The sequence below is a fragment of the Bubalus bubalis genome, chromosome 5 (genome assembly GCF_019923935.1).
Source record: "Bubalus bubalis isolate 160015118507 breed Murrah chromosome 5, NDDB_SH_1, whole genome shotgun sequence".
Taxonomy (NCBI): Eukaryota; Metazoa; Chordata; class Mammalia; order Artiodactyla; family Bovidae; genus Bubalus; species Bubalus bubalis.
This window is the reverse complement of record NC_059161.1, coordinates 117,056,375-117,200,553: the sequence shown is the minus strand read 5'-3', so window position 1 is coordinate 117,200,553 and position 144,179 is coordinate 117,056,375. Positions and strand designations below refer to the sequence as shown.

At 43.1% G+C, this 144,179-nt stretch overlaps 2 protein-coding genes across 5 annotated transcripts; both read left to right on the top strand.

The window, feature by feature from the left end:
* The first annotated feature begins 8,849 nt into the window (after positions 1-8,849).
* On the top strand, positions 8,850-27,686 carry ADAMTS8 (ADAM metallopeptidase with thrombospondin type 1 motif 8). Its single transcript, XM_006061745.4, has 9 exons — positions 8,850-9,993; positions 16,369-16,608; positions 17,408-17,543; positions 18,045-18,212; positions 19,284-19,585; positions 21,507-21,690; positions 24,326-24,498; positions 24,614-24,789; positions 26,542-27,686. The coding sequence occupies exons 1-9, from the start codon at positions 8,938-8,940 to the stop codon at positions 27,104-27,106; spliced, it is 3,000 nt and encodes a 999-aa protein (XP_006061807.3). The 5' UTR covers positions 8,850-8,937; the 3' UTR covers positions 27,107-27,686.
* A 57,492-nt stretch (positions 27,687-85,178) lies between these two features.
* On the top strand, positions 85,179-143,172 carry ZBTB44 (zinc finger and BTB domain containing 44). 4 transcript variants are annotated; one of them, XM_006061685.4, is made up of 6 exons: positions 85,179-85,513; positions 115,196-116,269; positions 128,566-128,650; positions 132,371-132,480; positions 133,873-134,173; positions 135,933-143,172. In XM_006061685.4, exons 2-6 carry the CDS (start codon positions 115,252-115,254, stop codon positions 136,210-136,212), a joined length of 1,794 nt encoding a protein of 597 aa, XP_006061747.1. In that variant the 5' UTR covers positions 85,179-85,513; positions 115,196-115,251; the 3' UTR covers positions 136,213-143,172. The 4 variants fall into 4 exon arrangements, with proteins under 4 accessions (XP_006061747.1, XP_025142211.1, XP_006061746.1 ...); XM_025286426.3 differs by having other exon boundaries at positions 132,368-132,480; XM_006061684.4 differs by having other exon boundaries at positions 85,184-85,513; positions 132,317-132,480.
* Positions 143,173-144,179: the final 1,007 nt, after the last annotated feature.

Here is a 144,179-nt window from a genome sequence, read left to right as displayed (position 1 = left end):
TCATACCTTTTTCCAGCATCATGAAGTTTTCCTTTTCCTTTTCATGTTTTTCATCATTTACAAAATGGGAATAGGAAACATCTTTAGTTTGCAGATGATACAAAAACAGGCTGTGTACAGGACTCAACTCATGGGCCGCAGCATGCCTCCTCTGCTGTAATTATATATGTGGGGAAAGAACATGATAAGGTAGGAAATCTGCAACTGGCAGATACCCACCTGGGAATTTCACTGGCTGCTTGTTGCATTCATTTTCTTGTACTGTGTCCACCTACCATTCTCCTGGGGCTTTCACCACAAACCAGGGAACCCCCTTCTCAGTCCCAGTATCCAAGGCACTAGATGGAAGCCTGACACCTTGAGGACACAGTGCCAGTGGCAGGCTGGCAAGGCCCATATGGCTGTGGGAAGGGTGAATCCTGGAGGGCAAAGAGAGGCCAGCCATCAGGTTCAGACCCACATCCTCAACCTGACCTCTCTCCAAAGAACTGTCTTTGGGGACATCTCATTCTGTTTAAAAACAATAATTTCTAGAGACTTCCCAACTGAAACCTGGGGGCGCAAGGATGTCTAAGAATTTCCCTGATCTGGTTAAGACTCCCACCTGCAGCCTTTGGATTTGCTGAAAGTTTTACTTTCATTATAGGTTTAAAGGATTTGCTAACAAAAGAAACCACTCATTACATACAAACAAAACAATTTCAGTTTCTTATAGAAGGTTGGTTGTCTGAGGAAACCTTACAAAATGGTTGAGGAGGCCTTACAAAGAGCTGAGAAAAGAAGAGAAGTGAAAGGCAAACGAGAAAAGGAAAGATATATCCATCTGAATACAGAGTTCCAAAGAATAGCAAGGAGACATAAGAAAGCCTTCCTAAGTGAACAATGCAAAGAAATAAAGGAAAACAATAGAATGGGAAAGACTAGAGATCTCTTCAAGAAAATTAGAGATCCAAGGGAACATTTCATGCAAAGATGGGCTCGATAAAGGACACAAATGGTATGGACCTAACAGAAGCAGAAGATAATAAAAAGAGGTGGCAACATTACACAGACGAACTATACAAAAAAGATTTTAATGACCCAGAAAACCATGATGGTGTGATCACTCACCTAGAGCCAGACATCCTGGAGTCCAAAGTCAAGTAGGTCTTAGGAAGCATCACTATGAACAAAGCTAGTGGAGGTGATGGAATTCCAGCTGAGCTATTTCAAATCCTAAAAGATGATGCTGTGAAAGTGATGCACTCAATATGCCAGGAAATTTGGAAAACTCACCAATGGCCAAAAGTTAGTTTTCATTCTAATCCCAAAGAAGGGCAATGCCAAAGAATGTTCAAACTACCGCACAATTGCCCTCATTTCACACACTAGCAAAGTAATGCTCAAAATTCTCCATGCTAGGCTTCAACAGTACATGAACCAAGAACTCCCATATGTTCAAGCTGGATTTAGAAAAGGAGGAACCAGAGATCAAATTACCAGCATCCATTGGATCACAGAAAAAAAACAAGAGAATTCCAGAAAAATAACTACTTCTGCTTTATTGACTATGCCAAAGCCTTTGACTGTGTGGATCACAACAAACACTGGAAAATTCTTCAAGAGATGTGAATACCAGACCACCTTACCTACCTCCTGAGAAATCTGTATGCAGGTCAAGAAGCAACAGTTAGAATTGGACATGGAACAACAGACTGGTTCAAAATTAGGAAAGGAGTACATCAAGACTGTATATTGTCACCTTGCTTATTTAACTAAGATGCAGAGTACATCATACGAAATGCCAGGCTGGATGAAGCACAAGCTGGAATCAAGATTGCAGGGAGAAAAATCAATAACCTCAGACATGCAGATGACATCACCCTTATGGCAGAAAGTGAAGAGGAACTAAAGAGCCTCTCATTGAAAGTGAAAGAGGAGAGTGAAAAAGTTGGCTTAAAACTCAACATCCAAAAAAAAAAGATCATGGCATCCAGTTCCATCACTTCATGGCAAATAGATGGGGAAACAATGGAAACAGTGACAGACTTTATTTTGGGAGGCTCCAAAATCACTACAGATGGTGACTGCAGCCATGAAATTAAAAGACCCTTACTCCTTGGAAGGAAAGTTATGACAAACCTTGATAGAGTATTAAAAAAGTAGAGACATTACTTGCCGGCAAAGGAGCTCTGGCAAAGGTCAGAGCTATGGTTTTTCCAGTGGTCATGTATGGATGTGAGAGTTGGACCATAAAGAAAGCTGAGCACCAAAGAATTGATGCTTTTGAACTGTGGTGTTGGAGAAGACTCTTGAGAGTTCCTTGGACTGCAAGGAGATCAAACCAGTCAATCCTAAAGGAAATCAGTCCTGACTATTCATTGGAAAGACTGGTGCTAAAGTGGAAATTCCAATACTTTGGCCACATGATGGGAAGAACTGACTCGTTTAAAAAGACCCTGATGCTGGGAAAGAGTGAAAGCAGGAGGAGAAGGGGATGACAGAGGATGAGATTGTTGGATGGTATCACCGACGTGATGGACATGAGTTTGAACAAGTTCCAGGAGTGGGTGATGGACAGGGAGACCTGGCATGCTGCAGTCCATGGAGTTGCAAAGAGTCAGACATGACTGAGCAACTGAACTGAACTGAACTGATAGAAGATGATTGTTATTTTTGTTCGGTCACTCAATCATGTCTGACTCTTTGCACCCCCATGGACTGCAGCAAGCCAGGCTCCTTTGTCCTCCACTGTCTCTCGGAGTTTGCTCAAATTCATGTCCATTGAGTCAGTGATGCTATTTAACCATCCCATCCTCTGTTTCCCCCTTCTCTTCTTGCCTACAGACTTTCCCAGCATCAAAATCTCTTCCAATGAGTTAGCTCTTCCCATCAAGGGGCCCAAAGTATTGGGAGTTTCACCTTCAGCATCAGTCCTTCCAATGACTATTCAGGGTTGATTTCCTTTAGGATTGACTGACTTAATCTTCTTGCATTTCAAAGAACTCTCAGGAGTCTTCGAAAGCATCAGTTCTTCAGTGCTCAGCTTTCTTTGTGGTCCACATGACTACTGGAAACCATAGCTTTGACTATTCGGACCTTTGTTAGCAAAGTGATGTCTCTGCTTTTTATAGATTATTTGACTTAATGTCAATATACAGTCATCAGAAGAAGAGAAATAGAAATAGAGAAAAGTAACAGCACAAATATCATCAAAGTGCGCTGACAACCTACATCCAGACTTGAACAGCGATGGCAAGTCCCTGGTTATGAGTAATCTGCAGTCCCAGTTGGGAAAGGGTCTCAGGCTCTATGTTCACTCCATGGGTGAGACTTCAAATTGTAGTTTTAGGGGCTCCTGCTTATAATCCCAGACCACAAACTGATGTAATCATCAGTTTGTGCCCCCAAAATACAGCCCTGGTCTTACTTTAACTTATATAATGGTGTTTGATTCACCTTGTGAGTCAGAGGATTTCTTAACACCTTGGGGATAGGCCAGGCCCTTACGGGTTTAAGCGATGCCAAGACCCACTCCTTTTCCGATCTAAAGTGCTGCCTGACTTGCTGTGCTTGCAGGGGGGCAGAGCATCCCACTAGTGTCCAAGCAGCTCAGAAACAAGGAGAGGTCTGCTCTCCTGCTTCTAAAAACTGAAAACATCCTCCATTTTAATTTCCCTAACAGTTGGCCTCAGCATTGTTTAGGCTGAAGAGCATAGGAATAAGACAAAATAACCCGAGCTGTCTTCTTAATTCTCTAACTCAAATAACAATTCCAGATAGTCCATAGAAATAAAGTGATCGAAGAAACAAGTAATGGGATAAACAATGCAGAAAACAATTTTTGAGCAGTAGGGGATTTCCTAACGAAAAAGTGCCACCACGAATGAGAAGTATACTCTTGTATATCAGCTCCTACATGCATCAACTTATGGGCAGCAATAGTAGTAACAACAGCATGTTCTATCAAATTACAATTAGGTTTATCTATGAAACTTTGTAACTCTTTGGTTCCTTACAAATATTACATAAGGTTTCTAAGAGAAGACTAATACTGGGAACAGAAAGAGTAAAGAATAACATTTGAGTTCACAACACCTGAGTTCTCATGGAAAGAAAGTAATAGGTGGTCCCTTTCCAATATAAAGGATCAACATGTGTCAGGCATCAGAAAAACAGGTTTGTATCTGATACAAAGAAGTCATTTCTACATTATTGTTTAAAATACATAAAAACTGAGGGGTCATTTTCAAAAAACAAGGTAGTATAGAATTTAGGGAAGATAGTCCCTTCACAAGAGTTGATGGAGTTCTCCAATGAGCAGGATTCCCAAATGCGAGACATTGGTCCACATAGCCGTCCCTCGGTAAACCTTGTCACAATCGATCAGTCAATGACTGTGGCTATCAAAGCCCAAATAACTCCCAGTGAAACGAGGCAACCAATGTTCTTCTCCAAATACACTAGGTAAGACTTGACAGTGGCACACGGTACCGTGTTAACGGCGCCATTATGACAGAGTGCTACTGGGCAGCACATCTTAGTGCGCTTTGTAACGCCATCGAGGATAAGCGCTCAACGATTGTTAGCAATCCGTTCTCTAAATAAGTTTTGCCATGCACACACATTAGTAGACATGACAATTCCTTGGGATTATCCTTTCAAGCAAGGTAATATAATAGATGCTTAGAACAAACAGTCCAATCAAATATGTCAATTAATGACTTCGTTTTGTGAAGCTGGACTATTACTGAGTCATGGAACAACTGTACAAAAGTCTTTGTTATAAATCAAGTTGAGGTCATGGGGCTTTTGCATTATAGGCATCCATTTAGCACTGATAGTTAAAACTTGAGCTATATGTTTACCAGTGCTGTCTAATCTAGCAAACAGATCAATTTTGTCCACAGAGCATCAAGGTGAAGAAAAACAGGCCTTGTTTGCTGGGCAGGTGAACTTGTTCCTGAGTTTGTGTCCAAATTGTGTTTCTCCAGCTGGAGATTCCTCAATAGCTTTCTTCATAATTTTCTTTTAATTTTAGCATATCCTTGAAGGTTGAGGCATGAATGACAATCCACATTACAGTCAGAATTCCAAGAATAGTCCATTCACGAGAGTAATAGTGGCTGATGGCACATATTTCCATGCTTCTGGTCCAGGAATCATCATTAATATGGTCTTATCCTTCCCCTGCACAGTGAACCAGTGGGTACAGGAGGACCGCTAAGTCTGGGTGAAGGTGCTTCACCCAGCCTTTAGCTCCAACTGCATGTATTGCATTTGCAGAGCCAAACCCTACACCACCTCTAACTGCTAGATAGGTTGCAAGTTCTCCTTTTTCTACTTTGCCAATTACACATGGAAGAACCAGAAATTGGGCAATTAGATCATGTTTAGTAATAAATATATCATCCTTTCCTTCATTCTGTTAAATTACTCAAATTTCTCCGTGGTAGTCTGGGTCTATAACTCTGCTGTGGACACAGACCCCTTTGAAAACTGAACTGGAGCATTCTTTGATTAATCCAAAGTGTCTGGGAGGCATTTTAATTCTGATACCAGTTGAAACAGCACACATCAATCTTTTAATAGGTCTGTGTTCAGATACAGATACAAATCCAGTCCTGCGACCTCAGGAGTAGCCCAGAAAAGAGAGAGTGCCCCAGGCTAATTTCACAATACTCAGTTGTCTCAGGATAGAAGTCTATTTTATGAATCTGTCAGTTTGGAATAGTCATTCTCATCAAATGAGTTTCTGATTCTCCTGTAGGTCTATCATATAAAATGTTGAAGGCAGTATTCAAGTTAGTCCTCCAGTTTTCCTAAGAGTCCTCTTCAAGTTTAATTAATTGTTTAAACAAACCATTCATTCTTTCAATCAAACCAGCAGCTTGAGAATAATAATATGAAAGATCCATTGTGTATTATGTTAATGGGCAAATGCGTGTATAAACCCACCTTTAAAATGTGACCCCTAATCACCCTGAATATAAAGTAGAACACAATATAAATTAATTATTTCCAATGTTTTAATAGTATTAGTCTGATTGCCTTTCCCAAAATGAATTACCATTGACTATCCAGAATAGGAGTCCATAGCAGTACACGCATATTGGCATCCTTTATCTTGAATTAATGGACCAATATAATCAACTTGTCATATTTGCGCAGGCAGCCTGCCACGTGCCAATTGTCCTTCAACTAATATGCCAAGCTTCTCTGCTTAATATGTTGACAAACTGGACATTGTAAAATAACAGATTCAATGAGATCCATAGGCAAGGAAACACCTCGATCCCGAGCCCACCTGTATGTTGCTCTTGCTCCCAGCTGGCCACATTTTTGGTGTGCCCACAAGTCAAACCTTTTAAGTCACTGGAGTCTGGATCAGCTTCTACTGCTTGGATTTGGGTTTGTTCATCTGTAATTGAGATAGAGCATCGTTCATAGAATTTGGAAGACTGAGAGAATCTACTAAAAGATTAGTAGCTCAAACAATTCCCAAATGTCAGACCATAATTCCTTTCCACATAGTTCTCTGGAGAGAATTTGCCAGTTATTCTTTACCCACAGGGGAAGCCAAGTGGCCAGTCCACTGGCTACCAACCACGAATCTGTATATGAGGCATTCAGTTAAACTCTCTTGCTTTAATATCTGGTGAATAGCATATAATTTGGCAGATTGGTTACTTTTACCTTCCCCAGTACTTGGCAGCAATTTAGTTGTGACAGAATTGTTTGCAATCACTTTTCAATAGCAAGTGCATCCTATATATTTACTGCGTGCTGTTTTTCTTGCACAGTTAAAAGAGTCAAATGACTTTCCCCATTTTATAGGTGATTCACATAACTAGCTCGTGCTTAATTATATCCTCTTGCTCCAGGCCTTCCATAGAAATCCTTTCATGTAAGACAGCGACCCCATGTGGTCCAGGTTTGGCTTGGTCCTAAATACAACATTTTCATTTGATTATGCTGGACTCCTGGGCTTGCTGAATGCTGTAGGTTTGGGGCGAACTTTGTACCCATAGCATGATTGTCACTTGAGGTCTTAATATTACAGTATAATCTATAATCAAATATTACATATCAATCAGAGCCCAGTAACAAGCCAGTAATTGTTTTTCAAAGGTAGTGTCATTTCTCTCGGCCTCTCAGAATTTCCTATTCCAGAAGCCCAAAGGCACTCTCTCACCTTGTGTTTTTGCCACAAGATCCGTTAGCATACAATTCTCTTACAACACACAAAATTCTACAGCACTGGGTTGTACTGGCCAGAAGTCTAAAGCATGTTGAAATGGACTTTTAGTGGCCTCAAACGTCTATTATTGTTAATCACACCATTGAAATTCGTATCTATTCCTAGTTACTTTGTAAAGCGGACTCAATATCTGACCCAAATGTGGAATACACTGTCGCCAGATACCAAAAAGCCCTATAAATTTCTGAGCCACCCTTTTTTGTCTGGGGACTTCTAAATTACATTGTCTATTGTCTATCTGTAGGTAAAATCTCTCTATGTCCTTTAACCCATTGTATTCCCCAAGACTTTACAGTCAGACTCCCTCACAGCTGTTACACCTTTGTGTCCTGATGTGTTTTGCTCATTTTGGGCAAGGATTGAAGAGGTCATTCTTTCCATTCCCCTGCCTCCAGAAGTGTGTTTTCCCACACTGAGTTATTCCTATCTTGTAAATTACCCAGGAAAGATTAGGCAGCATGCTAGGATAGAAAGCTCAGCCTTCTGTGTTTCTCAGAAGCAAGGAGCAGGGACCCCTGGAAAGGATTTGCCAGGACTTGCCCTGGTATGCTGTGATCACTAAGGAACGTCTGTGTCTGTGGGGGCCTCCTCTTCGAGAGTAAGAAGGCCTGAGAGGTCACATTGACGCGGATCCTCCATAGATGGTGATGGAGTGGGAGGACTGAAGTGAAGGCACCATAACCCAGCCGGAGAACCAGGCAGCTGGGGCAGGGGATCAGGCAAAGGACTTCAAGGCCCTGACCTCCAGGAATCTCCCCCAAGGACATCTAGGAGCGCATCCTTAGAGAACAGGACCCTCAGGCTAGCTCAGACCTTGGCCATTAGGACTGGGGTGTCATCAAGTGCTGCATTTTGTGCTCTTCAAAGAGGTCTGTGGACCATACCATTCCCTTCTCCAAGTCACAGCGCCTCTCACTCCGAGGAGGTGATGTTGCAGGACACCATAATCCACTCGCATCCACATTGGAACCCACAGCCACAAGCAGTGGGGGGAGGGTTGCCACCATCCTGAGGTCCAAGGCAGCTGAGCACTATTCCAACTATTCGTCAGGGCCAAAGACAAAGCTGCAAGCACTTACTGCCCCAGGGTGATCCCACCTTGCTGCCACCTCCCTTCTGGTAACTTACCGTCTTGCTGAGTTCTGCTCCCCTCCCCAGCCTCTGAGGAGGCAGTAACAGAGTCCTTAGCTGTGTGAACCAGGGTATTGTTTGCCCTGATCCCCAGTTTGGGGTGAAAAACGTGAATTTTAGCAGGGAGCTTGAGTTTAGTATGATCTTTCTCACCCCTCTCCTTGGGTTTACAATGAAAAGCTCTGGAACCTTCTCTGGAGACCTCGTTTTTGCACAGTCGGATCCCCAAGTGACACTGTTGCAGGGACCTGTGCAAGGGTCTCCTGGGGGTGTGTCCTGGGCACTTGACCGGAAAAGAGGGAGCGACTGGGGCCTCCCCAAGATCGTTGACTGAAGGGCACGTCCAGCGTTGGAGGAATTAACGTGGCACCACGGAAAACGAGGGGGAAAGAGTTGGCGTTGACTCTTACAGGAGGGGCGGGGGAGTCAGTCTCGCTGACTCCTGATTGGTTTTACATTTCATCCAGAATTTTTTTCTCTCCTCTCTTGCTCTCTCTTTTCAGTTTCTCTCTCTGATCCCAGGGGAGGGGAAACGGGAATAGTGAGAGATCAAAAATAAACCTCTTATGTCAAAGCCGGGAAGGAAGTATAAATACGAAGAGCTCGGCAGCCCACTCGGTGCTTCCCGGGGTGTGGAGGAGGCGGGCGTGAAGGGCGCGCACGCGGCCAGGGCGCCAGCTGCTGCAGCTTCACTGGCCCGGCGGGCGCGAGCCGGAGAGGCTGCCTGGGGACCGCCGCCGCTAGACGCCCACCGGACACACGCCCGACCAGCCGCCGAGCGCCTACCCGCGAGGACAGCGGCCGGGCCACCCGCACCTGCCCGCGCCGGGCCCCCTTCCTGCGCCTCCCGCGCCGCCGCCGCAGCCCCCATGCCCCGCGCCGCCCCCCGGTGGCCGCCGCTTCTGCTGCTGCTGCTGCTGCTGCTGCCGCCGCTCGCCCGCGGCGCCCCGGCCCGGCCCGGAGGCAGGAGGCCGGCCTCCGCGCTCGTGGTGCCCAAGCGGTTGCAGAGCATCGCCGGGGAGGTCGCGCTCCACCTGTCCGCCTTCGGCCGCGACTTGGAGCTGCGCCTGGAGCCCGACGACAGCTTCCTGGCGCCCGAATTCAAGATCGCGCGCCTCGGGGGCTCCGGCGGGGCTGCCAGGCACGAGAGGGAGCTGCGCGGCTGCATCTTCTCGGGCACGGTGAACCGGGACCCCGAGTCGCTGGCGGCCGTCAGCCTCTGCCGCGGGCTGAGCGGCACTTTCCTGCTGGAAGGCCAGGAGTTCACGATCAAGCCCCAAGGCGCTGGGCGCTCCCTGCATCAGCCACACCTCCTGCAGCGCTGGGGGCACGTGCACCCTGCCACTGCAGCCCAGCCCCTGTCCAGAGCGTCTGAGAGGGAGGCGCAGAAGGGAGAGGGTGAGAGGCAGGAGAGAAGAGCCGACACAGCGGAGGAGGAGGAAAAGGAGAAACAGGAGGAGGACGAGGAGGGCCAAGAAGAGGAGGCAGAAAGTTCCAGCGAGACACCACCAACCCTGGGGGCCAAGAACAGGACCAAACGGTTTGTGTCGGAGGACCGCTTTGTGGAAATGCTGCTGGTGGCCGATGCATCCATGGTTGCTTTCTACGGAGAGGACCTAGAGGTAAGACCTGCTGTGCGGGGACACCCTGATCACCTCCCAGAGTCTCCAAATTGTCCCCTTTCCTGTCCCTCTGAGAAAAATCCTTCCGGCTCCTCACCCCAAACAAGGTCCTCTCCTTTCTGAGAAAGGGAAGTAACTCTTTTCATGACCTCTGACACCCAGGAGACCACCTGCTCCTGCCACTACCTCCCTTCTAATTGGAGGGGAGGCTCTGGGCTCCCTCCTCCATGTCCACCCCCATCCCACACATGCTGAGCTGAAAGTGGGTTTTAAAGCACCCCCACCCCAGACACCTGCCTCGCCCAACAGAGACGATAAGTGAGCATTTGGGAAAAGCATCTACCCCAAGCCCCATTTCTCAGCCCCCTACTGTCTCCAGACCTGAGGGGCTCCCAAGGAAAGGCCGATGGGATGCAAAGGTGTCCTTTGCCTGCAGAACTGAGGCTGCCTTAAGTAAAAGACATTGTTTGCAGGGAGTTGAGGCTGGAAAGGGGCTGCCCAACTTCTGTGCGCCCAGCTGGTTCTGATCAGGGGCATGGATACCTTGCCAACCTGGCGCTCAGCCCTGGCAGAACTTGGCAGCACCGGCGTCAGCACGAGAAGGGAGGGGAACAGAATTTCTGCCTGGGGACTCAGCCCAGGAACCTGAAGCTTCAGGGGAGAGGGAAGGAGAAGACGATGGGGATCTGACCTCCTGTGGTGAGTGTCCCTGGTGGAGCCACAACTATTCTTGGCCCACCTGAGCTGCCCTCCGCCTAGACACAGCTCTCTATTGAGCTGGGGCAGGGAACTGAGTCCAGGGGACAGTTCCTGCAGCCAGGCCGATTCCAACTAGATTTACTGATGCTGTGGACTCCGCAGGAGGTGTGTGTGTCCCCCTACACCCCAGCACCTCCTCCAAGGACCAGATGAAGCAGAAGGCTCCAGGTGAGGCCGCGCTTTCTCTTATCCTGGGGAGCACAGAACCAGAGATGTGCCCCATGGAGGACTGACCTACCCAGAGGGCACCGATTCCTGAAATGGGCACCCTGGCCACAGCTGCAGCTCAACTGCTGCCATTTTGGTGATGGCAGTCTTGGCTGTCATCCTATTCTAGCCTCAGCCTGTGCCCAGCTGATGCCTGCCTTGGGGGCTCTGGCACCACCTGTGCACAACAGTCTACACGAGGCACGGCGGGCCCTTCTATTACTTGCCCCAGCTTTCTCAGTCTGCCAGTCACTGGGAAATGCATTCTAGGTGCAAAGATGGGAAGAACTGGAGGTGAAAGGTCCATGTGGCTGCCCCCCTGGATGCTGCCAGGGTGGTTCAAACACATCAGGCCCCGTGTTGGCAGTCTGTATTCACTCCTCCCAGAGCTTGGGATAGCAGCTTTGACCCCGCAGTCCAGTTCTGCCCAAGGACTGTGGGTCTGCACTGACCAAGTAGCTGCTCCCTGGCCTTCCAGGAGAGCAGGGGAAGGTGCCAGCCACCTCCTCTAACTCCTGCCCCAGCATGTCCTCCAGAAGGTGGCAGGTGGGGCTTCTCCCATCTCAGGTTGAGGACAGCCACACCTGGCTACCAGGGGACCCCTGGCAAAGTCCATCCATCTCAAACCCAGGGTGCGGTGCTGAGCCCTCCCACACACGATTCCTTTCTGACAGCTGCCTGACAACCGGGAGTCGGAAAGCCCACAAGAACAGGGAGAAGCAGTGGGAAAAGTCATTGCTTTTCGGTCTTCAGAGTCAAAATGTCCTCCCTAATGTTTCCCTACCCTCTCAGCTCAGCTCAATGCCCAAACACTTAAGATGCTGTGTATTTGCCTCCAGCATGTACTTGGCAGCTCCAGCTGTCAGAGCCACCTGAGAGCAGACATGCGGGCTGCCAGGCACCAGGGTTCCCAGGCCACTGAGGCAAGGGCAGGACTGGGTTCTGCCCCCAGGTCTGCTGCACCAGACAGCTGGCTTCCTCTTTGCACCCAGGGGCACTTGTACCTTCATAGGACTCTTGGCTGGATGACCCAGCATGCGTGTGTCCCACATGGTCCCCTCCACACACACAGGTTTCTGGACATTCAGACAGGATCGCTGCAGCAGCCCACCACCCCCCTGGGTCAGGAGAACACCCCAGAAGAGCTGTCAGGCACCTTGAAAGCTTAGGTCCTTCCCTGGGTGGGTAGGGTTCCCTCTGCCTTTGAGGCCAGCCTGACCCCTCTCCCTTGGTCTCATCCCGTCACTGCCTGCATTCTGCTGTCACTGCCCCAGGTGGGGCCGAGGCTGAGGCACAGCTGTTTCTATGACTGACCCCTGGCCCCTCTGCTCTGACTGTTTACCTGCTGTGGAGATGCCACAGGACAGACCTGAATTTCTCAGCTCAATCCTCTTGACTGGCCCATGAGCTCAGCCAAGGCACAAGTGAATGTCAAGGCCAGGTTCCCTGGCCTGCCCAGACACACCTCCTCAAATATAACCTAGTTCTCTGCAAGTAACTCTTCAAGGAGTCCCCTGGAGACCTCATTCACACAGATGGAAGTGCTTTAGGGTGTCCCAGCCACCAGGGTGTGTAATGAGGATAAACAGATGCTTCCCCCTCCCCCATGAAGAGACGCACCTGGACTTGGCAATGGAATCTAGTCTAAGCATCGCTGAGGCTGCTTCCTAGTGAGCCTTCTGGAAAGTTCAGCACCTCGTGGCGAAGTCACACGCTGAGAACATTCAATCTGCAGAGTGGTTTACAGGGACCACGCAGTGCGAACACCTGTGAGGGGGCAGAGGAAGAGAGTGAAGGCTACAGACGATCTGTGACTTCCCCCAGGTCTCCTCACCCAATAGCTGTGCTGGTGTGCTGGGCCGTGCCGCCTGCTCAGCACCAGGGGGGTCTGTGACTCTGGCTCTGCCTCCCCTGACATCCTCCATGCTGTGGGAATGAGTCACTGAGCCCAGCCGCCCAAACAGGTCCAGCCACAATGGGAGGCCCAGTCCTGAGAAGAAACTGCCTTCAAGGCCAGAGAAAGAATTAACCGTGCACAAGTCTGGCTTCACTGTGAAGTGACGAGGAAGTTTTCCAGACTCTGTACACTTGAGTAGCTCAGACAAAGGGGGCTTTCTGAAAGGGGGGACCACCTCAGAAGAGACCTTTAACTCTGTCTGCACCCAGCTGCTGCTGACTGTTCGCAGATGAAACTGCACCAGGAAAGGGCGAGAGTAGGGAGCAGTGCCCCACGCTCAGTCTGGAAAATTGTCTAGCCAGACCATCAGCTGCTGAGCTTCTCAAGTCGCTGCTGAGCAGGGAGGTCCCCAGAGAAGACCAGAGGTGTCCCAGAGTCAAGCTACTAGCCAGTGGCTTCAGGGAGGGCTAAGTCACTTTGCCCCCGTTCCACTGCCCTTCGGGAAAACGTCTCCCACCAGCCCTATCACCAGAGTGGCCAAGTATCCTGGCTTGCCCAGCACAACCCCTGGCTAGGATTATCTTGGCGTAATTATTAACACTTCATCTTTACTCTCAGAAGTGTCCTGTTGTGGATAATAACAGAACAGACACATGTCTGAGTCTCCGCGGGCACGTTATATTGCCATGAAGTATGAACCCCCACTGGAAAAGACCAAGTGTTCGGTCTGTTGCCATCAGAATGATCGACCGTATAAAGCACTTCCCAGTTTAAAAAGGCCGTAGTCTTCAACGGTCCTTGAGTCTCCATGTACCCATCCTCCTGTCCCACTGGGAAGGCAGGTAGGACAGAGACAATGTCAAGGGCGCGCGGTCTTGCTCGCATACTTTGATCTCACTGTGTTGCAGTTGTCCTTGCAACAGCAAAGGTGGGTGGCAGTCAGTGCCATGAAGAAGAGCATAGACTTTGACGGAAAATAGAAATGCATGACTTGAGTAAGTTACCCCTTTTTCTGAACCTCAATTTCTTCACCAGCCTGACAGGCACTGTTATACCAAGGATCTGGCCGTGTCTGGAGGAGATAGTAAAATACAAAAGGCATCTGACCCAGGGCCTGACACATAGCAGATGCTCAGCAAAGCACAGCTAATACCAGAGTTGCCTTAGATGGCACTTTTGGGCCTGGAAGTCAGACCTGCCCTTCTGGACCAGGAGATAGGCCCAGAAGTGGGGTTCACGATCTCACAGCTGCCCGCCTGCCCAGGCCTGGCTCCCTGCCCCCAGGGTCAGTTAGATGCACAGGCATCCAAGCCACCAGTCCTCAGAGGAACTTCTCATCCTCAAAAGCTCAGTGATTGAGAGAAAGGGTAGGTGGGCCAGGCCAGGACTGCGGACTTTAACAGACACTTTGGACCATACAGGCCTGGCAGCCCTCTTTTGATGGGAATTATCTTAGAAGAGAGCATCCAAGGGAAACTTCAATGTCCTCCCATAAAACCCACTGCCTAAAAGGAAAACTCTCAAGCCGGCTCAGCCTGCCATTTGCATGATGTTTGGAGAGGAAGCTATGAGCTCCCTGAACCCCAGGGAGAAGAATTCATGAGCCTCGGTGTCAGGTTGCACATCCCATGCACTCATGTACCTTCGGTTCACACTGGGGATCAACCCATTGACAGTCTCTGCTAGTCTGACAGAGCAGCTTGGGAAATAGAGCCTTCTTAAACCTTAGATCACTGGTTCCTTATTCCAAACCTTTAGGGACTGGTTGTGGGGCAGCTGGCGTTTCTCGCCACATGTCTTCTTCATCAAACATCATCTCCCTAGTTTTGAGATTGTGATGTTGGAACTTGAAGGGAGTTCTCTTGTGAGGAGGGTTGCAGGTTGTTGCAGGTTGTTCCAGGAGTTGGCCACTGGTCCTCATCAGGGGTGGCGGGGGGCACCCTGGAAGCAGCGGATAACTGGAGGGAAGAGCCTGACAGGCTGCCACTCCTCAGCCCTCACCCCCAGCTGCCTAATGAGGTGGTTACTTGTTTCCCTCAGGAATCTGACTCCAGGAGTGGGTGCCAAGTTTCAGCTTTGTTGATAAGATGTTTACATCAGCCTAAACATAGCTGGAATGTCTGACACACTAAGTGACCTGCCGACCCCTGTTTATAGGCTTACCAAATATCTGGCCCGTTGCCGGCAAGATGAACAGACAGATCCCATTCACAAGTAATGGGATTCATCTGGAACTCCCATACGTGACCTCAGCCCCGGAATGTCCCTCTGTAGCCTTTCACCTTCGGTTCCTTCCTTCCGGTCCCACCTTCCAGATCACAGGAGGGCAGAAAAAGAGGCTACAGGGGAGTGGAGCCCTGAGGGGCAGGGAGCAGGACTGGCCACACTCCTGGCGGAGGACCTCGGTTTCCTGTTCTGTAGAATCATCCTAGACGATGCTCTTCTGGAGGTCCCAGAGGCAGGAGAGTGACCTGATCTAGCCTCCTTGGAGGCCTTGGGAGCTGTTGGCAGCCCAGGGTTGGGCAGAGGCCAAGCACCGATGTCCACTCTTCCTCTGACCTTGATGGGACCAGAAGCAGTGTGAGCCTGAGAGCCTGGGTCTCACCAGCCCATCTGGTTCTCTCCTGACCCAAGCTGAGGAGGATTAAACCCCCTGGGCTGTCCAGGCAGAAGCCAGGAAGCCAGGTCCTGGGAAGCTTAATGAGAAGAGTATAGACCTCAGAGGCAGACATGCCTATGCTACATCCCAGCTTTAAGAGCTGGGCGGCTGTAGACAAGGTATTTGACTTGTGAGAACCTCCACTTTCTTGTTGGAGAAATGAGGATGACTGCCCAGATCATTGTGAGCATTTCCTGAGGTGACGCGTATCCAGTCTGCGACTGGTGCAGAGGAGCTCCTGTTAGGAGTGACCATTACAGCAAAGTTTCCTTCCTGAAGAGTAGGGGTTACCGCAGCAGACTGAGGACAATTCTCCATGGACTCCATAACCTTGAGTGCTCAGACAAGTGCTTCTGGGCTGAGAGCATGAGGGGAGGGGTGGCTGGCAGGGAGACGGTGGGTGTCCAGGTTAAGGTAGATAAATCGTGCAGTCCAGTAGAAGAACTTTCTGTGACGATGGAAATGTTCTACAGCAGCCATGAGTCTTATGTGGCTATTGGTGCTCTTGAAATGTGCCTGGTGTGGCAGAGGGATGGTGATTTTAATTGGATTGAATTTTAATGGATTTAGATGTCCATGGCCATGTGTGGCTGGGCAGGATGTTAAACACACAAGCTTTGAAGCCAGGCCTTCAGGGTTCATGGGCTGGCTGACACACTAGCTCTGGACCTCAGGCCACTTACTCAGCCATGGATTTCTAATACGTACAAGGAAGGGAAATAATGCCAGTGCTTGGGGTGGTGGGGAGGGGGGTTAGGAGCCCACCCAAAGAGGCTACACACCAACGCCCTGCAGTGAGGAGTGGGCACTGCTGGGAGGTTGACCCCTCCTTCTTCACCCCTGCTCGCCTCAGAACCACATCCTGATGCTGATGTCCATGGCTGCCCGCATCTACAAGCACCCCAGCATCGGTAACTCCGTCAACCTGGTGATGATGAAGTTGGTGATCCTGGGGGACGAGAAGCTGGGCCCCGAGGTGTCAGACAACAGCGGGCTGATACTGCGCGACTTCTGCGCCTGGCAGCAGGACGTCAACCAGCCCAGAGACCGGCACCCTGAGCACTTCGACACGGCCATCCTGCTCACCAGAGAGGTTGAGGGCCTCCAGACACTGCAGGGGACGGGGCAGACACTGGGCGGGTCAAGGAGGGGGTGTGGCTCAAATGTGGAGCCCACCCAAATGTGGGGACTGGCTCCCTGCTGGCCCTAGCTGGACAGAGAGCCGTGAATGTGGACGAGGGGGCGGGGGAGGAGGAGGTCATGAGGACAACTATGAGGTATTTCAAGGGAAGCAGAGGAATGCGTAAGGGCTCTTGTCCAGAAGTTTGTGACCAGCTGTCTGCTGAGGTCATGACAAGATGAAAAGGGCTCAAACTGCCCTGAGAGACATGTGGAGTTGGAACAAAGTCCAGAGGTGCAGCTGCAACCCGGGTTAAACCCCGGGGGCAGGTAACCAGGCTCCTCCCATAATGTCTCCAAATCAGGAGGCCCACCCACCTTCCTGGGGAGATTTAAGCAGGTGGTTTCCTACAGCCTAGCCAGAGTCATCATGGGTTGAGGCCTTGCTCCCCGCCCCCCAGGCCTCAAGACAACCCCGAGGTCAATGCTGCGTGTTTAGCCCCACTTCACAGCTGGGGAGCCCGAGGTCCAACGGTCAGGGCCCACCCATCTCCCTATGAGGGGGGTCCATAGCCTCACCACTCCTCAGGCTATCCTGCCTCCCAGGACAGGCTTCCCAGGCCCACAGCCTGACGTCTTGCTGACGTAGATGACAAACGTCCTTTATGAAGAAATAGAGATTTGGCTGAAAACATCTCCCTCATCTCGGGAGGTGCAGGAACATGCAGTTCCAGTCCTCTTTTTGTCCTCACATCTCGCTTTCTCCTGAGCAGAACCTTTGCGGGCAGGAGGGCAGGTGCGACACCCTGGGCGTGGCCAACGTTGGCACCATCTGTGAACCCAGCAAGAGCTGCGCCGTGATCCAGGACCAGGGCCTTCAGGCGGCCTACACTCTGGCCCACGAGCTCGGTAAGATCCCCCACTCCCAGAGGCTAGGTGCTGGGTTGGGGGGACCTGCCTTCCAGAGTCCAGTGGTGCAGCCCCCCAGGGCTGTGCCATGCTTCCTGGTTGTCACAGAGTAACTGTGCCCTCATGCTCTCCATCCCCACCCTGAGTGAAGGGCCATCCTCAGGGGGCACGGAGAAACAAACACCAGTGCTCAGATAGAGCCGTGAGGGGATGTCCTGGCTAAGCAGTCAGGATTCAGGAGGTCATCTGCAATGACAGTGAGAGAAAGTGAGCAAACGATTAAGGGGAGTGTGAATCAGGAAAGGCCCCAGCAGAAAAGAGAGGGATCCCAGTGCTCCCAGTTCCCCTGGGAGAGTGGGCTGAGAACTGTCCCTGAGGAATAAACAGGTGGAGTTCCTGGATGAGCTGGCACTGCTTAGGCCTTCAGAGCACTGTGCCCCATGGATGGACGGCTGACAGCAATGGAGGCGGCAGGTGGACTAGGGGTCTCGTCCTCCCCAGGGCACGTCCTCGGCATGCCCCACGACGACTCCAAGCTTTGTACTCGGCTGTTCGGGCCCCTGGACAAGCACCACATGATGGCGCCGCTCTACGTCCAGCTGAACAAAACACGGCCCTGGTCCCCCTGCAGCGCCTCGTTCCTCAGAGAGTTCCTGGACCGCGGGTACGGTAGGTCCCCGCTTCTCCTTGGCCGGAGGCGGGCACCCGCATTCGTGAACCGCGGGTACGGTAGGTCCCCGCTTCTCCCTGGCCGGCAGCGGGCACCCGCATTCCTGGACCGCGGGTACGGTAGGTCCCCGCTTCTCCCTGGCCGGCAGCGGGCACCCGCATTCCTGGACCGCGGGTACGGTAGGTCCCCGCTTCTCCCTGGCCGGCAGCGGGCGCAACGGGCACCCACATTCCTGGACCGCGGGTACGGTAGGTCCCCCGCTTCTCCTTGGCCGGCGGCGGGCACCCGCATTCCTGGACCGCGGGTACGGTAGGTCCCCGCTTCTCCCTGGCCAGCGGCAGGCACCTACTTTGCTTGAGTCTCAGGACGGGAGACATTCGGCAGCTGTGTCCTCACTGCCCTCCAGGGCTGAGGTGCTCTACCCACTCCTCTAGCCTGCTGTTCCTCAGCCCAGCTTCTAGCGCCAATGAGATTGTCTACAGAGCAGATAGAAGTGGTCTGAGAAGGTCTGTTGGAGAAGGTGGGTTCCCACAGACCTTGAAGGAATGGAAGAATGTTTGTCATACAGAGCAGAGAAGGGAGCCTCCGGCTGGAGCCATACATCACTTTGTAGCGTGAAAACAGCACAGGCAGGAACGCCCCCTGAGAGCAAGGAGTGGGGCGAAGTACCTGGTGCAGGCAGCCTGGCTTGTGGAGTAAAGAAGTGAAGACACAAGTGATTCTTGATGCAAAAATAATAGATTGTTCAAACATCAGTACTTTGGCTTTAATTCTCTGGGCCTGGATTTAACAGTCTATTTACATCCCTAATTATACTGTGACTTAGATTAGTGCTACAATTAGCTGGCCTTCCCTAGGTAAACACTGAATACATATAAGACATTCTGGATGACAAAGAAATTCAATCCTTTAAATAAATGTGCTACTGATAGTCAAAACGTGGAAGGAATTTCTCTAGATGATGGAGTGTTGACAGTTTGTGGATTGAAGTCAAGGAGTCCTTGAGTGTCATGTGAGAGGAGGGAACCCCTGGCCCTTATTCCTGTTTCTCTGCTTCCTTCATTCCTCAGGGGACTGCCTTCTGGATGCCCCTTCCTGGGCCATGGCCCTGCCCACAGACCTCCCTGGCCGCAGGCCCCTCTATGACCTGGACCAACAGTGCAAGCAGATCTTTGGGCTGGGCTTCCGCCACTGCCCCAACTCCTCTGACCAGAACACCTGCGCGCAGCTCTGGTGCCGCATTGATGGCCCCGACCCTCTTTGCCACACGAGGAATGCCAGCCTGCCCTGGGCTGATGGGACACCCTGCGGGCCCGGGCACCTCTGCTGGGAGGGCAGCTGCCTGCCCGAGGAGGAAGTGGAGAAGCCCGAGGTGAGGGACGGCCACTGGGGTGTCAGGGAGAGGGACGGGGGAGGGCTGTTTCCATGGAGGAAGCTGCACTTGAGAGCTAGGAAGCAGGAGGCTTGGGGCCAGATGCAACTATGAGTAGAGCCACACATCCTTTGACACACAAAACAAAGCGTATTTATTCAGACACAACAGGAGCCCTTTGAGGGTGTCCTCAGAGCAAACGGATGGAGCTATCAGGGCTTGGGCGTTTGGAGAGCTTGCCTTTGGAACAGCTGTGGACTTGACTTGGAGGACTGGTGCTAGGTGTGAACACTCCTGAGCGAGACTGTCATGGCCACTTAATAAACAGAAGCCATTATGAATTCTATTATAAATAGAGTGAGTGACAGCAGAGGAGGGACACCCCATCAAGAAGGAGGGGAAAGTATTCATGCCCTACCCGTGTCTGAGCTGAATTCATAGCTAGGGGTCGGGACAGTGGGAGGTAGTGTGGGGACCCCTTGTTCCAGAAGGAGGGAAGAAGGAAGGGGAACCACCTCTGAGCCAGCAGAGAAGACTTGGCAGAGTGAACCTGCAGGGAAGGCAAGGCAATGTCGAGAAGGGGTTTTAAATGGCTGGCTCCTTTGCCCAGCTCTTTGTATTTCCAAACTGTGAGGCTCGTCACCTTTCTCTAACTGGAGTCACTGAGCCATCTCTGAAACAATGTCCGATGGGTCTCAGCCTGGGTCTGGCCAGCTCTGAATCACCAGGGTGGCCTGCGCTCTCACCCTCTGGAAGGCTGTCCTCAGGGCACATCCTGTGCACTGAGGCCCAGGGGCCTGTGTGGCCAGGTAATCCACACGTTCCTTCTAAGCTTGGGCCGGGATGGGCGTCATGGATTCTTTCTAAGCCCCCTCCCAGCCCCTGCCCAACACGTGGCTTTTCCCAACCCTGTCCTGCAGTGTGGGCTTCACACAGTCCTGAGGGGAGAGGTGGGAAGGGGGTCCACTCCCACCTTCCCCAGCAGCGCAGCCAAGCTCCACACAGGAAAAAGTGGCCAGAAAGTGAACCCAGGCTAGTGCTTCTAATGTATTTTTAAGGGGAAAAGACAGATCGGAAATACTGCATATATTGACAGAATCATGTCTCTGTAAAATAAAAACACTGTACCTTCATGACGATAGTCAGAGCAAAGGTACAAAGGGATATTGATGAAAATCATGTCAATGGCTTCATCTAGGTAGTGGTATATCTTTAAGTGTTACTTTCTCTCACATTTTTCCTATTTTTCATTTTTTATAGGATCACGTATGACTTCTGTAACCGTTAAAAAATTATTTTCATTTTGAAAACTCTGTACCCACCCATCACAACTGCTTGACCTCAGAGTCAGTTGTAAAGTTGGATGTGACTGTTCCCAGGATGTCCTACTCGCTCCTGGACCTGGAGGCTAGTAGACTAGCAGCCTCACCTCCCAGAGATCCTTCCTTTAGGTCCGAGCTGCTCAGCCTCAGCAGTGGTGGTGTCCGGGCTGTGTGCACCCTGGCTGTATAGGCTGAGCAGCTCCCCGTCCCCGACTCATTGGAGGCCAACAGCGTACACCCTGCCCAGCTGTGACACAGTGTCCCCAAACACTGAGGGAGTCTCAGCCCCCACGGGAAACCACTGTGTTTTCCTCAGCCCTATTCCCATAAAAGTGTTTGATTCTGCAACTCCTACTGAGCACCTTACAAAGGGTGAGGAATGGTTCTAGACCCCTGGCTGCTTGGGGGGCAGCCGAGGGCCAGGCCCGCACAGACTCTGTGGTCAGCTGCAGTCACACATGCCACTGAGTCACTGGGAAAACGAATTGAGCAGTTAGCGAACTCCACCCACCAGCACAAGCACAGCTAGGAGAGGAGGTCCCACCGAGAGCCTAGGCCCTCTCCCCTCCTCCCACTCAGCGCGGCCTTGTGTGTTGCAGGCTGTGGTGGATGGAGGCTGGGCCCCGTGGGGACCCTGGGGTGCATGTTCACGAACCTGCGGAGGAGGAGTACAGTTTTCATACCGTGAGTGCACCAACCCCGAGCCTCAGAACGGAGGGAAGTACTGCCTGGGTCAGAGAGCCAAGTACCAGTCGTGCCACACCGAGGAGTGCCCCCCGGACGGTAATGACCAGAGCAGCTGCTACGGCGACTGCAGCTCATCCCTGGAGGAGGGTGGTCTCCCGGGCTCAGAGCTTTCCGGGGTGCAGACAGAAATGAGCTCTCGAGGCACCACACTTCGGGGCAGCCTACAGTGCCCCAGGACAGCTCTCACTGTGCAGGGAGAGCCTAGCAAAATCAAAGAGAGAAACCACCCTGGTTTTTGGAGATGTTGACATGGAGGATGTCACTCCCAACCAGCTTATGCACTAGAGCTGGGGCAGGGCTCTGCAGAGGGCTAGAGTCCACAGTAATACTCCTCCTGGAGGAGTCTAAACCCTGGTCTGTGTGCAGAACAATGGAGCCATTGTCCAGAGCAATTGTCGGAGCCACCTCCAGGGTCATTCCAGCCAACGTTCAGCCCAGGGCAGAGGGAAGGTTTCTGAATCTGATCCTAGCACACACTTCTGAGAAGGTTGCTCATCTCCCCTTGGGGCCATGGCATCTGCCTATGGCAACCTTCCTGGGAAGTGCCTCATTTCTGCCTCCCAGGCACATCCCCCAGCGCCCACAAGAAAGCACATACCTTTTTTTTTTTTTTTCATGTAGTCTTCTTTAATTGGAGGATAGTTGCTTTACAATGTTGTGTTAGTTTCTGCTGTGAATGAGCTCTGAGTATACATATATCCCCTCCCTCTTGGACCTCCCTCTCCTCCCTTCCCCTCCTAACCCTCTAGGTCATCACAGAGCACCGAGCTGAGCTCCATAAAAAGCACATATCTTAACTCCTTAACTAGGAGCAGTGACGGCTACAGAGACATGAGAGGGAGTCCCTGCAGATCTTTGTTCCACCACCCTGTCCAGCTCCTTGTCACAGCTCCAGGGAGTGTGACAGGCAGCAAATGGCACACACTTTTAGGGAGGTTAGAGAAGTTCCTCCAAGCACAGAGGCCCAGCCCAGGGAGGGCAAATAGCAAGGGAGTCTGGAAGCTTTGCAGTTTTGCAAGACGAGGAGGAGCTGTAATGGCAGGAGGCTCTAGAGCATCTGCCTGGAATTGTGGGCATCTTCCTGGCACACTAGTGAAGGGCTCCTGGGGAAATGAGAGAGAGAAGAGAGGAAAGAATGAATACGAGACACGGAGGAGATACGGACAGGAGCTGAGACCAGGATTTCAGGTGCACTGGTACCAGCCATCTCCATCAGTGGGAGCTTAGTGCCTCTCATGTGCCTCAGCTGTCCTGATGCTCTCTCAGGAGGGGGCGTGGCCACCTGGGGTTTGAAGCTCCACAGACCATGAAGGTGTCCAGCTGGGTGGGGAACCTCAGCAGTAAGAGCAGCGCTAACTTCAGGACCGCGAGAAGGAAACACCCAGGTCTTCCTGTCTTGGAAACAGCAGGATGGGTGGGAGACTGGGCACCAAGTCTCACAGGAAACCCCCAGCCTTAGCTTGTGAGCAGTGGACTGAGTTGTGGAGTATGGGAAGGAGCATGCAAAACCTCAGCTTATCCTGAACAGAGGACAGGACTTAGTGACATGCTGGAAATAGCAGATGTAGGTGCTCAAATGTCAAGAAGATACCAGGGTTCCAGTCTCAGGCTAGAAGGTGGTAACATCACCCTATGAAGAGTCAACCTGGAGAAGGCAATGGCACCCCATTCCAGTACTCTTGCCTGGAAAATCCCATGGATGGAGGAGCCTGGAAGGCTGCAGTCCATGGGGTCGCTAAGAATTGACACGACCAAGCAACTTCACTTTCACTTTTCACTTTCATGCATTGGAGAAGGAAATGGCAACCCACTCCAGTGTTCTTGCCTGGAGAATCCCAGGGACGGGGGAGCCTGGTGGGCTGCCGTCTATGGGGTCACACAGAGTTGGACACGACTGAAGTGACTTAGCAACAACAATGAAGAGTCAACCAGGTGATGGAGGAACCACATGGAGTTGGGCCTCACTGAGCTGGAGGTAATCACAGTGTCTTCAAGTTGACTTCCCCAAGGACACCCAGAATTACAGCAAGTGGAGTACAGAGGCCAGATCAGAATTAGGGACAGAGGGGGCCTTTGTCCAAACGTCCAGTGTCAAGAGTCATGATTAGTAGAGGGTCCAAAATATACCTCTATGTGTCATTCTCTGCTTCCCAGGCCTACTGAGCTATCCCCATCCTCACCTAGGTTTGGTGTTGGTGGTGGTTTAGTCGCTAAGTTATGTCTGACTCTTGCAACCCCATGGACTGCAGCCCGCCAGGCTCCTCTGTCCATGGGATTTTCCAGGCAAGAATACTGGAGTGGATTGCCATTTCCTTCTCCAAGGGGTCTTCTCAATCCAGGAATCGAGTCTAGGTCTTCCTGCACTGAAGGCGGATTCTTTATACCAACTGAGCCACGAGAGAAATCTAATCAGTAAAGCAGAATTCAGACCCTCCTCAATAGAAACACTGTCTTTCCCAGAAAACCCCCCCGGGGCAGGCTGCTCCTTTCCTGCCTCATGAGTCAGCGCCGAGGTCAGTGCTGAGGAAGGACGGGCTGAGGTGACCCATGTCCTGGGACCAGGTCAAGTCCAGGAGGAAGAAGGATGCCCAGAATCCGGGCATCTCCCCCTCAGGGTCCTCCCTGCTTCAGTTCAGCATGGTGACTCCGTGACCTCTCATCCTCGTTTTAGGGAAAAGCTTCAGGGAGCAGCAGTGTGAGAAGTTCAATGCCTACAATTACACAGACGTGGAGGGAAACCTACTGCAGTGGGTCCCCAAGTATGCGGGGGTGTCCCCCCGGGACCGCTGCAAACTGTTCTGCCTAGCCAGGGGGCGGAGCGAGTTCAGAATATTTGAGGACAAGGTGAGGAACCTTCTGGAACTCAGATGCACGGGTGGGGAGGAAGGCCTCCTGGCCCGGACCATGTGCGGGCTGCATCTATGCTCAGGTCCCTTCAGACCCTGCTTCCTTTCTGCAGGTGATCGATGGCACCCTGTGCGGACCTGATACTCTGGCCATCTGTGTCCGTGGCCAGTGTGTCAAGGCTGGCTGTGATCACGTGTTGGACTCACCTAAGAAGCTGGACAAGTGTGGGGTGTGTGGGGGCAAAGGCGACTCATGCAGGAAGGTGTCTGGCTCCTTCAGTCCCTCCAGGTGGGTCTCCCAGGAGTCCTGTCCCTAGCTGCAGGAGTGGACCGGGCTTTAGAGATAGACAGTGGCGGCCCCTGCATACCCGGGAGCACCAGCTGCAGTGTCTGCATGAACTCGGTATCCTCTCTGTCTCAGAGTGGTTGTGAGGGGTCAGGAGGTGGGAGAGCACGTGGCACAGTCTGACTGGCAGAGGGGCCACCGGAGGCCACGTGCATGGGGCTGCATCATCTCTGAGTCACTCGGCAGCAGATCTGCGCTGAGTAACTGGGACCCCTGCCAGAAGCAGCTCCTCCAAGCCTGCAGTGGGAAGGACGTTTCACCTGTACCCGGCGGGTCCTGCCCTTTCTGCAGGTGGATCTTCAGAAAGGGGGTTCTTGGGGGACCTTGGCAGTCTTGGAGCTTCCTGAATCTGAGAGCCGCAGATCCTTTCTCATACCTTAAATCTATAAGTTCATGTGAAGTAAAGTGAAAGTTGCTCAGTCAAGACCGACTCTTTGCGACCCCATGGAGTATACAGCCCATGGAATTCTCTAGGCCAGAATACTGGAGTGGGTAGCCTTTCCCTTCTCCAGGGGATCTTCCCAACCCAGGGACTGAACGCAGATCTCCCGCATTGCAGGCAGGTTCTTTACCAGCTGAGCCACAAGGGAAGCCCTTCTATATTTAAGTGCTTTCACTTCTGATTGATTCCTAAAATGAGTCTGTCAGGGCCAGGATGGTCATTTCCTGTTTATAGATGAGGAAACTGAGGCACGAAGAGATAACATGATCATCTGAGGTCACCATGGTAGGTAACGACATCTGAGGAGAACCCAGGTTTCTCCTTTCCTAGAGGTTTTTTCCTGCCCTGCACACACTTCGTAGAGAAGGGCAAGGGTCCATGGCCACACTGCACCCCTACCCAACTCCTTCATGCTACCTCATCTCATCAGAATCAAAGAACAGAATCTGCTTTCAAATACAACTCGCGAGTCTGTTCAAATTTAAACTCAATGATATAGAAAAAAGAACCACGGGGCGTGAGGCGGTCAAAGGGGCAGTCCCCACAGTGCTCGCTCAGGCCTTAGATCAGGGGCCAGGGTCCTCTCACAGCTTCCCAGTGGGCATGAGACAAGAACAGCAAATAACAGAGTGACTGCCCTCCTCAGGCCTCTTCACCTCCCTCCTAGCCTATGAGACCAAATACTTTCTACCCCCAACGAGAAGAATAAGAATTCAGGGTTCTCCATCCCACAGAAAGCCCAAGGCCCACAATAAAGTGAAAACATTTGCCCCAGAGCACCCTGTCGCCCCCGATGGCCCAGCTCCTGGTGCTGGCACACCCGGGGGAAGGCCCCTGGGCACAGTGTGCCACCCTGCTCCCTGCCCTCGAGCCACACAGCCACACTTCCAGGAACGGACGGGCTCTGAGAGGGGAGTGAGGCATCCATCTGGTCAGATCCTGGAATGGGCGTGGGGACTTGAGCAGCAACAGCCCAGCTTTCACTTCCCTTTGGGCTGCCTTCCCCTGTGTGCTATCGTCAATTCTCATCTCCAAACACTCACAATAGAGCTGCCGGGCAAAGCAAAAATCCCAACGTACAGAGCATTCTTGCTGGCGTCACCAGCTGATTTATTGGCAACTTTATGCAACTATTTCCTGATTTGATAGTGCAAATTTTTGTCTGCCCACCTCCAAGCACTCCACACTGACCTCTTGAGTGCCTGACTGGGGGAGCCACAGGTCCTAAGGGTATCTTTCTGTTCCTGTCACAGTTATGGCTACAATGACATTGTCACCTTCCCGGCTGGCTCCACAAACATTGATGTGAAACAGCGGAGTCCGCCGGGAGTTCAGAACGATGGCAACTACCTGGCCTTGAAGACCACAGATGGCGAGTACCTGCTCAATGGAAACAACGCCATCTTTCCCACAGAACAGTACATCCTGCTGAACGGGACTGTCCTCAGGTACAGCGGTGCCTTCACCTCCCTGGAGCGGCTGCAGAGCTTCCAGTCCCTTCCCGAGCCACTGACCTTACAGCTCCTGAAGGTCCATGGGGATCCCCTCAAGGTCAAATATACCTTCTTTGTCCCTGACGATATGAACTCCAGCAAACAGAGCAGCAGAGAGAGGACAACCACCAATGTCATTCAGGCCCTGCTCAACACGCAGTGGGTGCTGGGGGACTGGTCTGAATGTTCTCACAGCTGCGGGGCCGGCTGGCAGCGGCGGACGGTGCAGTGCCGTGACCCCAGCGGCCAGACCTCTGCCGCCTGTGATGAGGCTCTGAAGCCTGAGGATACCAAGCTCTGCAGAAGCCTGCCCTGCTTCTCGTGATCCAGAGGGGGTGGCTTCTGCTCATGGACTCGGGGTGTGGGGTGCAAACAAGGTCGCACTATGGTGACCCCACATCTGGAGGTGGTATTGCCAGCCTACCCAGGCCTTACACTGCCATGGCCCTCAAGCTGGGCATGAATCTACAAGCGGAGGAGAGGAAAAGAGACAGACCGCAGATGCTGTGGGGTGGACCCTCCTTGGTTCAAGTAGAGGGCGTAAGGTAAAAGGGACACAAACAGAAGATTCGTTCAGCCTGTTTGAAAAGGAGTAGCAGAGTTAAATGAAAAAAACTGTTTTCTACTTGGTTCCCTTGATAAATAATCTACCTCAGTGAGGAAAATATTAGTCACAGAGAGACGGGGAATTGGGGTAATGGTGAGCATCACGGCAAGCCCCATATTTGCACCCTGAGGCGTCTTCAGAGATGACCGGGACTATCTTCAGCATTAAACCCATCGGCTGGAGGGCTGCGAGCCCGGGACTGTGAAGAGCCCCGTGTTCTCAGGCTCCCACCTGCAGGGGTGGATCCACTTCAAGTATTTATGCAAATGTGTCTCTGAACTAAAGTGTGCTCTTGTGCCAATGCAGTGGTCTGACCTGGCTCTGTACTTCTCTGGAAGGGCAGGGGACCCGGGGCCCCAGGACAGAGGCTGAAACTAGGTCAGCTCACCTTGAGCACACCCGTAGAAGCTGGCACCTTGCCTGCATCTCTGAGACCTCCCTCTGAGTGTTCTTATCTGCCGAGTCCAGCCAGTTGAGGCAAGGCTGTATCTGCATACTCCAGACTGGAGGTTCTCCAACTTCAGTGGGCATTAGGGTCATTAAAGTCCTACTTGAAACGCAGATGGCAGGGCCCAACCCCAAGGGTTTCTGAGTCAGTGTCAGGGACTGCAAATCTGCGTTTCTAACAAGTTCCCAGATGACGTGGAGGCTGCTAGTTTGGGGACCCTGCTTTGAGAAGCCCTGCTCTAGTGGAAACTTCCAGCTCTGGGGTAACAAAGGTTTGGCGATGCCCCCAGGTTGCTTATTCTTGGGAAATCCTTTCCCATTCCATTCTGCATGTGTCCTCATCCTCATATTTACATACCGACCAGCCGGAGAAACAAGATTCTCTTAGCATCTGAGGAATGCCGCACCTGTTTCTAAGGACCATCATCCCAGTGACCTCAGCTCCTTCTCTCCACGTTGAGTTCAGCCCCAACTCACAACTCTTTTGACTACACAAACTGCAGCTGTCCCCATCAGCGCTGTTACACAGAATGACCTCCCCACCAGCACCTGAAACCTGCCCGAGAACCCCCCTAATCCCACCTTACTCCAGGTCCCCTCATCTCTGCCTGGCTCTGAGCAAGCCCCCAGCTCGTCTTCCATGTGGTCTGGTGTACAAGGAGCTTAGGCCCGGGTCACAGTGGATGGAAAGGAACAGACGACATCAAGAGACGACACTCTAATGAAGATGGGAGAAGTCTGAATGAGGATCTTCCTTTTTCTATCCCCTTTGACCCCTTGGTCCTTCCCTTTAGCTATCTCCTGAGACCCCTTCTAATGAAAAGTGGGCTCAGCAGAGAGGGTGCTGCACGGAGCCTGTGTGAGAGGAAAGGTGCCCCTGGGAGGATTTAGTTGTGGGGCGCAGGCAGGCAGATGGGATTCGGCTCCAACCCCGCCTCCGAGGGTTGTCTTGACGTGGTGCGAACTCCATGTGGCAGTCATGGACGCCACTGACCACTTTTCCCTGACTGCCATGTCCTTGGTGAGTGGGAGGCCGGGCTTGCCTCAGCATAAACAAGCACACACAGGCATGTTGATGATGACCAGAAGTGCCGTATTTGTCCTTGTTGCGCACCAGCTTTGTTGAGGTGGACCGTGTATTTCTGCAATTCTTTGTCTCTTTCCGTTCTCTTTCTCCCCCAAATAATCAAGGCCAAGTGTGTCCACAGTAACTGCCCACACGTGCCCAGCTGTGCCTTCCCTACAGCCTGCATCATTACCAGGCACAGAGTCTGCCTGGCACTCAGCTGGCAGCAGAGCTGCTGGTGCGCAGAGCAGAATAATATCCTGCTTGGCTCCTCCTTGCTGTGTGGGCTCAGCGAGGCTCACAGAAGACAGGCTTGTTTGTGTCTGGAAACTCAGCAGCTGCAGCTCAGGGACTCTGAAAACAGATCTGCAGGAGAGACCAGGCTGTTGCTCCCCCAGCCCACCACGACCACCCTTGTTGCCCAGAGGAGGGAAGACTGACTTTCCTCTGCTGACAGCTTGCACCCTCAGCAGTGGTTCCTCACCGAAGTGGCACCGGTGCCTCCCCTGAAACTCCGTGAGGCCCTGACTTGACAGGTAACTTGGTCATTCCTCTGGGCCCTCCAAGCTCCTGGCAGAAATATTTCAAAGGTGGTCCATTAGCCTCAAAGTTTATTTCCAACCTTCCATCCTTGAGATAAGTGAGTCCTTGTCTGGGGTTATTCTCTCCCCTTCATTCCCCTGTAGCTGACCAGAGGGTTTGTGAATTCACAGAAGTATGCTATGTCACTGTCCCCAGCCAGCTTTGGTCAACCACCCCTCTCTCCCAGGGTGAGGGGCTCATTTTCCCGCCAGCTCCACGTGGTGCTTTCCGAAGACATCCGCCAGGTGTTACATCCTTCGTTTCGGGGCTTTTTAACCAAGTTTGCCCTTTTACTGAAGACTGTTCCCCCTTTGCATCCAAACGTTTGTTCTTCTTGCTTTCCTCTGGGCCCCTCTTCATTTTTACCATGCCTTCCCTCCACCAAAAAGAAAAAAATGACAGGAACAATAGGAAAGTCCTTCAGAGTATGTTGTCTTCTGCTTTGTCGTGTGATCTCCATGTGGTCCAGGAAAACCGAGTGGCTTTGTCACAGCTGTGTTCTCAGATCTGCAAAGTAAGCTGGTGCCTCTGCATACGGCCCAAGAACCCCATGTCCGAGTCTCCCCTGGTCTCATGGAAAGGGGCTCCGGAGCCCCAGCGATATCTGCTGTGTGGGCTCTGCCTCAGATCCCCAAACCCCTCAGGAGGCAGCCACCTCCCTTGACTATTTGGGAATTAGGACCGGTTTGATTACAAGAGTGAATACAAAGTGGAATTTACCAAAGAGAATCAGGTGCAGTGGTATCCTTGGAATTCGAGATTTCTCCTGACACAGCTGCATCACTGCCTTTTGCCTCTTGGGTGAGTTGAAGCTAAATTATTAAATACTCAGCCAAAGTCAAAGACAAGACACCATGAGCATGATGAAGGCCGCGAGGACAGAGTTCTAGGCAAGAATGCATCCACGCCCCGACCCCTGTCCGCCTCCACCCTCTCCCAGTGCAGAGTGGAGAGACCTGTATCCACAGCAGTATCCTCCACCCCTCACTCCACCGGGGGACTGGATCCTCAGCCACCCCAAGACCCAGAGCAGGCTTCCGTGTGTCCTGGGAGGAAGGAGGGGAGGGCACAGAGGCAGCACCACTCTGCCCTGTAGAAATGCAAACCAGGGTTGGCCCACCTGTGGGGGCTGTGACTGCAGGACAGCATGTCCCTGAGAAAGGTCCCTACTAGCACGGCACGTTTCCCCACCCCATCCCGCTCCTCTGGCTGAGCTTGTAGCTTCAAGAAAACTGCCCATGGAATGTGAGAAGGAACAAGGGCACCAACCTAAGTTGATGTTTTTGCTGGCTCAATCTAGTTGATCCATGGAGACATACTGTGGTCAGATCGACCTTACATAAGAAACACTTTCAAACAAAACAACGTGAAACACGAGGGGAGCGAGAGGTTGACAGCGCTGAGCAAGCAGGGCGGTTGGGCTGTGCCCCTGCCTAGAGGGCAACTCATGAGCCCCTCTCAGGCACCTGTCTGCCTTCTAGTTCAGTAATTCCCCACAGCCGGGCCAGGCTTATAAAACAGGAGCACCCTGTGAGAGCTCAGTTCCTGCTTCTTCACAGGGGGACCTCTCTGATATCCCACTGGAAAGGCAGTGGGCCTTCCCGGCTGAAAACTGAGTGTCCACCAACCCACAACCCAAAACTAGACCCTGCTCAAGTACTGGGAAGAAAAGATGAGACCCAAAGCCCAGTGGATCCTGAGCTGAGATGCTAGAGCTGGGAGAAAAGTCCTCAGATGCACCTGTCTCTTTAGGACACATGTTCCCTCAGGCCTAGGCCTCAGCAACGAGAGACAGGAACGTTCCAGCTGACTTTCCACCTCCACCAGCTGCCCAGCCCATCCCTGGCAGACGCACAGATGCCCCCAGGAAAGGAGAGAGAAGAGGAGTCTTCCCCAGCCCTCGCTGTTCCTCATTCCAAACATTCTATGAGTCCCAGCACACTGGAAGAGTGTGTCCTCAGCCAAGCACATCTCCCTGTTTCTAAGAAAGGGAAGAAAAAATAGTTGAAAGGGTTTTTGGACCATGGAGAGCTTAAGTTTCTGGTAACATAAATGAATCAGACACAGGTAAAAGAATTTTCTCCAGAAGTAAAGAAAGATGCTGTGAGTTCCTCTTATTGGACCAGAGAGTGGGGAAAAGATAGCTGAGAAGGGACAGGCACCCAAAGCTGAAAGGAGGAGAAAACCACTGAGAATGGTAGATCAAAGAGAGGGTCTGGTGATGACAAAGGTCAGCGTGGACCTCCCAAGGCCACATCCTGAACTTGCTTATTACTCAACTTCTTCACCTCTAAAGTTATAGATTTAAATATCGTGTCCACCAACCACGACTTTCAATCCTTCCAGACCTTTCATGCTCCCTCAATACTTATTCTAGGGACCCCAGGTCCTTGACCACCCACCATACCCACATCCCCATCTTTATTTCTCCTCCATCTCTACTTCTTTCCCTGTGCACATGGAGTCCATGTTCCAGCACTGCAAGCTCCATCTTGCCAACATTCTTGTCTTCCTTGCCCCACTGACTGACTGGGGCCCCACAGCAGAGCCCACGGAGACCGCTGCACCCTCTGCCCCAGGCTTACCATCATGGTGTTGTCTCTGAGAACTAGGGTCCATGCCACTGAACTCAAGGGGCCACCATGAAGTTAGCACGTTCAGTGGAAGCTCTGACCAGCCACCCAAGCAGGCCTCCCTCATTAGTTCTATCGCTGATCCTGTATAAAATTACCTTCCACTTTCTTCACTCTCCTGATGAGTTCCTGATCCCACCATGAGTGGAAGACCTCACCTCTCCCAACTCAGCAGAACTCAACCCTACATCACCCATGATTTGAGGAGAAAGGAGACACAGTCTCACTGCTGACCAGTCAGGCTACAGACCTGAAGCTAGAGGAACACCCTGATTTTATCTTATTTTAGAACCGAGAAGCATATTCCAGTAACTCTCAAGTATATAGTAGACAGGGTATTTGGGACCTTATTAAACTAATCTCCCAGGTCCTCCGGGCATAGTGCATAGGCTTCCAGGACTCCCCACTCCGTCATCCTTGCCTGCCCCTCTTTCTCCTACCACCCACCCAGAGTCCTGCCTTTCCTTGTGCTTGCTCCCTGGCATGATTTATCACTTAGTCCACACTGTCTGCTGTCGCTGCTGCATGGACCTGGACCTTCAGATCTCAGGGTGGATGAGGGGAAGCTAGACAAGCCCTCGTGGGGACACAATCAGGACAACAGTGCCAGAGGCCTCCCCACACTTGCCCGTCTCTGGAGCGCTGTGATGCTGGAAGAATGTGTGCTTCTGCTCCATCTGGAGTTATGTTACCAAAGATCCCTCTATTTTTCTAGTCCCCAGATGTGCTAGATCTCAGAAAATGGATGGAATTTTTAAAAACAAAAAACCCTGCCCACAAGAGAATGAAAGTCATCATACAAGAAATCACAATATCTTGCCACCGGTCTTAAGGTCTGACCCATAGCTCTACTTAGTCTTTTAAAACTATCGTCTTTTCCTGCTTCTGTTACACATTGAGCTATTTTCTCCAGGTAGAATCAGTTCCTTGCAGACACCACAGCCCTCTCCATTCTCAGGTCCTCAGTCCACATCTATTCTTCCCTCTTCCTGAAATGACCTTGCTCCTTGCTTTTTCTACTCCCCCAACTTTAGCAGTGCTCTCAGTTCAGTTCAGTTCAGTCACTCAGTCATGTCCGACTCCTTGTGACCCCATGAATTGCAGCATGCCAGGCCTCCCTGTCCATCACCAACTCCCGGAGTTCACCCAAACCCATGTCCATCAAGTTCATGATGCCATCCAGCCATCTTATCCTCTGTCATCCCCTTTTCCTCCTGCCCCCAATCCCTCCCAGCATCAGAATCTTTTCTAATGAGTCTTATTCATAAATTCCCAGATTCAAGGTCACTTAGTCAAAGAAGCCCTCCAGTTAGGTGCAACACCCCACGGCCTCATGTACTTTGCTTTTCAGACACTAAGCTGGACCACAGACCCTGTGAGGCCAGGACCACACCCTGAGTTCACTGCATCACTGGCGTCTGCTGCCTGTCGTGCAGCAGGCTCTTAATAAATAAGAAAACAAATGATTGAGTTATTTCTGTCTTACAATGTGTTTACAGCTCCCCACATCCCTCTGTTCCTTCCACTCTCCTAATCCGCTACCAAGTCGCTCTCCCCACAGCCCCCCACAGGACTGCTCGCGAGGCCAACAATGACCTTGCTCAGTCCCACAGACGTTCCTCTCTCCTGCCGCCTGAGTCCTCGCCTCCTTTGTGGTTCCTGTCCTCCAGTCACTCCTAACTTGTGGAGACCCTCAGGGTCCTACCCATGCTTCCTGGGGTTTCTCATACACTCTTATGCTCATGGTTTTTTCCAACATGCAGATCATTCCCAAATTCAAATCCTGAGACTGTGTCGGGGTCCCCAAGGTCACCTCATCATCAGAGATTCACTGGAATGCACAACACTCAGTGCAAGTTGTGTTTACAGCTAAGATTTATTACAGAGACACAGGGAGGATAGTGGCCGAATCGTAAGGACAGAGATACAGGTGGGTCCAGAGGAGTCACCGTAAGGCTTCCCTGTGTTCACTCCCCCCACCTATGAGGGGTCACACGACGCTCACTCTTCCCCAAATACATGCCTGTGAGGTGTCAGCCCAGGGAAGCCCAGCAGGGACTCAGAGCTCAGGGCTCACCCTGGGGGCTGCTCACATAGGTACCCTCTGCCTCATACACCAACATTCCAGACTCCCAGAAGGAGAGCAGGTGTTCAGCATAAACCACATGGTCTGCACAAACAGTCCAGGCACCAAAAACCAGACTTATCAGTTAACTGGTGATGTTGACACTTTGAGAGCCAAGTTCCCAGATGCCAGCCAAGGGCCAGCCTTGTGACAGGCCTCTCTAGGGACAGTGGCCTGGGCCTGATGTGTCCCTTCCTTTCTGCACAGGCTGGATCACTCTCCTGAACCATGGGTCTGTATGTTTACAGCTCCCCACCAGACTCAGTGCCTCAAACTCACCGTCTCCCAGCTGCTGTGCCTGTTACCTGTCTTCTGTTCCCCTCCTGCTCCTCACCCATCCTGTGCACCAGCTCCCACATGAACCATATCGCTCTAATCCTCCTGCTGCTCAGGACCCCCAAACCTAAGTCAGCATCCACCATGCATCCCACCCCTCCCATCTGATTCTCACATTATTCATAGTTTTCCTTGGAAGGAAAGCTATGACAAATCTAGACAGCATATTAAAAAGCAGAGACATTACTTTGCCAACAGAAGTCCGTCTAGTCAAAGCTGTGGTTTTTCCAATAGTCATGTATGGATGTGAGAGTTGGACCATAAAAAAGGCTGAGCACCTAAGAATTGATGCTTATGAACTGTGGTGCTGGAGAAGACTCTTGCGAGTCCCTTGGACTGCAAGGAGATCCAGCCTGTCAATCCTAAAGGAAATCAACTCTGATTATTCATTGGAAGGACTGATGCTGAGGCTGAAGCTCCAATACTTTGGCCATCTGATGCAAACAACCAACTCATTGGAAAAGACCCTAATGCTGGGAAAGATTAAAGGCAAAAGGAGAAGGGGACAGCAGAAGATGAGATGGTTAGATAGCATCATTGACTCAGTGGACAGGAATTTGAGCAAATCCCGGGAGATGGACAGGGGAGCCTGGCACGCTGCAGTCTATGAGGTCGCAAAGAGTTGGACAGGACTTACTGACAGAACAACAATAACAGATCTTTTAAATACAAACATTGGATCATTTCACTTCTCCACTTAAACCCTTTCATGGCTTTCTGATGCACTGAGCACGTAAATGTAACCCTCTCAACAAGATGTGCCGGTTCCCAAGTGACTGCCACCAGAAACTCCCAGTGACACTGTGTCTTGTCAGCTTCTCCCCAAACCCTGTCACCCCAGGCCTCGCACGCCCTCCCCGAGCCTACAGTGCTCTTTCTTCTGCTCAGCCCGCTCCCTCCACTTGTCCTTCACGTTGAAAACTGAAGTCACATCCTCGGAAGTCCTCCCCCATTTTCCATAGTCTAAATGAGGCCTGATTGCTCTCTTCCATAACAGTAACTGTGTATGTCTGCGAGGAGTATTCATCTGATGCCTCCTTCAAGCTCCATGGAGCCAAGACCCAGTGTTTGCCCTGGATGTCCAGAGCCAAGCCAGTGCTGAGAAACGGCTGTGTGCTTCTCCATCTGGGCAGGCTGCCATGACAAAGCCCTGGAGATGAGGGGCTTAAGGAACAGGAATCTGATTCTCACTGTTTCAGAGGCTGCAAGTCTGAAACCACGGTGCAGTCATGGTCAGTTCCTGGTGAAGACCCACTTCCTGGCTTGCCAACGGCCACCTTCCCTGTGCCTTCCTAGGGCTTTTCCTTGGTACATGCTCATGGGGAGAGGGAGAGAACTTCCTCTGCATTCCTTCACAATTCCCTCCTCCTGTAGGACAATTCTTGAGGTCCTCAGCACAGCTTCTGAGCTTGCACACACCCAGCCCACCTCTCAACATGGTGTATCTCTCGGCAGTGCCCCTGCGAGGCCCCCTCTTCTCCTGCAGGAGTAGGTCCAGTGCCCCGGCTGCCCTCACATCCCTGCCTCCTACAGGGCAGCGCTCTCTGTGGGGCCAGCAGACTGCACCCACAGCTCCTTCACACCTTACTCTCCTGCATCAGGGGTGGTGCATCCAAGGAAGCCTGGTGAGCGGATGCAGCAGAATGGCCCAAACCTGTGCTCGTAGGAGCCAAGGCACTGCCAGAGACACATCCCAAGGGTGGAAAGAGCCATGCCAGTGAGCCAGAGGGCAGAGGCCAGCTCGGCGTGTTCACTCAGCACGGGGTCCAAAGCCCCTCAGTCCCTGGCCGCCGTGGGGAACTCCCTTGCCCACTGGAGGAAGAGCTGACCCAGCATGCCGCCGCTCCCACTGCCTCTGGTGCCTGTCCTCTCCAAGTTCCGAGCGCGGCCATCAGTGAGGGAGGCACACAGTGGACGCTTCTCACGTAGAGGCCCTCCCTCCCTCTTCCTGCTGCCCCTCTCTGGCCCACCCCTGACTCCACATCACACGCGTGCCTCCTGTCCTCCACCCTCCGGCCATTCTCTCCTCCTCCTTGGGCAACTGGCATTGCCCTCACCGTGTTGTATACCACTCCAAGGGATCCATGTGGATAAACTGGTCCATCATCCCTTTTGTCTGAAGAGCCTCACTCTATCTAGTGACAGAAATAAAAATTGAGAAGAAATTGCTAGCACCTCCCCCATATTCCAAGTTGAACGCTCACTTGGATGTCACACATGTGGCAAAAGGGTGAGCATATGTATTAGAAAAGCAGTGGATGGAGTGTTAGGTGACCTGGCTTTGTGTCTGTCATTTATCAACGAAGTGAACCCGGGCAAGCCACACAGTCCCTCTGAGAAAAGTTCCTTCATGGGGAAAATGTCCTGCCAACTGCAGAGCATTTGTACAAGATTTAGATGAAAGAATGCTATGTGAAAGTGCACTGCCAATTATCACATGCTACAGAAATGTAGGGAATTCAATACGCTAAATCTTGAGAGAGTGGACTTGCTGGATCAGGATTTTGGTTACAATTAAATCCCTGGGTTGGAGAAGGATGCAGGCAGAGAAGGAGAAAGAAAAGTATGCAGTTACCTAGCTAGGGAACACCAAAACTGGTAGCATAAGTCCTCTGTGTGATGACAAGTTGATGGGGATTGGGTGGAACCAAAGAGCCAGCCTGGACATGCCAGCCCCAGTGGTCCAGGGCTTCACCTCCAGTGACAGACTGGGCAGATGTTCAGAGGGTGGGCCACACTCCTTTCCCCTCCCAGTACTGAGCCTTGGGAAATAAACACAAGCTCTGATGATCAAATAAACTGATTTATATTTTTATTACAATAGCAAAAGATTAGAAACTACCAAATGCCTGTCATATGGGACGTGTTAAACAAATTATGGAAATTCATTCAATGAAACACTACGCAGCCATTTTAAAAGGTGAAAAAAAAAGGATGCTGAACAATATAGTATGCTAGCAACTGTGGGGAAATATATGATTTGTTTGCTAATGTACATTTAAAACATGTGCAGAGGACCCTGGTGGGCTCTACAGAGGGACTAAAACGCTAAGGGGCAGGAGTGTGGGAAGATGTACATGCCCATTGTGTCTTCTGCATTTTGAACTATGTGACTGTGAGACCGCCCATCCTGTGTGCACCTGTGTGTGCATGCGTGTGTGCATGCATGTACATGTGTGTGTGTACAGTTTTATTGGACTGGATCAATGTCTTGAACCTGAAGCCAATGGACTCTCTCCTTCCTAACACTTGGGTCTCCCCCCTAATCTCAGGCCCTATGAACCGCACGTGCAAAAATCAAATCCAGACAGCAACATGCATGATAAAAGCAACAGAACATGTGCTGTCGGTTCCTGGGAAGCAGCCTAGGGCTGTGGACAGCAGTGTGGTTCTCCCAGTCTCAACAGTGGGAAGAAAGGGCTTGGACGCTTCTCCAACCGGATGGCCTTTCCCCGCCGTGTCAGTGTAAACGGTGGGCTGACAAGCATCCTCCCTAACAGTATAAGAAAAGTCAGCATCCAGTGGAGGAAGAAAAGACAGACCACATGTGCGAAACAGTTGAGGCTGGGGAGGTGGGTTCAGAGAAGGAAGTTGATCAGAGTCTGCAAAGCTAAGTCAAAGGATTCTGAGAAAAATTAAGTGGTGTCAGGGTGTCATGGGTCACAACTTCCTCGAGGCCCAAGGACCCTAATATTTTATATTGCATCTATTAGTAAGACAGAAGCAAAAAAGGGACGTAACCTTTGATCTGGCGTAATGAGCGGGTATGCTGACAAAATGGGAGCGTGATTCAGTCTGGTTCTAAGGAAGCCCCTCACTTTCCTGGTCCCTCACTGCCTTCCTGCTCCCCACTTGGTTTGGTGTTCCAGCATTCTGTTTTACATTTGGCTTTGTTCAATCCCTGCATCTGCTTAGCCAATTTCTGCTTAGAAGCTAAAGTGCCAAGAAGCTACACGAGAAGACAGGGCCTGGGCAGGATCAGAACTGCTGGAGATTTTGCCACCAAGATTGCCAGGAGAGCTTTGCAAATGGAATCAATCTGAATGCAGCTGATGAGAAACATGTGAATGAGCAAAGCCAGCACAAACAGAAACTGTTGAGTTTCCCACCGCAGTAGCCTGGAGTGGCTTCTCCAGAGAGTCTACTCATATGTGTTTGCCTTGCTGTCACAAGGAGGACGCATGCTTCTTCTTGGAAATGCTTCCAGACCCGCTGATTAACCCTAACCTTACAAAGCGCACGTCTCCTTGGGCCCACTTAGCGTTCTTTTGTGTGTAGTTTGCCCAGTAGCCGACTGGTTCCTCTGTTTGATACATGCTTATGGGAGACAGGTGGGAGGTAAGTTTTGTTCAATATATGGTGCCTCCTCTTCCCTGGAATTTGAAAAGGTTAGAAAAGCTCTCCCCTGACTAGGTATGTCCTTATCATCCCCAAATAAAAGAAAATCAAGATATCTCTCAAATGTAGTCAAAGAATTTGGGGCATTCTCCTGTAATTTCCTCAGAGAGACATACCTGATGTCAGACATTCATTGACGTCATTCACTGTGACACGTCTCAGGTGAGGTTATAATAAAGGAACACGATTATTTGCCTAGAGCTGAGAAAAAGAATCAGATGGTAACACCTGAACAGAGAGGTTGTCAAGCAACTTCTGAGGAAAAAGGCACTCTGATTCCTACTAATTCTTGCCCTGGAGCCCAGTCTGCTGTGTGTTCAGAGTAGAACAATCCCAACACCCCCATAAGATATTAACCTCAGAGAAGCATCGTTCTGGCAGTGTCTGGTTTCCTTTTCCTGGTTCCATCTTCACCACACAGCCTTTTCCATCTCAGCTGAGAGCGGTTGGCCAGCTTCCATGGTCCTGACAGTGGCCATTAGCTACCCAGACGTTATGCTTTATCTCTCAGGTGCTGTGTGTTTAGCTGGCATGATTTGGGGCAAATGCCACATGGGGATTTGGCATCTGCAAAGCTTTGGTCCAGACCTGGGACTGATGGTTATTGATGGCACTGTGATTTACTATTTGGGAGTCATCTAGCCACCAGTCCAGAAACAATTAAACCACTGGTCAGGGAGTTGTTCTGCTCCTTAGGTTCGCTGAAGGATAACTTAGCTATCTGTTACTCTGAGCATAAACATTACACTGACCTCGATCCAGGAATTTAAACAGTGTCATTTAGTGTAAACGCTAGCAAATACCTTCTTGCTGAAGTGGTCTGTTTTCAGGATGGCTTAGTGTTTCTTCCCTCCAAAAGTACTTTAGGGCAGTGGACTTCAAACTCTTCGTCAGATCTGCGTTTCTTCTCTCATTTACATGCTTGGCCTCCCAAGAGCTTCTAAAGTTGAGGGAGCCCTCTGCTGATGGCCTGGGTGTAACTTCACAGCACACAGCAAGGAGACTAAGGGAAGTCTCCGGAGCTCCTGAAGTTGAAAACTGTCACCTGTCTCTAGATGCACAGCAGACTTTGCTGTGAAAAGTCTGGCTCTAGAAATGTCCTTTATTTCCTCAAAGAATCCACATTGTTTCCAATTTTATTCTTCCAGGAAGTAGAAGAAAAAAGTCATCTGTCTGTCTCTCTCTGCAGCTGCAGTGCCATTATCCACTCTAGAACAACTCTGCTCAGCATGTGTCCTGCAGTAAAGGAGTGGGAGCTGCCAGAATATATACAGAATCCCAGCATCGTGGGACTGGATTTAGGAACATTTACCCTTTGTGGTCGGAGAAGGCAATGGCACCCCACTCCAGTACTCTTGCCTAGAAAATCCCATGGATGGAGGAGCCTGGTGGGCTGCAGTCCATGGGGTCACTAAGAGTTGGACACGACTCAGCGACTTCACTTTCACTTTTCACTTTCATGCATTGGAGAAGGAAATGGCAACCCACTCCAGAGTTCTTGCCTGGAGAATCCCAGGGATGGGGGAACCTGGTGGGCTGCCATCTATAGGGTCGCACAGAGTCGGACGCGACTGAAGTGACTTAGCAGCAACTCTTTGTGGTGTGTCCAGACCAAGAATTTGATGAGGCCACAACTTCAAGGAGGAATTATTCCCAGTAGCTGTGGCCTTGATGCTGGAGGTTAACAGCTTAACACCAGGATGTGCAGCCCAATCCTGAAGTCTGAAAATTTACAGTGATATGGGCAGGCTGCCTGCCAAGGCCTGCAGTGTGAATCCCAAGAGGAGCACCTTCTATTCTAAGACCTCTCTCAACCCAGGGCACACCATCCTGTGCTTTGATGAGTGTCCTACCTCTCTTCCTACATGCTTCTTTCTCCAACTCCTTTATTCCTAAACTTTCTTTTCAATCCACAGACAATGAGGAAAACTTACTCCCTGACCCATCTGACTTTCGGAAAAGAAGTCATGAGGTAAAGTGAGTGAAATATCTGCCCCAGATGTCAGCAGGGAGAACCAAGGTACAACTTCCCTTGCCACAGGCATCAAAAGGAAGCGTAAAGAAATGGCAAAGAGTATCAAACCTGGATGAAAGGGAACAAAAGAACAATAAGATCCTTTTCCTTGAGACGGCTCCCCTGGAAAAAAAGAAAAGTGAAATCTCATGCCTCATAACACAACCAACACTGCTAATAACCACAGGCTAAAGGAGCCGTCTCTGGAAAATCAAAAGGTCTTTGGCACTCAGAATTCTTCAGTGAGTCCCCATGGCCCAGTGCAACCTGAAGTTTTCAAGAGGATATTCAGCTTGCTTTGCTTTTTCTGCTGCAGTCCCTACCTGACCCAACACATGGACACAGAGCTCACTCTAATTTTGCAGTTAGACCATTTTCCCCTCATGTCTTCCTGTTCCTATCCCTTTCTCCTTCATTTGTCAGGGGCACAGCCCCCCACCCCATTCTTCAAGATTGAGCACAGATGTCCCATTCTCCGTGAAGGCTTCTCCAGCACTGCCAGACAAAATAAACTCCTCTCTCCCTTATCTTCCCAAGGGTTTTTGTTGACATCCTGCTCCACCCCCACCATTATCATACTGAATGTACAGTCCTGATAGTCATCTCCTCTGCAGCTTATAAATAAGATGAAGCCACACATTCATTCCTTCATCTCCCCTCGAACCCCGTCCTCCCCCAGGTTTCCTCACACCCTCCCATTCACCATCCTCATTCCTCCTGCCAAGGGACTACCATAGCATCTTTCATATTGGACATTCTCAATACTCAGCTTGTTCCATTAAATTACATTAATAACTAAGAAGATCAGGAGATTATTGTTCACTCTAAAGACAGAAGAAGGCAGTAATATGACAACAGGTAAGTGAGATATTACTTCAGATCCTAAGTCATAAACACCCTCGTTTGTCAGCTCCAAGATGGCTTATCTAGAAGTGTCTCAAAATTTCCAATTTCTCCAGTTTTCAGACCCTGCCTTCTACATGTGACCATAGAGCACTGAGAACAATTTCTGAGCAACTGTGAGTTAGGAACCACTCCCCCACCCACCTTGTTCAAGACACTTTACTTCCATCTGCTAGAAATTTGTCATAAAAATGATCCAAACATGCTATGGGCAGGGGCCAGGTGCTGACCCCAGGGCTGTGCCATGACTAGCCCTAAGTGGCCTTGAACATGACAAGTTGAAGATATCCAGTCAGTATTTGTCCTTCAAGATGATCATCACAGTGGCCGATGGACTTTGGAGTCTGACAACCCTGAATTCAAATCGAAGTTAAACATTTTAACCTTCAGTTTCCATACCTCTGAAATGGAGCTAATAAAATCCCTCTTCATCATCAGGTTGCTTTTAGGATTAAATGGGATTTTGAATATTAAGTACTTAACTACTCACAAGAAATGCTCAGTAAGTGAAAGCTATTCTTATTACAGTAACACTTCCATAATTTAATACATTTCTGAAAGTTCTCTTTTGGAATCACCTTCAAAGCCCTTTTACAAGTCACATGTAAAAATCATGGGGGGTTTTTTTCTAATTTTTTTTTATTCCTTATTTTGTGCTAAAACAGTACCATCTTCAAGCCTCTATTTTGTTAATCAGATTTATCTAAACATTTTAGAGGTTCACAAAAGTCAAATCCACTGTTTAAAGAACAAGTGTTGCAATCACTGCCTATATGTTTCAGGTACTTATGGAATTCCAAAGGCATTGTTCAAAACCCAAATACTGTATAAAAAGCATTTATATCTTACACAAACATCCCAGACCCATTCCCCACAATACCTAGTAAAAGGTTAGAACCACTGTTCCTAGCTTAATTCAAATCAAGTATTTTACTGAGCAAATATATGAAGGTTATTGAGCGATGACACTGTAAAAATCAGGTCTTTTGAGTCCATAGACTAGAATGCCAAGAAACCCCAAACTGTGGAAGCAACCCAGCCTGGAAGCTGAGTTAAGCTGCCATTCTAGACGGCTCCAGGGCACTTCAGTGGAGGGATAATTCTCTGAGCTCCCTTCGGGACCTGAGAATAACTTCAATTATTACCTCATATTCCCATTTTTCACTGCGTAGCCAAAGAATGTCCTTGAAAGGCCACTAGATTCACTCACAGACACTGCTAGAGCGCTGCTTCTTCAAGAGTGGATTATTATTCATTTAGAGATGGTTGGATGGCATCACTGACTCAATGGACATGAGTCTGCATAAACTCTGGGAGTTGGTGATGGACAGGGAGGCCTGGCCTGCTGCACTCCCTGGGGTCGCAAAGAGTCAAACACCAATGAGCAGCTGAACTGACTGACTGAATCGACAAGCACTTCCTTGGCTCCTCTTGTATATATAGCACTTAACACCATAGGAAGATAATGCATGGCCCCTGACCTCATGGGGTTTCCATTCTAGAGGAGACTAGAACCTAGAATTTCAATGTGAAAAATGTCCATTCTAAATAGAACATGAGACTACAAAGAATCTATCACAAGTAACGTAGTGATTCATTGAGTAAACAGTAGAAACAATGCATGCTATGGAGAGAAAGACACCTATGAAGGGAGTGGTCCTGGAAGCCCTGGAAGGAAACTCAGCCCAAAAAGTGAGAAAGGCTTTCAGTAGGCAGAGAGAAGGGGAGTGATTCCAGGGAAGGGGACCACCACAATAAAGCCAGAGTGATATAAGAGGCCTTGGACCAAGACTCATAAATAGAGTCTAAAGTAAGGATGGAGTGGTTATAGAATGAGAAAGGTAGTTTGGGACCAGATTGTAAAGCATCTGAATGGCAGGAATTCATACTTAATCCTATAGAGTCTAGGACTTGACACTCCCCTGTTGTAGGCTGGAGAATGTTAGGCAGGAGACTAAGCTTTCGATGGGCCCTTTTGACATGAGCTCCATAATCAAAGGGTCTCACAAGCAACTGAGTCTAAATTTTCTGCCTTAGAAAAAATAGGGGGATTAGCTGTACATTTTAGTCTTCTATGTTCACTCTGGCCTCTCTGACTGAGGGTCACCAGTGATGGGCAGCTGAAGCAGGAAGAACCAAAGAAACTCAGAGCTGCTGGTGGCTGGAAAGAAATTGTCCCTGGCAGTGAAATCTGCCCCACCGATGCCTGGGCTAGAGCAGTGGGATTAGGTGGTTTGCTGGGCCCCATGGCATGGTCTGCGGTGCTGTCAGCAGCCTTTCATCAAAACCTGACGGTGCAGCAGGCAGTGGTGGCTGTTTTATGTTCTGGATATGAAATGCAGGCTTACGTGTCCTCTATTTATACATGCACCCAGGCCTGCTGGATGGCTGCCATTCCATTCAAAGGAGGTAAAATAAAACCTTCTCGTGTAGCACACTGACACGCACACCACGCATTCCTGGAAGCAGCAGGCAAGAAAGGGTTTGACCTCCAGCCACAGAAAGAGAATCCAGTAGGGGAAACCGCACAGTGGCCTAACAGACCACAAAGAAATCCATTCTCAGAGTGTGGAAAGCTGGTCTTCATAAAAGCAGTTAAATGGCAGTTTGAACAAACCAAACCAATTTTGAAGACAAGATGAAAGGCACTGGGGGCACCGCCTGTCCCATTTGCGTCAGCTTCACTGTCAGACTCCAGTCTTATTGAAATTCTTACATTGGGAGCCCGCATAGTTCACACTAGCTTCATCCCCCATGCCTCAGGCATATCCTACAGCAGAAACTAAGCCAGTTTCAACCCAAAGAGAAGCAGATTGCAGAAGTCAGCATGGCTGGTTGTAGGGGGAATGGCTAAGTGGAATTTGAAGGCTCCTAGAGATACAGCTGGGACTTCCTAGGTGGCGCAGCAATAAAGAAGCCGCCTGCCAGTGCAGAAGATGCAGGAGACAGGGGTTCGATCCCTGGGTAGGGAAGAGCCCCTGGAGGAGAAAATGGCAACCCACCCCAGTATTCTTGCCTGGAGAATTCCACGGACAGAGGAGTCTGGTGGGTTACAGTCCACGGGGTCACAAAAAGTTGGACACAACTGAGCAACTAAACAACAAGAGAGATATAACCAGCAGGCCGAGTACTCTGACAAAATCCACTACTTCATGGACCTTCCGTTCCAACCCCCAGCCTCCCCTTCCTCCTGGATCCCCCACACATGAGCGTCTATAAACAGACCCATATTTTATCAGCCACCTCCTTCCTAATGCTTCCCCAGGTTTCTAGAACTAATGCCACCTCTTCTGAACTTGTGATAATCTCATGGCACTTTTCACATACTTCATTTTGTCTGATTATTTACATATACAGCTTTTCCCCTGCTAGTTTGTGAACCCCTGTGGGTGAGATATAATCTCCCTCCTCCCCATATCACCTTAAACATCAGAGATATTCAATAAACTCTTATTGAAAAATATATACAGATACTTTTTGTATCATTGGGAAACTATAAATCATTTAGGAAAAAAATGGACACTATCAAAGATTTATGAGTGGGAGACCACTTAGGAGACAACTGCCACAGTTCAAGGGACAGTTAGTGAGCATCCAAACTTAAGGGGCAGGGGTGGTAGGCGGACAGAACGAGACTTGCGGCCTCGATACATGCTGCTGACTCCCTCATTGACTTTTAGAGCAAAGTAGCAACTTAAGCAAAGCACAAATATCCTCCAAGATGAAGATCACAGTCAGAGAGCATGCCCTCTGTCCAAACTTTGGCTCTGAACAGATAATTGGGTACTAAAACCAGTACTATTCAAATCTAAAAGTAGAAGGACCGTCAGATTTGAGGAGGTGACCACCAACCTCGAGGAAAAGAAGGAAATGTGAGTATTTTCCCCTCCAGCCTACCCTCACCTTCATCCTTCCTTCCCTTCCCCAAAGTCATCTTTTCCCTACCCAGACCTCACAGCCCCTTCTCTCCTCTACCTCCTGAGTTAAATGCTCACTGTCCCTTAAACTGTGGCAGTTGTCTCCCACCGATAAATAGTCTCTGGTTTCCATTTTTTTCTAAATGGCTTATAGTTTCCCAAACATGTCCCACACATTCCCACCCCCAGATCTCTGGTGAAGGCTTTGTGGGGCCAGCGGAATATTTTCCCCCATGTCTGCCTATCTAAATTTTATTCTTCAAGATTCAATTTAACCACTTCATCCTTCATTGAGTCTTCTCTGAAATTTCCTGGAAGCAATTTCTCTTTTTCTGAACTCTCATTGCACTTGGCATCTTTTTACTGTATTTAGCACACTCTATATTACATCTTTCCATGTACATCTTCACTCTCCAATTAAAATGGAAATTCCTGAGGGCACGAATTTTATCTCCATGGTATCATGCATTGTTAATTTCATATATGTCCTCAATGAGTATTTGTTGGGTGGATGATATTTGTTGTCTGAATGAATGAGGATATAAAACAATATAAATAATTGAGTGAAAGGGATGGATTTTCAGTATTTCCCAGATTTAAGGAAAGGGAAAGTCACTCCAGATATTTTTGAGGTTGAACCTCTTACTTTTTACCTTTCAGTTGATTATAATTAGCCTCATAACACAGACAAAGCAACTGAGATCAATGTAGACTAAATGCTTATGGAAATCATACTGCCCAATGCAAGGCTCTTTATTTTATGCCATTCTGCTTGAAGTTAGTCTCTATTTTTTTTAGTATCTGGCACATATATCATGGGATTATCTTCAAGAAAACAAGAAAAGATAACCTAGTTCTTTTTATTCCCTTCTCATTAACCCTGTTTTAGTTCCATGCCTTCATAGAGGGTACAGATGAGCACTTACTTACAATAGGAAGATGTCCTACTCAACAGAAACAAAACAGACATGGTCTAAGTATATCCGAAAAGCAAAAGTCTTTCAGGATCAAAAGTAATTACCAAAGAATTCCCTGGATGTCCAATGGTTAGGACATGGCACTTTACTGCCATGGACAGAGTTCAACCCAAGGTTGGGGAACTGAGATCTCACGAGCCATGTGATGCAGCCAAGACAAAACGAATTTCCAGATTAGAGTCTATGGACATGATGAGGAGGAAACTTTTATCAAAAGAAATGGCCTAATCGTGTAGAATATGAGGAATGACTCAAACACAGGTGCCTCCTTCAAGGCCAGGAAAACAGCTGGCTGCCAAGTGTTCCTGTCTCCCCTGGTCGTAACACCACCAGGATCTCGTTGGTAGATGGCTCCCTGGACTTGGGTCAAAGCCCATGAATGGAAACTCTCAGGGCAAGCCTATTCTTCTTGCTGCTGGTAAACTGCCACAGAAACATTCCACGCCCTGCGCCCACCGGGAGGCAGGCATCAGCAGAGCACCAGCTACCAGGCCCAGAGTGGCCTCGGCTCAGTAGAGGCCCGAGGCTCCAAGCAGTGGGAAGATCCCTAAACAGGCTGATTCTGCTGCAGCAGGAAGACTTAAGGCCTGCTCCTGAGAAATCTCTGGCAAACTTCCTCACAGTTTGAGTTGTGAACAGCAGTTCCTGATAAAAACTCAGAAAGAAGATAGTAGCTATTAACACCCTCTGGGCTGAGGTCTGCAACTCTCTTGACAGTCTTTCTGCATGTTAGACAAAGGTGTGCAGAAAATCAGAACAGTTTACAGGCAGGTGGGGGCTAGAGCTGCAGCCTGGAATCAGAAGGTAGTTCTCACCTGGCCTTTCTAAGAGATGAAAAGATACATGGTTTTGTGCCTCTATCTCCCCAACTGTAAAAGGGGTTTTCCTGGATTGAGACTGTTGTGTTTGTGTGTAAAATGCTGGAATCCATGCTCTGTAAGTATCAGCCAAATGTCCTGCAACCACATCAGCCTGGAGTGGGAACCCCAATGGTCACTTCAGGCTCACCTTCTCAGGGGCTGCTTCATCCTGGCAACTCAGTCTCTGGACATTGTTGCCCTTCCTCTGGCTGCAGCGAGCCCACTGGATCCCCAGTCTGGGGATCCCACAGCACAGAGCTGTGCTGCCCCTGCAAACACTGGTGCGGCGTTATAGTGCTCGGCTCCAACCCTCTCTCCCCAGAGGGTAGGCATCTGCTTCTCTCAGATTGCTTTACATCCTCTTCTTGAGCTCCCACACACAGACCTTGAGGGAAGCCTGACTGGTTTCTGTGGTTCACTAAGCTTCCTTGGAGGGTTGGGGTAAAAGGCCATTCAAAAGGCAATTTCATCCTGTTACACTCTTCTAAAGTGTCCTTATCTTGGGACTTTCCTGCCATCCGGTGATTAAGACTTTGCCTTCCAATGTGGAGGGTGTGGGTTCGATTCCTGCTTGGGGAACTAAGATCCTACATGCCTTGTGGTCAGAAAGCCAAAAATATAAAACAGAAGTAATATTGTAACAAATTCAATAAAGACTTTAAAATAGTCCACCTTAAGAAGAAAGCAAAGTGTCCTTATCTTAATGTTGAGGACATTTTTAAACATAATCACTATGCCTTCTTATTGCACTCTGTATTGCAAATTTCAGACTTCAATTGAAGAAAGTAGGGAAGATCACTAGGCCTTTAAGGTATGACCTAAATCAAAACCCTTACAATAATACAGTGGAAGTGACAAATAGATTCAAGGGATCAGATCTGATAGACAAAGTGCCTGAAGAACCATGGATGGAGGTTTGTGACATTGTACAGGAGGTGGTAACCAAAACAATCCCCAAGAAAAAGAAATACAAAAAGGCAAAATGGTTGTCTGAGGAGGCCTTACAGATAACAGAGAAGAGAAGCAAAAGGCAAAGGAGAAAAGGAAAGATAAACCCATCTGAATGCAGAGTTCCAAAGAATAGCAAGCAGAGATAAGAATAAGAAAGTCTTCCTAAGTGAACAGTGCAAAGAAATAAAGGAAAACAATAGAATGAGGAAGACTAGAGAGCTCAAGAAAATTAGACATATTAAGGGAACATTTCATCCAAAGATGGGCACAATAAAAGGACAGAAACAGTATGTACCTAACAGAAGCAGAAGATATTGAGAAGAGGTGGCAAAAATACACAGAAGAACTCTACAAAAAAGATCTTAATGACCCAGATAACCATGATGGTGTGATCACTCACCTAGAAACAGATATACTGGAGTGCAAAGCCAGGTGGGCCTTAGGAAGCACTACTACAAACAAAGCTGGTGGAGGTGATGGAATTCTAGCAGAGCTATTTCAAATCCTAAAAGACGTTGCTATGAAAGTGATGTACTCAATATGCCAGGAAATTTGGAAAACTCAGCAGTGGTCACTGGACTGGAAAAGGTCAGTTTTCATTCCAATTCCAAAGAAGGGCAATGCCAAAGAATGTTCAAACTACCACACAATTGCACTCATTTCACACACTAGCAAACTAATGCTCAAAATTCTTCATGCTAGGCTTCAATAGTACGTGAACCAAGAACTCCCAAATTTTCAAGCTGGATTTAGAAAAGGCAGAGGAACCAGAGATCAAATTGCCAACATCTATTGGATCACAGAAAAAACAACAGAATTCCAGAAAAATATCTACTTCTGCTTTATTGACTACGCCAAAGCCTTTGACTGTGTGGATCACAACAAACACTGGAAAAGTCTTAAAGAGATGGGAATGCCAGACCACCTTACCTGCCCCTGAGAAACCTGTATGAAGGTCAAGAAGCAACAGTTAGAACTGGACTTGGAACAATGGACTGATTCTGAATTGGGAAAGGAGTACATGAAGACTATATTGCCACCCTGCTTATTTAACTTATATGCAGAGTACATCATGCGAAATGCTGGGCTGGATGAAGCACAAGCTGGAATCAAGATTGCAGGGAGAAAAATCAATAATCTCAGATATGTAGATGACACCACCCTTAGGGCAGAAAGTAAAGAGGAACTAAAGAACTTCTTGATGAAGGTGAAAGAGGAGAGTGAAAAAGCTGACTTAAAACTCAGTATTCAAAAACTAAGATCATAGCATCCAGTCCCATCACTTCATGGCAAATAGATGGGGAAACAATGGAAACAGTGAAAGATTTTATTTTCTTGGGCTCCAAAATCACTGAAGATGGTGACTGCAGCCATGAAATTGAAAGACACTTACTCCTCGGAAGCAAAGCTATGACAAACCTAGACAGGGTGTTAAAAAGTAGAGACATCACTTTGCCGACAAAGGTCCATATAGTCAAAGCTATGGTTTTTCCAGTAGTCACGTATGGATGTGAGAGTTGAACTATAAATAAGGATGAGTGCCGAAGAATTGATGCTTTTGAATTGTGGTGTTGGAGAAGACCCTTTAGAGTCCCTTGGACAGCAACAAGATCAAACCAGTCAATCCTAAAGGAAATCAACCCTGAATATTCATTGGAAGTACTATTGCTGAGACTGAAGCCGCAATACTTTGGCCACCTTATGCGAAGAACTGACTCATTTGAAAAGACCCTGATGCTGGGAAAGAGAAGGCAGGAGGAGAAGGGGATGACAGAGGATGAGATGGTTGGATGGCATCACCGACTCAATGCACATGAGTTTGAGCAAGCTCCAGGAGTTGGTGATGGACAGGGAAGCCTGGTGTGCTGCAGTTCATGGGGTGGCAAAGAGTCAGAGACAACCGAGTGACTGAACAACAACTGTGCTTTCATCACACTTACCAAAAATAACAATAATTCCTTAATGTCCTCTTTTACCAGTCCCCATGCATATTTCCTTGATTTTCCCAATCTTCTTGATTTGTTTCCATCAGGATCCAAACAAGGGCCTCACAATATATTTGGTTATGTCCTCTTAGTCTGTTTTACCTGATAATAACTCACTCTCCCTTTTTCCCTAATGCCATTTTTGTTGGAGCAGAATCCTCATTTGTTGGAGAAACTGGGTCACTTTTCCTACTCAATGTCCCAGCTTCTGGATTTAGCTACAAACATTGTATCCTTATCATTTGGACTTCCCAGATGGCACTAAAGGTAAAGAACCCACCTGCCAATGCAGGAGACTCAGGTTCAATCCCTGGGTCAGAAAGATCCCCTGGAGTAGGGCATGGCAATCCACTCTAGTATTCTTGCCTGGGAAATCCCATGGACAGAGAAGCCTGGTGGGCTATGGTCCACAGGGTTACAAAGCGTCAGACATAACTGAAGCTCTTAGCATGCATGCACACACACACCCTTGTCATTTAAGTAGTTCTTCCATCCCCTGTATTTCCTATAAATTAATAGCAGTTCTGATGACTTGATTAAAGTCAGGATCGATTTTTTAGGCAAGAAACATTCTAGGAAACACTGTTGCATCAGTGCATATAATGTCTGTGCTGCCCCCTTTTACAGAGGGTAAGATTGATCACAGGGTGTAGGTGGTGTCAGCCTGATCCTTCCATTATAATGTTCCCCATTGACATTTCAGTTAATAATTTTAGCCTCTTTAATGGATGTTGCATGGATCAATTATTTCTTTAGAGGTTGAAAATAGTGTATTTTTTAAAATTCTGTTATTTCTTCTGCATTTATTAGTTGGGATTCTTCTATTATTAAGACCTATTTTTATCAAAGATGTAGTAACCCACAATATATGGCATAGGAAAGATAAAATATATACTTTCTCATTATTTATCCATTTTCAGAATAATAAGTTATTACCTTAGCAACTCCCAGTGGCAAGTTATTACATTGTTTACAGGGTTTTTTGGTTTCATTATGAACTTGTGGTTTTTGTGTATGTGACAGTTTTTAATCCATTATAGTTATCTTTCTTTTTGATCCGGAAATTGCCCTATTTGGACCAATAGGAGTGCCTTTAAAGTGGCTCCTGTGTTGTTTTGACATGATTTCAACTAGTGTGGTAGAGCTTTCTTGCAAAACAAGTTGTCCATGGCTCATTATGCAGATTTCTTGTCCGAAAGCTGAACTCAGCCATTTCACCATGAGAAATGGTATTTAGAGACTCACTTCAGGATTTTTCTTTCCCAATTAAGCATTGCAAACATAATTGAGACTTCCTGTGCAGACATCTCTCAGATCTCATTGTCTTTTTTTTCCCATTGGAGGTAAATACTACCGTGAATATGTTCTTTATCACTCTTGTTTAGGTTTTTATTCTTTTACTATGTATTTTGGGCACATATATTTTAAATGGCATTGTCTTGCAGATATTTAAATCTTATTAGATGGTATTCCACTGTGTGTATCTTATTTCAACCAGTATTTTCCACACAGTATTATATTCCTTATATTTACCCATACTGCTAGATTTATTGCTGGTTCATATTAACTGCTGTGTGTTGTTTCATAGTATACACATACAACAACTTTTTTCCTGTTGATGAATTCTTTGGTTTTCAAATTTTGCCATTACAAACAAAACTTCAGTGAAGATTGTTGATCATACCTCACTGCACACTGCATGAGAATCTCTAGGGTATACTTCTAGATGCAAACCAGCTCAGTCATTGGGTATGAGCACTTCCACATTTACTAGATACTGTCAACTGCTCTTCAGGATGGTTGTACAAATTTATGCTTCCACCAGCAGTGTACAAAAGTCCACACTTTCTTCCTACATCCTCACTCAAACTTGGTATTATCAGATATTTTAATTTGTGAAGTGATTTCTCCTTGGCACCTTAATTTTTAACTTCTCTGCTAGTGAGATGAAAATTCTTCTGGTGTGTGTGTTGACTCTGTGGGTTGATGTTTCTATTGCATTTGAGAGTATAGTAAATAAGACCATAAGACCTGGAGCCAGAATCCTAGGCTCAAGCTCAGCTACATCTCTTAACTATCAGTGACATTAAGCATGCTATTTAACCCTTTCTCTATTTCTTTACCTGCAGAGTGGGGGCGATAAACATTTGTCTCATAGAAATATAGTGAAGATTAAATGAGTTAATATATCTCAAGTGCTGAGGACAGTGCCTGGCTATTATAATCACAATCATTGTTATTGGTTTGTCAGAGTTCTTTCTATATTCTGGGTACAATTTGTCAGATTTTGCATTTTACATATCTTTTCTCAAATGTCTGTGATTCGTTTCTTACTTTGTTTTTTGGTATCTTTTGCTACTGCAGAAAGTTTAGGGTTAATATAATAAAAATTTGTCCTTACTTTTTCCTATAAGTTGGAAGTTTTGTTGTAAAGCATAAAGAATCTTTCTTAAATCTTTCACAAGGTCATAAGGCCTATATTTTCTTTAAAAGTTTTTAAATATTCTTTTATCCCTTGTAGGATTTTTAACTTACTTGTGAGGTAAGAGAGAAACCAAACTTTGTGTTTTTCCCCACAGATAATCGATTTTCCAAGCACCATTTATTGAACAATCATTGTTTTCCCATTTATTTATAATTCTGCTTTTATAGTGTATTGTGTCCACATACATGTGACTGGGTTTCTGGGCTTCTTTTCCAGTTCCATTGATTCATTTTTCAATTTTTGCATCATCCCACTATGTCCAAATACCTAAGACATATATAAAAATAAGCCTTCATATTTCACAGAACAAGCCCCATCTCTTCTTTTTTGAGATGGAATCTAAGTTCTTGGCCTGCTTCTCCATAGGGTCTCCTAGAGCCTGAAGGATAGTGAAGACTGTGTCTAACATCTGAGAAATCTGGACGAGAGACTGGCTGGTAGCTGCTCTCCTGGCAGAGCAAACTTAGGAAGATCCCACAGTCCCAAGATTTATCTGAGCAAAGTACAGATATATTTCCCATGAGCCATCTGTGGGCCATAAGAAGAGTATTTGCCCTTGTGGGATCATCTGAGATCCATGTAAGAGGACTAGCTTCAACAAAGAAGTAGAGTTGATAATAATCTAATCAACCAGGGTGCCTGAGAACCTATAGTTTTACTTTAGTAACCACTCTAGAAGTCTTGTAAATGGGCAAGTTTGTGGGAATACACAGAAAGAGACTAAGCATGGGCTTTGGAGTCAGGCCAGAGCTGCATAATGACTCACTCTCTAACAGTTGTGGGCTTAGAATATGCCATTTAATCTCCCTGTGCCTCTGTGTCCTTATCTAGAAAAGGGGGTTTGTTGTACCTCCCTGGTCGGGTAGCCATAGGATTAAACAAGAGGACTAATGTAACACACTCTGTGCGATGTCCAGCACTTGGTAAATGGTTATCTTTATTACGGACAGCCTTCAGGGAAAAGGTGTCAGGCTTAAATTTCTAGCCTACAAAGGCATTCATTTGTGAGGTTAAGATGAAGGGATAGTGCCTCAGTTCTTCTTCTTTGCTCAGCATTCAGTCCCTCAGTCCCCTTTTTCTGGTAGCAGGGACCATTTTTTCTTAGACAGTTATCACCACCTTCTAGTGCCAGTTCATGTAGTTCAGGCTGATGGACTTGACCCTGCCCTCCACCTCCAGGGCTGAGAGTGATGAAGGCCTAGCTAATCAGCATCCTTCATTCCCCCTGGCTGCCATAATTGGTTCTGAATAAGGAGCATGACCCAAGTTGGTCCAATGAAATCCAACCCTGGGACTTGCACTAGAGCTGTGGGCCCAGAGCTGAGCTGCCAGCTGCTCTCTCTCCAGAGGGAGGGAGGGCCCGAACCAGCAGTAGAGGAGAGAAGGGCCAAGATATGGGGAGCATGGGACCAAAACTCAAAGATACTCTGAGCCCTGGAATCAAGATATGCTGAAGCAATTCCATCCTGGGACTTTTCAGTTATGTGAAACAATACATTTTTTTTAACTTAAGACCGTTTGAGTTAAGTTTTCTGTTACTTGCATTCAAAAGGGTTCTGACAATGATTTTTAAGGCATTTCTTCTTCTTTAGTCTCCAGCTTACTGTATAATCATGTAAGCCCCTTTCTTGTCTGCTGCATTTCCTAACTTTATTAGGAAGAAGAAAACCCATGGCCTTAGTATTTAGACTTGATGGATAATGGAAATTGCTAAGGCATGATCACTCCCTGAGGATTAGAAAACGCAAATCCTTTCCATCTAAATGGATTCTTTTCTCTAGGGGTGGGAAGAAGCTGATATTTAGGTAAGTCTCTGTTTTTGTTCTCCAAACTCTGAGAAAGGTTGCTGTTAAAGGGCAACACAACAATTAAAAGCTGTTGGATATGAGAATGACAAGCTTGGCTGGTATGCAATACTGTGCAGCTGAGATGATTATTCTCAATTAATGGGCAAACATTACACAATTGTCTCTTTCAAGTCCAGAGTGCTAATATATAATACACAATCAGAGGGCATTGTACATCGGAATATAACTCATTAGCCAGTGCCAATTCTTTACCCCCTAGAAATAAAATAGTCTGTTGTATATGAAAGCTGCAATTTTGAGTCTTTTAAATTTGCAGCTATATAGACCAGGTGAAGGATTTCTATTTAGGAAGAATCCAAATGGAATTGGGAGTTGAAATTCCTATTGGGAAATCATTATTAAGGCAAATTCAGCTTTTGTAGAATTGGGGCAGGGGTGGACTTTGATCTCCCGTGACTCTTGCCAGGAACCCCATTCAAGGACTCTTGGCCAATCTGACTAAGGCAGCATCTGCCCTGCTGAGGGACATCCCAGAATGGACATGTCCCTGTGTGACTTGCTCAGTGAATGCCAAATCGATTGGGTCATTTTATTCAAACCTGGGGAACTTGGCTGCCCAGGCACATGCTCTGTGGATGAACTCACTTTTGCTTTAGTCCACATGGCTGGCAAAGTCTGTGGCTCAGACAGCAAGGGACAGAGGTGAGGAGAATGCAGGGCGGGAGATCAGAGAAGTCTGTGGAGGAGGATTGAGTTACTGTCAGATCACAGGGTGTCGGAGACTCTGGGACAGATTGATGGCAGAGCCTACCCGGCTGGCAGGGAGCTGAGAACCATCAGCACAGACGGCTGTGCTGAACCAGCTGCCTTGTATGCACATGCAGAGTGCAAGCTAAACAGGAGTAGTGAATCTTAACTGTTACCAAAACGCTAGGCCGTCCATCAGCCCACCTAACTGGAAAACAAAGCAGGCCTTTAGACTCCAAATCCCCTAGACCAAAATGATACCTATACTGTTATCCAGTGTCTTACTTCCCAGGGCATGTCTCTACCAGTCTTTCAACACACACCTATTAAGAGCTGCTAAATGTCAGGACTGGCTGTGCTAGGTGCTGGGGATGTGATGGAAACATGAACAGTACTTCACTCTAAGGCTCTTACCACCTACTAAACAATTACAAAAAGGGGTGGGGAAATGCAGTAGGAGCTGGAATAAAAGAAAGCACAAATACAGAAAGAACCCACTAAACAGGCACCAGCTCATGTAAGTTGTGATGTAAAGCTAAGGAATTTGTATCTTCAACATGCATGAACCACTCTTCAAATGCCACCCAACAGTTGTCTCTCATCCAATCCAGGCTCATATCCATGACTTCAACACAATAAAAATATCCCCCAGGGTACTTAAGGTCTAGCAATAATTTAATGTTTTGTTCTTCTCTGTATGTTCTCTGATACATTTTCATATCTTCGATGTCTTTCTTTTTGAGGGTGTTATTTACTCTGGTTGGTAGGATATGATACTAAAGGTCAAGGCTTTAATTTTGTGGAACATTTAGCTTCATTTGGAAAGAGAATTAAGCCCCCACAACCAGAGGTTTGCCCCTCAATCAGAGTCACAGTCATTCACAAATGTCAACTATGTTCTTCCTTACTGGGACCAGAACAACAGATAAAGACAGGTTCACTCCATTCAAACCCATCATCATTACCAGACAGTACATCATTGGCAGGACACAGCCGTTAGGTAATGTGGCAGCATTCCTGTGCTCATAAAAAATAGTAAACATTGGAGTGTATGTATTTGTGTGCATGTATAATGTCTTGCAGTCTTCTTGAGGACACTGGAAATAGTAATTACTATGAATGACAAGCAGAACCCCAGATGCTAACAAGTCACACTCCCTCGTACCTTTCATGACTGTACTTATATCACCTCAGAAAGTCTTTCCCTCATCACCACTAGAATGTAAATTCATTGGGATTTTTGTCTATTTTGTTCACCATCCACAAAATTAAAGGCCTAAGCTTTTTAAATATATTCCACCGAGTATATTAAACAACATATTCAAGAAGAAAGATGACATATATAGGATGAATAAACAACAGGTGTTACTGTATAGCACAGGGAACTATATTCAGTATTCCGTAGCAAACCAAATGGAAAAGAACATGAAAAAGAATATATATATATGTATAACTGCATCACTTTACTGTACACTAGAAACTACCACAACATTGTAAATTAACTGTACTTCAATAGAATAAATTTTTTTAAAAAAGAAAGATGACCAAGCTGTGAAAACATATACAAAGAATCTACACAGAGAAGAACACAAACATTAAATTGTTACTAAAGCTATATGGCCTGGGATATTTTTACTCTGTTTAAGTCATGGATATGAGACTAACAGGATAAGAGAAAACCACTGGACAGACGTAATAGAAGCTGTGGCATCTGAGAGTGGCTTCTGTGGCTGAGAACAGTCACCAATTCTTCAGCTTTACATCGCATTTTACATGATGTGGTGTCACCCTCCGGGCACAGCTCCTAAAACAGTGCCTGCCATATGAGAGGTGCTCAGTAACTTTTATTAAAGGTCAAGTGCTCTTTAATGACAGAGAAGGCAATGGCAAGCCACTCCAGTGCTCTTGCCTGGAGAATCCCGTGGATGGAGGAGCCTGGTGGGCTGCAGTCCATGGGGTCGCTACGAGTGGGACACGACTAAGCGACTTCACTTTCACTTTTCACACAATGGAGAAGGCAATGGCAACCCACTCCAGTGTTCTTGCCTGGAGAATCCCAGGGATGGCAGAGCCTGGTGGGCTGCCGTCTATGGGGTTGCACAGAGTCGGACACGGCTGAAGCGACTTAGCAGCAGCAGTAGCAGCAGCAGCTCTTTAATGAAGCTTTTGTTTGGTTCCTTTAACAATTTAATTTTGTAACAAGGTAGTATGTTGACATAGTTCAACATTCATTTTAGTGTAAAAAGGTAACACAAAGCCTTGTTCTAATCCTGCTCTTTGCCTAATCAGGTTCTACATCTTACACAGCAAACTTGTCCTATAACCATTTCTATTACTTTTCTTCCAGACTTTGTTTCTGCAAATCAAATACAACTATATTTTTACTTTATTGTGCAAAAGATAACTCTGATATTAACCTTGATTTTGTTTATTTGATAATATAACTTGATGAATGGGTAAAGAAAAATGTGGTATATTTATATAATAGAATATAATTCCGCCATAAAAAAGAAGGAAATTCTGCCATTTGTTATAACATGGATGGACCTTGAGGATATGATGCTAAGTGAAATGAGTCAGACAAAAAGTCAAACACTTCGTGATCTCATTTATATGTGCAATTTAAAAACAAAAATCTAACCCAGAGAAACAGAGAACAGGTTGGTGATTGCTAGACGCTGGGGGTGGGTGTGGAGAAATTGAGTGAAGGCAATTAAAAGGTACAAACTTCTAGTTCTAAGATAAAAAAGTTCTAGAGATGTCATGTAAAACATGGTGATTATAGCTAATGCTGTATAGCATATTTGAATGTTGCTAAGTTCCCATCACAAGGAAAAAATAGTTGTAATTATATGAGGTGATGGATGTTAACTAAGCCTATTGTGGTGATCATTTTGCAATACACTCATACATCAAATCATTATGTTGTACATCTTAAACTAATACAATGTCATGTCAATTGTTTCTCAATAAAATGGAATGGAAATATATAATTTAGAGATTCTTCATATTCAACTTGTTGTCTTCAATTTTTTTACAGTTCTAATCAATTCTACTGTTTAAATATTCCACAGTTGATTAAACCAGCCCATATGGATGAACACTTGTGTTGTTTCCAATCTTTAAAGTAATTAAAAAATAAAACAAAAGTACTTAATACTATATAATAGTATAAATTCCCAGAGATAGGATTGCTAGGTCAAATAGACTATGTATTGGTAATTTTATATACATATTGAAAAATTGCCTTCCAAAAGGATTATATAAATTTATATCCTTATCAACAATGTAAAAAAAAAAAAAATGTCTTTTTCCCACAGCCTTTCCAGCAGAGTCTTATCACATTGAGAGTTTTGTTAATCTAGTTAGTAAAAAAGAAATACCTCAGTATGGTTTGTACTTGCATTTCTCTTGTGACACAGAGCATCACTTTATTTCTATGAATGAACACTTCATATTTTTCTTATGTTTCTGTTGGGTTAATAGTCTTTTTATACTTGGCTTATAAGAGGCACATTACATAGAGGGAGAGTAGCCCTTTCTCTGTGAGTTTCAATTTTTTTTTTCCAGTGGAGTGTTGGCTAGTGTTTAGTAATGGTCTCTGGGGAAAATAAATCCTGTTTTATAGCATGTGCTAATATTCATGATGTAAACGTTCTCTCCACAGCTACCAACATGACATCTGTGGAATTTGGGAGAAATGTGTAACACCAAGCCATTATGTAATATCTCCATGATACAGACACAATAGATGTCAATCACTCCAAAAGCATAAATGATAACAAAATGTAGTTAAACAATTAGAGTGATGAGTTTTTGAGTATATATTATCTTTGTTTGTAACATTCTTTATTTATAAGTTCACATAACTTAATTTTAAATAAGCTGACAACCAGCTTACAAATTTTCTAAAATTTAATAGTCAGCTTCTATGAGCTAGTACAGGGCATCTCCAACACCCCACTGTCTTTTATTCTATTTGTTTTCTGCCTTTTGACTTTTTTTTCCAATGATATTTTTCATCACACAAATGTTTTTGATGTAGTTTTATCAATCATATTCTTTATGAGTTCAGAATTCTGAATAATGATTAGGAAGACCTTCCCCATTCCAAGATTATAAAAGAATTTTACCATGTTTTCTTTGAACACTTTTACGGCTTCATTTTTACATTTAAATCTTTAATCCATTTAGAGTATATACTAGTGTGCGAAGGCGGGTGCGGCTCCTCCTTGCATTTTTTTTTCCAGATGCTTATTCAGTTGTCTCACAACAGGCGTTGAATAGTCCATCTTTTCCCATGGATTTGTAAAGTCATTGTTGTATGATGCAGCTTTCTTGATTTTAATGAACATGGTATTTATAACTACCTGAATGATGTTTTAAGTATGACTCTAGTTTATAAACAGCTTCTTTGTGTCTGCTTATTTTGATTCTGTAACCTGCAGTAGTAGGTTTGGCAGATTATAACAGCTACAATATTTTCATGCCCAGCGTAGTTTCCCATCCTCTACCTCCTTAATCCTTTAGGGAATTCTCCCTTCATGCATGTAATCCTAGAGAGGCAGTCAGTTGTGTTACTCTGGCCAAACACTGGGTTATACATCTGACCTAGGATGGCCAATCCAAAAATCCCAACATGCAGTGATTGATTAGGTTTGGACATCTGACCTGAGCAAGGCAATATCATCTTTAAAATGATATTTGAAAACAACTTTCTCTTAGAATCGTTAAGCTGGGAGATGTGTTCTTTAGACCATCTTAACTGAAACAAATTAAAACCATTTAAGGAAAAGCCAAATAAAAACAAGCAGAAATAACAGAGGGCCAAAAATTTTTAAAGGCATCCCTCTTTGAATCCAGCTTGCCCAAAAGCCAAAGATCTTGGACATCCAGGAATAAAAACCTACAAATTCCTTTTTTTTAATTTCTGGTTTATGTTCACATGTTCAGTATGGCTTCTTATAATTTGCAATCAAAAGAGTTCTAATGCTCTTCAATAGATATTACTGCTCCCACATTACAGAGGAAGAAACAGAGGCTGGAGGAAGTTAAATTCAATCAGTGATAAAGTTGATAACGTGTTTCCCACTCTTTGCTCTTACTTCTGGGACCTGTCCTTCCAGAACTGGCAGTTTCTTAATTTGTATACTGTATTCCAAAGATTTTCTGATGATGACTGGGAAGAAAGGCCATATGGAGGCTTCTTATTATCTTCTAAAATAGTCAAGATTTAAATTAGATTTGTTCTATTCCTCCTCATCAGCCTTTCCTTTCCCGTAGCCAGGTGAAAATTTCCCTGACTTGACTTCTCAATATGGTCAAAGTTTTGGCTTTATCCTTGGTACCTTTGACTGGAAAAGTATAAAAGCTCATTATCTACTGATGTCACACTCAAACCAGCCTCAGAGCTTCTTTTCATACTGGGAGGAGAAATTTTATTTTCTAAAGCCCTTTTATAATTAGGAATTTTTTATACTACCTAGAATAGAGTAGACCCTAAAAAATATTCTGAGTTAGAATTGGTCCTCTAAAAATTCTCTTTCCCATGGAATATCTGGGCTTCCCTGGTGGCTCAGGCAGTAAAGAATCTGCCTGCAATACAGAAGACCTAGGTTGGATCCCTGGGTCAGGAAGATCCCCTGGAGAAGGGACTGGCTACCCACTCCAGTATTCTTGCCTGGAAAATTCCATGGACATAGGGGCATGGAGGGCTACAGTCCATGGAGTCACAAAGAGTCAGACACGACTGAGCACCTAACACACACACACACACACACACATACGGAACAACTAATAACTTGGAGCTTTTCAATTAGAAATTTTTTTTTTTCAGGACTTTCCTGGTGGTACAGTGTATACGAATCCACCTGCCAATGCAGGGGACACAGGTTCAGTCCTTGATCCAGGAGGATTCCACATGCTGAGGAGCAACTAAAGCTGGTGGGTGATAGCCCCATGCTCTAGAGCCTGTGCTCCACAACAAAAGAAGCCCCCTCAAGGAGAAGCCTGAGCAATGCAACAAAGAGTAGCCCTTGCTCACAGCAACTAGAAAGCCTACACGCAGCAATGAAGACCCAGTGCAACCAAAAATAATAATTAAAAAAAAAATGTTTTCTTTCAGCATGAAACACAGAAACTTCTGTTAAAATGCAAACGGTCCCTAGATAGGTTTACATACAAGTCTTGTTGGCCATATGCACCTTAATATGAATTAATTTAGCAGATCAGAACATATTTTCACTGAGGGAATAGGAAACAGAGGAGAGTAAGTAACTGGAGAAAAAAATGGAGAGGAGAGGCAGGGGATACTACTGATGGGAGAAGGAGTGAAGATATGGAGAGGCGGAGACAATTACTAAAGGCTTTCCTCTCAAGTCACTACTGAGATACAGCTGTGAACCACAGCCAGGGTCAGGACAAGCTGATATGACAGCTACCACTAGGAATGAATTGAATTAGACAGATTCTTTGAGCTCTGAAGGGAGAATCTAATTTACCACCAGAACCATATCATTATCTTCACATTTTCTTCTACTTGGTCATTTTTGGCATTACTTAAGACCCCTCATGAGTTGGAATTAGTATGCCTCCAGAAATCAGACCCGACCATTTGCAGCATGTAACTGCAGCTGTCCCACACTGTCAGCAAGCACCAGCTCCCTGAGCAATTTACTACCTGGACAGAACTGCATTTCACAAGCCTATCTGTTCTCAACTGTCACCCAATAGCCTAGTGGATTCCTCATCTATAAAATTTCAGCTTTCCAAGCAAGTTCCTATTTCAGGCCTCCTTACAGTGGCTCAGAGGTCTTTGTTCCACCATTTTTCAGTGACTGCACACACCTTCTCTTAGATTACATGCAAAGTGCTCGTTGTTGAAAGTCCAAAGTAAAGGCGAAACTATGTTAAAGGAAAAGACATCAGCAAAATGGTAGCCTAGGAAGCTCCAAGTATTCATTTCCCAACAGAAATGTATTTTAAAAAGGCAGAAACTGTCTGAACCATACTTCCTGGACCTCTGAAAAACACTCAAAGTTTTATAACCACCAAACAAATACCCAGTCAATAAAAAGCCATCTTCAAAATGGTAGGAAAGTTTTATAGCATCTTCACCTACCATTACTCTACCCGTCTCGTACTTGGCAGTGATTTTGGTCTTGAAGTGGTGGCAGCCTTGTTTCCAGTATCATTACTCAAACTAGAAAAAGCAAAGCAGAAATTATTTGCAAATTATTGTATATATTTGTCCTAAACTGTCCGGTGGATACCTGAAGGACTGACACAAGAGCCTGTCTATTATATCTAACTTAGAACTCAGGTGCTAAAAGTGGTGGATGCTACTCATAAAACTTGCAAGATGACTACAGACCCACAGAACCCTGGAGCAAAAAATTATAGGTGGAAACATACAATAGACCTTCTTAGACACAGAGCGGAAAAGCTGGGGTAAGACTGAGTATCTAGGACATTTGAAATCAGCCAAAAACATGGCAGGGGAGGGGGATTTAGTACTGCACAATAAGGGTTGTTTGAACCCTTGGATGTCAAACAGAAGATTTGGAGGACGAATTCTAAACTTATAACCAGATTTTCACTGTGTGGAGGTTGGAACCCCAACCCTTAAATTTTCAAGGGTCAACTGTACTTAATACTCAAAAGAATGAATAATACCCAAAAAGCAAAAAAAGAAAATTACAAGTGTTTATGAGAATGAGGAGAAATTGGAACCCTTGTTTATTGCTGGTGGAAATGTAAAATGGTACAGCTACTATGGAAAATGGTATGATGATTCCTCAAAAAAGCAAACAGACAACTACCACCTGATCTAGCAGTTCCACTTCTAGATACATATTCAAAAAGATTTGAAACCAAGGACTCAAACAGATACTTGTACACCAGTATTCACAGTAGCATTATTCTCAGTAGCCAAAAGGTTGAGACAATCCAAGCATGTGTCCATCAAGAGATGTATGGATAAAAAAATAGAGTAGGTAGATAGAATGGAATATTTTTTTAGCCTTGAAACTGAATGAAATTCTTGTACATGCTATAATATAGATGAACCTAGAAAACACTATGTTCAGTAAAATAATACAGATACAAAAAGACAGATACTGTTTGAATTTTAAGAATTGCACTTACATGAGTTACCAAGAATAGGCAAATTCACAGAAACAGACAGTAGAGGTGACCAAGGGTCATGGGGAGGTGGAATGTAGAGTTTCTGTTTGGGATAATGAAAGCATTCTGAAAAGGGTTAGTGGTAATGGCTGCAAAATGAATTGAATGTACTTGGTGTCACTGAATTGTATACTTTAAAATGGACAAAATGTTAAGTTTCATGTTATATATATTTTACCACACACAAAAAAATTTAAGCTAAACTGAAGGTAAAATGTGTTTTCATAGCCCTCTCAAACCACCCATTAAGTGTCATTTAATCTTTTCCCCTTATTCAACCAAAATGTATGGATTGCGACATATATATACCTATGGCTGATTCATGGTGATATTTGACAGAAAACAAAATTCTGTAAAGCAATTATCCTTCAATTAAAAAATAAAATTTAAAAATTTTAATGTATTGATTGCTAACCAGATATCAGCTGATAGGTTCTCAGCTTTCAAAGATACACAGAATAGTCTTTGTCATAAAGAGCTTTATAATCTGCTTGGAAAGGCATGAAAGTAAAATTAACGGACCAAACCAGGTGATAAATACCATGATATTGGTATAACGTACCGAATTTAGGAAGCACGTAGGTAGGAGCATTTAGCTAACACAGTAAATATCTGGAAACACTTTCTGAAGGATGTTAGTGACAGAGCTGAGTCTCAGCATACACAAATGGCCAATTCCTGGCTAGGAGAAAGGGAATAAACTTTGAGGCAAGAGAAGCAATATGTAAAAAGACACAAACAGTAAAGTGAATGTGAAGGTATTGGGGAAAATAGGATAATATATGAAATTGGTGGGGTGGGGTAGAGAGAAGAGTATGAATACTGAAGAGTTGGAAAGGGTTCAGACAACACGTATCTTTTTTTTTTTTTTTTTTTTTTAATACTTTCTTGGCCACACTGCACAGCAAGTGAGATCTTAGTTCCTGACCAGGGATTGAACCTTCACCCCTTGCCTTGAAAGCAAGAAGTCTTAACTATTGGATCACCAGGAAAGTCTCAGAAAATGGGTGTCTTATCTGAGAGTTTGTACTTTATCCTAAGGGGAAAGAGTAGCCATTTTATAAGGTTTCAGAAAGAGGAATCACGTGATCAGCTATGTTTTTAAAAGAGACCTCCCTGGCTACACCAAGGACAATGGACAGAAGAGGGGCTGGAGCCAGGCATACAAGTGAGAACTAATGAAAGGCCTGAATAAGGCACTGGCAAGACCCACAGAGCCCCGTAGACAGAATGAGGAAATGTTCATGATAACAACTCATAAGACTAGTTAATGTTTGGATGTGAGTGATAGGAAAACTCTTGAGTTTCTAGCTTGGGAAATTTGGTGAGTGGTAAGACAGTTCACTGAAATGAAAAACCCAGAAGAAACGGGTCTGGGGCAAGAGGGGTCCTTTCTGTTCAGAAATGTTGCACCGGAGGCAACTGTGGAGCAAACACAAAATAGATGGCTATTTAGGTGTGGGGTTTAGGGAAAATGCTTGACGTACGTATAGATAGGAGAGCCCTCTGAAAAGAAAGGAAAATGTGCCTTAAAGGAACCAATGTCTAAATGTACAATCACATTATAGAAGTAGTTATACTCCCATCCACCACAGGGTAACTCAAGGAATGGAGCAGGTCCTCTGTGTGACATCAAAGTCAAACCATATGAGCAGTCATTCACTCAGCCTTCCATGTAATAAGGCTTATGAGAATAAACTGATTATCAATAAACCTGCCAATGTTCCAAAGGTTTTCATTCTGAAGCAAAGAGAACTTCTGATATATATCTTGTGTGTGGCAAATCAAATCCTAAATCTATATTTATATTTGAGATCGATCCTTTGGGAATGTTGTCAACAATCAGAAAAGAGTAGCTATAAAACAAAACAAAAATAAAACAAGTTTTAGTGTACTCTGTTCTTTTTTAAAAATAGGCATCTGTCCATTTTCCCCATATTTGTTCTTCTTTCCTTCCAGTGCAGACAAAAATGTTTCTTCCAAGTAGGTAGATTTTATCTACAGGATTCCAAAAAAATAACTGGATCACATTATATACAGGAGACAAAGACAAGGCTTTGAGTATGAAAATCCTGAGTTTGGATTTTATTCCATCATTTAAGCAACAAACATGTATGGATTTCTATATGATATGTCTTGTCCTAAATACATATATATACACTTAGCTGAAAGTGCAAATGTTCATAGACCAATGAGGCGGCAGCTATGCAAACACAATATCACGAATAAGGTCATTTCTAGAAACTTGGGAAACACGGTTCACCTGACTCTGCTTTGTAGAAAAGCTTTACTGAGACTTGAAGAGGGAGATGTTCAGCAGGTAAGAGAGATGCTAAGAACTGTAAGAGACTAAAGGACACTGGAGAGATGGGAAACAGAGCAGGAGGGGATTCCTGGTAGAAAGTGAGACCAAAGTCAAGATGGCATTAGAAAGTAAACATTGGGTTCTAGTCATTTTTATAGGGCAAGTACATGAATGACAGAGATAGGTGTGAGGCTTGGCGCTCAAGCTGGTTCCACATCATGCACGTTCTTCTTGCTTTGTTGCCTGGAGGCACCATTGAGGCATCCTCCTTTCCCTCCACTTAGACACAGGAACTACTCCTCTGTGGGGTAAATACTGCCTTTTCATATTATTGCTGTCTCATATCTCTACTTCAGAAACTCCCACTCATTATTTGGGGACTTTGACATTGTGTTCATATGCTCCTCTAAATTCTGTAGCATCCTGTTACTCAGGGGTTCTTCAGAGAAACAAAACAAACAGGATATAGAGGTACAGAAAGAGAGATTTTAAGGACTTAGCTCACACAATTGTGGGAGCTCAGTTCAGTTCAGTTCAGTTGCTAGCAAGTCCAAAATCTGCAGGGCAGGCCAGCAGGCAGGAAATTCAGGCAGGATTCCATGTTGCTGTTTTGAGGCAGAATTGCTTCTTCTTTAAGAAACTTCAGCCTTTAGGCTTTCAATTGATCTAATGGAACACATCCACATTATGAGGGTAATTTGCTTTAAACAAAGTCGGTGTATATATGGGCTTCCCAGGTGGTGCAGTGGTAAAGAATCTGCCTACCAGTGCAAGAAACACAGGAGACACAGGTTTGATCCCTGGGTCAGGAAGATTCCCTGGGGTAGGAAACGGCAACCCACTCCAGTATTCTTGCCTGGAAAATTCCATGAACGGAGGAGCCTAGCGGGCTACAGTCCATGGGGCTGCAAAAAGTCAGACACGACTGAGTGACTGAGCATGCACATGCATGGTGTATACATACAGGAGCGGGCGGAGAGAGACTGTTAATCACACTTAAAAATACATCTCAGAAACATTTAGACCGGTGATTGGCCAAATCACTGGGTACCATAGCCTAGGCCAAGTTGACACACAACATTAACTGTTGCACATCCTTTGAGATTTCTTTTTATAAACTGAATATACTTGATTTGAAGCTTTCCTGATAGCTCAGTTGGTAAATAATCCACCTGCATGCAGGAGACCCCGGTTCAATTCCTGGGTCGGGAATATCCACAGGAGAAGGGATAGGTTACCCACTTCAGGATTCTTGGGCTTCCCTTGTGGCTCAGCTGGTAAAGAATCTGCCTGCAATGCAGGAGACCTGGGTTCAATCCCTGGGTTGGGAAGATCCCCTGGAGAAGGGATAGGTTACCCACTCCAGGATTCTTGGGCTTCCCTTGTGACTCAGCTGGTAAAGGATCTGCCCGAAATGCTGGAGACCTGGGTTTGATCCCTGTGTTGGGAAGATCCCCTGGAGAAGGGAAAGGCTACCCACTCCAGTATTCTGGCCTGGAGAATTCCATGAACTCTATAGTCCATGGGATTACAAAGAGTCAGACATGACTGACTTTTTCACTTCAACCTTATATCTTGGGTTCTAGAGCCATATTGCTTATATCTGAATCCTGATCTTTACTATCTATGTGAACCTGGGCAAATGGCTTACTTTCTCTTGAGTTTCTTAACTGTCAATTAGAGATAATTATAATATCTACTTCATAAGATAAAGATTATAAACAGTATTGTGAGAATTTAGGCCAGTACCTTGCACTCAGTAAACGTTAGTTATCTTCACTCTTTGTCTCTTTTTTATTTTTCCCAAATTTGACTTCAATTTGTGATGAGTTGCTCAGTCATATCCGACTCTCTGTGACCCCATGGACTGTAGCCTGCCAGGCTCCTCTGTCCATGGGATTCTCCAGGCAAGAACACTGGAGTGGGTTGCCATTTCCTCCTCCAGGGGATCTTTGCATCCCAAGGATCGAACCTGTGTCTCCTGCATTGGTAGGCAGATTCTTTACCACTGAGCCACCTGTAGCTTCAATTCAGTGTTCTTCAATTCAGCATTTATTTTTTGCATACATACTATTGGGCTGGCCAAAACATTTGCTTGAATATTTCTGTAACATCTTATGGAAGAGTCCAAACAAACTTTTTGGCTAATCCAATATATTCCAAGCATTAAATTAGACTTAGAAAAAAATATGGTACCAAAGTAGACATGGTCCTGCCTTTTTGGATCTTTTAGTTTAATAAGGGCGGAGAAGGCGATGGCACCCCTCTCCAGTACTCTTGCCTGGAAAATCCCATGGATGGAGGAGCCTGGTAGGCTGCAGTCCATGGGTTCGCTAAGAGTCAGACACAACTGAGCGACTTCACTTTGACTTTTCACTTTGATGCATTGGAGAAGGAAATGGCAACCCACTCCAGTGTTCTTGCCTGGAGAATCCCAGGGATGGGGGAGCCTGGTGGGCTGCCGTCTATGGGGTCGCACAGAGTCGGACACGACTGAAGTGACTTAGCAGCTTAGCAGCAGTTTAATAAGGGAGGCAAATATTAAACAAATAATCACATCAGTTCAGTTCAGTGCAGTCACTCCGTCGTGTCCGACTCTTTGTGACCCCATGAACCGCAGCACACCAGGCCTCCCTGTCCATCACCAACTCCTGGAGTTTACCCAAATTCATATCCATTGAGTCAGTGATGCCATCCAACCATCTCCTCTGTTGTCCCCTTCTCCTCCTGCCCTCAATCTTTTCCAGCATCAGGGCCTTTTCAAATGAGTCAGCTCTTCGCATCAGGTGGCCAAAGTATTGGAGTTTCAGCTTCAGCATCAGTCCTTCCAATGAACACCCAGGACTGATCTCCTTTAAGATGGACTGGTTGGATCTCCTTGCAGCCCAAGGGACTCTCAAGAGTCTTCTCCAACACCACAGTTCAAAAGCATCAATTCTTCAGTGCTCAGCTTTCTTTATAGTCCAACTCTCACATCCATAATCACATAGATAATCTTAATAGAAGTTATAGGATGTGCTATGAAGGACAAGTAGAAGGTAGTATAAGAGGTTATAACTGGAACACCAATTTGGCTTCCTTAAGAAAGTATTGTAAGAGTTAGTAATGGAAGAGTATGTTGGAGAAAGCTTTCTAGGTAAAGGGGTCATGATCAAAGGCCTTTTGAGGCTTGGATATAGTGAGAAACAGAGGAGGAAAATATCATGACATGAAGCTGGAGAAACAGGCAGGGACCAGATTATTCAGGACCTTGAAAGATGAGTAGGGAGGTGGGAGGCTCCCCAGGTGGCACAATGGTAATGCGGGAGATGCAAGAGATGCAGGTTCATTCCCTGGGTCAGGAAGATCCCCTGAAATAGGAAATGGCAACCCACTCCAGTGGGTTGCCTGAAAAATTCCATGGACAGAGAAGCCTGGTGAGCTTCCGGGTCCAGTCCATAGCATTGCAAAGAGTGCAGATATGACTGAGTGACTGAGCACACAGCACAAGTAAGATTAATAAGGCACAAGATCTTGGAGGTTAGAAGAATTTTGGATCTGGATGGTAGCAGCTGAAAGAGTACACAGGGCTAACAGGTACTTAGTGAAAGGGAAAGAATCAAGCATTTACCCTGCTTTTTTACATAAACTATACCACTATGCTGTGGAAAATTCTGAAAGAGATGGGAATACCAGACCACCTGATCTGCCTTTTGAGAAATCTATATGCAGGTCAGGAAGCAACAGTTAGAACTGGACATGGAACAACAGACTGGTTCCAAATAGGAAAAGGAGTTCGTCAAGGCTGTATATTGTCACCCTGCTTATTTAACTTCTATGCAGAGTACATCATGAGAAACGCTGGACTGGAAGAAACACAAGCTGGAATCAAGATTGCCGGGAGAAATATCAATCACCTCAGATATGCAGATGACACCACCCTTATGGCAGAAAGTGAAGAGGAACTCAAAAGCCTCTTGATGAAAGTGAAAGTGGAGAGTGAAAAAGTTGGCTTAAAGCTCAACATTCAGAAAATGAAGATCATGGCATCTGGTCCCATCACTTCATGGGAATAGATGGGAAACAGTGGAAACAGTGTCAGACTTTATTTTGGGGGGCTCCAAAATCACTGCAGATGGTGACTGCAGCCATGAAATGAAAAGACGCTTACTCCTTGGAAGGAAAGTTATGACCAACCTAGATAGCATATTCAAAAGCAGAGACATTACTTTGCCAACAAAGGTTCGTCTAGTCAAGGCTATGGTTTTTTCTGTGGTCATGTATGGATGTGAGAGTTGGACTGTGAAGAAGGCTGAGCGCCGAAGAATTGATGCTTTTGAACTGTGGTGTTGGAGAAGACTCTTGAGAGTCCCTTGGACTGCAAAGGAGATCCAACCAGTCCATTCTGAAGGAGATCAGCCCTGGGATTTCTTTGGAGGGAATGATGCTAAAGCTGAAACTCCAGTACTTTGGCCACCTCATGCGAAGAGCTGACTCATTGGAAAAGACTCTGAGGGATTGGGGGCAAGAGGAGAAGGGGACGACAGAGGATGAGATGGCTGGATGGCATCACTGACTCGATGGACATGAGTCTGAGTGAACTCCGGGAGTTGGTGATGGACAGGGAGGCCTGGCGTGCTGCGATTCGATTCATGGGGTCGCAGAGTCAGACACGACTGAGCGACTGAACTGAACTGAACTGAACTGATACCACTATGCAATAAATAATTGAAGAGGGGTGGTTTCCCTTGCTGAAACATTGCAGCTACTAAATGAAGAATGATTGAATTATATCACCATTTTAAAACTCCTAATGAACTGATGTAAGCATAATTCACCAACAGCTGTTAGCACTACAAAAAGAGAGACAAACATACACTGTATGTCTCCTAATGGAAAAATATACCACCACCTATGAGGGTATCTTGCCAAAAAATTAAACTTGAATCTGATAACATCTAGATCTTACTACCAATTTACAGAAAATAATAGAGGACAAGGTACCATGTTCAAGTATGCCTTGGGGATACAGCTGACAAAATCCAGATGGTGGCAAAAACTAAAGGACAAGCAACCTAGTCCCTTAAACAAAACAACAAAACAATCCTGGGAAAACAAAGAAAGAAAAAACAAATACAGATGACTTAAAAAAAAAAAATTTAAGAGTCTATTAGAAATGTGCATAGTAACTGGATATTTTATGACACCGAGAAATTATTTTCATTGTGATAATGGCATTGAATTTATTTAAAACCTTATCTCTTCTAGAAATACAGACTAAAATATTTACATAGAAAATCATATGGTATTAGGGATTTTCTTCAAAATAATATGGAAGGGGGAAAATGGATGGGGGTATGGATGAGGTAACTTTGGCCTTTGATTGGATTTGGGGGCTTGGTTATTAGGCACAAGTTTTAATACATTTTTAACTATTCTATGTTTTATATGTTCTAAATTCTTCACAATAAAAAAAGTATTATATTAGAAGAAATCTAGAAAGCAAAATTGACATAAAATGATAATAAATTGAGTAAGTGAGATGTCAGGGATGACCCCAAGTTCTGATTTTTGTGCATGATTCTAAAATGGTATCCTTGAGTGATTAGAAAACAATGAACAAGAACTCAGTCTCCAGGAGAAGGCCATTTGTCATCTTGGACGTGTTGAGTTTGAGATATCTCTGCGATAACCAAGCAAAGTGAAACTAGCAGATAGGCAAATCTGGAGCTAGGTAGAGAGATCTGGTCTAGCAGTGTGCATGTAAGAATCAATGGTTCAACTTCCCTGGTGGTCCAGTGGTTAAGAATCTACCTGCCTGGAGAAGGAAATGATAAACCCACTCTAGTATTCTTGCCTGGAGAATCCCATGGACAGTGGAGCTTGGCAGGCTCCAGTCTATGGGATTGCAAGACTTGGATATGGCTTAGTGACTAAAACCACCACCACTACCAAAATAACTATGGTGAAAATGCAGTGGGTTTTTTTTTTTTTTTCCTTTATTTTAGTTCATGTCAATTATATTTTAAAATATTGAGCTAATTTTTTTATGGATAAATATGGTCTCTGTATTATGTTTGTGAGCCACTATAAGTACACTGAACCTATTGTCGTTTTTTAAGGTTTTGTTCTTTTTTTAATTTAGGAGGGAAAAATGCAAGTAAGTAACAACTTACCAGGCATTAATTATCTTATTTTGGAGTTGAATTCTGTAATTTGAAAAAATTCAGTTAAACAAGTAATAATAAATTCAAAGTGATCTATTGAAAAAAAGAATCTGCCTGCCAAAGCAGGTATCACAGGTTGAATCCCTGGTCCAGGAAGATCCCACACACCTCAGGGCAACTAAGGCCATAAGCTGCAGCTACTGAGCAGGCTTGCTACAACTACCGAAGCCCAAGAGCCTAGAGCCCATGATCTAGAGCAAGCGGAGCCACCACCACGGGAAGTCCGTGCACTACAATGAAGCACGGCTGCTGTTTGCTGCAACTAGAGAAAGACCACATGCAGCAATGAAGACTCAGCACAACCGAAAATAAAAAAGAATCAACGGTTCATAGAGTTCGCGTGAGTGGATGCATTTACCTGGGCTCCGTTTCTTAAAGTTGAGCATGGGTTTAAGTTACCTGGAGAGTTTATTTAAACACAGATTGCTAGGCCCCTATCCTAGAGCCTCTGAATCAATAGGTACAGATATGATTTAAGAATTCACATTTCAAAAGAAAAAAATAATAGTTCACATTTTTAACAATTTGACAGTTGATGTTAATGCTATGGTTCTGGAGACCACATTTTTGAGAACTACTGGCCTTGGAAGACAGTTAACACTGGTTCTCAACCCTGGAGTCACACTGAGAATGTTGCAAAGACAAGGCAGAGAGCGTTTCAAGTTGGAGTGAGTGTTCAACAAGGCCAAATACTGTTCAAAAGTCCAGTGAAACAGGGAATTTCCTGGCAGTCCAGTGGTTAGGACTCTATGTTTTCACTACCGTGGGCCCATGTTCAATCCTTGGTCAGGGAACTAAGATCTCAGAAGACGTACAAAATGAATTAAAAAAAAAAAAAAAGTCCAGTAAGATGAGAGTGAAAATAAATATCTGTTGGATTTGTAGCATAGAAGTAATTGGTGACAGTAGAAGGTGGAGTGAAGGGAAAATCAAATTAGAGGTAATGAGAAATAAAGGAGATGCAAAAGTGAAGACAGTGAGTGCAGATAATAGTTTTGAGAAGTCTGGCTGTGAATCCTGTGAAGAAAAAGAAAAACAGTGTGGCGGGAGAGGAGAGGGGGCTGAGAGCAGACAAAAGCATGAAGGACAAACCACTAAGACCAAATCACAGTCTTCTTCCTTGAATTAAAAAAAAAGTTAAACCACCAATTTGTGTTCTGACAATGAATTGCATTTCAATAGTTTCATCTTAAAGAACTAATGAGTCTTCAAAAATCAAAAGGACGGACTTTGTGGATATTCTGCAGTCCTGCAGAACAGGTAAGTTTACTGAAGCACAACTTTCTTCCCTGAGGTCACAGGTCTTGGGATGCTCCCATACTACTATCTGATAAAACTGGCCCCCAGATTCATTTATTTCATATATTTTATTAATCATGATCAATTCATTAAACATTTATCAAATACCTATTATGGGCTAGACAGCTGGGCTCTGGGATTAAAGTGGTGAATGATGAGTGCCTTACAATGGTAATTAGAAGTGTTGGAGAAATGTGGGGTGCTCTAAAAATCTATATCATAAGATCCAACACAAGCTGAGGAACCAGGGGAGGAGGTCTTTAAAGAGTGACTGTCAAAAAGAGAGCTGAATTCCATTTCTGTGAAATGTCCAGAAGTGGCAAATCTGTAGACACAGAAAGTAGACAGGTCAGTGGTTGCCTGGGGCTGAGAAGCTGGGGAGGAAGGGAGAGTAACTGCTAATAAAAGTTTCTTCCTAGGGTGATAAGAAGGTTCAAAGATTGACTGTGGTGATGACTATCAAATCTGTGCATGTACTAAAAAACACTGAACCGTAACACTTTAGCCCCCTTCTGATGCCTATGTCAGAAGCTTTCTCTATCTCCTTTATACTTTAATAAAACTTTATTACACACACACACACAAATAAATAAATAAATGGATGAACTGTATGGTATCTCAAAATGTTCATTGTTGTTCAGTTGCTAAGTCGTGTCCCACTCTTTGCGACCCCATGGACTGCAGCACACCATTTTTTCCTGTTCATCACTATCTCCCAGAGCTTGCTCAAATTTGTGCTGGGCTGGATGAAGCACAAGCTGGAATCAAGATTGTCGGGAGAAATATCAATAACCTCAGATATGTAAGCAACACCATCCTTATGGAAGAAAGTGAAGAGGAACTGAAGAACCTCTTGAAAGTGAAGGAGGAGAGTGAAAAAGTTGGCTTAAAATTCAAGATTCAAAAAACTAAGATCATGGCATCCAGTCCCATCATCTCATGGCAAATAGATGGGGAAACAATGGAAACAGTGACATACTATTTTCTTGGGCTCCAAAATCACTGTAGATGGTGACTGCAGCCATGAAATTAAAAGACACTTGCTCCTTGGAAGAAAAGTTATGACCAACCTAGATAGCATATTAAAATGAAGAGACATTACTTTGCTGACAAAGATCCATCTAAAGCTGTGGTTGTTCCAGTAATCACGTATGGATGTGAAAGTTGGGCTATAAAGAAAGCTAAGCACCAAAGAATTGATGCTTTTGAATTGTGGTGTTGGAGAAGACTCTTGAGAGTCCCTTGGACTGCAGGGAGATCAAACCAGTCCATCCTAAAGGAAATCAGTCCTGAATATTCATTGGAAGAATTGATGCTGAAACTGAAACTCCAATACTTTGGCCCTTGATGGGAAGAACTGACTCATTGGGAAAGACCTTGATGCTGGGAAAGATTGAAAGCAGGGGGAGAAGGGGACAACAGAGGATGAGATGGTTGGATGGCATCACCAACTCGATGGACATGAGTTTGAACAAGCTGAAGGAGTTGGTGATGGACAGGGAAGCCTGGCGTGCTGCAGTCCATGGGGTTGCCAAGAGTCAGACATGACTGAGCAGCTAAACTGAACTGATATCTATTGAGTCAGTGATGCCATCCAACTATTTCATCCTCTGTTGCCCCCTTCTTCTCCTCCCCTTAATCTTTCCCAGCACCAGGGTCTTTTCCAATGAGCTGGCTCTTCACATCAGGTAGCCAAAGTATTGGAGTTTTGGCTTCAGCATCAGTTCCTTCCAATGAATATTCAGGACTGATTTCTTTTAGGATTGACTGGTTTGATCTCATTGCTGTCCAATGAACTCTCAAGAGTCTTCTCCAACATCACAGTTCAAAAGCATCAATTCTTCAGTGCTCAGCTTTCTTTACAGTCCAACTCTCACATCTATACATGACTACTGGAAAAACCAGAGCTTTGACTAGGCAAAGTGATATCTCAGCTATTTAATATGTTGTCTAGATTTGTTATAATTTTTCTTCCAAGGAGCAAGTGTCTTTTAATTTCATGGCTGCAGTCACCATCCACAGTGATTTTGGAGCCCAAGAAAATAAAGTCTGTCACTGTTTCCACTGTTTCCCCATCTACTTGCCATAAAGTGAAAGGAATGGATGCCATGATCTTCAGTTTTTGAATGCTGAGTTTTAAGTCAGCTTTTTCACTCTCCTCTTTCACCTTCATCAAGAGGTTCTTTAGTTCCTCTTCACTTTCTGCCATTAGAGTGGTATCATCTGCATATCTGAGGTTGTTGATATCCTTCCTGGCAATCTTGATTCCAGCTTGTGTTTCATCCAGCCCGGCATTTTGCATGACGTATTCTGCTTATAAGTTAAATAAGCAGGTGATGATATACAGACTTGACATACTCCTTTCCCAATTTGGAAAGAGTCCATTGTTAAATGTTAGGTTCTGTTGCTTCTTGTCCTGCATACAGGTTTCTCAGGAGACAAGTAAAGTGGTCTAGTATTCCCATCTCTTCAAGGATGTTCCACAGTTTATTGTGATCCACACAATCAAAGACTTTAATGTAGTCAATGAAGCAGAAGTAGATGTTCTTTTGGAATTCCCTTGCTTTTTCTATGATCCAGCAGATGTTTGCGATTTGATCTCTGGTTCTTCTGCCTTTTCTAAATTCAACTTGTACATCTGGGAAGTTCTCAGTTCATGTACTGCTGAAGCCTAGCCTGATGATTTTGAGTAAAATCTTACTAGCATGTGTGCGTGCATGTGTGCTAAGTCACTTCAGTCATGTTCAACTCTTTGTGACCCTATGGACTGCAATTTACCAGGGTCCTCTGTCCATGGCATTCTCCAGGCATGAATACTGGAGTGGGCTGCCATACCTTCCTCTAGGGGAGCTTTCCAACCCAGGGATCGAACCCGAGTCTCTTACATCTCCTGCATTTGCAGGCAGGTTCTTTACACTAGCACCACCTTGTAGGTCAGATAGCATGTGAAATGAGCACAACTGTATGGTAATTTTAACATTCTTTGGCATTGCCCTTCCTGGTACTGGAATGAAAATTTACCTTTTCCAGTCCTGTGGCCACTGCTGAGCTTTCCAAATTTGCGGGCACATTGAGCGCAGCACTTTAACAGCATCGTATTTTAGGATTTGAAAGAGCTCAGTGGAAATTCCATCACCTCCACTAGCTTTGTTCACTAGCTTTCTAAGGCCCACTTGACTTCACACTTCAGGAGGTCTGGCTCTAGGTGAGTGACCACACCATTGTGGTTATCTGGGTCATTAAGACCTTTTTGTACAGTTCTTATGTATATTCTTGCACTTCTTAATTTCTTTTGTTTCTGTTAGGTCCTTGCTGTTTCTGTCCTTTATTGTGCCTATCTTTGCATAAAATGTTCCTTTGGCATCCCCAATTTTCTTGAAGAGATCTAGTGTTTTCCATTCTATTGTTTTCCTTTACTTCTTTGCATTGTTCACTTAGGAAGGCTTATCTCTCATTGCTATTTTCTGGAACTCTGCATTCAGTTGGGTATATCTTTCCATTTCTCCTTTGCCTTTCACTTCTTTCCTCAGCTATTTCCTCAGACAGCCACTTTGAGAACAGTTCAGTTCAGTTCAGTCACTCAGTCGTGTCTGACTCTTTGCGACCCCATGAATCGCAGCACGCCAGGCCTCCCTGTCCATTACCAATTCCCGGAGTTCACTCAGACTCACGTCCATCGAGTCAGTGATGCCATTCAGCCATCTCATCCTCTGTCGTCCCCTTCTCCTCCTGCCCCCAAGCCCTCCCAGCATCAGAGTCTTTTCCAATGAGTCAACTCTTCGCGTGAGGTGGCCAAAGTACTGGAGTTTCAGCTTTAGCATCATTCCCTCCAAAGAAATCCCAGGGCTGATCTTTGGAATGGACTGGTTGGATCTCCTTGCAGTCCAAGGGACTCTCAAGAGTCTTCTCCAACACCACAGTTCAAAAGCATCAATTCTTCGGCGCTCAGCCTTCTTCACAGTCCAACTCTCACATCCATACATGACCACAGGAAAAACCATAGCCTTGACTAGACGAACCTTTGTTGGCAAAGTAATGTCTCTGCTTTTGAATATGCTATCTAGGTTGCTCATAACTTTCCTTCCAAGGAGTAAGCATCTTTTCATTTCATGACTGCAGTCACCATCTGCAGTGATTTTGGAGCCCCCCAAAATAAAGTCTGACACTGTTTCCACTGTTTCCCATCTATTCCCATGAAGTGATGGGACCGGATGCTATGATCTTTGTTTTTTGAATGTTGAGATTTAAGCCGACTTTTTCACTCTCCTCTTTCACTTTAATCAAGAGGCTTTTTAGTTCCTCTTCACTTTCTAAAATTCAGCTCAGTAAACTTGAGGCTCTAATTCAGCTTCTTCGAGGATTCCTGAATCAGGTAGTAGCCCATCTGTTAGGAAAAGTGTGGTCTGAGGGGTTGTAAAAAATGGAAGGTTTCACAGAAAGAAGAATGAGGGCAAAGGATTTTTAATAAAACAATATGAAGGATTATCTTTAGGCCAGAGCATCTTCTTGGAGAAGGCAATGGCACCCCACTCCAGTACTCTTGCCTGGAAAATCCCATGGACAGAGGAGCCTGGTAGGCTGCAGTCCATGGGGTTGCGAAGAGTCGGACACAACTGAGAGACTTCCCTTTCACTTTTCACTTTCATGCATTGGAGAAGGAAATGGCAACCTACTCCAGTGTTCTTGCCTGGAGAATCCCAGGAACGGGGGAGCCTGGTGGGCTGCCGTCTATGGTGTCACACAGAGTCAGACACAACTGAAGTGACTTAGCAGCAGCAGCAGCAGAGCATCTTCTTCTGTGGGGGAGAGGGATAGCAAGGGTGTTACCATGCAGACTGCTTGTCTTCCTGGGGTGGGATGGGGTGGGGAATGGGGCAGGTCCATATGACAGACTGCCTCACTAGTGTTGACTTCAGACTTCCAAGTTCAGTTCAGTCACTCAGTCATGTCCGACTCTTTGCGACTCCACAGACTGCAGCATGCCAGGCCTTCCTGTCCATCACTAACTCCCGGAGTTTACTCAAACTCATGTCCATTGAGTCGGTGATGCCATCCAACCATCTCATCCTCTGTCGTCCCTTCTCTTCCTGCCTTCAATCTTTCCCAGCATCAGGGTCTTTTCCAAGGAGTCAGTTCTTCACATCAGGTGGCCAAAGTATTGGAGTTTCAGCTTCAACATCAGTCCTTTCAATGAATATTCAGGACTGATTTCCTTTAGGATGGACTGGTTTGATCTCTTTGCAGTCCAAGGGACTCTCAAGAGTCTTCTCCAACACCACAATTCAAAAGCATCAATTCTTTGGTGCTCAGCTTTCTTTATGGTCCAACTCTCACATCTATACATGACTACTGGAACAACCATAGCTGTGACTAGACAGATTTTTGTCAGCAGAGTAAGGTCTCTGCTTTTGAATATGCTGTCTGGGTTGGTCATAACTTTTCTTCCAAGGAGCTGCTGCTGCTTCTGCTGCTAAGTCCCTTCAGTCGTGTCTGACTCTGTGTGACCCCATGGACTGCAGCCTACCAGGCTCCTCCATCCATGGGATTTTCCAGGCAAGAGTACTGGAGTGGGTTGCCATTGCCTTCTCCATTCCAAAGAGCAAGTGTCTTTTAATTTCATGGTTCTAGTCACCATCTGCAGTGATTTTGGAGCCTCCAAAAATAAAGTCTCTCACTGTTTCCCCATCTATTTGCCATGAAGTGATGGGACCAGATGCCATGATCTTAGTTGTCTGAATGTTGAGTTTTAAGCCAACTTTTTCACTCTCCTCTTTCACTTTTCATCAAGAAGCTCTTTAGTTCTTCTTCGCTTTCTGCCATAAGGGTGGTGTCATCTGCATATCTGAGGTTATTGATATTTCCCCTGGCAATCTTGATTCCAGCTTGTTCTTCAACCAGTCCAGCATTTCTCATGATGTACTCTGCATATAAGTTAAATAAGCGGGTGACAGTATACAGCCTTGACGTACTCCTTTCCGGATTTGGAACCAGTCTGTTGTTCCATGTCCAGTTCTAACTGTTGCTTCTTGACCAGCACACAGATTTCTCAGGAGGCAGGTCAGGTGGTCTGGTATTCCCAACTCTTCAAGAATTTTCCACAGTTTGTTATGATCAACACAAAGGCTTTGGCACAGTCAGTAAAGCAGAAGTAGATGTTTTTCTGGAACTCTCTTGCTTTTTCGATGATCATGGATGTTGGCAGTTTGATCTCTGGTTCCTCATAGGGGACTGGAATGCAAAAGTAGGAAGTCAAGAAATACCTGGAGTAACAGACAAATTTGGCCTTGGAGTACAGAATGAAGCAGTGCAAAGTCTAATATAGAGTTTTGCCAAGAAAACATACTGATCATAGCAAACATCCTCTTCCAACACACAAGAGAAGATTCTACACATGGACATAGCCAGATGGTCAATTCTGAAATGAGACTGGTTATATTCTCTGCAGCCAGAGATTGAGAAGCTCTATACAGTCAGCAAAAACAAGACCGGTAGCTGACTGTGGCTCAGATCATGAACTCCTTATTGCCAAATTCAGACTTAAATTGAAGAAAATAGGGAAAACCACTAGACTATTCATGTATGACCTAAATCAAATCCCTTATGATTATACAGTGGAAGTGACAAGTAGATTCAAGGGATTAGATTTGATAGACAAGGTGCTCGAAGAACTATGGATGGAGGTTCATGACATTGTACAGGAGGCAGTGATCAAGACCATCCCCAAGAAAAAGAAATGCAAAAAAGGCAAAATGGTTGTCCGAGACTTCCAAACTGGTTGATTAACATCAATTTCCGGTAAAGGTTGAAACTGCAATTAGGTCAAGTACTAAATCTAGTTTTGCTATCATGGGCTTCATCAAACTAATGCCATTTGGGCATGTGGTTTTTCTCTTTAAATACTTATATATGTAAAAGAGATGTCAACTGAGAGGAATTAGCTAAGAAACAGAGTGTATATACACAGAGGGAATCATGTACTCATTGGAGGAAAGTGTGTGGCATTTTGAAGATTCGAAAAAAAAAATCTGCAGCTGGCACATTCCTTGAAAGAATATAATGAGAGTTGAAGCTGAAGTTATATATTGAACAGGCTCATGTTATGTAGCTGTGAAAGCCATGACAAAAGTTTGAGATTTTATCCTAAAAACAGTACTCCAGGTGAATTTAAGGTTCTTTCTTTGCAGCAGAAGAATTCACAGACAAGCAGGGAGGTTAAGAAAGTAAGAGCTTATTTAAGAGAAGGGAGTGGCAGAAGACGAAATGGCTAGATAGCATCACAGACTCAATGGACATGAATCTGAGCAGTTTCCAGGAGATAGTGGAAGTCAAAGACCAACAAAATGTCTGTTTAGTCAAAACTATGGTTTTTCCAGTAGTCATGTATGGATATGAGAGTTGGACCATAAAGAAAGCTGAGCACCGAAGAACTGATGCTTTTGAACGGTGGTGTTGGAGAAGACTCTTGAGAGTCCCTTGGACTGCAAGGAGATCAAACCAGTCCATCCTAAAAGAAATCAGTCCTGATTATTCATTGGAAGGACTGATGTTGAAACTGAAACTCCAATACTTTTGCCACCTAGTGCAAAGAACTGACTCCTTTGAAAAGACCCTGATGCTGGGAAAGATTGAAGGCAGGAGGAGAAGGGGATAACAGAGGATGAGACGGTTGGATGGCATCACTGACGCAATGGACATGAGTTTGAGTAGGCTATGGGAGTTGGTGATGGACAGGGAAGCCTGGCGTGCTGCAGTCCATGGGGTCTCAAAGAGTCAGAAGCAACTCAGCTACTAAACAACGATGCTCTCAGAGGGCAAACAGGTGAGGAGCTGCTGCCCTGTGTTTCTTTGGCAAGTTGATTATGAGGGGCATACAAATAAAGGGGCAGAATATTCACTGGGGAAGGAGTTTAGGCACTGTATTCCTTAGAATAAAAATTTTCATCCCAGCTCCATTTTCCTGAAGGGAGGAGGGATTTTTGTCCTTTAGCTTAAATCAGAAGTGTCATCATCACTTCAGAGCATGATTGGTACTTATCTGCAAGGCTAATTTTATTGTAAGAACACAGTGAGCAAGGTTACAGTTGGATGCAGGAGATTCCCGCTTTTCCCCACCTTTCTTTGTCTGATTCCAAGTCACTTATCACCTCAAAAGGGTGGTTTCCTGTCAGTCTGGAGGTTCCTGTTTTTCTTTGTCTGCCCGTGGACCCCCACTGTTTACAAGCGTTGCAAGATTTCCTGCCACCTGGTCCCTGCCCCCATTCTCTGCTCATACCTAGCTATCTGCCTGCTGTAACAACAGGAAGCCATTGTTGTGTGATACTAAGCATTGTAACTCCCGCTACCATGCAGAGTGAAGAGAGGGGGCAGTATATTTGGGAAACCAGGTAGTCGGTATTACAACAACAAGGTATTGGTTGTTGTTAGGTTAGGATGGTAGACATAGGAATGGCTTCCCTGATAGCTCAGTTGGTAAAGAATCCGCCTGCAATGCAGGATACCTGGGTTCAATCTCTGGGTTGGGAAGACCCCCTAGAGAAGGGAAAGACTACCCACTCCAGTATTCTGGCCTGGAGGATTCCATGGACTGTGTAGTCCATGGGGTTGCAAAGTATTAGACATGACTGAGTGACTCACACAGGAAGGGACAAATTCAGCAGGACATGTTGATGGGTTGGAACTGAGATGCGGCAGAGCAGTGAAGCTGATGTGCTCAACTGGACAGATGATGAACTGAGAATACTAGAAGAGGTCCAAGTTTCAGGGTTGAGGAGCAAGATTAATTTTGTTAATATACTTGGAACACTCTAATGAGGGAGCAAGGGTGCTGTGTGCAGTAATGAGTTCTCTACTGGAATTATCTAAGTTGGACCAGAGATCTCTGAGCTATGTGTTCACTGTTTGTGCTTTGAAGTAAGTTGTGGACTAAATAACCAAGTTCCTATTTAGCCCTAATGGTCGACCACAAGCTAGTGCCATTTCTGCCAGAATTTGGTTCCCCAAATAGTTCACGACTAAAATAAAACCCTCTTCGCCTGGAATTTGAATTCCTCAGAATCACCCACACCAGGTTAATAATTAAAGGTTCCTCATACTGTCTACCTTTGTTTGTTTCACCTGTGTGCAGGATTCTAGTTTCACAAAATCCTCCCAGCAGTATTATTTAATCTAGTGTCAAAGAAAGGTGTATATATTCCACCAACCCAAGGACTAGTCTCTACTAGCCCAAGAAGGTGGGAGGCCGCAGAAGCCACAGAAACTGACCCTGCCCAAACCCAAAACAGAGGAGAGGACTCCTACAAAGCTAACCTTTGTATTTTTTCTCACACCCTATCCAAGCATGGCTCAGCTGGTAAAGAATCCACCTGCAATGTGGGAGACCTGGGTTTGATCCCTGAGTTGGGAAGATCCCCTGGAGAAGGGAAAGGCTATCCTCTCCTGTATTCTGGCCTGGAGAATTCCATGGACTGTATAGTCCATGGGGTCGCAAAGAATTGGACACGACTGAGTAACTTTCACTTCACTTGACTTCATCCAAGCATCTAGTACTGTGCCCTTAGGGCCCCACAGCCTTCGGGTAGCCCCACAGTGTGGCCCCACAGATTATCGACTGATCCTCCAGTCCTAGGGTGGGGGTGCAGTGAGAGGATGCTAATTTTCAAACATAAAAGCAAAAATAGAAAAGTATAAAAGGGGAGAAGAAATAAGAGAGTAATATATATTTTGTGTTAGGGCTGTCTCCTCAGTCCCCAGGGAAGCAGTAAACACTTTCCTAGTGGTCCTTTATTGACTGTCCTATTAAATGCCCTAGGAGAAGTCGAGGGGATTTGACAGCTTTATTCCCACCCGATTCTTCTCCAGGTGCTAAGTCGCACACCTACCCTAACACAAGGCCCGCCAGGACTTCAGGCTCCTGCCCTTCCTTCAGACTTGCTGTTGCTGCTGTTACTCTAAGGGCAAGCATTTCGCCTTCTTTTCCTTCTCCTTCAAATCTCAGCACAAAATTTTCTGGGCCTCACTTGCATCTTCCTGACTTTCCTCATCTCTGAAACGGGAATAATAAACACGATGGTGGGAGTAACAGTAAAACTGACCTATTACAATTGTTGTGAGGATTAAACATTATATATACTTGAAAATCTGCTGGAAACCGCAAAAGACTATAAAGTTAGACGTTGTTTTCTGGCCTTTATTTCTAAAGTATATTTCAGTGATTGGAATGGGTGGGTACCAGGGTGCTGTTCTCTCAGGGAGATTAATGCCAGGCGTCGCCGAGCGTTTCAGAAGAAAGCGCCACTCTGCTTCAAAAGGGACGTCAAGCCCACCTTGCACAAAGGCTTTTGGTGGTCTTTCGGTGCAAGAGCTGGGGGCGTGGGAAAACCATGTATGCAGATGCGGGGCGCCTAGGGAGTCGCAAGCCGCACCCTCTCCGCCCCCGCTCGCCAGGGGCGCGCTTCTTCCCACAGCCCCGGGTGCCCTTCCTCCCCGCCCGCCTGGGGACGATAAGGCATGGGGTCTCGGGAGCTCTAACCCTGGGCGCGATTCTGCAGGTGACGGAGAACTCTCGAGGCCCCGGCAGAACTGATCACTTCGGGGCGTCCCGAACACGCCCTCGTCGGAAAGTCAGGTTAGTGGAGGTGGAACCCAAGGAGGCTCCAGGTGTGGAAGGAACAGGCCTACATGGGGAGCGGCTCTAGGTGCCCTCGTGTTGGGGGAACGAGGTGGATCTCGCCATCCATTTCAGAGCTGGACGTCCCGCCAGGCGGCCCAGGGACTTTCTAGAACAACCCCATGCGCCTAGGCCGCAGGGAGCCGGAAGCCGGCAGGGCGCGGGAGCCGGCGGGGCTCGGCGTCCTCACCTGTCTGGGGCCGCCTCTCCGCAGGCCTCAGTTTCCGTGTGTGAGAAATGGGCTAACTACGAGCTCACCCCCTCACCGAGAGAAAGCGGCTGAGGTGTTCCGGCTCAGCGCCTCTACAGAAACCACTCGAGAAAACAGTCTGTTTCGGTTTTAGTTCAAAGAAGGAAAAAAAAAAAAAAAAAGCAATAGCTGTGAACCTTGCCCAGAAATGCTTGTCAGGTTGAGCGAGAAGCCGGCTAAGCGAACGAGCACAGGAAGGACGAATTGGCCAGGTGGCGGGTAAAGGTAACTCGGCACTTGTGAAGATGCACCGGCCGTATCAGCCCCGACTGCCTCAGGAGACTGAGTCGCACACGGTTGAAGTAACGGATACCGGGAGCGGCCCCCTCTGCGCTTGCGCAGTACCCGCGTCTCCCCCGCCCCGAGCTCGCGCCCCGCCCCCGAGCTCGCTCGCGCCACGCCTACTTGCCCTCCCCTTCCCCAGCCCGGCCGCCCGCGCAGAGCATTGTGGGACACAAACAAAGTGCCCCCAAACAGGCTGGAGTGAGCCGAGCGGCAACGGCGGCGGCGCCGGCCCGCACGCGCGCGGCGGCGGCTCCCTCCCAACCTCCCCCTCCCTCCCCCTCACTCCCCTTCCCCTTCCCCACCCCGCCCCGCCGGGAAAACGCGAGCCGTCGCCGCGCTCCCCAAACCGCCGCCTGCCCTCGGCCAACCGCCCCCAACGGCCGCCCGCGCGTGGCTCGCCGGGCCCCCTCGCTCCTCCCCTCAGGCCTCCGGAGCGCTCCCCTCCCTCCGCCTCGCTCTCTCGCACCTCGCAGGCTTGCCGCCGTTGGGGGCTGCCATGCCCCTGCCGCAGGCTGTCCACGGGCCTAGGCGCGGCGGCCCGAGATAGGGTCCCCTCCGCCTCCCGGGGGAGGAGAGAGGCAGCGGGCCGCGCGCTCCGCCCCCTCCCCCCGGGCCGCCGCCACCTCGCCGCCTCAGCCTGGCGGGGAGGAGGAGGAGGAGCAGCAGGCCTCCGGCCTCCGGCACCGCCGCCCGCAGGTAACCGGGAAGGGAGGGCAAGGCCGGTCCTTCCTCGCCGCCCGCGCCCTCGGGCGGCCCCCCATCTGGGTGCTGGGCGGAAGGGAACGCCGGGTCTCATCACCCCCACCCGCCCCGGGAGACACCCCGCAGGTTCCCCTCAAAGGCGTCTAAGCCTTCAGGGAGGAGATTGGCCCTGCGCCCCGCCGTCTGGGAGATTTTGCCCCGATCTCCCAGGGCGCCCCTCGACCGCGCGCGCGTGTGCTCAGCACCCTGACCCCAAGGAGGCGGGGTGCTAGCGTCTCACCTGGTCGAGCCGAGACACACAGCTCCCCCCCTCTCCCCCGCTTCTTTTTCTTTCGTATTGGAAAGAAAGGGGTGGCATTTATTTAAAAAACGAAAACCTTTTTTTTCCCTACCTGGGGCACAGTCTGCGTCTAGTCGTTTTCTGCTGGCCTAACCAGAAAAGGGTTACCTGCGAGTGAAATGATGAGTACGTTAGAAGGAAACGGCATGCTTGTTAGTGGTTTGGAGCTTAACCAGAATTTAGAATAAAGCCTAATAATGGTGTGCCTTATTGGAACTTAATTATAGAAATGAAGGCCAAAGCTTACATTTTTTTCGGCATGTAAGTGAATTATAGATTTTGGTCAAGAAGACATTCTAACTTCCACTTATTTTCTTACTGTTTTATTCGGATAGAGGCTAATACCAAAAGCAGACTTCACAATTTGAGAGCTACTAATAGTTTGGATAGGTAGATTTTTTTTTTTTGTCTAGAGGGTTTCAGTTGGAATTACTGCATTTAAAAAAATACTGTGTATATCTTCATTTATACAGTCAGTTGCTCCCATTACTTCCCTTTGACTGCCAATGGATATTTAATTTTACCTGATGTAGTTTCCTAATCATAGAATGTGGCAATAATGAAGGGAATGTTTTGTTATAGTCTTACATTTTACAGTGTTTGCATTAATTAATTATGAGAACCTTTTCCATATCTGATCTGATTTGCAGAACAACCTAATGACTTAGATGGTATTACTTGAGTTTTACAGGTGAGACAAACTTAAGTAATGTTAAGTAACTTGCTTTAGGCCACACAACTAGTGATAAAGGTGAGATTTATACCCAGATATGTTTCCAGTGTAGGTGTGTTTTCTACTGTACCTTCAGTACAGGTACACCTTTTTTTTTTTTTTAACACTTATTTATGAAAAATAATCAGTCTCTTTGAAATTGAGGAAAAATTTCAATGAATATCCCAGTACCTAAGTTCTGTGATTGACATTTCTGCCATGTTGTTCCCCCCCTTTCTGTGTGTAATCAGTTGAAAGTAAATTGCAAACACCATGACACTCCATTATTTCCTCCTGCGGTTATACTGACCCCAGTATCATTATCAACACTATTCTAAATTAGCAATCCATATGCAAATATCTGGGGTCTCTTTGGGAAATCAACCCCCCCACCCCCCAGCTGTATTCAGTTAAGATTCACACATTGTATTTGTTAATTATGCCTTGGATCCTTTTTTTAGAAGACCAGTACCCATCTCTTTTCATTCTGCCAGTGAACCAAACCACTTGCTTTATAAGAATGCTCCCACTTTTGGGACTTGTCCGTTTCCTAATGGTGTCATTTAATGTAATCCTCTGTCCTCCTAATTTTCCTGTTACTGGAAGTTAGGTCTAAAGAAAAGCTAGATTAGTTTAAGGAAACTTTTATTTGGCAAGAATATTTCATAGATGATGCTATGTACCTATGTACTTTTATGTTACATCATGCTACAGTATTTAGGATACTAAATGTGACCACTTGCTCAAAGTGGTAACTACCAGATTTACTGTAACGGTTTGGTTTGCCTGTTTGTGATTTGTATATGATCTTGGGGTAATATCTTGACCCCAAGCAAACAACCTGTTTCTGGGTACCTTTTGCTCTGTGATAGCACCCATTGATGACTGTTGCTTCAATCAGTTATTTTATTGGAGATTTTCTGTCAAGATTTCTTTCATTAACTAGGAGTGAACTGAACTTTCTCCTAAAAATGTTAATGTCCTCCCTTTAGTTATCAATATTCAGGGTAAAGAGTTGGGAAGTTAGTCACCCCCACTGCGTGCATTGCATAATGGTGGCAAATCAGATTATTTTTCTTCTTTTTTGTGGGAATACTATGGACTGATGAGTTTTGATTTTTTTTTTTTTTTTAAATATAACCATTACAGTCGTTTTTCTTTTTGATGATCAAACTGTCCCAAATTTGGACAGTAAAACCCTTTCATGTTGGTTCCTGTGTCTTTTTAATGCTCTTGCTCACCATTAGTCTTGGAACACTCTCTGGTGCAGAATATCCCAGGCTCGCCTTGTTACTTTCCTTGTCCCAGATCTGGAATGGGCTTTTCATCCAAGAAGTCTTTACTCTTTTTAGTGAGAAATGTTGTATAGAAACCAGGATCTGACTGTTTGGCATATTCATGCTGCTGGAGTGTCACTGGGTCTAGGCCCTTTGAGAAGGGAGAACAAAAAATGGTGTTTTGCTTGTTTGTTTAAGCAAATTCATAGGGATATATCCAATTCAAATTTAACATAGCAGGTTTTTCTTTTCTTTGTCTTTTGTCTTAAACTAAAATCTTAGTTCCTAATAAAATGAACATTCTTGCCCTATCCTACTATATATACTTAAAATCATTTCAATATTTTACCAATATCACTACTAGCAGTAAACTTCTGCGTAAAGTTTTAAGATTTCTTTGCATTTATTCTTGTCGTTAGAATATATTGCATGAAGGCTGTGTAATCAGAGTACTTACTGTGTTCAGAAGTCACTTGAAGTACTTTCTCTGGTTATGCTGCCAATTTGATATGGTTCACTGGTTCCATTTTTTATTTTATGGTTTTCTTTTTTTTTTCCCAAAAGAAATAACTTTTTATTGCAGTATAGTTGATTTGAAACTTGTTAGTTTCAGGTATACAGCAAAGTGATTCACATATATATATTCTTTTCAAATTCTTTTCCTTTATAGGTTATTACAAGATATTGAATATAGTTTCCTGTACCATACAGTGGGTCCTTGTTGTTTATTTTATATCTAGTAGTGTGTATCTGTTAATCCTAAACCCCTAATTTCCTCCCCGCTTTGGTAGCCATAAGTTTTGTTTGTTTTTTGTGAGTCTGTTTCTGTTTTGTAAATAAGTTCATTTATATCACTTTTTTAAGATTCCACATGTAAGTGATGTATGATATTTGTCTTTCTCTGTCTTACTTCCCGTAGTATGATAATCTCTAGGTTCGTGACATTATTTTAGTTTTTTAAGGAACCTCCATACTGTTCTCCATAGTGCCTGCACTAGTTTACCTTCCTGGCAACAGTATAGAAGGATTCCCTTTTTAAATTTTATTTTTGAGTATATAAATTATATGTGCTTAGTCGCTCAGTCATGTCTGACTCTTTGTGACCCCATGGACTATAGCCCGCCAGGGAGGCTTGTCCATGGGGATTTTCTAGGCAAGAATACTGGTGTGGGTTGCCATGCCCTCCTCCAGGGGATCTTCCCAACCCAGGGGTTGAACCCAGGTCCCTCAATGCAGGCAGATTCTTTACCATCTGAGCCACTAGGGAAGCCCAAGAATACTGGAGTGGGTAGCCTATCCCTTCTCCAGAGGATCTTCCCGACCCAGTTATTAAACAGGGGTCTCCTGCATTGCAGGCAGATTCTTTGCCAGCTGAGCTACCAGGGAAGGCCATATAAACTATATACAAAGTTCAGAAGTCAAATATTTTAAAAGTATTTTTAAAGAGGCCTTACCCAAGTTAGTTTTAAAATGAAGTGTTATTTAACTCTGTCATACCTTTTAATATCTAATAGATTCATATATCTTTACTGTAGGAGGATTAACAGTGGACAGAGTGTGTTACTTAACGTGAAGTGATATTGGAGTACATTTATATTTTGCAGTTACATTCCAATTTCTCTGGCAAAGAGAAAGCAATAGACTAATCTTTAGAGGTGAGCAGATAAGTAGATTTCAGGCTTATTTTTGCAAGCTTTACTTTGAAAAATCACTTTATTGATGGGTCAATTCTTCTTTTTTTCTTTTGGCCATGTGGCCTGTGGGATCTTAGTTCCCCAACCAGGTATTGAACCTGGGCCCTGGCAGCAAAAGCCTGGAATCCTAACCACTAGGCCACCAGGGAATTCTGAAAATCATGTCTTCAAAGAGGCAGACAGTTCATACAGTTTTATAAATCCATTTACTTATATGTAACACAACAGAACTGACGTACATATGCTATCTGCAGATATAAAAGGTATATGGATGTGTGATCAGTGAAGATAGCACTTTTTTTTGATTGGGCAAAATGTGATAGAATCTATAATTATGCCTTCAAATGAAGATTTAAGAAGGAGCAGTCAATGGTTGTCTGAAGTGAGAATACAATTACAGAGTTTATCAGCTGCCTATCACCCAGGAAAAGATGAGCGCATGGTGTGTTTCCCTCTGTACACCACCACTGCTTCTGTTAATAGAGCAAACATTTCTTCCTCAGGGCACGGAGTGGGAAAAGGAGCAATGCTTATGCATTGGGCCCATTTGCCTTTATCCTGGCTTTAATCTTGGTAAAATGTACTGCTGAAGATTATTAGGAAACATAAAGTGATGAAAAAGTGCCACAAACAGTAGCATAGGTGTATATTCTCACACATAGCAGCTGGAAACTGTTTTGGTAGACTGAGTGGGCTCATACAGTTATGAGAATTGCCAGCATTTGTTGAGCCTTTCAAAAAGGTATCACTATGCTAAATATTTCATACATCATCTCATTCAGATCCCACTTTAACCCTTTGTTATTGCCACTTGTATCTTTGCAAATAAGTAAAGTGATATCCAGGTGTCAAACTAAAGTCTGTCTTCGGTGTTGCACTTAACACATTACTGCATCTCACAATTAAATATGTGTCATAAAATTGGATATATTTTCATTCAGCATGAATCACAAGAAATACATGACTGACATTAGTCCTACCGCAGCACTGAAGATTGCATCTGAAATTTTCCATAATAAAATGTTGGAGGTTTTAAACTTTGAGGAAGTCTTTCTAGCCTTGTAAAGGATAGAATTCTCTTGTTACTGAAAATGGGGAAGCATCAGAGATTACAATATTGTAAAGGGATTTCATATTGAATATATGTGTGTGTGTATATATAAATACATATATCTCCCCCCCCCGCTCCGCCACCGTGGTTTCCTGGCATTTTGTAGACTACAAGTGAGCATATCTTTATATATGCTATAATGGGATGTCTTAATGCAACCACCACATTCATGATTGAAACAGTTCTTCTTGGATCTTGATTGATTTCTTGAAATTTATCTCCTACTAAACTGAAAGCCACTTTCGTTTTTTCCTTTGTTCTTTATATCAGAAATACTTCACTCCATAATGAGCTGGAAATCTCTGGATTTTTAGTCACGGCATCTAAAAATAGTGATTGTTTATGTGCCTTTAAAAAGATAAAGATACATTAAATTTATATTACACTCCTGCTTGATGGGCACTTTCTTCACTAACATTATTATTAGTGCCAAAGGTGACTTCAGCCAGCACATTTTTACATAACTGATTCTGGAGTAAATCACTGACTTACATCATTGTGATCCTTCACATTGATAATTCTGTCTTGCTGCTGCTGCTGCTGCTAATTTGCTTCGATCGTGTCCAACTCTGTGCGACCCCATAGATGGCAGCCCACCACGCTCCCCTGTCCCTGGGATTCTCCAGGCAAGACTACTGGAGTGGGTTACCATTTCCTTCTCCCATGCATGTGTGCTAAGTTGCTTCAGTCGTGTCCGACTCTGTGCATAGATGGCAGCCCACCAGGCTCTTCTGTCCACAGGATTCTCTAGGCAAGAATACTGGAGTGGGTTGCCATTTCCTTCTCCAAATTCTTTAGAGTGAAAATTGATGAATGAAACTAATGTCTCAGTTTTCTAGGAGAACATCATTTCTGTTTCCATATTGAGTATTCTTCCATTTTAGTAATGTATAGCTTTAAAAAAAAACCTTAAAATTACAAATGTTTGATACCCCAGTTTCAATATTCTATACTGTTATCTTTCTATAGGTATTAAATGGTGTATGTAGGTTTTTGTTTTTTTTTTTTTAATGTTGACATGATTTGGTTTTAATAGTTTTTGATGCAGTCAGCTTACAAACAACTTAGGGTTACATATAACCAAGAGTTTGAATCTTTGGAATCAAGATTTTGTGGAACTACTACCCTCTGGCTTCTGAAACAATGTAATTCTTTTTAAAAATGATTTTCCCTTGATTGACATCTTAACCTAAGTATCTGATTATCACCTACTGTTAGCAAGCAAGCTTGTTGAGAACTTTGTTGTTTTTTAGTTGCTGAGTCGTGTCCAGAGCCTTTGCAGCACCTTGGACTATAGCTCCATGGGCTGTATAGCACACCAGCCTCTTCTTTCCATGGTGATTTTTCAGGCAAGAATACTGAAGTGGGTTGCCATTTCATTCTCCAGGGTATCTTCCTGGATCAGGGATTGAACCTGTGTCTCCTGCACTGGCAGGTGGATTCATACTACTGAGCTACCAGGTTAGCCCCTATTCGGAACTATCCTCTATTAAATGTGGCGTGTTTAGTTTTGGAGGCTGGATAATTTCATTAGGCTCATGAGTGGGAGGATTATTCCAACTATTTTGGGGAAGGGGCAGAGAGTTCCAGGAACTGGGCCACTGCCCACTCTCTGGGCTTTATAGTCAGCCTTGGAACTATCTTGGGGGCTTCCCAAGTAGCTCAAATGGTAAAGGAACTGACTGCAGTGCCAGAGTCCCTGAGTCAGGAAGATCCCCTAGGGGGATGGCATGGCACCCCACTCCAGTATTCTTGCCTGGAAAATCCCATGGACAGAGGAGCCTGGCAGACTACAGTCTGTGGGGTCACAAATAGTTAGACACAACTAAGTAACTAACACACACAGACACACACACACTTGGAACTATCTTGGTGCCTGTGGATGTTTGATTTAGCGTGCTGATTGTTATAGTGAGTGAGGCTTAGTGTCTAGTGGAAGTAGACTTGTCTGCCACCTTGGACCTACTTGCTTTATGTCATGTCCTCGGGCTATGTCGTTCTTTTAAAGGCTGTGCCCTGCCACCTTCCCTCCTGTTTCACATTTGGAGTGCTTCCTAGGCAGGAAGTGAGCCACTTTAGGATAAGTCACTCTGGTGTATACAGCTGGCCTCAATTTGGGCTTTCTCTCAAGTCAATTTGTCCTGCATTTGATTGGCGTACCCTGTTGAAGAGAGGAATTGTTAGACTGCCTGATTTGGGAACCGGTTCGTTTGCTTTTCCAGAGCTAGGCTTGCCCATTTGTTTGAAGGCCTCCATTTGGGAGTGGAAGTGGAATTTTAGACTACACCTCTTCTGATTTTCTGTGTTACCATAGCTTAGTTGTTATTTATGTTTTTGTGTATGTCACTTTGGGATAAGCTACATATGGTCCTTTTTTTCTGGGCTGCATTTCGTCTGATTATTTCTTTGTGGGGCAATGTGTTTGTTGTTTGTATGTGTGTTAGTACCTGTGTTGGCCAGTTAAGACATCTTTGGTGAATAACAGGTCTTGGATGTGACAATACCAACTTTCTTATTGCTTAGGTTTCGCCTGTGGTGGGGCATTGGTTAGGATTTTCCCTTTTGAACTATCCTTGGTCATTCGTTCAGCTTTATCTCTGATGGGACATTGGTTGGGATTCTCCCCTTTTCCGTGCTAGGGAACTGTGACACTGAGAGAACAGTTTGAATTGTTGTTTGCTTGTTAATTGGTGACACCAGCCGTGAATAATTAAGTGTAGATGATCAGAGTTTTTATTTCATCTTACAGTCCCCCGGGTTTATTTGCAAAACTTAAGAGATCTTTAGCTGTGCTTTATAAATGAAAGAAAAGGTATCAGTCAGTACTCGCTGAGATCTGGAAGGCAAAGGCCCCTAATAGATTAACTATTTTGTCAAAGTGGGTCTTTCGCAGTTGCTTTTATCTTGAGGGTATGTGTGTGTATGTGAATGAGTGTCTTGGTACCTGAATCCAAATCTCTTTTTCTCATTTTGCTGAAAGAAGACTTGTGAATGTGAGTGGATGGTATGTATTACTGTATTTGTTTAAACTGGCTTGTTTCACTTAGTGTAATATCCTCAAGGTTCATCCATATCATAGCATATATCTGAATTTTCTCCCTTTTTAAGGCTAAATAATATTCCATTTTATATATATATACCACATTTTGTTTATCCATTTATCTGTTGATACATATGGGCTATAGTGAATAATGCTTCTATGAGCATTCATGTTACAAGTATATGGTCATGTCTCTGCTTTCAGTTCTTTGGAGTATATACCCAGAAGTAGAATTGCTGTGTCATATGGTAATTCTGTGTTTAATTTCTTTGAGTAACAGCCATAGTATTTTACATAGTGTCTATACTTACATTCCCACCAACAGTGCACAAGGGCTCTTTATCCACATCCTTGGCAACACTTATCTTCTGTTATTTTGTCTTTTATAGTAGTCATATTAATGAATGTGAGATGGCAAAGTGTGTGGGGATAGGTCATTGATTTCTAGACCGTCTTCTCTTTGTATACATTTAAAGCTATAAATTTTACTCTAAGCACTACTTTAGCTGCATTCTACAAATGTTGATAATGTTGTATTTTCATTATTACTCAGTTAGAAATACTTTCCAGGGATTTCCCTGTCAGGTCCAGTGGTTAAGACACTGTACTTCCAAGGCAAGGGCCATGGGTTTGGTCCTTGGTTGGGAAATTAAGATTCCCACATGCTCTGTGGCAAAAAAAAAAAAAAAAAAAAAAAAAAGACAAAGCTTTCTAATTTCCTTTGTTGATTCCTTCATTACTATGGGTTATTTAGAAGTGTGTTATTTAAAATACCTGGAATTTTCTTGATAGCTCAATGATTTCTAATTTTTTAATTTGTGATTAGAGAACACACTCTGGGTGCATTCATTCTTGTAAAATTTATTAAGATTTGTTTTATGGTCCAATTGGTGAACATACCTTGTTGCACTTGAAATGTGTACCAATGATTTTGTGTCACTGGTAATACTTTTTGTCATGAAGTATACTTTGTCTCACGTTCAGTTCAGTTCAGTTCAGTCGCTCAGTCGTGTCTGATTTTGCGACCCCATGAATCGCAGCACGCCAGGCCTCCCTGTCCATCACCAACTCCCGGAGTTCACTCAGACTCACGTCCATCGAGTCAGTGATGCCATCCAGCCATCTCATCCTCTGTCGTCCCCTTCTCCTCCTGCCCCCGATCCCTCCCAGCATCAGAGTCTTTTCCAATGAGTCAACTCTTCCCATGAGGTGGCCAAAGTATTGGAGTTTCAGCTTTAGCATCATTCCCTCCAAAGAAATCCCAGGGCTGATCTCCTTCAGAATAGGGATAGCCAGTTCTTGCCTTCCAGTACTTAGAGTTTGCATGGTATATCTTCTAACATACCTCTTTGGTTTTTTATTTAAAGTAGATTTCTTATATAAAGTGCATGTAGTTGGGCTTGCTTTTTCAATCCTATGATAGTGATAGTGAAAGTTGCTCAGGCGTGTCTGAGTCTTTGCGACCCCATGGACTATACAGTCCATGGAATTCTCCAGGCCAGAATACTGAAGTGGGTAGCCTATCCCTTCTCCAGGGGATCTTCCCAACCCAGGAATTTAACCAGGGTCTCCTGCATTGCAGGCAGATTCTTTACCAACTGAGCTGTCAGGGAAGCCTAGTCTCTCTTCCTTTTAGTTGAAATGTCTGTTAGTCCATTAAAATTTACTGTAGTTATATTTTACAGTATTTCGAAAAACAGACACATATTTGTCTGCTCCCGCTGCTCTAGCAAAAGTACCACAACCCGGATGGCTTAAAGAGAAAATTTTGTCTCAGCTCTGGAAATTAGAAGTCTGAAATCTTGGTGTTGGCAGGGTTGGTTCCTCTTAAGGGAAGGAACTTTACAAGAGAAGGAGCTCTTCTTGGCCTCTCTCCTTGCTTTTGCTTGTGGCAGCATAATTTCAGTCTTAACATGGCCTCTGTCTTTGAATTTTACTTTATATAAGTACATCCTAACTATCTCAGTTTAGTTTGATTACTTTTGTAAAAAGCCTGTTTCCAAATAAGGTAACATACTCAGGTACTGGGGATTAGGATTTCAACATATCTTTTAGGGGATACGCTTCATAAGACAGCAGTGCAAAAGTGTTTTAGGTAAAGTCACTATACTTGTGTACATATTTTAAAGCATACAGAGTAGGACTTGGTATGAATACTTAAAAACTCTTTAGGGAAATACAGAGCTCTTTAAATGCTAATTGACTATAAAAGTGACTTAAATTTGACTTGCTTATGTAAGGATCCAAGAGACTGAATAAGGTATACCCTTTCTTCAGGCTTTCTTTTTAGTAAAAAATGATTTGATGTTAATTGCTGATATTCCTTAAGTACTGTGGTTGAATTCTTGTAAAGGGCAACTTCTAAGTTGGGGAGAAGGGACTGAATCTGTGTTTTTTAGTCAGATCTTTCTTCAAATCCTGGTTTTATTACTTATAGGAACGTGGACAAGTTAATTTAACTTTCTATTTCCTCCTTTTAACTGGATCTTAAAAATTCTTTCCTGAAAATTGTGACCACGGTGAGATAAAGACACTTGGTGGGAGTTACTCAGTGTATATTAATGTATTTTCCCTGGATGTAGAAATTAATAATAAGCACAATTCTGGTTACCAGCAATGAGAGGAGATTCTAATAATTTAATGTTACTGGTTTTATTGATTTATTGCTTTAACTCCAGGTAAATCTCATTCATTTTCTCAGAGTGCTGAACTAGAAAACTTAACTCCTGGAGTAAAATAATTAAAATTTTTACTTGATTAAAAAGTGGCTAGTTATAAAAGTTAAAATGACCTTTTTATAACTCAGATACAGTAATTCATTTGGAATTATTTGTAAAAAATCAATAAAGACTTAAGGAAGACCTTTGAGGGTTAAACTGTTGTCAGATAAAGATCACATGCACTTTTATTAGTGTTCATGCTCTCAAATATGAGTACTCATATGAACAAGTTTAGTACTCCATTCAGAAAAAAAGGTGTGATTCCTTTCATGGAAAAAATACAGATACTTGTTTTTGGTTAGATTGACAACATAGTGACAGTTTTTCTTAGAACAAAATTTAAAGTATGAGGCACTGTAGCATTTGTCCAAAACACTTGATTCTAAAGGAAATGATAGTGAAAAACATTTTAACAATAACTTTCTGGAGAAGGAAGTTGGTAAGTTGTAATTTTCACTACTTCACTCATATTTCTATGTAATTTGAGCATGAACTTTTTTCTTTCATCCTTGCTTAAACCATGTATATTGACAAGTTTTCTATAAAATGTTTGTATTTTAATTTTATATAAAATTATAATTTTATACTTTAAAATATTTGTATGTTAAACTCCTTAAAATATATATTTTAGGTATTTTGTCTGAAGCTTTATTTTGCTGTCATTTATAATTGTACTTTTATTAATAATATGAGTGAACATAAAAGAATGTGCTTATTCCAAAAGTAAGCACCATAAATCACATTTATTCAACTTTTTTTAAAATGCCCCCCCGTGTTAGGAAGTTATAGAATATACACAGGCTCAACGTTTTCCCGCAAGTAGCATATGGATCTGTAGGAAAGCAAGATCTGTAGGCACTGATTGACTACCTGTGATACATAAAATGCTAATTAAAAGAGCAGTGATCTTTTTGTGGCCATAAAGAAATGCCCAGTTGAGAACCACTGCACTATGATACGCAATGTTATTGATAAGAGTGTAGCACATGTTAATGGTGTAGACAGAAATGATTAAGAAACTGCTGGTATGTTTACATGAAGACTGCACAAATAGTCATAGCAACTTTATTTGTAATAGCCCCAAACTGGGAACAACTCAGAGTTTGTTCTGTTAGGTGACAACCAGACAGTGGTAATTGCACACAATGGAATACTATTCAGCAGAAGACAAAAAGTAACAAAAATTCTGGAGCCTAACAACATAGATGAATCTCAGAATAATTATATCCAGTTTGAAAGAAGCTAGATGATTCTATATATATTAAAATTCTAGAAAATGCAACTAATCTAAAATGAAAAGCAAATTAGCGGTGGAGGTGAGAGGCTGGTGGGAGAGATTGTGACGAGGCACAAAGAAAATTACAGGAGTCGTGGAAGTGTACCTTATCTTGATATTCTGACATCTGTGTGAAAACTGACCTGATTGTGTTGCAGGGCCCCTTCCAGGGCCCAAGAGTGGGCTCTTGTCTAACACTTGGAAATAAATTGTCCAAGGAGACACATGTGCTGACAAAGCAAGAGATTTATCGGGAAGGGGCACCCAGGCGGAGAGCAGTAGGGTTCGTTCTGACTCAGGATTCTTCCTGGTGGTGCACCCATTGCTCAGCCAAGATGGATGCCACTGAGAATTATCCTTGGAGGTGGTTAGACACATGGTGTCTCCTTTTGACCTTTCCTGAACTCTTCCGGTTGGTGGTGACTTACTAGTTACTTACTAGGACTAGGACCTCTTGTCATAAAATAACTCACACAAATGGTTACTATGGCGCCTGGCCAGGGTGGGCGGTTTCAGTCAGTTTTGTACACTTCAAGTATGTTTGGTTTTACATCACTTATACTGCAAACATTTATAAAATGATTTTTAAAGAACATGGGTATCATTGATTCCAAATATATACTGGAATTTTCCTTGGAGAGATAGGACATATATCTCATAAACCTAAATCGGTGTGGTGTCACATGCCAGATCATTGGTCAAGACAGAAAATGCTATAGGAGTTCAGGGGAGGAAAGGCAGCATAGTTTAATAGTAAAATGAGGAGAGGATTAAAGTCAGTGTCTGATTTTTAGGCCCTGTTAGGCCACTTATTTTCTCTGATCTTTGTTTTCCTTGATCTTTGAAGAATTTCCTTATTTACTTCAGAAGATTGTTTAATTTTTTTATTTAGCTGCGCCAGGTCTTAGATGCAGCATGTGGGATCTTTTATTTGCAGCATGCAGATCCTTAGCTTTGGCGTGTAGCATCAATTCTCTGACCAGGGACCAAACCCAGGCCCTTGGAGCTTGGAATCTTAGCCGCTGGACTATCAGGGAAGTCCTTCATCAGATTTTTTTAAAATCCAAAGAAAATATGTTTTAAAACACAGTGTAATCTGAAAAGTGGCATGCAAGTGGCAGGTATTGCTGATATTCAGAGTAGAAGAAAGAACATAGTAGAGTAGTATTTGACTTGTTGAGAACAATGAGGGAATTCCAAAATGAGACCAGAGATGGAAAGTGGAGATAATGTGTAGTATGTTCAGCTGCTGCTGCTGCTGCTGCTAAGTCACTTCAGTCGTGTCCTACTCTGTGCGACCCTATAGACAGCAGCCCACCGGGCTCCCCCACCCCTGGGATTCTCCAGGCAAGAACACTGGAGTGGGTTGCCATTTCCTTCTCCAATGCATGAAAGTGAAAAGTGAAAGTGAAGTCGCTCAGTCGTGTCCGACTCCTAGTGACCCCATGGACTGCAGCCTACCAGGCTCTTCTGTCCATGGGATTTTCCAGGCAAGGTATGTTCAGAGAATGGTTCAAAAATCAGTTTGGAGCAAAGAAAAACATCTAAAACCATAGCAGAGTGGAGAGAATATGAGGTATTAATGAGAAATAGTAGCATCAGGATGTCAATTGCTGTTTACTAGCCTTATGACCTTGGATAAGTCATTAATTCTCTGAGCTTCGATTTTCTCACCAATATAATGAATGGTGAGATAATAGTTCACCTTAGAATACCTAAACAGACATTTCTCCCAAGAAGACTTAGACACAGCTAATAAACACATGAAAAGATGCTTAACATCACTCATTATTAGAGAAATGCAAATCAAAGCTACCATGATATCACCTTACAGCAGTCAGAATGGCCATCATCAAAAAGTCTACAACAATAAATGCTGGAGAGGGTGGGAATCTTCTTGCACTGTTGGGGGGAATGTAAATTGATACAACCACTATGAAAAACAGTATGGAGATTCCTTAAGAAACTAGGAATATGACCCAACAGTTGCACTTCTGAGCATATACACTGAGGAAATCATAATCGAAAAAGACACACATACCTCGCTGTTCATTGCAGCACTATTTACAATAGCTAGGAAATGAAAGTAATCTAGATGTCCATCAGCAGATGAATGGATAAAAAAGCTGTGGTACATATGTACAATGGAATATTACTCAGCCATAAAAAGGATTGCATTTGAGTCAGTTCTTATGAGTTGGATGAACCTAGAACCTATTATACAGAGTAGAGTAAGTCAGAAAGAGAAAAATATCACATATTAACATATATATGGAATCTAGAAAGATGGTACTGATGAACCTATTTGCAGGGCAGCAGTGGAGATGCCAACGTAGAAAACAGACTTGAAGACAGTGGCGGAAAGAGAGGGTAGGGCGATTTGAAAGAATAGCGTTGAAACATACACATTACCATATGTAAAATAGATAGCTAGTGAGAATTTGCCGTATGATGCAGGGATCTCAGACCTGGTGCTCTGTGACAGCCTAAAGGGGTGGGAGGGAAGTGGGAGGTTCAAGAGGGAGAGGACATATGTATACCTGTGACTGATTCATGTTGGCATATGGCTGAAACCAACACATTATTGTAAAGCAGTTATCCTCCAATTAAAAATAAGCTAATAAAAGTCTGCCTTATCTCAAGTATTTTACATATTGAAATCAATTGATATCAAATTATATAAATGCAGATGCTAAGAAGAATTCAGTGCTGTTAAGAGTTGTTCTGGGTGATAGCTAAAGCATGAATTAATTGCTGGACTAAAATGATTGGATTTTAAAGAATTTGAACAGTGGTGAAGGATTAACTCAACATCCTGAGACTAAAGGCAGGAGAACAATCAGGATGTTTAAGTAGCCCAGGGCAGTGGGCAAAACAGAAAGGATTGATTTGATATAGGCCTTAGTGACCAAGTCTGTGTTCGGAGGAAAAGTGAAGGACAGAAGTTGTATTAGTTTCCTGCAGCTCTTGTAATAAATATCACAACCTGGATGGCTTTAAACAGCAAACTTATCCTTTCACAATTCTGGAGTCTAGAAATTAATAATTGGTATCATTGGATTGAAATCAAGATGTTGGCAGGTACCGTCTTTCTCCAAAGACTCTGGTCAAGGTGGGAAATCCATTCCTTGCCTCTTCTATTTTCTGATGGCTATATGCATTCCATGACTTGCAGCCTCATAACTCCAATTTATCCCTGTCTTCCCCATCACCTTCTCTGATATCAGTGTCATATCTTCTAACTTCTCTCTTAGAAGGATGCTAAAGATTGTACCTAGGGGCCACTTGGATATCCAGAGATGTCTCCCTATGTTGGGATACTTCATTCCACCTGCAAAGTCCTCCATAAAAACCGTTTGCAAATTCCAGGGATTAAGACATGGACATATCTGAGGGAGTGACTTTTTTTACACTACTGTAAAAGTCAAAGATGATGCCCAGGCTTTTTGCTTTTTGGAATGATGGTATCATTTGAAATGATAATTTGTGATACATATGTACAATGGAATATTACTCAGCCATAAAAAGGATTGCATTTGAGTCAGTTCTTATGAGTTGGATGAACCTAGAACCGGTTATACAGAGTAAAGTAAGTCAGAAAGAGAAAAATATCACATATTAACATATATATGGAATCTAGAAAGATGGTACTGATTAACCTATTTGAATTTGAAAAGAGTACATTTGGAGAAGTGATGATAAATTCTTTTGGACCTGTTGAAGTACCTATGGGAGATCTCTATGTGGATATTTATTTTGTGGATCAGAAAACTTTTAATGGAATGAGTTAAAACACTATTTCAAAACAAAACAAATTCTAAAGTAAGGCAGCTTCAGAGTTAATTACTCTGCAATTCAGTGACATCATCAAGAGCCTCAGTTCTCAACTTTTTGCTTTGCCATCCTTAAGTTAACTCTTATTGTGGTTCCGAGGTGACGTGCCACAATTCTAAGCCTTAAGTCCAGACATGAAAACACCTAACTGAATTTTGTGTGCCTTTTTTTTTTTTTAATCACCCTAACCCCTGAAGCAAGCTCTATTCCTTTTAGCCAGATAAACATTTTAATGTTTTCTTGGTTTTCTTTTACCTAAATAGACCTATTATGTCTATGTTGCAATTGGAACTTATGATTATCTTATGTGACAAATGGATTTTACTGCTCTTTGATGTGCAAATTTGAATACACAAACCATGTCTCTGGCCTGGCTCAGAAAAGCAGCCTGTTCACCTTGTTGAGCCTTTTCTATTATTAGGTTCTTGTCTAAAAATTTCTAACCATCTCCTGATTTAACATTAAATGTTAAGGCATTTAAAAACATTTATAATTTTTCTGAATTTGCCTATGAAGGAGGGAGTAGCTAAGGAAAAATTTCCAGATTTTTAGAGGAGATGAATCAAAAATAAGTACTAGATTTTAAGCTCTGGGTGAATGGTTAATTAAAAGCATCTATCATTAGCAGTTAGAAATCCTATAGTGGAGTGTCAGCTGAGAAGAATTTGAGTTGTTTCAGGCAGTGAATTTGAAAAATAGCAGACATATCCAGATGGAATTGTCTAGCATTCTCGCTGATCATACAGAGGAGCCTGGTGGGCTACATACAGTCCATGGGGTCACAAAGAGTCGGACACAACTATGACTGAGCCCACATGCACTAGCTCATCATAAGAGGCCCAGAATTGGAGTTCAGGAAGGGTGCTGGGGTTAGAGATTTGAGACAAATTGAGCCAAAGGTGATAGAGACCTGTCAACAGAGATTCATCACTCAGTGCTATATGGCGTTCTTCTGTGTGTGCTGTGTGCTAGGCACTGGGCACTTCCCGCGTACTTGTTTATCTTGCTTGACTCCTGCCACATTTAACTAGTTTAAGGGCATCCAGTAAGTTCAGTGATACAGACATGATTAAGATCCAAGTTTGTAGAGGAAAATAAATACTATATGATACTGCTTATATGTGGAATCTTAAAAAAAACAAAAACTAATGACTATAACATAAAAGAAGCAGACTCACAGATCCAGAGAACAGATTAGTGATTACCAGTTGGGGTGGGTAATATAAAGGTGCGGTGAGTCAGAGGTACAAGCTATTGGCTATAAGACAGACTCAAGTATGTGTTATACAACATGGGGTATATAGCCAATATTTTGTAATAACTTTAAATGGAAAGTGACCTGTAAAATTGTGTAAAAATAAAGCAGTTTTTTAATTTTAAAAAAATTCCCTGGAGGTCCAGCGGTTAGGATTCTGAGCTTCTTACTGCAGGAGGCATAGATTCAGTTCCTGGACCCCTGGTCAGGGAGCTGAGATCCCACAAGCCATTTAACACAGCCAAAAAAAAAAAAGAGGACACCGAAGCAGATTCACAGACATAGAGAACAAGCTTATGGTTACCAAAGGAGAGGGATGGAGAAACAAATTAGAAATTTGAGATTGTAACAGATACAAACTACTATACATAAAACAGATAAGCAACAAGGATTTGCTGTATATATAGTAGGGAATTGTGCCCAAAACCTTGTAATAACCTACAATGGAATATAATCTGCAAAAAAAAAAACACAAACCCTGAATCACTGTCCTCTACCCTTGAAACTAATACAGTATTATAAATTAACTATTCTTGAATAATAAGCAGATTAGAAAACAGTAGAAACCACAAATATCCAGATTTGTCTGAAGTACAAAGCAATGCTCTTCCTACTATATAAACTGTTTCTGCTGCTGCTGCTAAGTCGCTTCAGTCGTGTCCAACTCTGTGCGATCCCATAGACAGCCTCCCACCACACTCCCCCATCCCTGGGATTCTCCAGGCAAGAACACTGGAGTGGGTTGCCATTTCCTTCTCCAGTGCATGAAAGTGAAAAGTGAAATTGAAGTCGCTCAGTTGTGTCCAACTCTTAGCAACCCCATGGACTGCAGCCTACCAGGCTCCTCCATCCATGGGATTTTCCAGGCAAGAGTACTGGAGTGGGGTGCCATTGCCTTCCCCAAACTATTTCTAGGCAACATTAATTTATTAATTGATACTGAATAGGGTATAGTAAAATAAAGAATGCTTAGTTATACATGAGGTGGAGAAGTCTGTTATTGGACTTGGGCAATGTGAAAAGACAATTTAATTAATGCGTTATACTGTGTCAAAAGACTTAATGTATTTATCCTTATAGCAGTTTATCATTCAAAGGGACATGGATACCAGGAGTATCTATCTATTACATATATCTAGAATTTAAAACCTTAATAGCAATTGAGTTATGATGTATGATATATATTGCTCATTGGGGAGATGTGAAATAGTAGTTTCTAAGAAAATTCAAATTAAGAGGTGTTTTTTAAAAGAGCTTATTGTATATTTCTATACAGATTGAAGAGTTGTAACTATAAACATATTTTTGGGGGGCAGTCAGATAATCATAATCGGCTGTTTGGTATTTTCACAGTCGCCTTTTCCTCTTTAGGTTATTTTGCAGCAAAGACTAAACTCAGCTTTTAAAATTCTGGTCCAACAGCAGTTTCTTTATTTCAAACATCATTTTGTTACAGAATTTGCCTAACTAAATCTTTGACAATTTAAAAAGGTATTTAATGAGTCCTAATGAAGCGACTTAGCAGCAGCAGCAGCAGCAACCTTTTCCTATCCCAAGCTGTTTCCAATTGTTCCTATATGGAAACAGTTATTCGTATCCTATTATGAAATCAATGGAAAGAGTACTTGTTGTAATTTAGGAGTACTGGTTGCAGGTCCTATTTTTAACTGTATTTTTGTATAAAACAGTAGACTCCAAGAATCAAGTAATCTGAGGCTCCACTCCTGTCTTCCATTGAGTTGTAACTGGTTAACCTTTCTGGGCTTTTTAGTATAGTATTTATATTTAGCACCTGATAATGTTTGTTGAACTAAACTTTTTAAACCATAATCTTCTTTCAGCTTTAAAATTCAAGTTCCTTCATTCTATTTTCTGAGAGTTTTTTCCCCATTAAAGGGGAAAATTTGCCTCTTTTTGACCTATTCCTCTATTATCTCTTTAAGCTCTAAGATAATGATCAAGCCATGAAAAGTAATATCTGTAGAGTAAGAGAATGAAAACTATCAGTTCCAGAGACATAGCTCACAGTCCGGCATACAGTTCCTCTGGAAACACTTAATATAGTATTGACTGTATAAAAGTGTAATGTTTTTCCATAGTTGTCTGTATCTTCAAATACTGTTGATGGCCAGAGTTCCTGTTCTTGACCAGTTTGAGTCAGGAGTCTTCAAAGGACTGGGTCTTATCAGAGGTTTTTGTTTTTGTTTTTAATTGGAGGCTAATTACTTTACAATAATTATGTAAATGTAAGCAAAGGAGAAAAGGAAAGATATATGCATCTGAATGCAGAGTTCCAAAGAATAGCAAGAAGAGATAAGAAAGCCTTCCTCAGCGATCAATGCAAAGAAATACAGGAAAACAACAGAATGGGAAAGACTAGAGATCTCTTCAAGAAAATTAGCGATACCAAGGGAACATTTCATGCAAAAATGGGCTCGATAAAGGACAGAAATGGTATGGACCTAACAGAAGCAGAAGATATTAAGAATAGGTGGCAAGAATACACAGAAGAACTGTACAAAAAAGATCTTCATGACCCAGATAATCACGATGGTGTGATCACTGACCTGGAGCCAGACATCCTGGAATGTGAAGTCAAGGGGGCCTTAGAAAGCATCACTACGAACAAAGCTAGTGGAGGTGATGGAATTCCAGTTGAGCTATTTCAAATCCTAAAAGATGATGCTGTGAAAGTGCTGCACTCAATATGCCAGCAAATTTGGAAACTCAGCAGTGGCCACAGGACTGGAAAAGGTCAGTTTTCATTCCAGTCCCAAAGAAAGGCAATGCCAAAGAATGCTCAAATTACCGCACAATTGCACTCATCTCACACGCTAGTAAAGTAATGCTCAAAATTCTCCAAGCCAGGCTTCAGCAATACATGAACCGTGAACTTCCAGATGTTCAAGCTGGTTTTAGAAAAGGCAGAGGAACCAGAGATCAAATTGCCAACATCCGCTGGATCATGGAAAAAGCAAGAGAGTTCCAGAAAAACATCTATTTCTGCTTTATTGACTATGCCAAAGCCTTTGACTGTGTGGATCACAATAAACTGGAAAATTCTGAAAGAGATGGGAATACCAGACCACCTGATCTGCCTCCTGAGAAATTTGTATGCAGGTCAGGAAGCAGCAGTTAGAACTGGACATGGAACCACAGACTGGTACCAAATAGGAAAAGGAGTACATCAAGGCTGTATATTGTCACCCTGCTTATTTAACTTCTATGCAGAGTACATCAGGAGAAACGCTGGGCTGGAAGAACCACAAGCTGGAATCAAGATTGCCGGGAGAAATATCAATCACCTCAGATATGCAGATGACACCACCTTTATGGCAGAAGGTGAAGAGGAACTAAAAACCTCTTGATGAAGGTGAAAGAGGAGAGTGAAAAAGTTGGCTTAAAACTCAAAATTAAGAAAACAAAGATCATGGCATCTGGTCCCTTCAGTGCATGGGAAATAGATGGGGAAACAGTGTCAGACTTTATTTTTGGGGGCTCCAAAGTCACTGCAGATGGCGATTGCAGCTATGAAATTAAAAGATGCTTACTCCTTGGAAGAAAAGTTACGACCAACCTAGATAGCATATTGAAAAGCAGAGACATTACTTTGCCAACAAAGGTCCATCTAGTCAAGGCTATGGTTTTTCCAATGGTCATGTATGGATGTGAGAGTTGGACTGTGAAGAAAGCTGAGCGCCGAAGAATTGATGCTTTTGAACTGTGGTGTTGGAGAAGACTCTTGAGAGTCCCTTGGACTGCAAGGAGATCCAACCAGTCCATTCTGAAGGAGATCAGCCCTGGGATTTCTTTGGAAAGAATGATGCTGAAGCTGAAAATCCAGTACTTTGGCACCTCATAAGAAGAGTTGACTCATTGGAAAAGACTCTAATGCTGGGAGGGACTGGGGGCAGGAGGAGAAGGGGATGACAGAGGATGAGATGGCTGGATGGCATCACTGACTTGATGGACGTGAGTCTGAGTAACTCCAGGATTTGGTGATGGACAGGGAGGCCTGGCGTGCTGCGATTCATGGGGTCGCAAAGAGTCGGACACAACTGAGCGACTGAACGGAACTGAACTGAACTGATGGTGGTTTTTGCCATACATCAACATGAATCAGCCACGCATGTGCATGTGTCCCCCCATCCTGAACCCACCTCCCTCCCCACCCTATCCCTCTGATTGTCCCAGAGACTGGCTTTGAGTGCCCTGCTTCATGCATCGAACTGGCACTGGTTATCTATTTACCAGAGGTTTTGTGATTGCTCTTAGTCAGTTGTGAGTTAAAGCTAGAGCTATTGTATAGAACCATTACTAATGTACAGTACAACTAACAGTTGTGGCAATTGTGAATTATTTATGTGTTTGTGATTATCATGGTTACTTCTATTTTATTCTATCCATGAATAAATTTTTAATAAAAAAGATGAGTCAGCTAGGTGTCAATTGCATGTCCATATTGCCTATAAGCAAGAATGATTCCATGAAAAAATTTGTAGTAACATACAGTGTGATTCTGTAAATTTTACCTACCTATGTGCTGCTTTTTTAATATTGCCTGTGGAGTAGAGAAAAAGAAAAATAAAATCAGGATTCCTTCTTATTAAATAAAGCTCAATTTTTAAAAGTGAAATTGAACATACTTTCTTTATATAAAATGAAGTTTCTTGATATATTTAAATGATAAGCTTATTTCTTACACACTTTGTAAGATTCTTTTGGGACTATCATGCCAAAGTAAAGTCTGTAATGCTTTTGTTCTCTGCAGTTCTTTTGAGTGTTGTCAAAATCTATCCTTGTCAATGACAAAATTTTAGAAATAGATAATGGTGCTATCTGCACAGCAGTGTGAATGAACTTATATGCCACTAAACTGACGATTTAAAATGGTTACAATGGTAAATTTTATGTTAACATATATTGAGCACAGTTTTTAAAATCTGCCCTTGCCCATGGTGGTGTATCATACATGTGAATATCCTCTGTCATATGTTCCATGGCTAAATTAAAATACTGGTGGTAGTTTCCAACTTGGAAAAGAGAAATGTGAACAGCTTAAAGTGGTAGCCACTCTTAAGATGATACAGAATTTTACAATTGTGATAATTTGTGTCAAATGATTTAAGTATTAGAAGGCTATGGAACTAGATGACCTCTAAGATTGATCTCTACCTGGAGATTCTTCGAATTTGTAAATAAATCGTGCTTTCATTAGTTAGGCAGAGGATGAATATGTAAATAAAATAAAATATACAATGGGATATTATACAGTCTTTAAAAAGGAGGGGAATTCTGGTACATGCTACAGAGTGGATGAAGACTTTGTGCTAAATGAAATAAGCCAGTTGCAAAAGGACAACTATTTGATGCTTCCACTTATATGATGTACCTAGAATAGGAAAATTCATAGAGAATTAGAAGGGTGGCTGCCGGAGTCTGGTAGAGAGTGGAGGATGAGGAGTGAGGAGTTATTGTTTGATGGATACTGTCATTTCAGAATGATGAAAAGTTCTGGACATACTGGTGATGGTTGCACAACAGTGTGAATGTCCTTAAAGCCCTGTACTGTACACTTTAAAATGACAAATTTTGTTTTATTTTGCCACAATATAAAAAACCTTTATTAACTGCAGATTAGTTAAATAACTGAGAATGTGGGCATTTTCATTTATAATAGAGTTTTGGAGAACTTTTTTTAAATGAAGTGATACGTGCACATTACTAGTTCAGTACAAGTGCTCTTTTGCATATTACTTTAAATGTGTCTAGTGTGATTGAGGAGCTGAATTTTCAATTTAATTTAGTTTAATTGATTTAAATTAAAATTACCACATGTGAATGGCAGTTCCTTCGTTGGACAGTATAATTCTGTATTTTTTTCATCCTTTTATAATACTTTAAACCTCCTTATATCATTATTTTGAAATGAGTGTCTTATGGATAGTATGTAGTTGGCTCATGTTTTTAAAATATCCATCCTACCAATCTTTGTCTTCTAGTTGTTTTTATTGGGACTGTGTACATTCAAGGAAATTATTGATATGTTGAGACTTAAGTAGGCCATTTTATTTTTGTTTTTATTTGTTCCCTCTGTTCTTTGTTTCTATTATTTTCCTGCCTTCCTGTGGCTTATTGTACCTTTTTGAAAATTCCATTTTGATCTATCCTTGGTGTTTTGAGGGCATGTCTTTTTATATATTATTTTGAATCTGCTCTAGGTATTATATATACATAAATAACTTTTCCCAGTCCACTGATGTCAACACAATATCAGTCTGAGTGAAGGCTTACCTCTTTTGAAGTTACACTCCCCTGTTTATAATTGTCTTAAATATTTACTTTACATACTTTGAGAATCACATCAGCATTAGGATAGTTTTTGCTTCCATTATGTGAAACATAATTTAGAAAAGTCAGAGGAAGAGGGAAGACTATAACCTGTACAGTTGACCCTTGAACATGACAGCAGTTAGGGGCACTGAGCTGACTCTCTGCAGAGTAGATAATCTGTGTATAAGTTATAGTCAGCCCTTCGAATCTGATAGTTCTCTGTATCCACGGTTCCACATCTTCAAATTCAGCCAACCGCAGACCTGGTAGTATTGTAGTATTCACTGTTGGAAAAACACCCACGTGTGAGTGGACTTGCACAGTTGAAAGACTCAGTTATATGTTTTTACTTTTCATTATTCCTTTCATTTCAAGAGCAATCTGAACTTATTCTTTGTGGGTGAATCTGCTGACGACAGCCGATTCTCTAGTTTTCATTCACATGAGAATGCGTTGATTTTCTCCTTCCTGAAGGGTATTTTTCTTGGCTGTAGTGTTCTTGGTTGGCTGTTCTTTATTTGGGTACTTAGAAAGTGTTGTGTCACTTCCTTCTTACCTCATGGTTTCTGATGAGAAGTACTCCATTATTTGAATTGTTTTCCTCTTATAAGTAGGGAGTCATTCCCTTCTTGCTGCTTTTAAGATTTTTCCCTTTGTCTTTTTGTTTCCAGCAGTTTGTATCTGAGCATGGACTTACTTGAATTTATCTTGTTTAGGTGTGTTGAACTTCTTAAATCTCTAGGTTTAGATTTTAAAATTAGTATACCATACCCTACATATTCACACATTTAAAGTGTACAGTTCAGTGACTTTTAGTGTATTCGCTGATTTGTGTATCAATTTTAGACCATTTTCTGTTATCTAAAAAAAAATCCTGAATCCCTTAGCTGTTAACCCCAAATTTCCCGCACTGCCCCCCCAACTCTAGGCAACCACTTATTTACTTTCTGTCTTTATAGATTTGCCTGTTTGGAACATTGCCTATAAATGGAATCATACAATAATATAGCCCTTTGTAACTGGCCTTTTCATGTAGCATGTTTTCAGATTTTATCCATGTTGTAGCATATATCAGTACTTAATTTCTTTGTTGTGAAATAATATTCCATTGTATAAATATACCACATTTTATTTGTCCATTTATCATGGTGGATATTTGGATTGTTTTCACTTTTTGAATATTATGAATAATACTGCTATGCTCTGTGAACGTGTGTCCGTACGTTTCTGTATGGACATGTTTTCTATTCTTTTCGGCAGGTGGGAGTTGCTGGGTTGTATCTAAAGGTCCCAGTGTTGCATCTGCTACTAAACACAGTCAACGAGTACAGACATTTTCGTATGTAAATTCCACCTGGATATTCCTGTTGGAGGCATCTTAAACTCAGAAAGATCAGAAACTTTCTTTTCTGTCCTTGATTGGTTTTAATGAGAATATAGGAGGGGAACAAAATTATATCTGGCATTTCCCAGTCTAATCTTCATCTTCCTCCCATCCCATACCTCCATCTTTATTATGCTGTGTACCATATGTGTGTAACCATTACGTTGTACAAACATGATTTGCAGAAGATACTTAGAATTTATTTTATTTTTGTCTTCCACCATACATATAAATTTGTTCTGTAGGGTTAGTACTCCCTCCAATTCCTTGAAGGGCAAGTTATCATAACTTTTCTGGTCACTTTTAGGGAATAGAAACATTATTTTCAAGAACTAATAAACTTAATTCAGAGTTAAAGGTTTTCTTATTTGCCCACCTCAGGCCTACTACAGGTCTGCAGTGGAAAGAGATTTGTTTGGCTTCCTTTTTCTTTCTGTTTTTCCCCTCTGCCTTTTTATTCTTCCGTATTTGGTGACTGTGGTTTCAGGCCCATCCAGGATTGGGATTGGGAGAGGCACAGGATTGAGTAAGAAGAAAGATCTCTAATAACAGTAGCAGCAGCACCAGGACTGGTGTTCTGTAGCATTTATTTCATGCTGAGTACTGTTAAAAGCACTTCACATGTATCAGGCCAGTTAATCCTCAGAACTCTGAGGTAGGTTGTCTTACCCTGTCTCACTGCCGAAGAAATGAAGGTGCAGTCTAGTGACTTGCCTAAGGTCCCACATTGACACACAGCCGAACAGGGCGTGCACCCAGGGCTGGGGCTCCAGAGGATCCTTGCCACTCCGGGTATTGCTTTTATTTACTGTTGGGAGGTGGTAAGCATACTTCCTAGTCTTGGCTAGAGTTTAAATCAGACTTGTATCCTTTAGATTTGTTTCAAGTGTGACACATTTTGCATAGACCTAAAACAAAGGGCAAACTTGCCTCAACTCCTTTCGCTTACAGGGGAGTAGAAGGGAGTGGGAAAGGGATTGGAACTCAAAACACACTGATCTCTCGCCACAGGACTCGTTTTCTGATATTTAACTCTTTACCTCCTTGCATAGGTTCCCTTGCACCTCACTTTGAAATGGTAGTATCTGTTGTTTGGAACCTCCACCCAAATTGCAATTGAGATGTTTTCAACATCCCGTTGCACATGGTCTCCAAATACACTATTTGATTTCTTGCCTTCACACCCTTGTTCATGCAGATGGTCCCTGGATTATGACTGTCACTTGCTTGAAGGCATGCTCCTGCCTGAACCATGTGATCTCCATCAAACTAAGTGCTCTTGGTGGCTGGACTTTTTAAAGAAGCCAGTTTACTGGGGTGTAGCAAATGAACAAAAAACTTGATGTAAAACCTTCCCATTTTTTTTCCTCTTCATCTCATTCCTATAAGAGAGAAATCAACAAGTATGTTGAATAATACTTTGGTTAGATCAATCCTAGCTGCTTGGTGTCTTATGATTACTTGTCTTTGGGAAAGTAGAATGGAGCAGGTTTATGTTTGAACTGTTACCTTTAATGTGGTTAATTGTTTCAGTGGCCTTACCTGGCTGTCTTGGCACAAGGTTTTATGCCATTTATTGTGTTATCAGACCAAGAAGATTCTTAGATTGATCATTTTGTCCTCTTATATTAGAAATTCAGTGGATTATTTGTATCTATTCAGCTGGAAACATCGGAATGTCTTTTTTTTTTTAATCAGAATGTCTTTTTAAAAATTATTTCCCCTTCACATGTACATTTACCTACAAAGAACATTCAAAGGGGTTGTTTATGTAATGGATTGATGTTTGAACTGACATTGACCTCTGCATCCTCACATTTAGAGTAACTTCCCTGGTGGCTCAGACGGTAAAGCATCTGCCTACAATGAGGGAGACCTGGGTTCAATCCCTGGGTCAGGAAGATCTCCTGGAGAAGGAAGTGGCAACCCACTCCAGTATTCTTGCCTGGAAAATCCCGTGGACAGAGGAGCCTGGTAGGCTACAGTCCATGGGGTCACAAAGAGTCAGACACGACTGAGCGACTTCACTTTACAGTGCCATTAACAGCAGTTGGCCAGTACAGTGCACCCGAGGCATGGCAGGATGGTGAGCACTCGCTGAGCTCGTGTGAGGTCCCATGAGAGCTTGGTGCACCTGTTTGCTTTATCACCTGCAGAGTTCTTTCATGAGGCCCTGCCCTCTGTGATTCTTCTTCTGCTTTGCACACTCAGAATGAAATGTTTCATTGTTTGCTTTCATGTAGCACTAGCTGTGTAGTCTTAATTAAGTACATATGTCATTTTCATAAAGACTGTAAGCTTAATGAGGTAAAGGACAATGTTTTACTTGTAATTGTGTTCCTCTCTTACATAATAAAGTTCCTCACATCTAATAAGTCAATTATTAAGTTTTCATTAGTGTAAACAAAATCAGTAGTATGGCTTCACCGTCCCAATACCCAGTTTAGTCTTATTTGTGCTGAGATAAGGAAGGTAAAGATAGTAAAGTTATGCTCAAGTTATAATTCTGCCATATCTGTCATATTGTATGCAACTCTTTGAACCAGTCTTAAGGGAATATGGGAAGTGGAGATTGTTGCACAGAGCAAGGATATTCATTAAATTTTAAGAGGCACTTAGAGGGACAAGGGATGTTTAGCTTATAGAAGAGAACCTTAGGAAAGAAATGTGACTGCCATCTTCAGTTTTTGAAAGCTTTTTCAAGGGGAAAGAAAAAGGCCTACTCTGCATGACTTTCGAGGTCCAAACCAGGAGAAACTGAAGCCTTAGTATGTGTGTGCATGCTCAGATGCATCCAACTCTCTACCCCATAGAATGTAGCCTGCCATGCGCCTCTGTCCATGGAATTTCCCAGGCAAGAATCCTGGAGTGGGTTGCCATGTCTTCCTCTAGGGGATCTTCCCTATCCAGGGATCAAACCCAGGTCTCCTGCATTGGGAGGTGGGTTCTTTACCACTGAGCCACCTGGGAAGCTTCAAGCCCTATTACGGTGCTTTTTAAAAGAAAAAAAAATGTTTAATGTGAAAAAGAATAAACACCCATATGTTTTGCATAAATATGAAGAAGCTACCATCTATACATGCAGACATCTTTCTGTGTACAGTTTCAAGAAGATCATGGCCCCTTAGTGAATCCATGAATCTCTAGTTAAGATCTTATGTTCTCTTGCTGTGTGTGTGTGTTGGTGTGTACAAATACATACACATATGTATATATTTCACAAAGATGGTTATTGTCTGTGTACTCTGACATTTTTCACTAAACACATAACTACTACTATTGAGTTCACTGTATTTAGTGATTGTGCATTATTTAATGCTCAGAACCACACATTTTCCCAGGTCAATTAAATATTCATCAACTTTTAAACATCATTTTTTTTAAACTGGTAGCTCTAATTTTGAGGTATTTGAAACTTCTTTATCTGAAGATGGCTTACAAAAAATATTTCCCCGAATATGCTTTGTTTTGTATTTATTTTAGTACTTTTTTTTAAAGGTTATTTATCTTAGATAAAATAATAGCTATGTGTTTTCGTATTGGAAAAGTACTGTGATCAAACAGTAAAAAGACTCAGATCTTAGCTTCGGTTATCATTTGTTAGTCACTTAACTTCCCTGAGCATTATCTTTCTTATCTTTATCAAGGGGCTAATATAAGCCTCCCTGACTTCAACTAGTGGATGAAGGAAATGGCAACCCACTCCAGTACTCTTGCCTGGAAAATCCCATGGACGGAGGAGCCTGGTAGGCTACAGTCCTTGGGGTCGCAAAGAGTCGGACACGACTGAGTGACTTCCCTTTCACAACAGTTTAAGGGGAAAGTACTATAAGAACTAGTATTTAGAAGTATTATTAGATTTTAGAAATTAAAAGTATTTAAGAATGTCAGTTTTCTTAATTTTTAGTAAATGTAAAATCTGATAAAGGCAAATCAGTCTTTTTTTTTTTTAAAGGAAAAACCCAATCAAATGTTGGATTTTAAACATTTGTTTTATAAATTTCCTTCCAGAAATGTGGTTTTGTTGTGTTAGTAATATAAAAAGCAGTCACTTTTCTCTTGTTGCACATTCACAAAGTGCCAAATACCATGCTTAAGCATGTACTGCATATGTTTCATTTAGTTCTTATAACAACCTTGGAGGAATTGTTGAAGAAAGAATGCAGACCTATTACATTCTAAGACCTAGATTCTTGGCCACTTATACTTCTTCACCTCATGTCCTAAAAGAGGCAGGATAAAGCATTGAGGTTTAGGGTGCAGATTCTGGGGCCAGCCTGCCTGGATTTGAGCCCTGGGTCTGCAACTTAACAACTTTTGACTTCTTCAAGGTAGTTAGCCAGCCCTTTTCTCTTCAACAGCAATAAAATGTACCTATTAGTAGAGACATCATGACAATCAAATTATGAAATGTGATGCATTTGAACAGTATCTGGCATGTGGTTTGCAAGCAGTGGCAGTTATAGGGACTCGTCTTGTGTAAGCTGTGCGTGTGACGTGAGCACACAGACTCCTCTGGGAGGATGCTTCAGGGAGCAGGCACTGGGAGTCTATTTTAACATGGCTGTTTCCTTGGATTTTCCCCTGGCCATCTTTCACCTTTCTATTTGCTAGCATGGTGGCCTCATGAAAACAATCTCAATCACCTTGTATTTCAGCTACTGATCCATTAATTAATGCTTATTTTATGTATCTTTTAGGACATTTCTGATTCATTTGCATCCTTGAAGAGCATCTATAGAAGAGGAAGGGAAAGATGGGTGTGAAAACATTTACTCATAGCTCCTCTTCCCACAGCCAGGAAATGCTTGGAAAGCTAAATATGCTTCGAAATGATGGACATTTTTGTGATATCACTATTCGTGTCCAGGACAAAATCTTCCGGGCACATAAGGTGGTATTAGCAGCTTGCAGTGATTTCTTTCGCACCAAACTTGTAGGCCAAGCAGAAGATGAGAACAAGAATGTGTTGGATTTGCATCATGTTACAGTGACTGGCTTTATACCCCTTTTAGAGTATGCGTACACAGCTACTCTGTCGATTAACACAGAAAATATCATTGATGTTCTGGCTGCAGCCAGCTATATGCAAATGTTCAGTGTTGCTAGCACCTGCTCAGAGTTCATGAAATCAAGCATTTTATGGAATACACCCAACAGCCAACCAGAAAAGGGTCTGGATGCTGGACAAGAAAATAACTCTAACTGCAATTTTACGTCTCGAGATGGAAGCATTTCTCCAGTGTCTTCAGAGTGCAGTGTGGTAGAAAGAACCATTCCTGTCTGCCGAGAATCACGGAGAAAGCGCAAAAGCTACATTGTTATGTCTCCTGAAAGTCCTGTAAAGTGTAGCACACAAACAAGTTCTCCCCAGGTGTTGAATTCTTCAACTTCCTATTCAGAAAATAGAAATCAACCAGTTGACTCTTCTCTAGCTTTTCCCTGGACTTTTCCTTTTGGAATTGATCGAAGGAATCAGCCTGATAAGGTTAAGCAAGCAGAAAATACCCGGACTTTAGAATTACCTGGCCCGTCTGAGACAGGGAGAAGAATGACTGATTATGTGACTTGCGAGAGCACAAAAACTACCTTGCCTCTGGGTGCCGAGGAAGATGTCCGGGTCAAAGTGGAAAGGCTAAGTGACGAGGAGGTCCATGAGGAAGTATCCCAGCCTGTCAGTGTGTCTCAGAGTTCACTGAGTGATCAGCAGACAGTGCCAGGAAGTGAGCAAGTGCAAGAGGACCTTCTGATTAGTCCCCAGTCTTCCTCCATAGGTATCGTGTCTTCTGTGTTTTCCATGATTCTATAAAGTATGGGGAGGCATTTTTAAGTGCTTACTAGATAAGTTTTGTGCTGTATCCTATAGGAAATATTAAGAAGAATAAAACATGGTAACTGGGATTTTTTAGGTGCTATCAGTCCTACCATATTTTTTGGTAAGTTACATATGAGTAGAAAGAAAGTAGTTGAACAATATCTCATGGGACACATATATTATGGCACAGTTTACATACCAATGAATTGTGAATTACTTTCAGTACAAAAAGTACCAGTTTTAAAAAATGCAATTCGTGTTTTATTCTTTATTAAAATTATTTATTAAAAACTTACCATGTGCCAAACTTGGGGGGATGTATGATGAAAATGACAGTGCTTGCATCCGAGGAGTTAACACCGTTAATTGAGAAAGCAGATGAGTAAGTCAGCAATTAAAACTAGGCCAGAGGTGTAAACAGTGTGACAGGCTCACACAGGAAAGATCAAGTTAACACTGCATGTTTGAGCTGGATCTTACGTAATATGTAGGAGTTTACCCAAGCGAGGGAATAACATTCCTTTGAAAATGTATAGAAGCTCAGAGGTGTGGAAGAACATTCACTGCATGTTTGATAAAGCAGTGAATTCAAAGCACAGTGATGTGAATAAAGCATGAAAACCTGCAAGTATAGACTATAATGGGAAATAAGAAAAGTGAGTGGTTGAGAACATGTTTGAAAAGCCTCAAACGCTAGTTTCAGTTAGGATTGCATTCAACTACATACAACAATCCCTTCAAAGTGGCTTAAACCAAACAGGATTTTTTTTTTTTTTTTTGCATAAAATGTTCAGAAATAGAAAGTCCAAGAGTAGTATAGTGGCTCTACAGTGACCTAGGCCCCTTGTATTTTTGCAATCCACCATCTTGAGTTTGTCATCTGTATACTTATTACTTCGTGGTTGTAGGTTTTTTGCTTCATCTTTAGCCTTGTATTTTAGAAAGGGGTAATGCTTGTATGGAAAATGTTTCTAGAACTCTCAAAAAAACTGCCAGATGATGTCACATGCATGGCCTTTCCTAGCTGCAAGATAATCTGGGGCTATATACATATATATATATATGTTGGGTATGTAACTGCCTTACAAAATTATAGAATAGATATTGTCTGCAATTAGCAGTGTCTACCACAGCTAGGCCAAGTAAGCTTGGGTTGTATCCTAGTGGTAATAAGGAGTCTACCTTAAATGGAATGAAAAAATATTTTCAGATATTTTATGAAATTTTGATATTGGTCAACTTCATAGGGGGTTGGCTGGGGAGAGACAGTCCAAAAGCCAGTTATAGTACAGTTGTCTTTGTGTGAAAGAAGATACTTGAAGTCATACTGTAAAGAAAATGGGTATGAAGAAACTTTGTAAAGGAAGAATCATTACTACCTGATGTTAATGAATATGTGGTTTGAGGAATAAGAAAGTCAGGGTTCGTGGATGACTAGAAAAAGAGATAACGTTATTGTCATTATAAGTCACAGTTTTTTACATTTTATTATCTCTAAATTCAGATATGCTTTACAATTAATAATCTTTACAATTACTTTTTCTTTCTTAATGGTGCAAAAAATAATGGTAATCATACACTTGATCAGTTCAGTTCAGTCGCTCAGTCGTGTCCGACTCTTGGTGACCCCATGAATCACAGCACACCAGGCCTCCCTATCCATCACCAACTCTCAGAGTTCACTCAGACTCATGTCCATCGAGTCGGAGATGCCATCCAGCCATCTCATCCTCTGTCATCCCCTTTTCTTCCTGACCCCAATCCCTCCCAGCATCAGAGTCTTTTCCAATGAGTCAACTTTTCGCATGCACTTGATAAGAATCTGTTAAATACCCTAACTACTGTGAAAGTCATTGGGAGGAGGTAGAAGCCCAGTTTTAAGAGTTAACTCAGCAAGGTCAATTCTTTGTGAACTGTGCTTGGGTGATGACCAGGCAACATGCCTCAGAGCCCTTGAGGTCAGGACTGGAGGTGACCACTTTAGCACTTTTAGCAGGGACACATTGATTCTCAACAGGAAAATGTGTTTGCAAGAGCCAGAACCAGAGAACTGCTCCTTGAGAAGTAATCTATATTCAGGGAGAGAAGGAAAGCCAACGGAGATGAGTGAAGAGGATTTCTCCAAGGTTGGAGAACCGTGAAGGCCGTGTTGACATTGTTAAGTTCTTAGATTCTGATGCACTACATGAGTTTCCCAGGGTTGCCACACCAGCCACCGCAGACTTCAAACGGCAGAATTGTATTCTCTCGCAGTTCAGAAGGCAGAAATCTGAACTTAAGGTGCTGGCAGGTCTGTAGGGAAGGATCTTTCTTTGCTCCTTTCTAGCTGCTGACAGTCACTAACACTCCTAATGGGCTCAGAGTTTAGCTGTATCTCTCTACTTTCTGCCTTCATCCTTCTGGGCCTTCCTCCAGATCTCCCTCCTCAGGACACCAGTCATTGGATTATGGCCCACCCTACTACAGTATGATCTCTTCTAACTTGTATATTAGTTAGGTATGAAACCACCTCACAAAACTGTAGGAGAATGGATATTGTTTGCAACTAGCATTGTCTACCACAGCTAGGTAGAGGTGACCATATACTCTGTTGTTGTTTAGTCGCTAAGTTGTGTCCGACTCTTTGCAACCCCATGGACTGTAGCCCACCAGACTCCTCTGTGCATGGGATTCTCTAGGCAAGAATACTGGAGTGGGTTGCCATTTCCTTCACATACTCTAGGTAATGGTAATTACCTAGGTCTCTGCAGAGACCCTGTTTCCAAGTAAGAGTATATTTACTGGTGTTGGATGTTAGGGCTTGAGAATGCCTTGGGGATGGGGAAGAATGCAGTTCTTCCCACAATACCTATTAAAGATAATATTTCTAAAGTTGGGTCAAGATACTTTCGTACTTTCCAGACAACCACACGTTGAATAATGTATTTGATGGCAGGAGATCCTAGCTATGTGTCAATATAACCCGGTTTTTGTTAAATTACTGACATCTTTAATCTTGAAAACACCTTTGTACCTTCTAAATAGTGAACTAATAGGTAATTATTAATACTATTAATTATTTATCTGAGAACTTAGGAACCAAATACTAATATAACTGAACATCTTGCTGACTAGCTATGTGAAATAACCTTATTTTAATCACTCTCGAGTATACCTAATCAGTTCAGGCTTTGCCTTAATATACTATTAACACAATTAAACAGAGGAGTTAGGACCATAAGTACAATAAGCCTTTCCATTATCTGAGAATAATTTCCAGTATATACTATAACAAATGTAGATTCTATTACAAATCAGACATATGGAAGAACTCTGATCTGAATATATATAATCAAATAATCCAAATGAGCTGTCTTTTCTTTACCTTCAGAGCAAACTCACTAATTACTCTCAGCTACCCCTGTTAACTCCAAATGTATACACTAAACACCTTACAAAAAGTGAAATTCAGTGAAATTTGTTTAAGTGAGAAGGACTCTAAACTCTAAAATTTGCCATTAAAAGAGAAGTGATTGTTACGAGGATCAGTTAAGATATTGAGAAATAGTTGGACAGTTTCTTGGTAGCAGTAGTGAATAGATAAACTTGTTGAGGTGAGCAGTTAGAATGATGGAGGAATTTGCAACACTGAGCGTATATGCAGTATGGGGAAATGATTAAAAGTTGAGGACTTGGAGTCAGGCAGGTCTAGAATCTGCTCTCAGTTTCTGCCGCTTACCAGATGTGTGATTTGAACAAGTCACTGAGCCTCACTAGGTTTCCATAACCGTAAAGTAATGATAGTCTTAACTGTGTTGTATGTCAGTGCTCTCCAGCAAGACTGCCAGGAATACACCTGGAGTTGAACACATTGAGATGGTGGTTTGAATATCTGAAAATCCCTAACAATTAGCTAACTATACAGGATAAGTTAGTGTGCAGCAAGCTTGGGTCAACCCTGTGTCCACATAGAAGTAGTGTTCTAGTAGTGGGCATATTGAAAGTATAAGAACTGCTCACTGCAGCAGGAGTGAGGCAGTTTTGGTCCCTTAAAATGGACAGATTCTTTGAATGGAGTTAAACAGTTTCTGCAAGTCAGACTCAAGTGTCTCTGAAGAGAACCAACTGGCTATCATAATTGGGATGGTCCCAGGATTATGGTCTTTCTGACTGAATAGGTCTTGCTTTTAGGATTGTAATTGCAGCAGAAGCATGTTGATTTGAGGTCAGGGTCCATTTCTCTGTGGCTGAAGGCTGGAATATGATATATAATGTTGCCTATAAAAGGGAATCGACCTTCTGTGGTGCTTAAAAGAACAGTTACTAAATTTTTGTCAGCAGGGTCAGATGGAGGATAATAGATCCAACAATCTGTTAAACTCATATTAGTGACTGCGGTCTGGGGTGGGGGTACAAGAGGTTTTTTCTTAAGTGGCAGAAGAAGATCTTAGGAGGTCAGAAACAATAGGACGAAGGTGAAAGATCGTATTGGCTTTAATAGGAATGATTAGTAGTAAAGAGAAGAGTACTAAAGAGTCAGAAAATTAATCTGATTTTGCCATCTTGGGTAGGAGCTGTCCACTTTTGAGGTCATTATCTTCTGGAGAATTCCTTAGAGGGAATGGATGTACAGGAGTCAGAAGGATGTGATGTCTTTCAAGTTAGAAACTATGAATCCAATGAATGTCACCTCGAACTGTTACTGCTGAACCAGTGGTTAACAACCTATCAGTTCCTTTCTATAGATACCAGTGGAAAGTTTTCTCTGGTGGCATCTTTTCCAGAAGACCAAAACTCCAGACTTTAAATCATTCATCTTCTGTGTTTGTGATAAACCTGGAATATCATTGTAGTATTTAATTGTATCAGTTGGTAATCAGGTAGAACCCAAGATTTAAACCAAAATATCCACCTGAAAAAGGAATGTACTGTTAACTACATAAGGGGTCACCTTGTGGATCTTAGAGATGATTTATCTTATTGCCATCAAGACTCTTGGCAGTACTTAGGACTGTGGAAGTTTGAAGGTTTTTAAGTGCTTTGAGTTTGTGGATGATGGGGATGTTGGAGAATCTGTGTTTTTAAAAGGTCATGCTTATGGGGTTTTTTCAAAGCAACATCAGTGTAATGTGTGGTCCTATTACTTGAGAAATAGTTACTATTTCCTAGTCAGGAATACAGAATCTGCTCATTTTTCTTCTGCCATTACAGCATAGCTCTTTAGCATGAGGAAGCCTCAGTCTACCTTAAAAGTAAACAATAAACAAACTGATAGCTCATTTGAAGGTGTTTAAAAGTGTACCTCAGTGCTTTGTTCTTGTCTTTGTCTTAACCAAGGTTGTGTCATTGCCAGGAGGACCATACACCAGCAGCATCCATGGGGGTACCTCTTGAAGTCCCTGCTGCAGTGTTGGTACAGTGTTGATGTATCACAAATGAACGATCTTGTTCATGCCTAAAGCTCCCCACAAAATGGCTACTTCCAACTCCGAATTGTCCTTGGTGAAATTGAGTCAGCTGAGAGATAAGTGTAACGTGTTAGTTACAGAGAAAGCATGAAGGAAGCAGATGTTTGGCCAGAGAGAGATGCATTTTCAGATTGAGACACCTCATGAGAACTGTAGCAGTCCACAAGAATAATGCTTGTGTAATTTTTTATTTCCAGTTACAGAGGCCAGGGATCAGACAAAATCTGGTTCTGGGCATTTGAAACTAAGCAAACCAATTCTCGGGACACAAAGACAAACTTGAAGTCAGGTCCTTATAAGGTTTTTTTAAACATCTTTATTGAAGTACAACTTACATATCATAAAATTCACCCATTAAAAGTTTATACTATAGTGAGTTTTAGTATGTTCACAGAGTTGTATAGTCATCCCCCCATAAGAAACCCTGCAATCCCTCTCTCCAGGACCCACCCCTAGTCCCAGATAACTACTTATACACTGTCGGTATAGATTTGCCTGTTGTGGATATTTCCTATAAATGAGAGCAGCAATATGTAGTCTTTTCTGACTGACGTAAGTCATTTTACATTATATTTTCGATTCTTATATATGTCATACCTTATAAAGTTTTGAAATGTTTTTGCCAGTCAGCGGTCTTTTGGACCTCAGCCTCCAGGGCCAGTTCATAGGGACTGATCTTATCTGTGTCTATCCTGTCATTACAGTGTATTCCTCTTGTAGATGGGAGTCAACACTTAATAGATTATAGGAGCAGGTGTTAGAAGGCCAGAAAATAGTTTCATCAGGGAACAGTGACAAGTCGAATTGGATAACCAATATATTCCCCAGACACCTTTTTCTAGAAAAACACAATAAACCCAATACTAAAGGACTTTAGTGAAATATTTGAGCTCAGTTCAGCATGAACTTACCTCCTAGCCAAAGGGCAGGTTGCACCTCAAAAGGAGTTTTAGATACACACTTTGTTATCGAGGTTTCCAATGCAAGGCAGTAAGAACTTCAGCCAGATGTCCATGAGCCCTGCATTTCTGCCAGTGCTCTGTTGCCAGAGACCACCAGGAGCCACCTATAATTCAGCAAGTTGAATTCAGTGCCCATTTGCAGTGCGGGAGATCACACACTGTAGGGGGGAGGGGGCGGTGGAGGGCTTCAGGGCTCTTCATAAGAACGTGTTAGAAAGGACCTAGAGGGTTTGGGCTTGTGTTATGTATTTGCAAGGAGGAGTCAAGGAAGTGAGGTTTGCTCAGGGACTGGTGGTGTCAGAAAGCACAGATGACTGACTGAGAATCTTAACAGAGATCTAGGAATGCCGACCAAAGTGAACCTAAAGCAGCAGGGACGTCCATTACTTTTGCAAGGGGAGGTTCAGTTTTTATGATTGCACAATAACCTTGTTTTTGTCTGTGCTTAAAAAAAGTTATGTGTTTGAGACCAGTGTGACAGGGTCTGATGTTGGTGTTCTGTGAGGTTGTTTTATGTCCAATAGAAAAACATGTCAGTGTCAAGCCAGTTCCTCTTTCACAAGTATGAAATAAGGTGTGTTTAACACATGTAGAGCAGTGGCTGGCATATGGTAAAAGCTCAGTAGTAAATGACCACTGTGATTATTTTTTACCACCAGAAGGGTTTTTTAAGTGTCTTAAGTACTTAAACAATGGTTAGCAAAAACAAGACTCATTTTGATGGAACAGCACTCCTTAATGGTAGAAGAGAGTAGATTCTCTCTTGATAAGATAGCCTTAACATATAAAGCTGGTAAGTCAGAATTCTTAATCCCCATACCACTGAGAGCAGAATTCTTATAGTTTAGAAAGGAAACTGTTTTAATAATTTAAGAAACATCACTTTTACCTCAACAAAGTAAGTGCTGTGTATCCTACTATTAAATCGGTTCAAGTAACATTCCAATTAATATGATTACTTGCATTGATGGGCAGAAACCATCATGTCAGGAAAAAAAAAATTTACAAGATTTATTTTTGTGTATAGTTGCATAACTGATACAACACTATGTGTTAAAATGCCCACAGTATGGATAGATTTCTAAAAGTCTGTTTTAACTCTTAATTTAGCTTGAAATGGTTTTTATTTTTAGCTTTTGGCACATTTAATGTGTCATGGACAAGAAGAGAGTGCCCTTTGTTTTACTTTCCATCCTTACTATCCATCAAGTTAGGGATCCAGAGGCCAAGGTTTAGATATTTTAGAATGTGGAAGTAGATTTGTTTTAAGAGAGACCATCTGTTAGGTATGTCTTGTTCTCCATTTTAGTTCTTTTTGACCAGCTTTTAAAGCAAACTCTTGGTAATACCAGAATCAATCCGAAGCACAGTAGGTTTTATTTCTACCTCACCATGACCCCACCCTCTCCTGAAGTAGCTTGCCTTGCCTGGTGGTCATATGTCAGTTAGGTCAGTCTTCGTGGCCTGCCCAAATCCACACCCCTAGGCTTTTTGGGTTTTTTGGCAAATCTTTACCTAAAAGCTTTAATGTTGCCTGCATTCTGAACAACTGCAGAATACTATAAAGTAGATTTGTGTGTGTGTCCCTGGTGACCAGGTCCAAATACCAAGACTTTTCCAGTTTTTATCTTAGGACAGATTGAAATGTTAGAGTTCCCTCTTCTTTAAAGGAAAAAGTGACAATGGGAAGAAATTGACAAGAGCTCTTTCTTAAACAAAATGCAGCATAATCTGGTCTTCCAACCCACATCTGGTTTAAAAACCAATGAGAAGGATCAGGAATAAGTTGGATAAGTAGGCATAGGGAAAAGGCATAAATGTCTTGACAGTAAGGGAAAGAGAAAAAGAAAAGGCATGCACTGAAATGCCAAACACAAACCAGTAAGGCAGAGATGGCATGGGGGCAGAAGGAATAGAGGTGCAGTCGGGGATTAATGTAAACACATAGGGTCTTGTCTCCTTTCAGAAGCCTCTGTCAGTGTTTTGGAACAAGGTGTAACAATTGGTGTTCTTGAGTCATCAAGAAACAAGAAAAAGTTATATTTAATGTTCTATATTTAAGAAGTCAAGGCAAAGTACAATTCTGGCACAAATTTTGTAGTGCAAATGATTTAATAAAGTTTGGATGCCTTATAAAGGGATTAGGTTAGTTTTTTAGGAGAATTTTACTTAAGTAGAAAGCGTATTCATTTCCTGATGTCACCTGGTTCAAGTGTTCCAAGAGGGAAAACTGAAGTGGTGCTGGATTCTAAATTTTCACTGGAAGGAAATTTAATCTTACATGTCTGTTAACAGATGATGTTTATTAAATGTTCACGTGTATGTGGTGTTGTACAAACTGTTACAGTTAGTACATTTTAGCTTTTGTTACAACACTGCCACCAGAAGAGTGTACAGCTGCAGAGGCTCCTTGGTTCAGTTGGGGCAGCACAGCTTTCTGCATATGGTAGAGACATCGACCAAGTTCAACACCTGATGAGAACTGGTGAGATTGTTTGGATCTACCCTCCCATTGAAAACAAAAATACTTTTTTTAAAGTCACCTTTTAAGGTATTTGAAAAGATGATCAGGGTTAATTTTAAGGAAGAGTCTGACCTGGAGAGGTAAGTACTCACCAGAGCACTAAAACCTGTTTTTCCCTAGACATTTGACAAAACACCAATGGGCTTTGGTTCATCAGCTTAAAGGTGAGGGAGACAGAGGTCAACCCAGAGCATATGGAAGCTGCAAAGTCTTAGAGAAGGCGCATGCATGAAGTAGGGGCCCCAGAGTTCACATACCACAAGGACTACACCTGCTCACCTTCCTTCAGGCTCCAGGGGAACTTTGGAGACCGCTACCTTGGCAAAGGGCTGCCTAAAAGATGAAAAGGGGAAAAAACGCACCCCTGAGAATGATGGATAGAATTCTTGCAGATTTCTGTCGTGCTTGTTCCTTGCAGGCTCAGGCCAAGGAATCTCAAAACAGTAAATTGGTTTAGATAATGCCTACCTTCCAGGAACCTCACAGAGGCAAACAAACCTTTTCTGGAAGAGGGCACATTCATCCTCCCCTCAGCAAGTCAGTCCTCTCCAGGGTGTTTTCAAGGGCAATAACCACTGTCAGAAACAACCAGCCAAAAGGAACCATGGTTAATCAAATATTTTGGCAGCAGGTTGAATTGAGCAGAAGAGAGAATTGTTGAATCAGAAGATAAATTAGAAGAAACCACCCAAGCGCTGCACAGACAAACTGTTAGGGTTCTCCAGAGAAACAAACCCAGTAGGACAGATAGGCAGAGGCGCATGCAGGGTGAGTCGGGAGCAGGGATTCGCTCACATGACACTGGAGGACTCGAGGTCCCAGAGTCCGCTGTCTTCTGGGTGGAGGCCAGGACAGCCGGAAGTGTAGTTCCAGCGCAAATCCTAAGGCCTGGGAACTGCAGGCCTGGCAGTGTCAGTCCCAGTTCAAGACCAAAGGCCTGAGAACCAGAAGCACTGATGTTCAAAAGCAGGAGACCACGGATGTCTCAGCTCAAGAGAGAGCAGTTTGCCCTTCTTTCACCTTTGTGTTCTGTTCAGCCCATCACCAGACTGGATAATACCCACCTGCATTGGTGAAGATGATTCTCCTTACTCAGTCTACCAAAATGCTAATCTTTCTGGAAACATGCTCACAGATACACCTGGAAGTGATATTTTACCTGCTCCCTGGTTACCCCATAGCCCAGTATGTTGACACATAAATTAACCATCAGAATACAGATGTAGAAGAGGGTAAGGCTTATGGATGGTACAAACGTAGGTATATTTAACTTCTTAATAACGTTAGAGACCAATGAAATGATCTCTTCAATGTGCTAAGGAAAATAAATGTGAATCTAGATGTCTGCACACAGTGAGAGTATCTTTGAAGAATGAAGGTGAAATGCATTCTCAAAGAAAAATGATTCAGAATATCATCACTAAAGAAATATTTAAGGATAGACTACAGGTAGATGTAAAGTGAACATGGAAGGTTTAATATACAAAAGAATAAAGAGCAAAGGTAAACATGAACAGATGTGGACAAACATTGCTTATATGAAAAAGTAGAGGCTTTATCCAAAAGAAGTAAAATGTCAGGCAGTAATTTGTAAATTGCAAAATGGGTGTATATGGGAAATGAAGTTAAAATTTCTAAGATCCTTCTATTGTTCAGGCGGAAGTAAAGTTTTCTTTCGATTTTGGTAAGTATGTGTCTAATTTCCAAAGCAACCAGTAAAGTCAATAGGAAAAGATTTTGTAATTTCAAAACTGATAGAAAGGGAGAAATGAAATAATTATTATCACTTACATTCAACAAGTTAATTCTAAAATGTATAAAGAAATGCAAAAATATTCAGGAAGCAAATGAACAAGGTAAGAGGATTTACTCAGCCTGACATCAAGATTATTCTAAAACTGCAGTAAGTACAGCGTGGCATTCATGCAAATATAGACCAGCAGATGGAACTAGTAGAGAACCTGGAAACAAACCCATGCATTTAGAGCTCTGCGGGGCAGAGAAGAAAAGACAGACTTTTCAGTAAGTGTGTTCTCTTCACAATATCAACTCCAGGTGTGTTCAAGAAAGATATACATGTCAAGGGCAAAATCTAAATCTTTCATAAAGTAATTTGAGATGGGAAAGGATTTTTAAAAACAAGCCCCCAAAGCCATAACCATAAAGGAAAAGACTGATCAATTAAGGTATAAATCTTTGCATCATCAAAAGAAACCATGAAAAGACAAGTCATGGAAGAGGGAGAAGTATATGTAACATCTTTCACTGATAGAGACTTTGTATCCAAAACATGAAAAGAACTTTTATAATGAAGAGGGCAACTCAGTAGCAAGACTTGAACAAGCATTTCATAGAAAGTTAAAATGTTAGTCACTCAGTTCATGTCTGACTCTTTGTGACCCGACGGACTAGCTCACTAGGCTCCTCGGTCCAAGGAATTCTCCAGGCAAGAATACTGGAGTGGGTTGCCATTTCCTTCTCCAGGGGATCTTCCTGACCTGGGGATTGAACCCCGGTCTCTGGATTGCAGGCAAACTCTTTACCAACTGAGCCACCAGGGAAGGGTTCAACAAATACATGAAGTTTAAAAAATACATATCCTATGGCCAAGCAAATCCATTCCTGATTTAGATACCATAGGAATAAAAACCATGCGTACGCGCACTGTTGTACAAGAATACTCACAACAGGGAATTCCCTGGTGGTCCAGTGGTTAGGACTCAATGCTTTTACTGTTAGGAGTGCTGGTTGAATCTCGGGTAAGGGAATATTCCGCAAGCCAAATGTCACAGCCAAAAAAATGAAGAAGCGTGAGGAGAAAAGGAAGCAAGTTATTACCGTGAAAGACAGGATGATGGTTGCTCTTGGAAAGAGGGGTTTGTGATCAGGGAAAGGTAATGGGGACTTTAAGGATGCTGCCAGTGTAGTGTGTTAGGGTTTGTGAGAATATTGTACACGTGTTCACCCTACAGCTGTCTTTTTAATTTTGTGTAAAAGGTATATGTACAAGTCAGCTGTGTGTCACCATAAAATGTCTTTAAAAACTAAACTTGTCAGTGATTCCTTAAATGTTACATTATTTTATTTTATGTCAGTTTTTGTTTCATTTATATTTGAATTTCTGTGCTCCTTTCTAAAATTAAATACTCAAAGAAATAATCCAAAGAATTTAAGTAGTAATATAAGAATCTGTTGTTTAACACATGATTTTTAAAATCACATGTAGATAATTTGTTCAAAGTCTTGGAGACAGAGCTTGCGATTGATATATCCTGGTTTGTTTATTTCACCAGAGTACTGACAGCTGTCCTCTTGTTCACAGGCTCAGTAGATGAAGGCATCACAGAAGGGTTGCCTACGCTTCAGGGCACTTCTAGCACCAGCGCTCACGTAGATGATGATGATCGGTTAGTACCAACACAGTAGGACGTTTTCTTGTAAGGGTTCCGCGTGTAATTGTGAATCCAAGCATTTTATCTAGGATTACATAAAAGTTTACTGAAACCTGACTTCTATATATTTTGTAATCATGAGGTAGCCAATAAATTAGACAAGGTTTTTCAGGTATTTCTTAAACTTCCCAGCTCCATTGCTTTAAATAGTATCTGTTTCAGGTGTTGGCAAACCTGTGGCCCACAGGCCAATTCTCCTACCACCTTTATTTGTAAATCAAATTTTATTGGGACACAACCATGCTGTGTCTGTGGATGGCAGAATTGAGTGGTTGAAATAGAGATCATGTAGTATGCAAAGCCAAAAATAATTGCACCTGTCCTGCGACCAAAACAGTTCACCAAACCCTTTTCCTTATACTCGTGATTCCCAGGTCATTGTCTTCACATTGACCCTTCCTGCTGATATCCTCACATAGATGTAGCAGGGCCATTTCAGACTTAAGACCAAGACAGTGCTCCACCTCCTCCCTCAGACCTGCTCTTCTAGTCTTCCTGTCTCAGTAAACTATGTCATCATCAAGCCCAGATTTCTTCAACAGCGTCTCTGTGAATTATACTTGATACTTTTCCCTCACACCCACCCCTGTATTTAATCCACAAGTCCTTTCCACTTTGCATCCAAAACATGTTCCTTGTCAATCCACTTTTCTTCCAGCTCTGCTGCAACCACCCCAGCCCAGGTCACCACCACCTTTTGCCTTGACTACTGCAGTAACCTTCAACTGGCCCCTGATTTCATGATCCCCTCTATTCCAGTCCTTCTCCATGTAGCAGCCAGAATTTTGTTTTTTACGTTAAGTCAGATTGTGTTGCTGTTCTAAGTAGCAAACTTTTTAAATTCTCCAGTAGTTCAGTTCAGTGTCCAGTCAGTTCAGTGTCCAGTCGCTCAGTCGTGTCTGACTGCGACCCCTTGGACTGCAGCATGCCAGGCGTTCCTGTCCACCACCAACTCCAGGAGTTTACTCAGACTCATGTCCATTGAGTCATTGATGCCATCCAACCATCTCATCCTCTGTCATCCCCTTCTCCTCTCGCCTTTAATCTTTCCCAGCATCAGGGTCTTTTCAAATGAGTCAGTTCTTCATATCAGGTGGCCAAAGTAATGGAGTTTCAGCTTCAACATCAGTCCTTCCAATGAATATTCAGGACTGATCTCCTTTAGGATGGACTGGTTTGATCTCCTTGCTGTCCAAGGGACTCTCTAGAGTCTTCTCCAACACCACAGTTCAAAAGCATCAATTCTTCTGCGCTCAGCTTTCTTTACAGTCCAACTTTCACGTCCATACGTGACTACTGGAAAAACCATAGCCTTGACTAGACGGACCTTTGTTGGCAAAGTAATGTCTGTGCTTTTTAATATGCTGTCTAGGTTGGTTATAACTTTCCTTCCAAGGAGCAAGCGTCTTTTAATTTCATGGCTGCAGTCACCATCTGCAGTGATTTTGGAGCCCAAAAAAATAAGGTCTGTCACTGTTCCCACTGTTGCCCCATCTGTTTGCCATGAAGTGATGGGACTGGATGCCATGATCTTAGTTTTCTGATTGTTGAGTTTCAAGCCAACTTTTTCACTCTCCTCCTCTTTGACTTTTCATCAAGAGGCTCTTTAGTTCTTCTTTGCTTTCTGCCGTAAGGGTGGTGTCATCTGCATATCTGAGGTTATTGATATTTCTCCTGGCAGTCTTGATTCCAGCTTGTTCTTTCAACCAGTCCAGCCTTTCTGATGATGTACTCTGCATATAAGTTAAATAAGCAGGGTGACAATATACAGCCTCGACGTACTCCTTTTCCTATTTGGAACCAGTCTGTTGTTCCATGTCTGGTTCTAACTGTTGCTTTTTGACCTGCATACAGATTTCTCAAGAGGCAGGTCAGGTGGTCTGGTATTCCCATCTCTTGAAGAATTTTTCACAGTTTGTTGTGATCCATACAGTCAAAGGCTTTGGCACAGTCAGTAAAGCAGAAGTAGATGTTTTTCTGGAACTCTCTTGCTTTTTTGATGATCCAACCAATGTTGGCAATTTGATCTCTGGTTTCTCTGCCTTTTCTAAATCCAGCTTGAACATCTGGAAGTTCATGGTTCACAAACGGTTGAAGCCTGGCTTGGAAAATTTTGCGCATTACTTTACTAGCTTGTGAGATGAGTGCAATTGTGCAGTAGTTTGAGCATTCTTTGGCATTGCCTTTCTTTGGGATTGAAATGAGTAGATTCTTAAATCTAAACTCCTCACCATGCCTTGAAAGCCGTACATGATGTGATTCTAGCCTGACGCCCTTCAGACCACACTCCTCACAGACCACGTTCCGGCCATGCTGACCTTCTTCAGTTCCTGGAGTAGTCCATTTTTGTTCTGGTTTGCAGGCCTGCCATTTTAAGGCCTTTCTTTTGCCTGAAATGCTTTCTTCCCTAATTTTTACTTTGCTCCTTCTTTCTTCATTCTTCAGATCACTGTCAGTTCTGAAGGTTTTTCCTGACTACCAGTCTAAAGTAAAACTGCACCAATCATTGTTGGGTCACTCAACTTTAATTCTCTGTTCTGATCATTTTTTTGTGTGCTTATTGTCTGTCTTTGACCACTGAATATAAAACTTCACTGCAGTAACTCCTCATCATTAGAGTCCAGGACAGACTTTAAGAAGTGTGTTTGTTGAAAACTCGAAGGATTCAAAGAATTCAAACATGATTTACTGTATTTGAGAAGATAACCTGGTAGAGCAGGTTGTGAACCAGAGTCCTTTGAGTAAGTTATTGAAGGTGTAAGCAAATGGAAATATGCCTCGCTAGCTTCCTTAATTTCAAACATGAATGGGGTTGTCTGTTCTGTACTAGATACTCTCTTGAGTGGTGGGGATATTGAAATGAAACGTTACCCTTGTCCTCAGGTCACGCCAACATTGGGGCCGGGAGAGAGGTTAAAAACAGACAAGTAAGCAGATAATCATGAGTGATCTGCAGAGGAGTCTATTGCTCTGCATAGGAGAGTACCTACCTAAATCACTGATGAATCAAGGAAGGCTTTCAGGAGGAGGAGGTTAACTTCTTGGCTACATCTCATAAAATGACTGGTGTGTTATCTAAGCAAAAAGGGTAGGCAGGTAGAGGAAATTAAATATATGAAAGCACAGCACTGAGAGAGAAGTGTTAAGGAGGAACTGCTTGGTAGGGGTATGTCTGGGGAATATGACAAGAAATGAGACTGGAAAAGTATATAGACCCAGATCATGAGGAGTCTTGTATGGCTTCATTCTAAAGATAGCAGGGAGCCATCACAGGACTGTTACCAAGAGACTGATTTAATCAGACCACTGTGAAAGGGGTGTGGGGCAAAATAGAAAGAGATAGCCATATATTGACCAGAGCCTGAATTGAAGCAGTAGTAGGAACAAAAAGATTATTAGATTAAGGATACCTAAAGTAAAATGGTTTATATGATCTTGGTCACATGTCTTTGCTTAACTTAGGATGTTGGACATTCTGGACAGTAACACTTTTTCTTATTATAAATGAAGCTTGTAATCTAACTTTTAAATTTATTTCCTTTTTTTCATTTAAACTTGTGCAGAACTGGTGATTGAACTTAAAAATCAGAGCCTGGTTGCCTTCTTTGGTCTGTTTTTTAGATTGGAAAATGTTCAGTATCCCTACCAACTCTACATTGCTCCTTCCACCAGCAGCACAGAACGGCCAAGTCCCAATGGTCCAGATAGACCTTTTCAGTGTCCAACGTGTGGGGTGCGATTCACCCGTATTCAGAACCTGAAGCAGCACATGCTGATCCACTCAGGTAATGCCATCGTTCCTCTTGTGGCATAAATGAACCCTCTAGAACATTTTATTTTTGAATTCCAGTTAAAAATAGTAAACAGATGCTTTTGAGTTAGGAAAAAGTATATCTCCGGGAAGTCTAGTGAGAACAGATAAATTCAGTTCTGTTGCTGATTTGTGACATTGTGAGAAAGATATTTGCTTAATACATTGGCCACAGGCATAAATAAGTCTTCTGATTGGAACTGGGGGCAAGTGTGATGTGCACATGACATACATGAAAAAGAGATCAGATACTTGTGTGTATATGTGAGGGAGGAAAGCACAAGTGCATTTGGTAAAGCAAATGGGGTTAAAAGGGCATATATTGGTGTTCTGTGTGCTATTCTAATTTTTCTTAAGTTTGTAATTCCAAATAAAAAGTGTTTTTAAAAATTAAATACAATAATTTTATTTTAATTGTGCAATGCTAAATTTCTCTGTGCCCTGAGAAGTTTCTCTGTGCCCTATTCAACCAGCCTTGCAGTATTATTTTAGCATAAAAAAGATTTTGGATAAATGATGTGTAGAACATACTTGAAACTTAAGTTCAGTGTCCACATAAAGGCAATAAAATTCTTATAGGTAGAACACTGGCCTCTGATAAGGAAGAAATCTTGGCTACTATTCTCAGCTGTTTAACTGTCTCACTTTCCTCTTCTTCAGATAGGTATAACAATCCTGTGCTAACACTAATTCCCTTTGACTTTGTTGAATCAACAGATTATGTTTTGAAGGTTTTTGAAATTTTTTTGCTGAAACTGTGATAATGAATTGGAAGAGACCATAAATGCGCTTTACATTTCATATATTAATTTCTATATATTTATGTCACTATTACATCAAGTACCCCAAAACTTAACCAAAGGTAGCTCTGTTACAATCACTAATTATGTTCAGAGATGTTAGAATTTTCTTTTTTCTTCTCATTTTTCTCTGAGATAGGAAATTAAGATTAGATAACTGATCAGTTTACACATTTTCTTGATAGAAACCTTACTACTTTAATGAAATGAAATAATAATAGGTGAAGAACTGGGGTCTGCTTAAATAAATACTCTTGTTAAATTGTATTTTGAAGTCTAAGAAGATTTGGAAGAATTCAAAAATCAAATGGAGTATTTATCAATTTGATTACCCCACCCCCACCCCATGGTGCCTTTCTTGCTTGCTTGCTTTTTCAAACACTAGTGACTTTTCAGGTGTTTTGTATTTTTTCTAAGATACTGAATTTGGGACTCGTTTCTGCTGATGATTTTTATCTTTTCAGATTATCTGTTGCTACAAAATTACAGTTCAGAAATTTGTGAAGTTTATGACATTTCCATTTATTTTGTTTTTAGATAATATTTTGTATCGCTTTATTTTATAGGAATTAAACCATTTCAGTGTGACCGCTGTGGGAAAAAGTTCACCAGGGCTTACTCGCTAAAGATGCATCGCCTAAAGCATGAAGGTAAACGCTGTTTCCGGTGCCAGATATGTAGTGCCACTTTCACTTCCTTCGGGGAATATAAACACCACATGAGGGTTTCCCGGCACATTATCCGCAAGCCTCGGATTTACGAGTGCAAAACATGTGGCGCCATGTTCACCAACTCTGGAAATTTAATCGTGCACCTGAGGAGTCTGAACCATGAAGCGTCAGAGCTAGCAAACTACTTCCAGAGCAGGTGAGGTGCACAACGAAAACCGAACCAGGGAAACTGCTTTCTAAACTCTCTCTTCCTGTTGTTAGGGCAGCCTGCTGTGTTTTGTTTTGTTTTTTTTAATCAGGTTGCCAGCTAATCAATCACATTCCTTAAAAATTCCCACTATCCAATAACACTCTGATCTCCTGATAAAATTTTGCTAATTCTACTAAGTATAAACAGTTTTAAATACTTTTATAGTTGGCATTAGAAATCTTTTCCTACAGAGATAGACCACTTGTTTTGGGTTTTGGGGGGTTTTTGTGGGGGGGCGGTTTGTTGTTGGCTTTTTTTTTTAATATAAGGTTAAAGTAATTCTGTAGTCGATTTTAAATAGACCTGACTGGAAAATTTACCATGTCAGATGATACTTGGTGACAGTGGATTACTTCTCATTCTTTGGATGTTGGTTAAATTCTTGACGACGACTCTTTTTTTTTTCCTTCTCTAAATAATGAGAGAAACTTCAGCAGCAACTATAATTGATAGTTTACATCAAATGAAGTTTTCCTCTTTTTCTTTCAGTTTAGAACTCCATACATTGAATATTAAAAATGTATGATAGAGTTAACCTTTCTGATTTATCGGGTAGCTGAGGATCGGGTTCTAGTTCTGGCTCTGCCGCTCCCTGCTGGTATGATTGAACATATCACTTCACAGATGAAGAAGCTTGAACTTAGAGAAGGATAATGTGTAAGCTTTAAAGATGATTGCCAAGGTCTCCTCTAGATATAAAATTCTGTTGTCTATTTTTAATACTTTATCAGAATTGTACATCTGTAGGAATCCTTAGTTTCTTATAAAATGAAATCAAATTTTACACCACCTTTATTTTTATAATCTTATTTTTCTATAAATTTTTTTCCTGCATTGATTTTGTTTTTCTCTTAAAGCCAGACATTTTGTCGAATGTAATCATTTCTGACTCTGAGTGTCTGGTTATTATATCACTAAACTTATATTATATACGACATATCAAAGTTTGTTCAAGACTAAAATCATGTCCCAGTTAACTGCACAGCCTGTTTTCTGTATCTTCCCTGTGCTGAGCCCTCTGTCCTCCACTCTTTAACATCTGAAGACTTTTATAACCGAGGACATCTTAAATTGCTTTGCAAATGAGCAGACTTTAATTTTTTTATTAATAGTGGAAAAATTATAAAATAACCTAAAGTATATTAGATATTGAAATTATAAAGTATAATGAACTTTTTTGTTCAACAGTAAAGATTTAAATAAAGCATCTAAGTAGTTTTTTACATTTTTCTATATAGTAGATTGTATATAAGATCATTTATGCATGAGGATTAGTTTAACTATATCCAAGAAGTAATAAAAAGCTAGGTTTATATACCTTATAATTAGTGTATAATCCAAGAAAGGTTACACATAAGTTATTCAAATGAACTTTGTTTAAATGAACATGCTATTTGCGTTTGTTTTGTGCGCAGAAACTCTTCTACATAGAAGGAGAAAGGCTGTTTAGGTGTCCACAGTGGCACTGAATGTGATCTGTCTCTCGTGATGGTAGGGAGAGTTGATATACTTGGGTTCTAATGGATGGTTTGGGCTCATATTTAGGAAAATTTAGAAGCTGAAAATTCCGGAGTTATAATCTTCATTCAAGAATTAGAGAATGAAAATTCCCAATCTTGTTTTACAAATCAGGTCTTTTTATTATGTCTTATTTATTCTTGGCTTGAAAATTAACTACCTGTTTCATCCTTTGCCTCTTACCTAGTGATTTCCTAGTACCGGACTACTTAAACCAGGAGCAAGAAGAGACCCTTGTTCAATATGATCTTGGAGAACACAGTTTTGAAAGCAACTCTTCTGTTCAAATGCCTGTAATTTCACAGGTCTCCTCGACCCAGAATTGTGAAAGCACTTTTCCCTTGGGGTCTCTTGGGCTGACAGAAAAGGAGGAAGAAATGCCAGAGCAGCCAAAGACCAGTGCTTGTGCCGAGGCAACCAGAGATGACCCCCCAAAATCAGAGCTGTCTTCTATAACTATTGAGTAATTTCATAGTTTGGCTTCATTTTTAATTTTTGGAAAGTGCCTGTGCTTGGTCTTGTACATTTGAATTTAATTTTTTAAGCAAAAAAAAAGGGTTTGGAAAAATCTCCCTTTTTACTTTGTAAGTCCTGCAACTGATGTTTTATTTTTCGTGACTGAGAGATTGCTTCTGTAAGTGCACAATAACATGGTGTTGAAATACAGTAGAAACCCTGAAACTTAAGGAGAGGAAGCAGTTGACGTCACACTTATATCAGTTTCCTCTTCCATCATCAGGAGTAGGCTAACAACATACCATTAGGTTGAGAAGAAATCAGATGATTACTGACCTTCCTGAAATGAAAGGGTACACCAGAAACATACTACTAAACAAATTTGGCAAATGGCCTGAATAGATGTTACTCCTATACACAGGACATTGTACAATCTTCTGTAAAGCCTGTTGTTTCTGGAAATATTATGGTGAGCTTTCTTAAAAATTATTAGGGTGTGTACTTCTGAAATTCCACGTATTCTTTTTTTTTTTTTTTTTTTTTAAGCTTTGTCATTATAATTTTTTATGGTGAAAGTTTGGTATTGGGATAGGTATTCCCTGTACCTTTATAATAGTACTCTCCAAATTATCTTTCTTCTATTGAAAGATGGCAGAGAGCCACGGTTGAGAAGAGTCAAGCTGTGCATGAAGAGACCAGGAATGGGGAATATAGTGTGTGAATCTCAGCTTCATAGGAACTCTTTCATACTGCTTTTCTGGTTAAAATCGTTGTTTACCTGGTCTTTGAATGTTAATGCCTGGCTAATGAGGTCATTGCCTAGATCAGTTTATTCTTACCCTGTCAACAGTACTTTCTTTTGCCTATACTTGGCGTGATCCCATAAAAAGGAAATATACTGGAGATGTTCTATATTTTATATATAGGTTTGTGTATTATTGAGGATGTTTTCATTCTGCTGTTTGGACAAAATAAAGAATTCTCTGTTAAGGCTATGTTCTTAACCCAACTAAGATTGTTTACAAAATACCATGTGACAGTGATATATTGTCCTTATTCCAAAATATTTTTAGACATTGCCAAATGTCATATTGAAAGCAGTTAGTATAGTTTTTACAGAATGTAAGCAATAATGTAGAAGAGAAGAGGCTATAAAATGATGATCTGTGACTCAGATCTATTTGGGGGAAAAAATTGTTAAGACTAAAGAAAAACTAAAAACCTTAAGGTAATGAATATTACCTCTTGCTGCTAAAAGAAAATGAAACTTCCTGGTTTATAGTTGAAATACATATGATACTTTAGACTGGAGTATATATTTTACCTGGTGCCGTTAAAGCATCGCTTACCTTGATCCTAAATTTCATGAGTCCATGAACAATGATCTTTTGAGTAACTTTTTTTTCTATGTATATACCCAGAGTTTAATCATTATGAAAACACCTGATTTAGATTAGAAAAAGAAAATACAGTTTCTTATTCAGAACACAAGATCTCAGTTTTGTCTGGGTGCTAGACCTCAATAAAAATTTTTTAAGTTATAGTGATTTGTTTCATTTTTTGATTGGCTCATTCTGTACCTTATCTCTTACAAATGTAAAGGAAGGGAAAGTGAACTCCTTGAAGTTTTTTTTAGGTTAATGTTCTTTTTGTTTTCATATTCTGCTGTTTTTAACTTGTTTCCAACTCCTTTTCTCACTCAAGAGCCTGTTGTTTCCTTTTTGCTCCCCAAATAGCTATAGTACCTTAAGGAAAATGAACACATACAGATTATGATCGCCCTCCATCATTTATGCTTCTTTATCAGTAGGTTGAATTACTTTTCTTCAGCAAGACTATATGATATTAATAGCGGTACTGCTGTGTCTCAACTGGAAAGGTCAGGAATTTTTATTTTTAATATTATATAGATTCTTTGGAAACTGTTAGGCCTACCAATAGATAAATCTCAAGGTTAATTTTAAAATCTTATATGGACAAGACAAGAGTAAGTGAAATTATCACCAGGAGTCATTGTTGCCCTCAATTCTAAGAGTTATTTTTTTTTAGAATAAGGAAGGAAGAAAAGGAAAGAAAATAGACTTGATGAGAAGATACATCAGAACTTGGAGATTGGTTGATTGAAAGTAATTTAGCATACCCCCTGTCCTGAGAATTTTGTACTGAGAGTCCTGCACAGTTTTGCCCGTTCTGAGGTGTTCTGTGTTCTCAGAATGTAGGATTACCATCACTGGCTATTTTTTCCCAGATGGAAACTTTAGACTTTCATTGGTAATTACAAATTATACAGATTTCCAAGTTTTATGAGACATTTGGACCTACTGTGAAAATGCTTATTGCTGGTTGTCTGTTCCCCACATCTTACCAATACAGGTAACTAATACTTAACATGTGATATAAACAAAGGCCTTTTTTTTCTATTTCAGTGAGGCTCTACATTTTTCTTGATACACAGTTTAAGGTTACTTAGCTTATGGGCCTGTTTTAAGAAACTAAGCTGCAAGAAAATAATTGTATATAATGTTACTTAGATTTATTTAAAATTCATCTAAGAGAAGGATGCATGGATGTATAATTTTTACCAGAATATATGGAGAAAAAATTACAAAGAGATGAAAACCTGTTACATTGTCTCATCATCAGAAATTACCAGTATAATTGAACATTAAAAAAATTCCAGTTTAGAATACCATAGCATAGCAAAGTAATTAACCTCCAATTAAAATAAATTTATATTTTAAAAAAATAATTAAAAGAATACCGTAGCTATCTTGCTTAAATTAGGCCCCATGAGGTAACTTTGTGATATTTAAAGGGCTTAAATTTTAGGATGCAAGATAAATTGCCTTTTTAAACCAAGGATTTTATATAATAAAAACATTTATTTTCATTTTAAAGCTACCAAATAGGTATGCTATACATACTTCACAGATGAGCAGAGATGTGTGCTCTGATACTGGGTGTTTCAGCACCTGCAGGCATCCTTTCCACTTTATAAGGCTGTGTTCTAACAGTGAAAGCACTTGGCATGTTAGTGATTGCGCTAATTCACAAACAAAAATTTAGTGCTCATTTTTTTTTTTTTAAGTTTTCAAGAAAGGGATGCAGATGGAGGTTATCACCCACAAATATATTTAAATGAGTGTTTCTTATTTTGAAAGTAATCCTTAAGTAATTAGCTATCTATTTCGTTACATTACCAGTTTTTTAAAGTTCTCAATTTCAGTGAGATAAAGTGTACTAAAATGTTTAAATAGCCTCATTTGTTCTTACATTCTGGCTTACAGAACTTTACATTCTGGTTCCTTGCTATGATACATGCCCTTAGGTTTTAAAAACAAACAAACAAAAAACCCTTCTGTTTTGTTAAAATATGTTACCAAGTGGAAAGAATTATCCAGCACATCTAATGTACTTACTGTTGGTAACTCTGTTACCTTCTGACTACTGAGCCAGCCTCTCCTGATGTATAAGTGGTTCCCTGGGAGCCTTTGGAAGCCGTATTAACTCTTTCAGTTTTATTTTACTTCTTACTAATTTTTATTCTCATACTTAATCTAAATAGAGGACATTTATCTAGTTCAGTGGCTTTTATTTTGAAGATTCTCAGATCACGGTTTGCTTTCTTTCAGCTTTGTAGCCCCTGAGAAATACATTACCTTATAATGGAATGGCAGTGTATGCTAGAATAACCACGTGGAGAGAATTACTACTTGATGAATGAACACTCCTAAAATTACAACTGGAAGGACTTTGAGATTTAAGGAATTGATGAAGAGAACTAGCAAAAATGTGAAGTCATAGCTTTGGAGTATACATCCTAGTGAGGGAGAGTAGTTTTCTAGTTATTAGTATTAATTGGGAGGGAAAAAAACGAGAAAAATTCACATCAGGAAGTGACCCAAAGTTGCTGAAAGATAGTAAATGCTGTTTTCAGTGTAAGTTATTGACAGAAGATGATTTAATTTAGATTTTGAGAGTTAATGAGAGAAGCATATATACAAACTTGATTTTCTGAATCAGAACAGAATGGTGGATGGGTGCTCAATTAGAGTAACCATGTCTATGCGGAATATTAAAGCTAAGCATACTCCTACAGGCATTAGGCGTAGATCATCCAAATTTAAGTTATTCTTCATTTTGTCTGTACCCATTTTTATCTTTGTGTCATTTTTGCCTGACAAAATGTTGGTGACATAGGGTATTTTTATTTGGAAAGTCCCCAGCAAGTCTAATTGCCAAAGCAATAATGGTTCACATTAACTATGAAGTGGAATTAATATCCAGGTTCAACTAAGGAGCGGACATCCTATGGCTATTTCATTTTTAGATTATAAACATGTTGAGATTTATTAATGGGGAATTAAGCCTATGTCAGATTATGGGATGACTCTTCGTGACATTATAGTTGTACTTTTCTTTAACTTCATACTCAACTAATACACTTAGATATTTATACTACATCATAGTGATTATATTTTTATGATAAAAAAGCAAAAGTTCCATATCTTTACCAATGGTCTCTGCAGAGATGTCAGGCAATGGTGGTGGTAGCATCTCAGTTTGACAGTATCTGAAAAATTAGACTGCCTTAAAATGTATATGCTACAGAGTTCACTCTGCATATGGTCCAGGCCAGTTCCAACTAACATCAAGGTTTTTATGTACATAATAGTTTACAAAGAATTTAAAGGTTTGGACTATTGGTTGAAAACAAAAACTTAAAAAAAAATTTTTTTTTAAACTTAAAATTTTTAAATTTCAGTTTGAAGTGCCTGGTTTATAAAAATCAGATTCTTTGATTATTGCCTTCCTCTTTTAAACTGACTTTTTGCTGATTAAACTAAAGCCCTAGGCGCAATCATGATGATTTATGGATAAAATTGCTGCTTGGTGGTGTGAGGGCCTGTCAAGATTTTATTAAATTGTCCTTGTTTTTCCAAATACCAGTCTAACCATATCCAAATTTCATCATTCAGGTAAGCAGGTTAAAAAATCATCCTGTGAATGAATGAATGTTCAGATTAGCAAAGTACATAGTCTGCTGAGGAAAGGTCAGTCTTCCCTAAATTAATTGTATTCATGGAGGTTGTGTTCAGTTAAAGATGGGCAGCCTTTCGTGCCGTTCCTAGAAACACCTGTTTTTTCTAGAAATACTTTTTTTTGTATTTTCTGTAAGAGCTTTCTCTTATTTCAACCATCAGTTTAATTTTTAAGTTGACAAATGCCATGTAAAGTCTCTCATACTGAGAGTGGTCCATTGAGTTATTGAAAGTCGCACTGCTGTTCATCTTTCAGGTACCTGAAGTGAATGCCATCAGCTGAATCAGGAGTAAGATTAGTCATTTTCTTCCTTACACAAAGTAATGGCTTCTTGTGCTTATATTTCAAGATATTTTTTAAAAAGACCACAGCCCCTTCTAGAGTACAATTTGATCTCAGTTCATGTCCCAATAATATGTTTGATGTTTCTCGTTGCTGGTGCCTCCTGTTGCATCAGATAGAGATTGCCTGCCTCTTTGTAGGGCACCCTTGTGGCACCTTATGTCCAGTTGGAAGATGGCATATGGCTTTGTTTTGTGCCTCTGCTATCTTCTCAAAAGCCATTTTATAAAAATCCTAGGTAGCCTATTTTAATATTTAAATATATATATATTTGTGAGAGATACTTTTAGAACAGACTTTTTTTTACTTTAAAATTCCTGTATTCCCATTTTTAAGAGTAAATTTAAACTTTCCAGGATTTGAACTTTTTCCACAGCAGCATAATGAAAAAGTCAATTTGAGATAATAGAATGTAATTCAGTGATAAAAGAGATTGATGTCTGGTTATAGGAAACAGAAGGGAAGGGAAAAAAAGTTGTTTTGATGTAACAAACGAATTTTTAATGAAAATGTTTTTGTTTTCTGTAATTTTGTATTTGCTGCTACAGTAGCTCAATATTTCACAGAGCTGACATAGATGTGGCTCCATTCAGAAACTGGAGCACTTTCTAGTACAACCAACTGAGGAGGAAGGTGTGTACCACGGTCTTCCAGAAAGGTGACTGGCGGCCCTGTTCAGCTGATGCACGCTTCAAAATGCGCCTGTAGCCCAGCATCAAGCAAGTGTGGGAGAAACGTTTATCTTGCTAGTTAATAGCATTATGATTCTTTTGGGGCCCTGGCATTTTGTGAAACCCTTGAGGGAGGGAAGGTGATGCTGGAGAAGAAATGTGAATTAAATTATGTAGAAGGATGTTTTCATGCTTCTGTCCTCTCCTAGAACCAGAACAGCTTTCATATCTGTGCCAGGCTCTAGTTCACCAGCTATGTATCCAGTCATCATCTCATTCACATTTGGCTTCACTTGGTGACAGTGGCCATAGCTAAGTTATTTGGCATGTTTGACTTTCAACAGTAACAAAAATGGTTTTGGATTTTATTTCCTAAAAATGTATACGATGTCGAAACTTTACATTTTATATACTAGTATCTGGCTATTAGTATTTTACAGGAACCATAGTTCTTGGTGACTACATATATATATATATATTTTTGTGACTTTTGTATACTAAGTGCCGTTTCAATGTTACAATCATTTTTAGAGTTATTGTAATCAATGTGAATATCATGTTTTTTCAAATCTGTTCTGAGCCTATAGTGTTTGCTTTGTGAATATATATGTGTATTGTATATATTCTGTATAGTTACATTGTACTGAAATATTAGCTTGTTTGATATAAGGAAAGTATGTATTGAGTACTTTTTGCTAGTTTGGTTGTTTAATCTTTTTTAAAAAGGTTTAATCTTTTTAAAAAGCAAAAACTTTAAACCGGCCTTTATTACATGGTCACAAATAAAGTTGCAGTTAGAAGGGATGGGCAGGGAAAAAGATAGTTTTGGGTGTCTTTGAATAGAAACAAGAGTAAGTTTTTAAGTTTTGTTTGGTTCCCTTCCCCCCTTCATTAAAATATCTTATTAATGCTTTATGGAGTAAAACTTCCTGCTGTTGTCATTTACTGTTGGCTGGAAGGAAGAATCGCTGCTGCTGCTGATTGAGGTCAAGTGCATAAGAAAAGTCATCAGAGTAATGCGTTTCTTAAGTAAGCATCCGTTGAGTGTGTACAGACCAGAGAGTGCTCTGTGAGGCAGCACATATCAGCTTCCTGGGCAGCTAAGAAAAGAGTTCATGAACACCATCCCTGAAATCAAAAGGACTATAAAGGAGGCTAATAGTGAAAGTCATCAGATCCCAGAGCGATTGAGCCAGGTATCTTGTCGGAGCTGCTTTCCTGAGTGCTGGGCTGCATTTTTCTGAGCCTGTGCATTATTGATTAGAGACCTGTTGGTGATACTTACATAATACCTTACAACCAAGGAGTAGAGATAGTACTTTCTGGGGAAAGCTGCTCGTCGCATAGGTGAGGAGCCTGTGCAAGCCCTGAAGGAAGACCTTCCTAATTTATAGGTTCCTCTTGCTATGGATTTTGACAGTGAGTGGTCTGCAGAGTGAGAGTAACAGGCAGGGGAAATGTTCACTGACCCCAAGTACCAGGATCACTTCAGTTCTGGGAGGAAATGGGTAAATTTTTAAGAAGCATTTTCTGTCATTCAGTGAGTGTGTTGAATATTTTTAACAACAGTTTACCAGACTACTCAAGGTCAGCAAACTGCTGGGATCCTCAGTAGCCCCAGCCAAGGGTGATCTCTACAAACGCAGAAGGCAGCATCCATAGAATCATGCCCTATAGTTTATTAAAGACCAGAAATATTGCTTCTGGAGAATGATCCTTAGTGTGATAACCGAAGGTGTGTGTATCCTTGGCACGTAGCACAGGGATTGATAGCTGCTTTTCTGAACAGAATGTTCTAAGTACTAACCCTGAGAGATCTGCAGACATACTGAGTTTCAGTGGGCTATACTTGCCCATAAACATCAAATCCCAAAGTGATAATTCCCTTTCCACATGGGTAAACTTTTATACAGATGGGAAAA

Excerpts from the sequence above, each read along its gene's own strand:
- ADAMTS8 (XM_006061745.4), top strand. The coding sequence starts at position 8,938 with ATGTCAAAGCCGGGAAGGAAGTATAAATACGAAGAGCTCGGCAGCCCA. Across the intron at positions 18,213-19,283 it reads GTTCCTGGACCGCGGGTACG|GGGACTGCCTTCTGGATGCC; the intron begins GTAGGTCCCCGC and ends TTCATTCCTCAG. Across the intron at positions 21,691-24,325 it reads CGAGGAGTGCCCCCCGGACG|GGAAAAGCTTCAGGGAGCAG; the intron begins GTAATGACCAGA and ends TCCTCGTTTTAG.
- ZBTB44 (XM_006061684.4), top strand. The coding sequence starts at position 115,252 with ATGGGTGTGAAAACATTTACTCATAGCTCCTCTTCCCACAGCCAGGAA. Across the intron at positions 128,651-132,316 it reads CACGTAGATGATGATGATCG|ATTGGAAAATGTTCAGTATC; the intron begins GTTAGTACCAAC and ends TCTGTTTTTTAG. Across the intron at positions 132,481-133,872 it reads GCACATGCTGATCCACTCAG|GAATTAAACCATTTCAGTGT; the intron begins GTAATGCCATCG and ends TTTATTTTATAG.